Source organism: Cyprinodon tularosa, unplaced genomic scaffold (genome assembly GCF_016077235.1).
Source record: "Cyprinodon tularosa strain WSP-4 unplaced genomic scaffold, ASM1607723v1 ctg17, whole genome shotgun sequence".
In the NCBI taxonomy this organism is placed as follows: Eukaryota; Metazoa; Chordata; class Actinopteri; order Cyprinodontiformes; family Cyprinodontidae; genus Cyprinodon; species Cyprinodon tularosa.
In genome coordinates this window covers 768012-885740 of record NW_024038531.1, presented here as the reverse complement: position 1 = coordinate 885740, position 117729 = coordinate 768012, and the positions used below count along the sequence as shown (strand labels likewise).

At 38.9% G+C, this 117729-nt stretch overlaps 6 protein-coding genes across 6 annotated transcripts; 3 read left to right on the top strand and 3 right to left on the bottom strand.

The window, feature by feature from the left end:
* Positions 1 to 455: 455 nt before the first annotated feature.
* On the top strand, positions 456 to 19111 carry btk (Bruton agammaglobulinemia tyrosine kinase). The gene is made up of 19 exons (XM_038281286.1): positions 456 to 575; positions 5080 to 5131; positions 5312 to 5470; positions 5599 to 5703; positions 10571 to 10652; positions 10831 to 10962; positions 11056 to 11117; positions 11202 to 11389; positions 11664 to 11726; positions 11838 to 11892; positions 12002 to 12081; positions 12378 to 12505; positions 13670 to 13741; positions 16828 to 16999; positions 17106 to 17325; positions 17473 to 17537; positions 17624 to 17742; positions 18167 to 18324; positions 18415 to 19111. The coding sequence occupies exons 3-19, from the start codon at positions 5330 to 5332 to the stop codon at positions 18484 to 18486; spliced, it is 1914 nt and encodes a 637-aa protein (XP_038137214.1). The 5' UTR covers positions 456 to 575; positions 5080 to 5131; positions 5312 to 5329; the 3' UTR covers positions 18487 to 19111.
* Positions 19112 to 19823: 712 nt separating this feature from the next.
* timm8a (translocase of inner mitochondrial membrane 8 homolog A (yeast)) lies at positions 19824 to 22172 on the top strand. Its single transcript, XM_038281372.1, has 2 exons — positions 19824 to 20045; positions 20683 to 22172. The coding sequence occupies exons 1-2, from the start codon at positions 19935 to 19937 to the stop codon at positions 20842 to 20844; spliced, it is 273 nt and encodes a 90-aa protein (XP_038137300.1). The 5' UTR covers positions 19824 to 19934; the 3' UTR covers positions 20845 to 22172.
* Positions 22173 to 22707: 535 nt separating this feature from the next.
* zgc:101583 (uncharacterized protein LOC494104 homolog) lies at positions 22708 to 29557 on the bottom strand. The gene is made up of 6 exons (XM_038281371.1): positions 29422 to 29557; positions 29050 to 29182; positions 26352 to 26408; positions 26061 to 26151; positions 23786 to 23946; positions 22708 to 23349 (listed from the first exon to the last, which is right to left on the bottom strand). The coding sequence occupies exons 2-6, from the start codon at positions 29180 to 29182 to the stop codon at positions 22733 to 22735; spliced, it is 1059 nt and encodes a 352-aa protein (XP_038137299.1). The 5' UTR covers positions 29422 to 29557; the 3' UTR covers positions 22708 to 22732.
* A 633-nt stretch (positions 29558 to 30190) lies between these two features.
* Positions 30191 to 35751, top strand: mars2 (methionyl-tRNA synthetase 2, mitochondrial). Its single transcript, XM_038281297.1, has 3 exons — positions 30191 to 30604; positions 31783 to 32117; positions 33857 to 35751. Exons 1-3 carry the CDS (start codon positions 30331 to 30333, stop codon positions 35009 to 35011), a joined length of 1764 nt encoding a protein of 587 aa, XP_038137225.1. The 5' UTR covers positions 30191 to 30330; the 3' UTR covers positions 35012 to 35751.
* med12 (mediator complex subunit 12) lies at positions 35724 to 75730 on the bottom strand. The gene is made up of 43 exons (XM_038281298.1): positions 75567 to 75730; positions 69506 to 69610; positions 69229 to 69420; positions 67156 to 67315; positions 66871 to 67046; positions 65383 to 65493; positions 63471 to 63743; positions 63193 to 63339; positions 62753 to 62852; positions 62520 to 62656; positions 62163 to 62294; positions 60639 to 60765; positions 60184 to 60413; positions 60049 to 60105; positions 59769 to 59942; positions 59455 to 59599; positions 58677 to 58795; positions 55585 to 55728; positions 55329 to 55492; positions 53254 to 53385; positions 52279 to 52503; positions 52061 to 52205; positions 51832 to 51952; positions 50926 to 51036; positions 50732 to 50845; positions 50273 to 50409; positions 49884 to 50063; positions 49597 to 49668; positions 49339 to 49502; positions 46772 to 46933; positions 46468 to 46669; positions 46288 to 46397; positions 46070 to 46205; positions 42616 to 42765; positions 41910 to 42272; positions 41662 to 41827; positions 41410 to 41570; positions 40183 to 40239; positions 39858 to 40075; positions 38613 to 38766; positions 38254 to 38451; positions 36815 to 36896; positions 35724 to 36054 (listed from the first exon to the last, which is right to left on the bottom strand). Exons 1-43 carry the CDS (start codon positions 75666 to 75668, stop codon positions 36017 to 36019), a joined length of 6393 nt encoding a protein of 2130 aa, XP_038137226.1. The 5' UTR covers positions 75669 to 75730; the 3' UTR covers positions 35724 to 36016.
* Positions 75731 to 79064: 3334 nt separating this feature from the next.
* wu:fb13g09 (multidrug resistance-associated protein 5) lies at positions 79065 to 117203 on the bottom strand. Its single transcript, XM_038281370.1, has 29 exons — positions 116921 to 117203; positions 112504 to 112690; positions 111521 to 111676; positions 106261 to 106408; positions 104144 to 104377; positions 103708 to 103881; positions 102352 to 102499; positions 101349 to 101497; positions 101056 to 101163; positions 99508 to 99858; positions 99348 to 99419; positions 99119 to 99243; positions 98958 to 99030; positions 98663 to 98866; positions 96197 to 96322; positions 95760 to 95871; positions 95471 to 95655; positions 94733 to 94879; positions 93780 to 93909; positions 91797 to 91950; positions 88253 to 88381; positions 87852 to 88038; positions 85896 to 85985; positions 85417 to 85609; positions 85139 to 85298; positions 81446 to 81524; positions 81236 to 81349; positions 80799 to 80963; positions 79065 to 79193 (listed from the first exon to the last, which is right to left on the bottom strand). Exons 2-29 carry the CDS (start codon positions 112683 to 112685, stop codon positions 79098 to 79100), a joined length of 4191 nt encoding a protein of 1396 aa, XP_038137298.1. The 5' UTR covers positions 112686 to 112690; positions 116921 to 117203; the 3' UTR covers positions 79065 to 79097.
* Positions 117204 to 117729: the final 526 nt, after the last annotated feature.

Genomic DNA, 117729 nt, shown 5'->3' with positions numbered 1-117729 from the left:
AAACATAGAAAATGTTTGACAGAAACTCTTTAATGTTTGAAAAACCTCTCCTGGCTAAAACATTTGGTATACTTGGACTATTATACTAATAACTGACTGCTATAAATAACTTTTCCTTTAATTTACCTATAATCAAATATCTGTTGCTCTGTCTTCTCAGTTTCATGCAAGTAAACAATGTAAAAGCTTCCGTCTTCACACTCTGAAACCTGTAAAAGTGACCATTATTAACTTTTTATCTCTTCTCCTCTCTTGCTCTCACAGCTATCAAACTGGCAGTCGCCCAAACAAGAAAAGATCTCAACCAAAAATGCAACTAACAGTGCCCTCAGAGTAATGTTTAACGCGCCTCAAACTTATCACCAAAACTGTCCAGAAGGCTGATATGAAAATGAGCAGGAAGAAAAAGAGGAAGTAAGCCTAGCTGATTCCTCTCTGTGGGTGTGTTTTAACTTCTTGCATCACAGACTATCAGACATTATATGGAAAGTAAGAAGAAGGTTCATGTTAAAGCGTTTAGATCCTCTCTATCTGCGCTGCGTTTGTCCGGTGCTTCACTGTTTTCAGGTGAAGGGGTAAGTCACCACGCTGTTTCAAATGCTGCTCTTGTGTATCGGGGTATTTTTAGTCATTCTGCGTGAAAATTACTCAAAAAGTCTAAAGACACAGCTGTTTTGCTTCAGTGTGAAACTTGGTCGTTTTTATGCAAATCCTAAACAACAAAATCTTTCAAATTCTTAAATCGTTTGCAGTAAAACCCCTGAGATGCGTTCTTCATTGGTTATTTGGGTAACTTAGTGTCAGAGTGACACTTTGTGCTTGTTCATTAAAGTAGGCCTGATGATAACAAAGCGGTATGACTGATCAGATAGTAGTGTCTTGTGGTTAGTGACTTATGATGAGATCTGCCAATTGAAAAATGATATTGCAGAATGCTTCTCTATTAAAGCTCCCTGGGATATTTTCTGCCTGTAAGGAAACACCAGAGAAGAAAACTTCTTGGTACATTCCTGTTTGACAGTCTTACCCTGTTTGATTACATTTTTTGTTGTCATTTTAACTGATTCCTTATTAGTATATGAGGAAACCTGGTCACCCATGTTAGAAATATATGTTAAAATGTTAAAAATGTCAATTGAGGGGGGTTTTACTAGGACTAATGTGAACATTTATTTCTAAATATTTGGGATGACAAAATTCCAGGGGTTTAGATCAGGTATTTCAACTGTGCACTATAGCAATTGTCAGGTAGAAGTGCTGCAGGGTAACTGGTTTTTCTTTATATTTCGGTGTAACACTGATGCAACTTCCCCCTTTAGTTTGACTGTGTCAGACATTGTGAGCCAACTCTCCTCAGAAAACAACAAAAAAAGTCCCTTTTATGGTTGCCATGGCATGCATTAAATTCTATCCATTTTAAAGGTTTATTGCTCCAGTATGTTATAGGGAAAATTAACTTGAATCTATATTTATGAGCTGCCTGGTAAGTGATGTGAAAAAAACAATGGTGGTGGGAAATGAGGAATGGGTAAGCAATGTTTCTGAGAATGGGGAACATCGCTCTCCGACTGTCACAGCTCAAACAAGGCTAATGAGTAGCGCTGCTGCTGGGTTGTTAAGAAATGCTATTGTGCTGGTTATAGCAGGGAGTGACTGAAGCTTCTGGTGGAGTTACTGTTCCAGTTCAGATGACAAAAGGAAGTGCTTGCAGGCCCAAAATAGGCTAAAACTGAAGTGCAAACACATTTGACAGAGACTTACTCACTGTGAGCTTTGAGCTGTGTGTGATAAAAACTTAATTCTAACACTTCTAAACCAGCTGCAACCTTGAAACTCAAACAGCGTTGGAATGCGATGGCGTCCCTCGATAGGTTTTCATCCAAAGCTGTCTTTAAAACACTGATCAGCCGCTTAGCAGAACATTCATTTCATTTGCATACATTACTGGCTCACATTTGAATGTTTCTGCAGTTATATGACAAGAAGCCCCAATTTAGTATGCAAGAAACAATGTTTTATATTGTTTACGCATAATATGAAAATGACAGTCCACATGACAACTTTGCATTTGATCTAACACATCAACCCTTCTAGTTCTGGAGGAGAAAGCTTTAGTTTTTTGTGTTGCAAGATGATAAAAGACAAGACAATACAGCAGCCATAAACAAGAATTATAGCTTACTTCATTTACCTGCTTATCTTTGATCTGTTTGCTATTCATTACAGGTAATATGTAGAAAAGAAAGAATGCATTGTAATATTTTATACAAGGTACACAAAAGAATGGGAATAAGAAACATTAAAAATGCAAAATAGAGTTTGAAAATCAAATAAGTATATATAGAAAGAATCCACAACAATGGGGAAAAAAATTACCACTATTATTTCTAATTCCCTAGAAAGGCAGCTGATTCTACAACCGTCATATCTTATGACAGTTGAGGCTTATTCTTTATTGTCTAATACTTTTATCTCATTTAGAGCCCGATCTCAATAACACCCATTTTTAACTATAAATAATAATATGAAGCATAAAACCTTCCAAATTCAAACTCAGGTGTACATGGTATAACAGGACCAGCCTAAGTTGTTATAAAATTCACTATAATACGTTAAAATTTGTGCCTCATGGTGGCGCAGGACCAGTGTTGCCTTGGAATAAGAATGTTCTGCGTTTGATTTCCAGCCTATAATCTGTGTGCATAAAGTTGCATTTATATATGCCTATAATCTAGCCTATAGTCTGCCTATAATTAACCATAGTCCATCCTATAATCTGTGTGCATAAAGTTGCATTTATATATGCCTATAATCTAGCCTATAGTCCGCCTATAATTAACCATAGTCCATCCTATAATCTGTGTGCATAAAGTTGCATTTATATATGCCTATAATCTAGCCTATAGTCCGCCTATAATTAACCATAGTCCATCCTATAATCTGTGTGCATAAAGTTGCATTTATATATGCCTATATTCTAGCCTAAAGTCTGCCGATAATGAACCATAGTCCAGTCTATAATCTGTGTGCATAAAGTTTGCATGTTCTTCCTATGCATGCAAAGGTTCTCTCAGGGTCTCCAGCTTCCTCCTACAGTCCAAAACATGACTGTTAGATTGATTGGCATCTCTTAATTACCCCCTTAGATGCGAATGTGTGTGCATAGTTTTATGATGTGTTTCCCTGGTTTGGACTGGCGGCCTGTCCAGGCTGCACCCCGCCTATAACCCATACGCTACTGGAGATAGGAACCAGTTTGAAGAAGACAAGTGTCTATTATGTTTTTTTTAAACTTTGAATTCCAATGAACTTTTTTTGTTACTTGATTCTTATGATGAATTCGGTTAGTAAGTTAAACTAAATACTGTAAGGGCCGGATTTATCAAGATCCAATTTTGCGTGCAGTAATTTGCGCTCGCAAACTGGAATTTTGCGCGAGGGGTTGAACCATGGTTTGCTGGTGATTTAACAAGAGTGATTGCGTAACTGGTGGAAGGTGCAAAACTGTTGGAGACGCCCTATTTAAATGATGGTTTTGCGCGTTTTGTGGTTTGTGGCAAAGTAGTTTGTAGTCTGTACAAACTACTAGTGCATTAAGAAATCTAAATCTTACAGTGACCCCCAACAAAAAAAATAAAAAATTAAAAAATAAAATATATATATATATATATATATATATATATATATATATATATATATATATATATATATATATATATATATATATATATATATAAATTGGCAACCTAATATTCCCTAAGGTGGTATGTGCTGCAGTAAAAAAAAAAAAAAAACAGGTGTTTTGTATTGGCCTGTGACTGTGGATGAGATCCCCGCAGCATTTGGCACGTTGCTCCACAGGCTCAGGGGGAGAACCCCGACCCCGTCGGACAGCACTTCTGAAAAAAGGAGATTGGGAGATCCCAGCTCTCGCTGCAACCGTACGCTGGAATGACCCAAATGCAAAAAAAGTGCAATGTTGCAAGGAATTTTGTGATATCTGGTATTGCGTGGGTCCTCCTTGTGGCTGGCTCCAAATCCATTCGGAGTTCCCCCAACAGCTCCAAAATGGCAATGCTGGATAAACAATATGTTTTGATGATCGTTTCCTCGTTCATTCCAAAAATATTTACACGGAGTGAAAAAATGCGTTCTCTGCATCTCCTTGCTTCATTTCGATGTCTCCTTCTTGCGACAATAACCGCTGCCATGTGTGCGCAATTACGCATACAGACCATTTGCACCTTCTTTTGAAACGTGTTAAATATAGAGTCAGATAGCGTTAGCAAAATTGCTTTCAGGTTTGATAAATCTCTTTGCGAGTGCTAAATTAATATATCTACATGTTCTCCTCCCACAAGACGCACTTTTGCGTGTAAACGCCCCATATTGCATATTCATTGCAGAAAAAGTTCTAAATGGATAAGAGGCGCTATTTAGCACATTTTAAAGACCAAATCCTTTTAGCACGCTGTTGATAGATCAGTTTGTACATTTTTTAGCGTGCCCAGTGAAATAGCTCACGTTTTTATACACGCAAACCTTTGATAGATCCGGCCCTAAGTATAAACAAACAAAAAAAAAACTCTCCTGTGCCATATTTGTATGTTAACTATGCAAAGGGGAGTTTATGACCTGCTAGGTGTGCAAGGAGCCAAGAAAATGAGAAAATTATTTTTAAATAAATTAGGTTTTTTCAAGATATGAATTTTCTTTTGGTCATTCAATATTTGCTTATCTAATTTCAACACCTAAAGGAAGAAAATGAATTGCATTTTATTTGACAATATTGCATCGTAAAAGGATGACAAAAGCAATATTTTTTTGGTTTGGCCAATACAAGGCCTTACAATGCATTTGTAACCTCAACGTAGGTTACAAATGCTAAATTCCCAACAAAAAGTAAAGTTGTACGTCTTTGCCACGTAGATGATGACCACAGTGTAACAGCTGAGGAAAACAGATATGTCAAAGAGGGAAATGCTGAAAGCAAAGGGAGCTGCTTGCACGAAAAGCGGAGTTCATGCAAACTCATAGTTAATCAGCACGCTCGCTATGCCTCTCTTCCTTTCTGTGCAGATCTATACTCTCACCTGTCAAAGCAGCAGTGCCCTGAACCCATGAAAAGAGGGTGAGTATGCATCAAACCTACAGGAGTTACAGACGAAACTATAAGTGCTGAATTTAGAAATATGAGACCCAGAGATGCTGGGTGCAGCTGCTATAACACAATGCAGTCAATGTGTGAAACGATTGTCTCACTATGATCTGCAACAAAGTGACTTTAATGCAACACTTGCTTTTTTTGTAGATCAATACAGATTGAATCATGTCAGACAACATACTGGAGGAAATCTTCATCAAACGGTCTCAGCAGAAGAAGAAGACCTCTCCTCTGAACTACAAGGAGAGGTGGTTCATTCTTACCCAGGAAAAAATAGCCTACTATGATTTTGATTCTGAGAAAGGGGTACGTACCTGAAAACCAGCTGAGTCACATTTATCTCACATTATTTCTGTTGGCAACTTTAAACGAGTGCCGCTGTTTTGTTTTTCTAATTTTTTTTTTTTTTTTGTTTCTCTTCATATGTTGAGCAGAAGCGAAAAGGTTTAAAAGGGACCGTTGACATTGAGAAGATAAAGTGTGTGGAGACAGTCGAGCCTGAGGCTAACACCCCACAAGAGCGCATGTATGCTTTCCAGGTAGATATTTTCCTCATCGTACTCTTCTGACAAAGAACAAAAAACACATTTTCTTCAGATAAACCAAATCATCAAGTCCCCTTGATTTAGTTTTCGACTTCTATAAACTAAAACTTAATTAACTCAGAAAAAAATATAACGTTCCATAATGTTTATTTCTATTTGTTTTAGTTTGGTTACTATCAAATTTAAAACGACCGTCCTCAAGATTCAGTATGATGAGGTTTTTATTTTGCCTTCTTGTCAAACTAAAAGTGTAAGTGTCTGATGTTGTGAAAGTCAGTTCTCAAGAAGTGAAACTGTTGCTGATAAGGGACTTTCAGAGGCAGTCCAGGTGCTTCTGTTATATGATGAAGGCACCATAAACCATCAGGAAATTCAAAAAGTTTAGGGATTTTTTTTTTTTTTTTTTTGCACATATTTTCTAAATTTAAGCAAAGATGAGCTTTAGAATCCCAATACACATCTAAGGGTTTCTCAAGGCATGATACTGGGTGCTCCATTATTTTGATTTTCTACACTTTCCTAGTAGTTAGTATTCAGATTAAACTGATACCTCTAATATTATTTAAATTACCTGGTTGTCTAAACTAGATAAAAGACTTATAATCATCTTTGAAAAAATACAGTAAACTACAAACTCTACCATTACTACTCTAGTCTGCCTAGAATATACCTCCAACCCAGCTATGCAACTAGCTCCCGTTGTACTTCTACAAAAAAAACTGACTCACTCTGAACACACATTGAAAATCTATCTTACGATCTTGCTTCTCTCAGTTGCGAAGCTTAGACCTGTTGTATCATCCCCTGAATTTAACTTAAATGTTTATCCATCTGCTTATAACATTAGTTTATTTCCTGCCTTCCTGTAATAAGCAATGCTTTTCATAAATGCTTACAGGTCACATATTTTGTGATATGCTATTCAGGCTAAAGCATGATTTCTATCTTACATGATAGAGCTGGTTTTACCTGCTTACTGTTGAATTCAAAATTCAAATTAAAACATTATCTGGGATATAAAAAGCAGTGAATGGAGCCTTCAGTCTCCTATTAATCCAGCATAAGTAGGATTAAGCCTTTCACCTTGTGGTTCCCAGGCTGTGGTACAACTTTATACTGTCTATACTGTACAGTTCTGTGAGATTACGTGTGAAACAAATACTCATGAGCTCATTTAATAAGTGAATTATATAGCTTTCAAATGTTAAAACATCTGTGAAAATGGTAGTCTCTCTCTCTCTATCTATCTATTTCTCTCTATCTATATACACTATATTGCCAAAAGTATTTGCTCACCCATCCAAATTATTGGAATCAGGTGTTCCAATCACTTCCATGGCCACAGGTGTATAAATTCAAGCACCTAGGCATGCAGACTGTTTTTACAAACATTTGTGAAAGAATGGGTCGCTCTCAGGAGCTCAGTGAATTCCAGCGTGGAACTGTGATAGGATGCCACCTGTGCAACAAATCCAGTCGTGAAATTTCCTCGCTCCTAAATATTCCACAGTCAACTGTCAGCTGTATTATAAGAAAATGGAAGTGTTTGGGAACGACAGCAACTCAGCCACGAAGTGGTAGGCCACGTAAACTGACGGAGCGGGGTCAGCGGATGCTGAAGCGCATAGTGCGAAGAGGTCGCCAACTTTCTGCAGAGTCAATCACTACAGACCTCCAAACTTCATGTGGCCTTCAGATTAGCTCAAGAACAGTGCGCAGAGAGCTTCATGGAATGGGTTTCCATGGTCGAGCAGCTGCATCCAAGCCATACATCACCAAGTGCAATGCAAAGCGTCGGATGCGGTGGTGTAAAGCACGCCGCCACTGGACTCTAGAGCAGTGGAGACGCGTTCTCTGGAGTGACGAATCGCGCTTCTCCATCTGGCAATCTGATGGACGGGTCTGGGTTTGGCGGTTGCCAGGAGAACGGTACTTGTCTGACTGCATTGTGCCAAGTGTAAAGTTTGGTGGAGGGGGGATTATGGTGTGGGGTTGTTTTTCAGGAGCTGGGCTTGGCCCCTTAGTTCCAGTGAAAGGAACTCTGAATGCTTCAGCATACCAAGACATTTTGGACAATTCCATGCTCCCAACTTTGTGGGAACAGTTTGGAGCTGGCCCCTTCCTCTTCCAACATGACTGTGCACCAGTGCACAAAGCAAGGTCCATAAAGACATGGATGACAGAGTCTGGTGTGGATGAACTTGACTGGCCTGCACAGAGTCCTGACCTCAACCCGATAGAACACCTTTGGGATGAATTAGAGCGGAGACTGAGAGCCAGGCCTTCTCGTCCAACATCAGTGTGCGACCTCACAAATGCGCTTCTGGAAGAATGGTCAAAAATTCCCATAAACACACTCCTAAACCTTGTGGACAGCCTTCCCAGAAGAGTTGAAGCTGTTCTAGCTGCAAAGGGTGGACCGACGTCATATTGAACCCTATGGATTAGGAACGGGATGTCACTTAAGCTCATATGTGAGTCAAGGCAGGTGAGCAAATACTTTTGGCAATATAGTGTATATATATATATATATATATATATATATATATATATACATATATATATATAAGATTCACACTGAAGGTATCAAAAGTATGAATTAACACACGTGAAATGATACACTTAACAAGAACTGAAAATATGTCTTATATTTTAGGTTCTTCAAAGTAAGCACCTTTGGCTTTGATTACTCCTCCGCACACTCTTAGCATTCTCTTGATGAGCTTCAAGAGGTCTTGTTCCCAGAGATGCTTAGTATTTGTTGCCCCTATTGCCTTCACTCTGTGGTCCAGCTCACCCCAAACCATCTTGATTGGGTTCTGGTCCGGTGATTGTGGAGGCCAGGTCATCTGGCGCAGCACCCTATCACTCCCCTTCTTGGTCAAATAGCCTTTACACAGCTTGGAGGTGTGTTTGGGGTCATTTTCCTGTTGAAAAATGAATGATCGTCCAACTAAATGCAGCATGCCGCTGCAAGATGCTGTGGTTACCATGCTGGTTCAGTATGCCTTCAATATTGAATAAATCCCCAAACGTGTCACCAGCAAAGCACCCCCACACCATCACACCTCCTCCCTCATGCTTCACGGTGGGAACCAGACATGTAGAGACATTTCCTGCGTCGCTGACGACACGATATTTGGAACCAAAGATCTCAAATTTTGACTCATCAGACCAAAGCACAGATTTCCACTGGTCTAATGTCCATTCTTTGTGTTCTTTAGCCCAAGCAAGTCTCTTCTGCTTGTTGCCTGTCCTTAGAAGTGGGTTCCTAGCAGCTATTTTACCATAAAGGCCTGATTCACACAGTCTCCTCTTAACAGTTGTTCTAGAGATGTGTCTGCTGCTAGAACTCTGTGTAGCATTGACCTGGTCTCTAATCTGAGCTGCTGTTAACCTGCGATTTCTGAGGCTGGTGACTCGGATTAACTTATCCTCTGCAGCAGAGGTGACTCTTGGTCTTCCTTTCATGGGGCGGTCCTCATGTCGGCCAGTTTCTTTGTGGCACTTAATGGTTTTTGCAACTGCACTTCGGGACACTTTCAAATTTTTGCCGTTTTTCACACTGACTGACCTTCATTTCTTAAAGTAATGATGGCCACTCATTTTTCTTTACTTAGCTGCATTTTTCTTGCCATAATACAAATTCTAACAGTCTATTCAGTAGGACTATCAGCTGTGTATCCACCTGACTTCTGCACAACACAACTGATGGTCCCAACCCCATATTAATAAGGCAAGAAATCCCACTTGTTAAACCTGACAGGGGACACCTGTGAAGTGAAAACCATTACTGGTGACTACCTCTTGAAGCTCATTAAGAGAATGCCAAGAGAGTGCGAAGCACTAATCAAAGCTAAAGATGGCTACTTTGAAGAAACTAGAATATAAGACATATTTTCAGTTGTTTCACACTTTTCTGTTAAGTATATAACTCAATGTGTGTTAATTCATAGTTTTGATGCCTTCAGTGTTAATCTGCAATTTTCATAGTCATGAAAATAAAGAAAACCTTTAATTATAAAGAAAACTCTCCTACTTTTCACCTTCTGTTAAAGTTGGTTGAACATGAGCCAAGTAGCTCATATATTTCCACCTTTGTACATCTTTTTTGGATGTTGTCAGGTGTTGCAATTTTCATGCGTATGGTAATGCAGTAGCCGTCCATTTTATATTTGAACTTTATGTACTGTTCACTGTACATTCTGCGGTGAACAGAAATGATGATATACACAAGCTGCCTTACAATGGAGATCAGCACATTTGCTGTAATGATGATACCAGTGGAAAATACTCTTATATCTCTTATTTTTAACATCATTTATGATCATTGTGGAACTATTCTTGATATATTTGTGTGCTTTAAGGCCGAAGCTGCAGCTGCATTAACAGGTTAAGTCAAAGAAAAATTACCCAAACTATTTTAAGTGGTTGTGAAAACAGTTGCTCTCATTTGTAGGTTATGATATAATTCAAATGAATCATATTTTTGGAAAGCTGAATCTAAATGATAAAACACACTCCAACATGATTACTGTTAACTAACATAGAACCTCCTTTACAACATGAAGAAGGGAAGATAGATTTCAAGAAGCAACAAATCCAGATCCAGTGAGGAAAAGAATTATGAGAACATGAAATGTTTTAGTTTGGGAAGGGGAATTATAAAACTACTTTTTTATACTTGGATCTTATAGATATTGAGATACTTAAGATATAAACTGAACCAAGCATATATGTTCTGGTTCCCCTTTAAAAATTCTCAACTTCCTCAGGCCGCCATTTAAGTCAACCCTAAGTTCAGCTCGTAGAAGCTGTGTTTGAGAACTGTGGTCTAAATAAATTCTGGGTTTTGCCACAGATCATTTACGATGAAGGACCTTTGTACATATTCGCAAAAACAGAAGACATTCGGAGGCTATGGATAAAAAAACTAAAAGAATGTGAGTAAAACGGGTCTATATATGTGTCTTGTGTTAATCTGATAGCCTTTGGTTTCCATATCTCAACATTTATCAGATAGTGTGACAGCGGAGTTGGATGCCTACGCAAATGCTGATTTTATGTAAATGTCCTACGCATGAATCCATGTACGCTAATGTGACTGTTTGTTGTGCATAGTGGTCCGCTTTAACAAAGATCTGATGCAGAAGTACCATCCCTGTTTCTGGGTGGATGGCCTGTGGCTTTGCTGTAAGCAGGAAGTCAAACAAGCCATGGGTTGCAAAGTTCTAGAAGATTCTACAAAAAATGGTGAGAATAAGACTTTTGACGGGACTGAATTCAAATCAAAAAGGGAACTTTTAAAGTTTCAAATAAATCATGTTTTAATTGAATAAACAACAGGTTTTAAATCATCATCGGGTCGACGGCAATCCAGGAAACCACTTCCACCAACCCCAGTAGAGGTACACCCAGTTTGTTTAGATTCACACTCACTGGATACAGGTCTGTTTGTTCTGAATCTATACAACAATCTCACATTACTTTAGGAGAAGACTTTGCGCTCATTGCCCCCGGAACCCGTTGAAACACAGACGCATTCTGGAAGCATGACTTTTGTAGCTGAATACGATTACACACCAATGAATGCCCAGGACCTGGAGCTGAGGAAGGATGAGGAGTACACCATCCTGGAGAGGTCTGACCCGAACTGGTGGAAAGCAACAGACAAATACGGGTGAGATGGCTAACACAGCAAAGCGAAACAGGGATTTGCAATCATGCATTTAAACAGAAAATACATGCATTTTTATTTAAAATCCTTTGAAGCTACTTTGTTCTTCTTTTGGCTATAAAAATAAGAAAAAGTGGGAACCCTTACAAAATGACCTGTGAAGAAAAAGGAACAAACTTAAATACTTTTAAAAAAGTGCATTAGGCTCCCAAAAACTTTTTTTTGTTGTTGATGATTTTGCACTTTTTGTCGATGTTCTTCAATCTTCTTTCTGCAGAAAAGAAGGCTACATACCAAGTAATTATGTTGTGGAAGCAGAAAGGGGACTTGAAAGATTTGAGTGAGTAGAAAGCTCAATTTTCGCCCACTAACTGGTGTTTGGGGTTGAACTATTTGATGCATCACATAAGCTGCTTTTAAAGAAAAGTGATAATGACTTTTGTTTTCACAGTTGGTACTCCAAAAACACGAATCGTAGTCAAGCAGAGCAGCTTTTGAAATCTGAGGTAAGCATAAGAAGAACCAATGTCTAAAATGGTCTATTAATCCATTCACCCATGTGTTTCTGATAAAAAGTTTAAGAGTTATGGAATGTGAGCTGTAACCTATTTTCAGAACAAAGATGGAGGTTTCCTGGTACGAGACTCAAGCAAAGCTGGGAAATACACTGTGTCTCTGCTCACCAAAGGTGGCATGTAAGTAACCTCACATGGGGTTAAAACACTGCTACCATTTATATAGTTCATCCCCTGGCTCCACTCATGCATGAACCTCTGAAAAGAAGAACTGTGTGCTGAAAGCGGAAACTGCAGGCCACAGAGGGAGGGAGATGTAAATTAATCATGCAAAACTTGGACTAATCTGTCTACAGAACTATGTTTTTGTTAATCTACGTTTGGAGCCATCTCTGGATAAGAGTGGGGTGATAATCGCTCCACAGCCTTATATGATCCCTGACTGGCTTCCTGTGACATTATTTTTTTCTCCACAGGGAAACAGGTGGAAGCTGCAGACATTACAATATCTGCACGACCCCACAGGGACAGTTTTATCTGGCAGAAAAGCATCATTTCAACACTATTCCAGAACTCATCAACTATCACCAACACAACGCAGCAGGTCAGCATCTGGACATGGTGATAGCAAAATAAGGACTCTTTTTACAAGCAGAAACTATGCTTACCCACATTTATTTCAAATTAAACTACAAATACACCAGAAAAGGAAACAAATGGCCAATACTGATTTATTCATTTATTTTTGGTCGACTGTTACCAACCAAGGATTCCAGATAAAAGCTAATCAAAAGATTTCTGATTAAGGTAGCAGCTTTGATTCTAATTTATAGGAGTTACACATTCCAAACTATTTCCCCTACTTTTATCAGTTTTTTTATTCAACTGCATAAAAATCCATGGTTGATGAAATGAAATCATATTTATCAGCATTTCACCCATCGGACACCAACTATTGAGTCAGTAAAAAGAAAATATGGTAATTGCTTTTCTCAGAAGTTTAATGCTTTTCTAAATAAAGTTGTTAATCTTGTTAAATTAAAACATTTTCTTTATTTTATTTTTTGAATTAATAACATTTTTTTTTTTTGCATATTCAATATAGATAATAAGCCTAAAGTTTTACTACAATTTTTGTTCTTAATTTCACTTTGTGTAGTGGCCTAATGGGGTAGTGGTGTGAAATTTAAACAAGATGTATTTTTACTTTAAATTAATTCATAATGTTATATAATTTTAAAAAAGGACAGGTGACTTGATTGTTCCTGTTTACAAATAATAAAATGGTTGCCAGCATTACTGTGAAATGTGAGTCAAAGAGGCTCTGATGTAATCCTGTCTCCTTTCCTCCACAAAACATTATCAAGTATTTTATTTTAGCTATTTAAAATAGAGAAAATATTCACACTAGAACAGGATGACCGAAACAGGAAACTACCATGACCATAAATCATGTGTTCCCCACTCATACACAGACAATTGTTTATCTAGAGATATAACTCTGTTCCAGAAACACTCTATAGATGATGCTGTAGGTTTACTGCCTTAAAAAGATTCACTTTAAATCAGTTTATCCTATTTCTGTGGTGTCATTTCCCAAAAGTTGTTTTGGGCTACTTTAAATTAACAAGCAAATTCAGGTTTACTAAGAAAAAGGGAAAAACTTTTATTTAACAAATGCCAATTTGATTAGAGCTAAATTGTAGAATCAAATGATCAGCTAAAAAGAGAACCTATATCTTATCTGATTTTTTTCTCCTATTACCAGGTATGGTCAGCAGGCTGAAGCACATTGTATCTAATCGAGCACGTCCTCCTTCAACTGCAGGACTGGGTTATGGTAAGATGTTTTTGTTTTCATCAGAGGTAGCCTAATTCACTTAATTAATTTATGAAAATGTAAGTAAAGATGAGAGCAACTTAAAAAAAAAAAAAAAAAAAACTGAGGCCAAAGAAAAGCTATTCAACACCTAATAGATGTTTTTCACCCCAACACTTTTATTGTTTGGATTAAATATTCTTACGTTATTTCCCAACTTGTTTTTTCCATGATTATCATAGGATGTAATAAGTTATTTTTACCATAACTAAAAACTGTGACTCTCTTTTCATTTCAAACTAAGAGAGGATTGATCAACTCACTTTGGCTCTATAGAGCAAAAATCCCTTTTTTCTTTAGCAACAAGTCCTTGTTTGAGTTGGGTTTTTAAACTTTAATTATACTAAAAACAGAATTGAAGCATGTCTATACTTGGAATATGATCAGTGTATGGCACTTACAGGTGGATTATTTAGACTTATTTTTTAACTATATGATGATATCAAATAATACAACGTTGCAAATATTCTAGTTAATATTCTAGTACTGAACACGTTATGAATATTAAGCAGTTAAAGTAAGAACAATATTCTACAATAACATATTTTGGGACATTGTCTATGGGTATGCTAATGTTTGGGGTGATTTTGGTAATCTCTGTTCTATATTATCGATATTTGCTTAACCTATTCTGAACTTAAAAAGCAAGTAACCCGAATAATGGTCATTGCATTCATGATGCATTCACAATTAGTCAGAAATGTAAAGAACAGGTTTGGTACCCAATACGGCCGTGTATTTTAAAATGTTTAAAAGCTGCTGAAGGGAAAAGGGTTTTAGGGGATCTGAATTTATGCAGCACAGGAGTAAATTGGTGGTTTATGATTAATTGAACTCAATGGCAGAATTTTTCATGTAATCTATCTACTTTCTAACATGTTCTGTTGGATTTTAAGCTGAAAGAATTAGCAACAGTTTCCAAGCATTTCCACAGATTCCAGGTTGCAGCATTTTAATGAGGCTCGTTTGGTTTGGCTTTATTGATTCCTATAGTTGAGGTTGTAACCTCACTTGGGTTCTTTGATTAACCAGTATTATGTTTTTGCAACCCACTTAGATAGATTTATAATAAAGTGCTTAAAGATATAAAAGCATCACTTTAAAAGAATGGACATGATGCTGTTTGTAATATTATTACATGTGTGGTTAAATGATTTTGAACAAAAGTTGATAAAGTCACTAAATATTTTGGGTCATGAGTCGATTGGCACCATTTTGTGGGTCATTTATAGAGCTAGATCTTCAGATTCACCTCAGATCTGTTCTTGTCGCTTAAAATAATCTACTACAATAATGTAAATTAGAAAGCATCACAAAATATAAACATAACAATATGACAACACCAACACCAGAGACGAATATTATGCTTATAGCATATCTCGTATATTTGAATCACCTAAAAAAGTTTTTATTTTAACTAAACAACAATCAGATCTTTACATTAAACATAAACCATTAACTGTATCAGTAGCCTTGCTCAGCCACCGCTCACCACACCCATTGCGAAAAAACCAACATGTCTATCATGTCTGCAGCTGTAAGGCCCGACACAGCATTACAGCATTTCTCTAATAGAACATGTGGCTTTGAAACTTATTGCTGATGTAACTATTACATAATATGCAAACTGTTCATGATTAAACATTTGTTGCTATGCTTGAATTGAAAACTACTGAACACATTCATTCCAGCTTTAGTTGCCAGAATAACACAACTATCTATTTTATCTAGCAGCTTGCTTCCCTCCACTGCGAAAGCAAGATTTTCATCTAAAAAGTGAAAATTATGTTTCAGCTTATGTATTAATTTCTGTCCTCTTTAACAGTAACAAAAATATTGTATTCATCCCCATTAATGACTGAAATTCTAATTTTTTGTGTCCGTTTGTCTCAGTTAGCTATTCAGTTTCCCCATCTTTATTTACCGACTAATGTGATTCATGAAACCAGGTTTCTGTGAGTCAAATTTAAAGAGTTAGTTTGTCACCAGTTGTAAATATAAAACATGTCTAACAGGAGCCATGGCTTAATGACACTACAATAGGCCCATAAGCAACATTATCTGGGTGGGCCCCAAATGAAGTACAACAGCTCTCCTTCTTTGCTTTTTCTTTTCTGGAATCCGCTTAAGTACCTCTTTTTTGGTATCCATCGTCGCTAACAGATTGTTCATAACAGTTATGGTTTTAATCTACGCTCTGGATTACCAATAATTCCAAGTCGTATAGTAAAAAATAAAATACTCAAATACATTGTTCTTTTAAGATCTTTATTGTGGTTTGAAACATATTATAGGAGTGTATTTTTACCAACCGTCTAATAAACTATACACAGTTAATAACATAGTTATAAAAAAGGACCACTGTCTGCTTTGCTATTGGTGTCACGTTTAAATGGCTCAACATCTTGTTTAAATCTGGCATGTGTTGGGGTATAAATAAGGTCTGTACAGTCAATCAAATATCAGGTGGGTTTAAGAGGAATTTTTCCGCACTATTACATCTGCAAAGAAACGGCCTAGTCCACAATTGTGTAGAGGGCCAACCAGGTGTCAGTGACGGGGCCCCAAGGAGGTCGGGGGCCCCTAAGGAACTGCAGTCTCTGCTTACCGACAGTGACGCCATTGAAAAGGAGAGTCACCCTTATTTTATAGTAGGCCTAATAAGTTCTTGCTATTGTCTTTATCTTAATGAACTAGCTTTTTAACCCCTAATGAATTTTTGTCAAGCTTACTCACGATTTTCACATGTTCATAACAGAGGCTAAAAGTAGAATAGAATAGAATTCAACTTTATTGTCATTGCTTTGTCACAAGTACAAAGCAACGAAAATAACTCTCTGCATTTAACCCATCCCCTTGCTTAGAAGTGGGCTGCCATTGTGCGGCGCTGTGTGGGGTTAAGGGTCTTGCTCAGGGACCCAGAGTGGCAGTCTGTGGGAGTGAGGCTCAAATTCAGAACCTCTGAAAAAATAAAGCAAACAAATGTTGGTTTTTTTAAAGTTTTGCTGCCAAGTTAAAAGCATGTGTTTTTTTTTGTTTTTTTTCAGGTGTTTGGGAAATTGACCCGCGGGATCTCACTTTCATCAAAGAGCTGGGTAACGGCCAATTTGGAGTGGTGAAGTATGGAAAGTGGCAGGGCCAGCATGATGTGGCCATAAAGATGATTAAAGAGGGCTCCATGTCTGAGGATGATTTCATTGAAGAAGCCAAAATCATGATGTAAGTCCTGAATGTTACAGAACTTTTGTGTCAAATGAGAAAGATTATACCCCGCAAACACTACAGGAAAAACCTGTTAACCTCCTTCTTATTTGGTTCAAACAAGGAAGCTTCGCCATGAGAATCTGGTGCAGCTGTACGGCGTCTGTACCAAACAAAGACCTATTTATATCGTAACTGAGTTTCTTGCAAATGGATGTCTCCTAACCTACCTAAAGGAGGGGCTGAAACAACACCCGACAACAGTCCAGCTTCTTGAGATGTGCAAAGACGTATCCGAGGGCATGGCCTACCTTGAACAGCAGCAGTATATACACAGAGACCTGGTAAGAGGCAACGACCAACTGTTGAACATTTTAAACAAAATCTCATTAGATTCAGGATAGGATTACCAATGTTTAGGCATTACGTGACAAGTCTAGTATTTCATTGATTATCCTTTATCCTGATTGTGTTGTTTGTTTTACCTTTAGGCTGCCAGGAACTGTTTAGTAGATTCTAACGGCACAGTCAAGGTGACTGACTTTGGTTTGTCAAGGTAAAGCATTTAATGTGTAACAAATTGGAACAAAGGAGACTTGTGAGTTCACAGCGTGACTTTAAATTCCTTTCCTATTATCCTAGATATGTTTTGGATGATGAGTACACAAGCTCAGCAGGCTCAAAGTTTCCAGTCCGCTGGTCACCTCCAGAAGTACTGCTATACTGCAAATTCAGCAGCAAGTCAGACATCTGGGCTTATGGTGAGAAGTCTGAGTGGTTCATTTTGTTTATATGAACAGCCAATGAGATGATGTTTTTCACTTTAAAAGTGATCTTGAATAATTGTTTAAGAAGGTATTTTTTCCATGTACTTACACTGCTTCTGGTGCAGTGTTTGCATAAAATGTTGAAGCTAGAGACAGGCTGACATAGCACCAGTTTGTCCATGTTTGGGTTCATTGTCTCTAAATCCCTCTAGTTCTATTTTAAGTAGTATAACAACCACAGACAGACAGAAAAATGTCAGAAGTTTGTTAGGCACTAAACTGACAAGGGAAAAGAAAAGAATAAATTACTCAGAAAGACCTTCAGAAAGTTTTGACTGAAGACTTTTGCAAAGCACTGTTTCTGATTAGTGTTGACTCCTTGATTTAGTGAATCTTAGATGTATCTGTTGTTTATCAGGAGTTTTAATGTGGGAGGTTTACACACTGGGGAAGCTTCCATATGAACGTCTTAACAATACAGAAATAGTGGATCAGGTGTCCAGAGGCCTGCGTCTCTTCCGTCCACAACTGGCCAATGAGAAGGTCTACAGCATCATGATGCTCTGCTGGAGTGATGTAAGCTTGTTTCTTATCTCATCCTTAGCCTAAAAAAAAAAAAAAAAAAACACATGCGCTTAACTGTTTTTTTTGCCTTTTCTTTTACAGAAACCGGATGAAAGACCCACCTTCCAGGAGCTGGCATATAATGTTCAAGATTTGCTGTATGAACTCCAATAAACCTGAGAATAATTTATAAACACAAACAGGAGTCTCTGGTCCTCAGAGAGAAGCTCCCCAATGGGAAACATTGAGCATAATTAAAACAATTGAAACTTTAAATGTGTGGATGAGCAGCTTTTTAAAGCTTATCTAGAATGTGAACTGTTTTAATGCAAATGTCACTTTTAGTCACTAGCTTTTGCATAACATTAATAAGACTGCAGTTCTATGAACCATATTTAGATTTTGTTTATATTATTCTGAAGGTTGTTTAATTAAACATGACAGTTTTGTTTGTACTCTGTGAAATTGTTGTGAACACACTTGTATGTAAAAATAAATTTTGTAAGCTGATATATGTTGCACAAATAAATGCCAAGTAAAAGTGGCTTATGAGATATAATGTGTAGAAAACAGAACCTTTCTCATTTTATTTGTATTCTGTTGGCACATTTATATTTTTAAACAAAAAAATAAGTAAGCATTTTTAAAGAATGGATTAAATTGAAAACGTCCATCGATCCATCCATGCATTGTTCGCCCCCCCTAAAAAACTAATAAATATGATAAAATGAAACATAAAACATTAAAACATTATGATAATCAATAAATATCGAATGTTTCTTAAACAGATAATAGGATTGTATACACCTGTTTTTTCTGGGTTTTTTTTTTGTTACTTTCTTGAAGTTTAAAATAATAAAAGGCATTAGTCCATAGAGGAGCTATAAGGCATGAGTAAATGTCTGTAAAGATAATTTGACAAACCAAGTAAATTAGAGTTAAAGGATCTCTGACTGTGACTGGCTGGATGTACTTTCTCCATCCTCTGACATGTGAGTTGGCTCGGAGCTCGTCTCCTTGGCTGTGTGTTTCTTGCTTTTTGTATCTCTACTTCTCCTTGAACCCTAGTCGGCCTCTGCAGATGGCCACTCATGCTGAGCCTGGTTCTGCTGGAGGTTTCTTCCTGTTAAAAGGGAGTTTTTCCTCTCGACTGTCGCTACAAGCATGCTTAGTGTGAGGGATTACCTGCAATCAACTGCTTTTCCTTAGATAGAAAACTCTGAATTTGGCTGTATGATCTGGTGAACTGTGAAATGCCTTGAGATGACATTTGTTGTGAATTGGCGCTGTATAAATAAACTGAACTGAATTGAACCACACAGTTCAAAAATCCTAAAACATAAATCAAATTATGTCAAACCGTGGGATTTGGGCGCTCATACTGCGTTCCACATATTTATTCTTTCTTTTTTATTATTAAATAACTTACATTTTATTGTTTTATGACAAACGGCACAACGTTACGTCAGGATGACCTTTCGTCACACAAACGCGCCCCATGATTGGCTTAGCTACTTCCGGCTTCCCGTTGTTCAGTCGCACACGTGAAGGTCAGCAAAAACAGCCACCCGGCTCTGATCATTAGGATTAATATCGGCCCTCCGGCTTTGTTTAAGGGAGAGATGGACGGTCAGGGAGCCACAGCCGATCCTCAGCTGCAACATTTTATCGAGATCGAGTCTCAGAAGCAGAGGTTTCAGCAGCTGGTGCATCAGATGACTGAGGTTTGCTGGGTAAGACCAACGGTTTCATAGCAGCATGTTGATCTGTATACTTTGGTGCAGGTTGGAGCGCTGTTAGGGAAGCTGCAGATATATGTTATGCTTGTTCTAAACATGCAAAAATATTCTAAATGTTTAGGCAGCCTTCTCAAATAATGCCTGAATATATAGCTGATTAGGCAAACATATGGGAAGCTATCTATCTGTTTATCTATCTATCTATCTATGTATGTTTATCTATCTGTATATCTATCTTTCTCTCTGTATCTTTCTGTCTTTATATCTATCTATATATATATATATATATATAGATATGTCTGTATATCTGTCTATATTTATCTATCCATCTATCTGTATATCTTTTTGTATATCTATCTGTCTGTGTATCTATGTATCTGTATATATATTTCAATATGGTATATAGATAGATAAAGCTATCTCTCTCTCTCTCTCTCTATCTATCTATCTATATATATATATATATATATGTGTATATGTATGAATGAATGAATAATATAATTTTCAGAATTGTGACAAATCCCTGTTTCTTTCTTAAGTTTCCCAGTAGTAGAATATAATGGAGTGTATGTTCTGGTTGATATGGATTAATTAATTTTGATGTTCATTATTTAAAACTGTGTCTCTGCAGGAAAAATGCATGGATAAACCAGGACCCAAGCTGGATTCCAGAACAGAAGCATGCTTCGTTAACTGTGTGGAGCGGTTTATAGACACCAGCCAGTTTATCCTCAACAGACTGGAACAGACTCAGAAGAGCAGGGGGGGATTCTCCGAGACAATGTTGGACTAAAAAAAAACGGACAGTTTTTGCAAACAGCCTCATGACTGGGTGCTCCACTTCATCCCGACACAGCTGTCTGCATAGTAAGCTGGGGAGAAGAACTACAGCCAGTGTTACCTTTAAAAACAAGTGCCTGAGATTAAAACCATGTACAGATCTGTGTAAAAGTCTACTGTCTAAAGGATAATGAGTGTTAGATGCTGGTAGGTTTCTAGTTCTGTCAGCTTATTAAAATCATAAAATGCAAACTGTCAAGCCGAGTTTGGATGTGGGGAGATGTTTTCCTGCTAAATGAACTGCACTAAAAAAAGTTAGTCAGTAAAACCACCTGGCACTTAACAGACACTAGAGTGTAAATATGCAATAATCAAAATGCCAAATCAATTTGTCAAGCCTTTTAAAATGCTTGTACAGTGAATAGAAAGGTAAGCACACCCTCCCTCATATACCTAATTTTTGTTAAGATATATATTTTTTTCTTTTTCCACCTTTTACTGCAACCTATAAGATGCTCATCTCCATGTTACAAGAAAAGTATTTTATGCATAAAATCAGAACTGAAAAACTTTTCTGTATGTATGAACAACATACCTTTATTCTATGGGGATTTTGTAGTATTTGCAGACGATTTCCCAAAATTTGTGTGACGTCTCCTGTGCCCTATTGTCTCCAGATCCTCCTACTAGAGTTCAGGTTGGGTCTCTATATGCCCAATATCTCTATCTAGTGAACGCAATGGTTGAAGTAAATTAGGTGTTTGCTTTAGGTTGTTACTTGATTCAAATGATTGCAGCTCAACAAAAGCCTGTTAATTAATTAATAAAATTAAAGTGTGCTGAAAAAGGGGAAACAAAACATGGATACCAGCCCATGAGGACTGACTCTGGACACCACTGCTTTAAGTCATCATCGTGATTAAGATCTTCAGTTGTTTAGCCAAAGCATGAAGTTTTGTGAGAAGATTGAGAATTGAAAATGGAAACTTTTGATTATACTTTTCTCGTTGGCTAATGTTCCAATTCCACACCCAAATCATTATACCGCCACTACCATGCTTTTTCATGTCGCCATCATGTTTTGATAATGTCGTTATTTTCACAGCAAACATCAGTTTAAAAATCATCTTTTGTTTCATGAAACCATACAATATTTTCTTTTGTAATGTAGCTCTACCAGTTTCCCTCCTTATGTAGCTGTTTTTGTCACATTAAAGGTGAAAAAGGTTCTGAAAGTATGTCTTCTTGCAATCATAATACCTGGCATTTTAAGAAAAAGCCGACTTCTTGTTTCAACAATAAGTGCGCCTATATTTTATTAAATTAATCTGCTAAACATGACATTCTTTGGTTTGGAGTTTTTAACATAATACTGAGGTAATGCCAGAGGTCAATGTCACTTTTAAGAGCAAGCAGACTTAAGACTTGGTGTTAAATTACACTGCAAAAATAGATGGGGGGGAAAAAGTAACAACTTGAAATAAGTGTGTTTGCCCTTCATTTTATCAAACATATATCTGGCAATGGAATGAGCACTTTGGCTGCTTAAGAAAAGATAAATATACTTATCTTGGAGTAAGATTCTTTTGTTATAAGCACACAAAATCTTATTCCACTGACAGATCATTACTTAACTACTCAACCAAGTGGAAAACTACTTTTGTTTAAACTTTTCAGTGCAGTCAACTACTTTTTCAAATAAAGCAAAAAGTGCTAAACTGTAAAAAAAAAAAGATAATGCTTTCAGTATTAAAATGCAAAATATTAAATACAAAAAAATATATTTTGTTCCAATTCAGAACAAGAACTCAGATACAGGAGGAAGTTAAAGGCTTTACAGTCTATTAAACGTAAAGAGTTTGGTTTTAGATAAGTCCATAGGTTCTTTTTTTTTTTTTTTTTTATTTATGAGGCCCTCCCTTTCTTTCACCATGTCTGGTTAACTTTCTCTCATCTTCTGCTTGGATATCATCAGGAAGAGCCAGATATGGTTGTTGGCCCCCTGGGAACCAATCAGGGCTTTTTCTCAGGTATAAAGGAAGGGAGTCGAGGCTGTATGTAATGTCTTTAAAGGCATGGAGGAGAAAAATCCCCAAAATTATGGTAAGGAATCCGCTGATTGTCCCAATGACACCATCGACGTTCATTTTCAACCACTCCTTGAACAGGATGGCTGAACAAGCCATGACTGATGTGGTGAAGAAGACGTAGTAAATTGGCGTGACGATGGAGGTGTTGAAAATGTCCAGAGCTTTATTCAGGTAGCTGATCTGAATGGTGACGCAGATGGCCAGGCAGATGAGTAAAGCCCAGAATAGGGGATCCTTCAGCACCGCCGTCCCTGAAACCAGCTCCTTCATTCCAATCCCGAGACCTTTGACGCAAGACACTGAGAGCGAGCCAATCACAGAACAGATCAGGATGTAGACGAGAAAGTTTTTCTGTCCGAAGCGAGGGGCCACAGCAAAGATCAGGACTAAGCTGCTTCCAACAACACACACAGCAAACACAAGGAAACCTGGTAGAAACACAAGAGGCAATATTAGAATAATGGAAATCAAGGTGCATTAAGACTTTTTTTAGGTCCTTGATGCATATATATATATATATATATATATATATATATATATATATATATATATATATATATATATATATATATATATATATATATATATATATATATATGTGCATCGCCATTACTGGGCGTTTTATCTCTGTGTGTTTTGGGTCATCCTCTTAAAAGACCCATAATCAGCGACTGAGTCCAAGTTTTTTGGCCCTCGACATCAAATCTCTCATTCTCTGGTCCATGTTAAGTGTGATACACACCATGTATATATGCATACATACAAGCCACATTAGCTGTGTGATTATTTGAAGCAAATTCACAATACCTACAAGTTTTCAAGATTCCGCTATCAGTAAAATCACAGATAAAGACGTTAAACTACCTGGGTCCTTTAGTTTCTCAGCCATTGCGCTTAGCGAGGCGACTTCCTCTTCCTGTGGTGCATGAATCACCATGACCGTCGAGCCCAAGATGCAAAGCAGACAACCAATCTTCCCATGAACGTTCAGCCTCTCGTTTAGAAAGTATGAAGACAGCACAGCACTGGAAAAGTAAAGGTATTATCAGTAAAAATGTTTGAAAAAGGAGTCTATAAAAAAATCTATATTAAGAACATATATAGAAAACATTTCTCTCATTTTTTAAGGGATTACGGTCCCTTAAAAAAGTATCTATACCATTCGCGTTGATTAAATAAAAAAGCTGAAAATTAATATGAACTTAAATGAAAGTGACTATCCAGGTGATTATTTTCAAAGTTTTACATATTAAAATCTGAAAAGTGTGATTTGCATTTATTTCCCCCTCCTTTTTTTATAACCCTGAATTAAACCAGCTACCATAGTTACCTAGTTGCATCCTAGTTGCTGTATTTTATTCATTGATGCTTTTAGAGTTAACTTGCTTTATCTATCATAAAGTCTTCCAACACCTCAACTTGGTGTCAGGATGGTCTAGACGCTCATCTGATCAGGAACGCTCAAAGCTGGTCCTCAAGGGCCACTGTGCTGCAGGTTTTTGTGATCTCCCTGCTCCAGCACAGCTAATTTCCATTCATAGCTGATTAGCAGGCTTTTGTTGAACTGCAAACACCTGAATCAGCTGTGTTGAAGCTAAGAAACAAAAAGCTGCAGGACAGCTGCCCTAGAGGACCAAATTTGAACATGCCTTGTCCAAATTGTGGACATACGCCAATATGTATCAGATGCTCTTTGGAAGGATCCCCAGTTATTTTCCTTTGCCTGTCTCTTGTGTGATGATGGATATATTAGAGAGATTGGCTTGGCTTTACTTGCTTAATAAAGCAAGAGAACATCTTTGTCGCCCTCCTCTGTGCTGCATCTTGATTCACCAAACCTTTAAGAGGCAAGCAAAGTTTAGAGAATTTCACCACTTGCCCCAGGAGCTGCAGGCAGACAAAGCACACTGCGAGATGCACGAAAAGCGCTGCAGGATCTCTTGATGCACATCCACCGCACACTTTGCATGAAATTACATGCCTCTGAAGCTCAAATCATATTTGGTCTGAAAGCTCCTTAGAGCCACCTAGCCGTCCTCAGAGGTGTGTGGGTGAATATTAATAAAGAACTAAAAAACACATCTGAACTCAAAGGCCAGGCATGGAGGGAGTTAATGAGAGAAGCAACCAGGAGGCCAATGGTAACTCTGGAGGAGCTGAAGAGACAAACAGCTCAGATTAAAGCAGTCCTGAAGAGCATAGAAGGAGAAGGGTCCATAGCAGACGTGAAAGCCTATCTCCTTCAGCCTATAAATCACTGAATGGATCAGCACCTCAATAAATAACAGATTTGTTGACATTGTATCAACCTCCCAAACCACTCAGGTCTTCTAGTTCAAGCCTACTCTACCTAGAACTAAAACCAAACAGAGAGAAGCAGCATTTAGTTCCTATGCTCCACTTATCTGGAAGAAAATTCCAGAAGACGGTAAAAGGGCTGAAACTCAAAATCAAAAACCAATTTTTTTAGAACTGCCTGACTGTTGAAGTTAAACTGTTAACCGTTGTATTATTACTTCACATTTGTGGTTCAACACTTTTATTTACTTTACTGCTCGTTTTTGTTGTTGCAGCGAATTGATATAAAGCACTTTGAATTGTCTTTGTACTGAAATGTGCTATGTAAAAAAATAAAAAATAAATGTTTCTTGCCTTAAAAAAAAACTCACAATGAACATCCCCTACTTAGAAGACATGGTGTCAGCTGCATCATGCATAGGAGATTCTATTTCTGACTGTGGACTGAAGCTGTTTGTGGTTAATTTCAAAATATCAGTGAGGATCAAAACTAAACATACACCCAGAGCTGTGAAACAAAAAAAAAACATTGAAATCAGTGGTACAAAATGTCAACATGTACAAAGATCAATTGGTCGAGAAAGCTGGTAACAAATGCCTGCCACACTTTTCAGATTTCCATTTGTAAAAATTATAGAGAGAAAATGATTTTCCTTCCACTCCTCAGTCTTGCACTATTTTGTGTTAGTCTTTTACAAAGATCCCATAAGAATACATTAAAGATTTTGGTAATAATGCAAAAAAAGGAGGAAAAAAAAGGTTAAACTACTTTTGCAAGATGGTGCATTCCTGTATCTGTGCACATTCCAACTAACAGCATATGAAATAAGAGGTTGAATACCTGACAAGTACACTGAGTGCTCCAAGGGGGGTCACCAGTGTTGCTGGTGCGAACGCATAAGCAGCAAAGTTGGCAGCTTCTCCTGCTCCCACTACAGCACATTAAATACACCATTAGAAAGAGTATACTTCTTTCAACCCACATGTGCACATCTCTGAACATTACCACCAGTAGTGTGGCGAGTCTACAACAATACCAAACCCACAAGTTGTTTGACAAAGGTTACAGTGTTTCTGGGCATGTGGCGGATGTGCAATGAAAGGAAGCTGACTGAATAAATCATCCACTTACTTGAAATAAGCCCCGCCCACCACAGCCATTCTTTTAGATAGGCATAACCGCCTTGACCTGTGACATAAAGACAGCAGAAATATCAGCATAGCACCGGTTTAATCTGAATAACAAACATTGTTCCTGTTTACTTCTGTTTTAATGCTGATTTTGCACAGTAAAATGGGAACCACCTGATACGACCTGAATGAGTACATTCCCCCACTGTGAGATCAATAAAGTTAATCAATCAATACATCAGAACAATCCTAACCTACACTCAGTGAATCACATGTGTACAAACCATGGCTAGTGAATATACACATTATTTAAAAAAAAACAACAACTTTAAAATCTTAAATAAACATAATGTAAACTTCCCTATTTATCTCTACTAAACTATGTGGTGCTCTGATTGTCTCTCACTACAAGATTTTGTTGTTTTTCTTGAATTTAATATATTTATATTTTATTTTGGTTTATTGTCTTGTCTTCCCCTTTTGTATGTGGTTGCATATTTATTTAAGCTCTACGTCTCATGATCTGTTTGGCTCCTCCTTTTGTTTGGTTTGAAGCTTACTAAGTTTAACATCAAATGGACAAATAAACTGATAGGGCTAATTATTCAGAGGGAAAATGTCTGTATTAACAGAAAGACATTCTTAAAAAAATAATAAATCATGGAATATTAATGATTGTATAACTGACACTATGTACAAAATCTTGATGCAACAAGTCTTTACTGTATCTGCTGAATTTTGGCAACGTTTAATGAGTTTTGGTTTCTAGAAGTGACTTGATGAAGTGTAGCTGATCAGGGGCGGAGCTAGATGGGCCATGGCCACCCTTAGCCAATCATTGGCCACCCCTGTGGCCACCCCTACTATTTTTCCCCTCTACAGATGGTGGCAGCAGTAATACTCTCCTGTGGAATATTCAAAACATTTAATTTTTTTGTGGTTAATTATACACATCAATATACTAACATCAAAGATGATAAATACAGAATTCGTGCTCTTTTCAGAACTAGATTTTGTGTTTCATGGGGTAAAGAGAAAATTATGTGTCTCTGCAAGTCATCTAGGAGTCTTCAGTGAAATCAAAGATAAATAACAATTTTAATAAAAACCTATCAAATAATCAATTTATGTAGATATTACTGCTTGTAAATATTAATTTTATGCAGAAATGTTATTGATACAAGCAGGTAAGTAATGACAATGGAAAAGATTTATGCCTCAGAACTCAAAACTGAGTTTTATCCACTATACCTTTTATCTAAAAATGACGGATGTTTAAATATATGCGTCTATTGTTAGTAAAAGGCTGTAGGAAAGTATAGTTAGTCTTCCTCTCCACATATATATAAGACTAATGTCTCAGCATGATCTGGAAAAACTAATCGATGTGTTTATTTTTAGTCGAATTGATTACTGCAACAGTGTTTTCACAGGTCTGCCTAAAAAGTGGATCAGACAGCTGCAGCTGATCCAGAACGCTGCTGCCCGTGTCCTCACTAAGACTAAGAAAGTAGAGCACATCACCCCAGTTCTAAAGTCCTTACAATGGCTCCCTGTATCTCAGAGAATAGACTTTAAAATACTTCTGTTAGTCTATAAATCTCTGAATGGCTTAGCACCTAAATACATCACAGATTTGCTATCAGTGTATCAACCCTCCACACCACTCAGGTCTTCCGGCTCCAGCTTGCTCTGCATACCTAGAACCAGAACTAAATATGGAGAAGCAGCATTTAGTTCCTATGCTCCACTTATCTGGAACAAACTTCCAGAAAACTGTAAAAGTGTGGAAAGCGTAAGTTCCTTTAAATCAAGAATAAAAACACATTTGTTTAGGATTGCCTTCGACTGTTCTAGTTAAACAGCTCAACTGAAACATAATTAGTTCAACTTTTTTATTTTCTTTAGTCCAACTGTTTTTAATGTTCTCTTTTGTTTCTGCATTTTTTTCTGTTTTATTTTCCTATATTTTAATCATGTAAAGCACTTTGCCTTGTCTTTGTACTGAATTGTGCTATACAAATAAATGTGCCTTGCCTTTATTTAGAAAATATGGATGTTTTGCTTGTCAATTTTCCTGTGGGAACAGTGCAGATTGACCCTGAGGTTCTGGTGCCTATCCGCTTTTGGCCATCCCTCAGTGTGCATTGGTTATTGCCTGGCCACCCTTATAAAAAATGTCTGCCTACGCCTCTGTAGCTGATTGGAACATTTATCAAGAATAAACAAATTATCTGCTACCATCACTTTAGTCGCCTTACTTTAAACCAGTAATAAAGAGAGAGGGATAGATAGCAGACATTCTGATTGAATATAAAAGAGCAGAACAGTGCTAAAAATGACTTTTCCCTTGTCAACCACATTACCTCATAAGAAATATAGGCTGCTCTTATTGCATGTTATACAGGTTATATTAGTACTTCATTAAGGGCTGTTTTATATAAATTATTTATCTAATCATCAGGAACTTCAGTAGGCACATTTACCAACAATAGTGTCAGAATCTACAGCAATGAAGCAACTTTATTCCAAAAAAATTATAAAAACTTTATTTCATGTAAGAACAAATTAACAATACAACAGGAAAAATCCTGAAAACACTGAAATTAGGTTAATTCCTTGGTAAAAAGCTTATTGAATTGAAAAAGTGTCATTTACCTACAGCAAAGTATAAACTAGAAAAAAAAAACGTTCACTACCTGCCCGTGTGGAGCCCTTTCTGGCCAATCGCAGCAGGCCTTTCTTTTTCAAGATAAAACTGGAGCCGATAAAAACACTGGAGCTCACAGCCAGAGAGAGGCCGATGTAGAAGTCTATGCGATTCCCTTCCATCTGTAAAACACAACTTTAAGAGTTACAACCTGAAGAAACCACCGAGTTTAGATCGGAAACTTTCCAGAAGTCAAGCAGCCGACATCATGTAAACATCACATGATGAGATCCCCTCCGAAAAGTTTAAACCAGCTTTTGTAGAAAAAAAAAAAAAAAACACTATTAAGAAAAATAAAAAATATATAATAAAAATATAATATAATAAAAATAATATTTTGCAGACTTTCAGAATGTTTTACCTCGATTGTCGACTTTGCTACATTAAGATGACAGCTGGGAGTGTAGCACCTGATTGGCTGTGGGGTGACTCTGCTACTTCCGGGTGTTTACCTTGGAAACAAGAGGAAGCCACAGGCTGGGTTCGCATCATCCCCGCGCCGGCGAAAAAAGAGGCGCAAGTCAAAGGCGGGGTTTCAACCCCATCTCAGCTCAGGGGGTTCGGTTCCAACAGGTCTCTAGTCAAAACTGGCGAGTTCTATATAGAGTCCCATTCGTTGCCTTTACATTTCAAATCACTCGGAATTCGTAATAAATTATATAACATAAAGAAACAAACACATTTTTTTGCTGTAATTCTACAAAATAATTAATTTCTTTCTTTTCCAATAAAGTTATGTGAAAAAAGTTCGTAAGAGTCTGGTAATCCGATTGGTTGGTCTGATCTTTTCACTGCTCTGATTGGATGATGAATTCTTCACCCATCCCGGAAGTTGCATTTACATTTTATCAGAAGTCGTAATAAATTGTATGGCGTAAAGAAACAAACACATGAATAAGCTCACCGTTATACATTTTTTTCAGCTGTAATTCTTTTTCTTTTCTTAACTTTAAAACATCAAGCACAAACCTTTCTTATTCCAATAAAGTTATGTTAAAAAAAAAAGTTCGTAAGAGTCTGATAACCCGATTGGTTACTCTGATCCGTCCATTGCTCTGATTGGATGATGAATTCTTCACGCATACAGGAAGTTGGGCTAACCTTGAGCAGCAGGCTAAACGCATGCCTTGTGCGTTTATGCAAACAGCATTTTGATTACTAAAATCGCGTTGCCTTAATACATTTTCTTAGACAGAAAATGTAGGCTATCTTTTGTTTGGCGCACTGCATCGACTTTTTTCCTCTTGGTGACGTCATCTGCGATGTAAAGATGAAGTTTCCTTTTCTCTGTGTAATTAGAGGTTCTAAGATCATTCATAGATTCCACAGGAAAGTTGATCTGTTTCCTCTCCAGAGACCGTGGAGCTCTGCTGTGAATCACGGCAGCGACCAGCTTTGCAAAGAAAACTCCAGTTTCTACATAACAACCCCCATCTTTTATGTGAACGCTGCTCCTCATCTCGGACACCTATACTCAGCAGTCATAGCTGACTGTTTACACAGGTGGAAACTCCTGCAGGGCTTTGACTCCAGGTTTGCCACAGGTAAACACTACATCCATTACATCTATGTTCTTAGAGCTTTTTCAAATCGGTGTATTTTTTATGATATTTTTAATAGTTCAACACAAATTAGTGTATATGTACATGTTGACTTATGTTAAGTAAAAATCTGTAGAACATTTTACTGTTTATACAACTGCAGCTTTTATGGAATGCGTTTATTTGTAGTCATAAAATCAGTGCCCATTAAGCTCACGTTCAGTCAGACTAGAATAAGAGCGTCCACCAACAGCATGATGCTCCCTCCACCATGCTTTGCCTTGGCAACACTTCCTGGACAAATAGTATTTTGTATGAAGGCAAAAAGGTTTATTTTCGGTCTCTGCTGGTCCAGTCAATTTCTAACATGTTTGCTCTATTAGCTACATGGCTTTAGATCAGGTTTGTCAAAAGGGCCAATGTGCTACAGGTTTTTAATGTTCCCTTTAATGTTCCCTGCTTTTAGTTGCAGATGCAACAAACCTTGAATCAACCAATTCAATTCAGTTTATTTCTATAGCGCCAATTCACAACACGTCATCTCAAGGCACTGCTTAGCAGATAATAAAGTCAATCTGATTCAAAGTTTTCTATCTAAGGAAAACCAGTTGATTGCATTGACTCATTGACTTGAATGCAATCCCTCACACTAAGCATGCTTGTAGCGACAGCGGAGAGGAAAAAATCCCTTTTAACAGTCAGTGCCCAGTGTTAAAAGCTCTGGCTTTAAAATTTTATTCACTACGATTTACTAAAACGTCCACATCTATTCCAGGAAGCGTTGTATGTATTAATAAAATCACACTACACAGATGGATTTTAATTATTTATGTAATATCTAAAGGCTTTTAAATGGACAGGATTTTATTTAGCAGTATCAGAGTAAAGGGGGTTTCTACATCCCACCCTTTTAAGAGTTGTGATTGTAGAGAGATTTGAAAACAATGCCATTAACTTTCTTCCGCATCAGTTCTGTGCTACTTTGTCTAGGCCTATTACATAAAATCCTAATAAAAAATATTTAGGTAATGTGAGAAAATGTAAAAAAAAAAAAATATTTCAAGGGGAATAATACTTTTGTAAAACACCTTTTTTTTCTATATCACCTATTACAGATAATCACACTGTAAGCTTATTTAACGATTAATATAATGATGTCAAGATATATTTTCAAATCCCAGGAACGGACGAGCATGGCTTGAAAATCCAGCAAGCAGCGGAAGCTGCAGGTAAAGCCCCCCTGACCTTCTGCACTGAAGTTTCTGAGCGCTTCAGAAATCTCTTCAGCAGCTGCAACATTTCCTTCACCGACTACATCAGAACCACAGAACAGAGACACCGTCGCACTGTGGAGCATTTCTGGTCAGTGCTCTGGAACAAAGGGCTTATCTACAAAGGAAGCTATGAGGGCTGGTACTCCACACAAGATGAAAGCTTCCTCACGCCGTCGCAGGTCGGTGATGCTCTGGACCCATCGGGGAAGGAGGTCAAAGTGTCACTCGAGAGTGGACACAAGGTACTTGGCAAACTTTGAGATGATCTAATTTGCACATATATTTGTCTGGGTAGGGATTCATATTTATTGTCGCTCAATGGTTACCTGTTGGAGAAAATGTTTGCAAAAGCAGAGGAGAAACAGAATGATGTCACCTTAACAAGAAGCATTTTTAGAGGAGGCAATGCACGGTAGAGGCATCATCATACTGAGGGTCTTTTTCTCCACATGGGAAAGCCAAATGTTTTTTTAAGGGTCCTACAGAGCTGGTATCATGACTTTTTAACTTTTTTAAATCTAAAAACACTTCTAGCTGTTAAACTGTGGTGGCAGCATCAAGCTGTGGGCTTGTTTTAAAGTTGGTAAAACGAGTGACAGCTTTTTTTTCTTTCAAACTGAACATCAAAGCTACAGGTGCCTGAAACAAGGCTCTGCAACCAGGTAATCTAACTTTCCCAAATGGCTATTAATAACTGACTAAAAATATAACAATCCAACGAACAGATTTAAATATAAAGTAGATTTAACAAACGTTTAGAATTTTCAGGTAGAGTGACAGTGAAAGTGCCTGCATAGATCATACATATTATAGTTCAGTTTTTTTCCTTAGGTGGAAAAAAAAGTTTTTAAATGTCGAAAAATATCAGCATTTTATTTAATATATATATTTTTTTCTTTTCTGTAAACCTTAAAATTAAAAATGATAAAAGGATTTTCTCTGAAAATAACAATAACTTCTTGTATTAGATAATTAGCATTAATTACAAATGTTCACTTTTTAAAAATCATGTAACAGTTGCTGCTCTTGCTTTATTTAGCTGAGCTGAATGAAATATGTTCTCTTTGGACTGGAAAGGTTGCAGACTTCTGTTCTAGAGGGACAAGGATCCCAAACATGCAGGAAGAGAGAACAAATCAGAGCAGCTTTGCTTCTGGAAAGCTCTCGATCGAAGCCCTGTTACAAACGCCTTCAATCTAGATTATGTTAAATCAGGATTTGTCAGCATTTGATTAAAATATTGTGTTGCAATTCTGCCAAGAAAAGTAGTGAAATATTCAGTAACATTATTCCAGCAGGCTCCAGAACCTGGATTAAGAAGTGCAGCGTGTTTTTGGATAGGGTTGTCACGATACTAAACTTTTTAACTCGATACCGATACTAAGTAAAATACTTGATATATTTTCATGACTAAAAAATTACAAGAAATAAATAAAACAATAAGAATTATATTTTGAGGTTGTATGCTGGGCACAATATTAAGCAAGCTTGATAAAAAACTTACAAAATTAAAATTAAGTGTTCCTTCCTTGGCTATGCTTTGCAGACATAACAATGACACTAGCCAAACCGGTTAAACAAAAATAATTCTCAGCAGCTGCACCTGTTACAAAAAAAAGTCTGAAACTGAAAAATGCACAGAATTATTCAATCACAGTGTTGAGAAAGTGCATTTTCCACTTTTCTGCACTTTAGATGGCTGTATCGATACTTTTGAAAATGAGTATTGTATCCGGATACGTTTCAGTATCGATACTTTTTTGAGTATTGATACTTTTGACAACCCTATTTTTGGAGCATTTGACCTTATCCGCTGTATGTGCATGTATGAGTTGGAATGTATAACCACGGAGCGCTCTATAGTCTGGGATCACTATAGCTCTGAAATATGTGCTAGAAAATGTAATTGCAGAAATTTGGCAACTTTGGCTAAAATCACAATCTAATTCCCAGTATAATAAGTGATCTCACCGTCTCGCAGGTCGAATGGATGAAGGAGGAGAACTACATGTTCCGTCTGTCCGTGTTTCGGCCTTTCCTCCTCGACTGGTTGGTGAAAAATCCCAGAGCGGTCCAGCCAGAGCGCTTCCAGCAGACCGTTCTGCACTGGCTGCAGGAAGACCTCCCAGACCTTTCCGTGTCCCGCCAGAGAAGCCGCCTCCAGTGGGGCATCCCAGTTCCAGGAGATCCCGAACAAACCATCTACGTATGGTTAGACGCTCTTGTGAATTACCTCACAGTCGTCGGATACCCAGACAAACACGATCAGTGGTGGCACGCCGCCCACCACGTTATAGGAAAGGACATCCTGAAGTTCCATGCCCTCTACTGGCCTGCTTTCCTTCTGGGAGCTGGGCTGCCTCTGCCTCAGGTCATTCATGTGCATTCGCACTGGACTGTAGGAGGGAGGAAGATGTCCAAGAGTTTAGGTAACGTTGTGGACCCTTTTGAGCACTCTCAGATGTTTACAAATGATGGTATGAGGTACTTCCTGCTGCGCCAGGGTGTCCCCGACTCAGACTGCGATTACACTCATGACAAAGTTGTCAAACTTCTCAATGCAGAGCTGGCTGATTCCTTGGGGGGTCTGTTGAACCGCTGCACAGCTCCGGCTCTTAACTCAGCTCAGGTCTACCCTGCTTTCTGCTCTCAGGCCTTCTGCAGAGCTGTGGCTGAAGATCATCACATGGTGGCAGCAGTAAGAAGTCTTCCCACTGTGGTAGAGAAGCACTACGAGAGCATGCACCTCTATAAAGCCTTAGAGGCGATCAGCGCCTGTGTGAGACAGACTAACGGCTTTGTTCAGCGTCATGCGCCGTGGAAACTGGACAGGAGGGACAGCAAAGACCACCGCTGGTTAGACACCATCGTCCACGTGGCCCTCGAATGTCTGAGGATTTACGGGACTCTCCTCCAGCCGGTGGTGCCTGAAATTTCAGACAGGCTACTAAATAGACTCGGTGTGAAGCAGCATGAAAGAAGCTGGAAAGATCTGCATTTTCTGCAGAGATACGAGGGAACAAAGTGTCCCTTTGAAGGGAGGATGCTGGGATCAGACTCAGGGTTGCTTTTTAACAGATTGGAAAGTCAGAAACAAAAAGCAAAGAAAAGTCACAAATTTGGACATTTGAAGTGACTGATTTCACATCAGCTGACACCAAAATTTGGAGAAACTTCATCTAACAGATTATTTTAAATCCAGCTGTTACAGTTGTGAACAGAAAGTTGTGTTCCACTAAAATATTCATTATAAAGATGCTTCCCAAGATCTTATTTCAAGTAGTTTTGTTTGATATTTATATTTGGTTAAAAAAAAAAATGTGAGCCTACTGTATGAAAAGTGCTACAGTATGCATTAAACAGCATGTTGCACAATCCACTACAGCTTTATTTTAGCCTTCTACCTTCCACTAAACTTTCCCTATTATACCAGAATATAGAACTCAAAGAAAGCTTGGCTTCTTTGTAGCTTATTGATTGCTGGATTCGGAAAAATTTCCATTATTGGCCATAAAATCTGTATTAAATTACTGTAACTGGTGTGATGTCATTTTCTGTTATACAGTCTTTATTAATAAATGCTTAAATACATCTCCCTATATGTAATAAATGCTTACAAGTTTTTTTTTTTTTAAATAAAATTACTGGAATTTACATTTAAGTTTCAGCTGCACCTGGAGGTTAATCACATGTGTTAAAGTTTTTTATACTTTTGATTTTCTTGTTCTGCAGAATGTTTCTTTATATCCAGTATTTCACAGACAACCAACACAAATACAGGACATAAAAGCTGACATGCTTCTTTTAATGAGAAATACATAAAACTGGAAAACAAAAAATTGTACAAATTGAAATAAAAAAAAAGCATTCTTTTAATTGTATTTTTTCTTTTTTTACATAGGCTCTTCTGTCATTAAACATGATAAATCAGGTTGACTCCTCTGAAAATGAAAAATGTTACAACTGAAATCTTGTCATCAGGATTTGGTTCATCATGATCGTTTAGTGGTGATCCATCCAAGTCTTTGCTTCCTGTTTCTAAGTTGACTAATTTACAGAACAGGACTTTGTTTGAAAAAAGAAAAAGAAAAGAAAAAGACCCCCACCCTTCAGACACACACAAGATGATAAACAGACATGATCAATAATAGGAACTGGTTCCTTGTCCTGGTTGTGTATCTGAAACGAGAAAAAGTTCAGTTAAATGTTTAGAGGCTAGTACGTATAGTGGAGTATTTGGGTCACTAGGAGCAAAACAAAGACGTTTATACATTTTGTAAAGAATGTTAAAAGGTTATCTTTAAAAAAAAAAAAAATATATATATATATATAAATAAAAAACATGCATTTTAATATCAGTATTATAACAGGGTTTATACAGGAATGAATAACTCAAATTTAAAGCTTTTTAATGCTCTTAGAAATAATTTTAATGCCACCAACAGGTACCCGTCGACAGGCTGCAGCCATGTCCTGAATTCCTCGTTTTCCAACCAATTTTTTTTAAATTTTCTTTCTCCCCCGCCCATTCTCTAGCTTTTTCTCCGACTCAAGCTTCTTTTCTGAACATACAGCTTTGCGATCAACCAGAAGCAGTTCCAAGCAAATATATCATGATATAATATGTCTGACGAAATGGTTTTTATAAACATTTTTTAATAAAGTATTTTAAATGCCACAATAAACACATTTAATTAATTTTAATGCCCAAAAAAAATCATAATTTAATGACTTAATGATTTTTAATGACCCGCAGAAACCCTGTACAAATGTAGCAAAAACAATCATTTCACTTTTGTTACCATTTTGACTTTATTCTGATCATTTCAACTCAAAACAGGTTTCTTTCTCCTGATGACCCTAATACTCCTTCCTTAGGAAAAGTAAAAAAAAAACAGACATAACAATCAATGTGTCACTGAGGGATGTTGTGATTTACTTGATAGTTGTTGCTGCAGCTGTCGGACCAGCGCTGCAGTCTGTTGCTGCTGTTGGGTCTGCTGCATCCCCGGTCGAGGAAACTGCAACAGATGAGATCAGAGTCTTTAGGAAAAATAAACGATTACAAAACACTGCAAACATCAATGGATACAAACATGCTGCTGCGTAATCACTAACTGAAAGAAAGGGTTCTGCATCACTATTTTGCTTATTGATTGACGACGATTGACTTATTTTAGATGTTTCTTTAGGAATTAGAATAATTTTCATATTGCTTTGCAAAAGCATGTTTAATTTGAAGTTGATCTTTTTCCACACATTGACACATTACAGCAACAAACTATTTGATAGGGATTTTAATTCAAGCAGACTGGATAGGGAAATTCAAACATTCTTAAACGTTTGTATATATAAAGCTCTCAAAAGGAGTGCCTTTGTGTTCACAGCTCAACTTTTATACCCCGTAAATAAACCCAAGCTCAGCCAATCAGAAGGCACCATACCAACTAAACCAGATTGGTTTTGTGGCTATTTTTAAGTTGGCCATTTCCTCAAAATCTTTAACCGATAAAATGGCCTGAAAGAATTACAGCGATGGTATTTACGGCTAACATGTTATTGAGCTGTTAAAGGTTTGATTTTCTTTTTGCTGAAAACTAAATCCTATTGAGCATTGTGAAAATGTACAAGTATTTAGCCAAAGCAGAAATGTCTTGAGATTAAAATGTTGAATGACTCGTGCAGAAGCTTGCAGTAGAGTGCTGAATGAAACATATATACACATAATGTTTGGATGCGTTACATTTCATGTATTTTATCTGAAATTTATTCAATTAATTTTTTTTTATAGCACAATTCAGAAAACATGTCATCTCTAGGTAATTTATAATTCAACAAGATGATACAGTCACAATGATTCAAAGTTTTCTAAGGAAAACCAGGTGATTGCATCGACTCATTGAGTCAAAAGCAACCCCTCACACAGAGGAAGCTTGTAGCGACAGTGGAGAGAAACAAAACTCCCTTATAACAGGAAGAAACCAAATTACTCAGTTAAAACTGATAAAAAAAATAGCCCATTTATCCACTGATTATCCTTTTATCTATAATTTAGCTTCTACTTAAGGATTACATTAAATCCATTTTGTTCAGATCAAAATATTCTTAATTTAAACAGATGTTTTGTCTAATTCATTATGTTAACATACAATAAACAAAATATAATTATTTTCCGCAAGAGATGTTATATGCCAGAGTGTCCTATGAGCGAATCATTCAGTGTTAAATTCTTGTCAGGGGTAACTCGGGTCTTTAAGTAATTTTTTAATTTTAGATGTTTTTAGCTATATGGTGTATTCGTTTGAAAATAAAAAAACGTCCAGACCTTTAGAGCACTACTTTATTACTGAATGCATTTATTCTCTGTTCTGATCCTACCATGGGCTGCTGGGGGGGCAGCGCCTGCATGCCCAGGCCCTGATTTTGGCCCTGACCAGGAGGGGGAACACCTGAAACCTGCTGCTGCTGCTGCTGTTGTTGCTGCTGCTGCTGCTGCTGCTGCTGAGGCACCTGCTGTTGAGGAGGAACCTGCTGAGGCTGAACCTGCTGCTGTTGTTGCTGAACTTGAGCCTGCTGCTTAGAAACAACAGACAAGAGTAGGAGGCATGAGTCAGAAGAAAGTTACAGTGAAAGCACACACAGAAACATCTGACTCTTAACTTGCTCATTTATATAGTGAACGGGATGGTTCTAAAAAGTTTGGAAGTTGGACAAAGACAAGGCCAGATGGTTCATACTCTGAGTGCTTGCTGTCTGAGGAAAGGGTGCTGTTGCTGCTGCTGTTGCGGCTGTTCTGTCAGCATCTGATTGGGCCTGAGGCCTGGATACATCCCCTGGGCGTGGCTGAGACTGTGCATGACTGAACTCTGTGGGAGGGGCTGGTGGGGAAACCTGAGGAATGCAAGAAAAAAAAAGATGCAGAATGAGGAAAAGTAGTGGAGGAATGATGGAAAATATATTTACTACTTATAAACTTGTCTTAATAAACACCAAGAATAAACAGATTTACTTGCAGAGAAGGTTCAGATGTCAGACATTCATACTAAAACATCAGCATATAATGCATAGTGGTGCATGACATGATAATAATAGGAAATCTTACTTTTAAAGGTGTCAAATAATAAAAACCTGTATGGCAGATCTATGTATATAAAATATGCTTTCAGATCTAAATAACTTGGAATAAGATTTCACTAGAAGAGCTGTAAAAGTAAACCATATGTACCGTTGCTTTATCACCGACACTAACAAACTGCAAATGTATATTTCTGATATCGTTGATTACAGCTTGGTACCAATCTAAACCTAAAATCAGTAAATTAAACAGTCACAGCAGATCCATAATAAAACTTTAAATTCAATGTAAGACATTTTATTTGAGGTTTTATTATGGATTGTTTTCAATTTGTAGAACTTTTTAAAACTTAATTGATGAGAATGAGGTCAGCACTTTTAAAGAACTGGGTAACCTTTGGCTACAACATATTTAACTTTGTGCGTGCCTAATCAGTTACTGACCATAACCACAGGATATGGTTCTACAAACCTCCTTTTTGGCTGTTGATGCTAGAAATGTTCTGTTTTCGTGAAATAAATTATCCTTTTCTTAATGTCATTAAAAAGATAATCTACCATTGCAAACGCCAATGGATGGATCTAAAATCTGATGAGTCATTGTAAACATAAAAAAAAGATTAAATTCAAATAATCTAAGAGTCAGACATATTTTGGTTATCTGTAAAGGACTTTTCATGACAGCAGTTTAATCCTGACCCATAATTTTCTCTATATCTGCTTTAGGTAAACATAGAGTACTTTGCTAGATAATCTGATACTAACATCTTAAGAGAAATGGATCGATTCTGGAAAAGCATTACAATCAAAATAATCTCTAATGCTTCAAATCAGAGAATAAATAGGATATGTTGTTGTCTGAATATCTTGGTGCTGCTAATACACTAGCAAAGCAGTGTGATGCTAACCTGGGGGCGTTCTGCATGTTGTGTGAATATGGCGGAGCCTGCTGGCGAACATAACCACTGGGCCTCGACTGCATTTGTCTCATAGGATCCACCACGGCTGAGCCAGCCCCTGGATGACTGCCCTGGAAGTTTGGGGCTCCGTAGGGGGAAGGGGCTATACCACCACCTTGAGTAGGATGCTGCTGCATGGTCATGTGTGATGCATATGTGGTATAGCCCTGAGATATGTTCTAAAGAAAGAAGACGAAGAGGAAAATAAAGACAAATCAATTGTGGCTCTCTGCGTGCTGATATTTTTAACAAACAAGAGGCCAAATAGACTTACCTGTGATGGCTGCATTGGAGGGTACTGTTGGTTAGGAGCCATCTGCCGGGTTTGAGTCTGCTAAGAAAGATAAGGTCACACTTAATTTAGCATTTCATTTTTTAGCATAACCTGCACCTATTTAGCACTTTTTCATGTCAGGAGACATGACCAAAGCACTTTACACCACATTCATCCATTCACACACACTGATGGTGGCAGGCTACATTGTAGCCACAGCTGCCCTGGGTCTCACTGACAGGAGTGAGGCTGCCGTACACAGGCGCCACTGAGCCTTCTGACCACCATCAGTAGGCAATGAGGGGGAGTGTCTTGCCAAAGGACTCGCATCAAATGATTGGACTCCCTCCTCAGAAGTCAGCAGGGTACGCAGTGACCGAACCCAACCCGGTGACAGTAGCCTGGACACCGGCGGCCCCGTGCTTTCCCCCGCCTGCCTTACTGAAAAAGCATACCGTCACCGGGGCGGGTTCAGTCACTCCGTCCCCCGCTGGCTCCCTCCCCCTGTCTGCCAGGGTTTCCGGACCAGCCCCGGAGCTGGCGGATCGGTTCGTGTGCCCGGTCCGGGCCAGTCAGCAGTCCAGCAGCGCCCCCGACCCCAAGCAAATCCTGCTTTGAACTGTGGGAGATTTTGAAAGCTGTCTTTGGTAAAATGCTTAGAGCAAATGAAGAGCTGAGCATCAAACATTGCAGGGATCTTCTGATAGACAAAAATAATCCATGCCCTTCTTCAGATGCTTGGGAAGACTGTGAAAAATGTCCCCTTTCTCCGTGCAACCTGGAACACAGCATTTACACCCATGGTTCTGGCTCATTTTCAATAGAGAAACTACCCGCTTTGAAATTCTTGTAGAAGTAAACATTTTATGGAGAAAGTTTAGAATTGTGAGATTTGCAGAGAAAAGAGTCGTCGATGGGGTTTGATCTTCTATATGTTCATTTCACCCACTGAACTATCATTATTCATCTATGACAATGGAAACTCGGTTTTGCATTCTATGACCCCTTTAAGTCAGGTGTGTAGAGGCAGGGGAATACCTAAATCATGATTTAGTGTATTATGGATAGTGCTCTAAACAAAATACTATTGTAGTAATCCATGAATTGAGCAGTCAAAAAAAGGTCAGATTTGACTGATTATTTATTAACTTAAGATTATTTGTTTTATTTTTTAGCCATATGTGTGTAACAGAAACTGCTGGACCTTGTCTAAGTGGACCAACTTACCAGTCTGACCGCTAAATGATGTCGCGTACTGGGCTGAGGCTTATATGCCATTCCGTACTGCTTGTCCATCATGGCGGATGGGTAGGTAGGGCGGTTGGTTAACATTTTGTTCATCTGTGGGTTGCGGGTGGGCCTGTATGGGGTCTCTAAACCTGGACCTCCTGAGAAAAAAAACAAAGGTCACCAACGAAGATCTCAGAGGGCGTTCGGTACAGGTGGAGGATTACTGCCGAGTGCCAAAACAGGACGTACGATTAGGATGAAAGTATTCTGTCTGCTGACCTGGAGGCAGGGGCTGGTTCTGGGGGAAAATGGGTTGCTGAGTGTAGGGCACCCGACCGTACTGGTGAGTCTGCATTGAATCTGGAGCCACATTAGTCATGTAGGTCATGGCACCCTGAGTGCGGTTCAAATAATCCTAAGAAAGGAAAATGAAACGTTTATGAAATCACAGAATCACAAGTGTCTAAGAATACAATTAATCTGCAGAGATCACGGACTTCTCCTTTGGTGGAAGGATTCTTTTTTTTCTTCTTATTCTTCTTGCTAGACTCTGAGGGAACGGCAGCCACGTTCTTTTCTACTTTTACCACCTCCATCATCTTCTTCTCTGGCTCCTGCTGAATGGGTGTCAGAGGCTCCTCTTCCTCTGGGGGCAAGGGGAGCGGCTCCAGGTAGTAGCTCCGCGGTTTGGGCTTCAGGTGGGTGTGGTAGAGCAGGAAACGCTGCTGTTCTTCAAACTTGGCAATCTTGCGATCCACGCGCACCGCACCAAACCAGCCCCAAGAAATTGGAGCTGGTTGTTTATGACCTTCGAAGATATCCCATGGAGAAATCTTCTGTTTGGCTGAGACTTGAAGACCCTGATTAGAGCAGAAAAAACTTAAATTAAAAATGATCCTTTAAGTGATTCAGTAGAGGGAAAAGAGGGAAGTGGGGGGGTTGCACAGAAGCAAGCAAGAAGAACAAAGAATAGACCACAGGCAAGGGAAATGGAAGGCTATAAAGAGGAGAGAAGAATGGTAGATGAAGGGGAGAGGGTGATGGTTAAGATACAAGGTAGAAGTAATCACTAAAAGGGAGAGGAAAAGGGTCTTAAGAAAAGCCTGTGAGAAAGAATAATCAGTGCATGGAGACAAGGAAAACAAACAAGGCTATAGAAGAGGAAGGAATGATGAAGGTAGGGAAGGAGAACCCTGTTGTTACCTCTTTCTCAAAGCCTGCAATCTTGTTGCCCTTGGTGTCCACCAGCGAGCCCTGAGGCTCACAGGTGATGACATCACGAAACTGCTTTGGCAACGGCAGAAGCTGGCGAACCTTTTCCAAACTTTCGGACTGCCGCTCTCCAAGCTCTTTCTATAGGGATACACAAAAAAACAGAAAGTGTTGCTTTGTTCTATCAGTTTTTTATTTAAGCTCTAATAAAACTCTTTTTATTTCAGCTGCTTCCAGATGACACGGCTGTTCCCTGAAGGTATTTATTCCCTTCGAACGTCTTGGCTTTTTGTCAAGTAAAAACAAGTTTTAGTTTATATATTATATATATATTATATATATATATATATATATATATATATATATATATATATATATATATATATATATATATATATACCGTATTTTCACGACTATAAGGCGCACTTAAACGTCTTTTTTTCCCCTCAAAATGTGCGGTGCGCCCGTTGGTGCGGTGCACCCTATGTGTGTTGTAACTGCGACTTTTGAGACCACCTCATTGAGGAGATGATGAAAGAGTGGCTGAATGTAAGGAGACCAGGTGTTTTTTTTCCACTCATCACCATCGCTGTTAATATGTAACTCCATGCGTGCCCATCTCACAGGTGATGTGAAAAACATGGGGAATCAAATGAACGCTGTGCTCACCGTTATCCCGGGAGGTCTGACAAAGGAACTTCAACCGCTCGACATCGGTGTGAAGCGGCCGTTCAAAGTAAGGCTGCGAGCGGCGTGGGAGCGATGGATGACAGACGGAGACCACAGTTTCAGGATAAGTGGAAGGCAGCACCGGGCAAGTTACGCCACCGTTTGCGGATGGATTGTTGATGCTTGGACTAACGTGTCTGCTGGCTCTGTTGTTCAAGCTTTTGAAAAAGCCGGCATTATTTCTGAGGAGCCGCGCTGCACGGAAAGTGACTCTGACAGCGAAGAAGGGGAAATTGGCATGTCTGATTTAGCGCAGCTGTTTATTTCAGAAACAGAGGATGATGACTTTGATGGGTTTGATTAATACTTTGTAATAAATACATGAATAAAGCACAATCATACTCAGTTTTGCTCCCACTCTATTTTTCTACCTGAAAACTTAATTCAACAGCAGCCTCTGGGCGGGTCTCCTCCTCTTCACCGCGGCAGCTGGCAGGTGTTTTTTCATCTAAATAATCTAAATCTTGCAGCTATATTTGCTGTGATCAGTGGGAATAAAGTAGTTTTAATATGTTTTTAAGTGAGAAAGGCCACCTGAAAACTTAATAATTGCAGTCAGTTCATCCAGATTATCTATTTCTGTCGGAGGCGCTCAGACCCCCACATACCAGCGGTGCGCCGACAGTAGAAAACCAGTAGAAAAACTGGACAGTAGAAAACCACGGCTGCTGGCAGGTGTTTTTCATCTAAATAATTGAAACTGCAGGCACCAGGATACCGGTAATAAAAGCGAACATATTCTGTCGGCAGATTTCAGGATCTTAAGTTAATTTAGGAGTGATCACAGCGCTGTGTCATCTGCGATATGTCTGTCTCACGGCCAGCACCCAGGTTTGATTAATACTTTGTAATAAATACATGAATAAAGCACAGTCATACTCAGTTTTGCCCCCGCTGTATTTTTAAATACGCAGTAGAGGTATTTAAAGGTAGTAGAGGACATGTACCTGCATATAAAAAACGCGCCCTATAGTCCGGTGCGCCTTATGTGTGTGTTAAATACAGGAATGGGACACATAACTGAGACTGCGCCTTTTAGTACGGTGCGCCTTATGGTCGTGAAAATACGGTATATATATATATATCTTCCTATTTGCTTGAACTTTTGTGATCTTTACTAAGGTTTTCTCTATGAAAGTCCAGTTCTAAGCTTCATTCATCTGACTATCAACACTGACCAGCGTTCCCACAGCATGGTGCTGCCTCCACTGTCAGAGATGCTATATTCAGGGAGATGTGCAGTGTTCCTTTCCCTCCATATAGCTCATGGCTAGTAGCAGGTAGGTTTGGGGACAGATGCTCCCATCTGACCTCTGGATCCCTTCCATCTCTTTAAGTTTGGCACTTGTTCACAAATTGCCTTTCTACCATTTGAGCTGGCATTAGGGGTGTAAATCACATCCATCATGGCGATTCGATTCAGTATCGATTTCCTGACCCAACGATTCGATTATTTTCGATACTCAAGAATACACCACGATTCGATTCGGTTCATCGATTTTTTTTTATTTATTATTATTATTTTTTTACACCTTACAGGCTAAACAAAGTTTCAAGTTTGAAATAAATCAATGAAAGCTGTAAAATCATTATGCATTTTCTTTAGAAACAACAGCAAATAACAAAAGTAGAAAAGTTGCATCAAAAAATACTGCAAAAATACTGCACAATATCAGTGTAATGAGTTCAATGCAATACCTTGGCTCCAGAGAAACTGTCCAACATATTTTTTTTGAATATAATAAATATACTCAGGAAAGAGAGATGTTGCTTAGAGAGTTAGACAGGAATAAAAATAAACTAGATATAAGGGAATTGTTTCAAAGGTCATCTGGGGATGTAGTTTTTGGTGGTGTTTTTAATTTTCTAAGAAGAACGGGTATTTTAGGGAGAATATAATAGTTTGTCTGGTCCATACTCCATTCTGGAAGGTGGCGGTAATGCACCTATAAGTTGTTTGCCAACCGCCATTAAAAAAAAGAAGAAGAAGAAGGCTTCAGAGTGTTGACGTCACCGCCCCCTTGAGAGACGCTCCGCTGCTCCTCTCCCAGATTGTAGCTGACCGCAAACAGTGCACCAGACAGGAGGCCGGCTAGTTTTGTTTTTATGACCGAAATTGCGGAAAACAACTCGTGAAGTTTGACCCGCTAGAAGAGCGAGGTGCGCGAGACCGCTGGGAGCCTTTTTCCAGCTGAATCTCCGCTCTTTTTGCCCCATTGTCCCTTCGTCGTCGGACTAAACTCGCCCCCACTTCCTCGCCTCCTCGGCCGTATCTAGACCCACAGTGTGTTGCTCAGACCACGCTTCAATACTGAGCATAATTTAAAAATGTCTGTGTGAAGCTTGCTGCAACACACTGCAGTAAGAGTATAACCAGGAAGCGCGGTAGGAGGGCAAAATAGGTTTAGCGGCACCGCAGCACGGGAGGGAGAATTACGCCCAGGAGCAAATGGATAAAAATAGACCGGAGGAAAAAAAAAAATGAATCGATTATCTTGCGGACGTGTCGATGCATCGGATCGTCGGCTTTTGGATCGATGCATCGATACAAAACGATTATTATTTACACCCCTAGCTGGCATGCAAGTTTAATCTTCTAATATTTTATCCATCTGAATCAGGTCTATAGTAGTTCTATCTACTTGTAAGGATAACCAGCTTTAAATACATTATCATAAAGTCTTAATATCTTGCCTGTATCAGATATAAATCTTACCCTGAGCTTCTTAACCAGGTTCATGTACGCCCTCTTATTCTCCTCCATGCTGCCTTGAGAGATGCTGGACATGTCAGCAGCCAGTGTGCCGTTTATCAGCACGCTCAGCATGTCCAGCACAGTGGTGAATAACTCACTGTAAAAGAGAAGTGAGGGTAAGAGCCAAGCAGCACGACAACTTACTAGAGTGTGCAGCTCAACGAGCAGCGTTAACTCACTTATTGGACTGCATGTCCACGGTGCCGCTGCTGATGATGTCGAGCAGCAGGACTGCCCACTCGGTGGTCTGCTGGGTGCTCCGCTGCACCGTGTCAAACATGCCACCAACCTGATTCAGACAGAAGATAAGTAAACTGTTTCCGAACAATAAATCAAAAAGGACAGTTAAAGATGCTTACCAGATTTAGCCGTAGTTTCAGAGCCTCGTGCATCATTTGCTTGGCCTTGCAGTCATCCTGGTACTGGTCTTCTCTCCAGTTGGTGACGATCTGCTGGACCTGGCTGTACAGGGAGGTGAGAAGGCCCTCCCTTTGCTCATCCTGCCCCTTCAAGCAGGTGAGAACCAGGGACAGGAAAGGTTGCTGGCTCAGCAGAGACATGCTGCAAGTGGAGAAACGTGCAGTTTCAACAAACACAGTATACACAACAAACAACAGTTACTGAGAGTTAGAATTACTGCGCTCCGAGAAATCGGTGGCCTACCTTTTCTGTTTCTGCCGGTCTCGCTCTTTGCGTGAGGAGGAGCCAAGATGCTGACCTTTCTCCAGCTCCTCTCCGGCTGCCTTCAGCACATGACCCTGGACTGATGTGGGCAGCTTGGCTATTAAAGGAGCGACCAGCCAAACACCTGATCTCTCTGATGAGCTGGTGGAAATAAAGAACCTGTCAGCTTTAAATCAAATCGACATATTTTCTCCTTAAGAGTTACAACAGGCTTTCTGATGTTTTAAGCAGGCTAAATACATTTAAATTAAGAAAATGTACATCAAGTTACTCAGTCAGATTGTCCTGTAGGGGAATAATTATTCAAACCTCTGCTGATTTTATAGTGTGCCCACCATATAAAGAAACTAACGCTGCTTAAAATCTGTGGTAGGTTTATTAAATAGGACAGAAATTCACAAAAAGTTAGAGAAAATAGTGTTTAAGCGTAATAAGTATTTGAAGCTTGCGCCCAATGTGATTTAGCGCTATGTCGGCCAGCATAGCTCAGGCTCTCATTGTTGTTGATCACCTGGTTTGATCCCATCTTAAAGTTGATCCACTCCTTTTAAAAAACAGCTTTTCAGGATTTCTGTCATCCACCACAGCTTTTCAATCTAACTTGACCATTTATCAAGGCTGCAAAAATCTATAGCAAAAACCTCAATACAATAATATTATGTGATAAATGTATTTTCCAAAGGATAGTATAAACGCTAAGACTATAGAAAACAAATAAGAGGAAAGTATGCACATATTGCAAATCATTTCAATCAGCATCGCAGTACTACCACCACCCATCTAACTAAGGCCAGGAGATTATTATCTCAAACTCTACTGTATGATTAAAGAAAGAAAGTCGATTTGATTCCAAGGAGGTCGAACTTGGCCTGATCAGATCTCATATAGCTCTGCATGTGCTTTGCAGGAACTACAGACGCTTGATGTTTACCAGCCATTAACAAAGGTGATGGTGATTGGCCATCATCCCCTACAGACTGCACTTTTCAGTTAATAAGCCAACAGTGGGCTCTTTCTGACCAGGAGATTTTATGATTCAGAGGAAATCAAATCAAACTTAATTCTCTCATTTAAATGTAATAAAACCCTAACCTTTATATATATATACATATATATACATATATATATATATATATATATATATATATATATATATATATATATATATATATACTCACCGGCCATTTTATTAGGTACCCCATGCTAGTAACGGGTTGGACCCCCTTTTGCCTTCAGAACTGCCTCAATTCTTCATGGCATAGATTCAACAAGGTGCTGGAAGCATTCCTCAGGGAGTTTGGTCCATATTGACATGATGGCATCACACAGTTGCCGCAGATTTGTCGGCTGCACATCCATGATGCGAATCTCCCGTTCCACCACATCCCAAAGATGCTCCATTGGATTGAGATCTGGTGACTGTGGAGGCCATTTGAGTACAGTGAACTCATTGTCATGTTCAAGAAACCAGTCTGAGATGATTCCAGCTTTATGACATGGCGCATTATCCTGCTGAAAGTAGCCATCAGAAGTTGGGTACATTGTGGTCATAAAGGGATGGACATGGTCAGCAACAATACTCAGGTAGGCTGTGGCATTGCAACGATGCTCAATTGGTACCAAGGGGCCTAAAGAGTGCCAAGAAAATATTCCCCACACCATGACACCACCACCACCAGCCTGAACCGTTGATACAAGGCAGGATGGATCCATGCTTTCATGTTGTAGACGCCAAATTCTGACCCTACCATCCGAATGTCGCAGCAGAAATCGAGACTCATCAGACCAGGCAACGTTTTTCCAATCTTCTATTGTCCAATTTCGATGAGTTTGTGCAAATTGTAGCCTCAGTTTCCTGTTCTTAGCTGAAAGGAGTGGCACCCGGTGTGGTCTTCTGCTGCTGTAGCCCATCTGCCTCAAAGTTCGACGTACTGTGTGTTCAGATATGCTCTTCTGCCCACCTTGGTTGTAACGGGTGGTTATTTGAGTCACTGTTGCCCTTCTATCAGCTCGAACCAGTCTAGCTATTCTCCTCTGACCTCTGGCATCAACAAGGCATTTCCGCCCACAGAACTGCCGCTCACTGGATGTTTTTTCTTTTTCGGACCATTCTCTGTAAACCCTAGAGATGGTTGTGCGTGAAAATCCCAGTAGATCAGCAGTTTCTGAAATACTCAGACCAGCCCTTCTGGCACCAACAATCATGCCACGTTCAAAGTCACTCAAATCACCTTTCTTCCCCATACTGATGCTCGGTTTGAACTGCAGGAGATTGTCTTGACCATGTCTACATGCCTAAATGCACTGAGTTGCCGCCATGTGATTGGCTGCTTAGAAATTAAGTGTTAACGAGCAGTTGGACAGGTGTACCTAATAAAGTGGCCGGGGAGTGTGTGTATATATATATATATATATATATATATATATATATATATATATATATATATATATATATATATATACACTCACCGGAAGTCCTACAAAAAATGACACATAATCCTATTTAAAATATTATTAAAAGCAGGCAAAACATGACAGACACTCACCTTAAAATAGGTTTCATCTTGCTGGCGGTGCTGGTGCTACTGGATGCGGAGCCTCCTTGGACTGCGACTCCATTTCCTGAGGGGTTACTGGAGTTCATCTCCGCCGATTTCTGGAAAACCTCAATTGTTGCCTTTGCTATGTTCTCCAGGAGAGAGTAAAGCTCCTAAATGATAGAAAAGGAAATATTGTCACATCATGTGTCAAAAAGCAGCAGACATCAGTATAATTACAATTTTAATCTCTGGAGTTGGGTTTACATTATTTGTGCTCTGTTTGATCATCAGCTGCAGCTCCAGCGATGACTGTCTCATTGTCCATTGGTCCATATTCTGCAAAAAAAACAAAAAAAAACACAATTTAGTCTGTCGGAAGCCAGCTTTACATTGACAGCATAAACCAGCAGGGGGCAGCAAAGCCATACAGATTAAACTAAGCAGCACATTATGAGATTATTGAAGAAAAAGTTAGTTTTAGTCTTTAAATTAAATAAATTGTCACAAAGAAATTAATTGGAGTAAATGTGAATTAAAACTTCTTTCCGTACCTGCAGGATGCGCTTGATGCGCTGCCTCTGGGGGTTGTCACCCTCGTCGCTGTCCAGCTGGCGGTGAGGATAGCAGATAAGCTGCAGCAGTCGCTGGGCCTGAATGTTTACCAGCACCGGGTCCTGGAGGGCACTGCTGTCCTCAGAGAGAGACTTCAGGCAGCGTTCTCCCACCCATTCCTGCAAGAACACAATGAAACAGGCAGCCAGGATGAGGGGGGGAAACATCAAACAGTAAGATAAGAGAAATACAAGAGCAGGAAACTACTAAAGATTAGATTTCAAATAATTGAGAATTTAGCTTTTTTTATTCTCATTGTCATAAAGACTTCAGCCAGATAATGCAATACTAACAGCTCAGTGGGGATCATTCTTCCAATCATTTTTACCTGCTGGCAGATAGTCTTCAGGACATACTTCGCATACACATCCAGGCTGGCCGTTTCTATGGAGACATTGCGGCCGTCTGATATGTCATCAAGGCCAGCAGGATGCGACAGCCCTGAGCCTCTTAGCTCTGCATCACCTTGATAAACATGAGAAAAAAATAAGTAAATCTAAACAGAAGAAGATTAGCAGAATCAGCACCATGTCTGATAACTCTCTTCAAATCCAGTATGACTAAAAAAAATAAATAAATAAATAAAGCTTCCCCAAATCGAAAAACAAGCTTTTCGCATATTGAGATTCAATCAGGCTCAGATCTTCTCACAAGAGTTCACACCTTTACAAACAAATATCTAGCCAATAGTAAGCATTTGTACATCAGATGGATACATGGATGCATAGATGGACAGAGTGATTTCTGAAAGCCTATGTAAAAGACAAAGTGATCTAAATATTACTACCGAGCATGAATACAGCTTTAAGGACAGCGAAGACCGCTCCAACAACGATGCTGTTCTGCGAAGCAGCAAGGAGGTGTCGATCACAAGATGAACGGATACCAACTGATGATTTGTCTGCAAAGATAAATAATCATACAAATTAATAAACATCAACTTCTTCAAAACAATCGTTCGTTTGTGTTTCAGTCAGGTACCTGATTTGAGCCCATCTTGCGGGACAGGGTTACGTTGCGGCGTCTTAAACAAGTGAAGAAGGATCCTGCAGGTTAATCGCGCTCCTGGCTCAGAGTCTTGCTCACTGCAGGCTGTGGTTGAGATGCATTCATTAGAAGCAGGTTTATATGCTGTTATGCAAAGATGATGCACTAAATTCATCAGGAATGTCAATCAACCTATTTGTAAACCTCCTCCCAGAAATCCTCCTTCTCCTCCAGGATTAGACACACTTCACTTACATTTTTTTTTTGCCAGAGATCCTCATGAACTCATCCAAAATATACTTTTTACTTATTTACTGAATGTTTAATCAAATCAAATAAATCCAAATCACCGTAAGAAACATTCAGGTGAATGTTATAGTAAAGATTAGAGAAACTGTAATCTGCCAAAGGTGAGAATCAGATAAATTTTCTTCTGTTGAATTTAGTTGAAATACTGGAAAATTCTGATTTTCTTCTCCATTCCCTAAATGCATCAAAAAGGAAGGGGTTTTAGATTATGGCTATAAATAGTGGCACAGAAGATTCTATTTGATGCATTTCAAGTTGAATAAAATTCAGATGAATCATCCTGTTAACCTTCATTTTACAGTAGATTCAGAGCCATTACCAAATTTCCTTATATGGGTTACAGTCTTGAAATATTATTCATTGAAAGAAGTCAAAATTCAAAACAGCAGGCCTGACAAAGAATGATTAAAAAAATGTTATGACAGAATTTTCTTGAAACCACATACAAAGTTTGAAGGAATTAATCAGTTTTTCTGAACATCAGTCGCTTACAGAAGTAAAGATTGATCTGGGAAAATTTCCCGATGCCAAGAGCATCAGCGTGACATTAAACACTCCAATACTGAGCCTTATACATTTCCCCGAGCTTACCTGCATTCAGGAGGGAGGGGATGGCCACACAGCGGACCAGGTCCTCTAAGAGCAGACACTGCCTCGCAATGAGAATAGCCACGAAGGTTGCCAGGGAGTCATGAAAGGTCAAATCGCTAACCTGAGGGGACAAACGTGCCACAATTAGACGGAAAATGACTAGATAATTGCATATTTAAAAATGGAATATTAGCATGGGTTCAAGAACATAGAGGTCAGCAGGACTTACATCAACGTTGCAAAGCAAATCGTTGAAACCACAGTTGCCGTTGTTGGACGAGCAGCAAAGAGCTTTAAGGATGCCGAGCCACTCTGCGCTCAGAGAGCGACAATATGCTGTCAGCTCCGCACACAGGATGCCGAGATCATTCACCCTGGAATCACATAAACATCGATATAAAAAAAAATCTATACAACTGGGATTTGTTGAATATAACCGGTACAAACCTCTCTGGGTCTCTGTGGTCCACACAAACCTCCATGAGCACATTACATACAAAGCTATAGCGGTTAGCTGGGCTGTCGTTGAGGATTTTGCCCACCATAGAGTGGTTGTTGTTGGCTGAGGGATTGCTGATGGTGTCCATCATGAACGGAGGATCCCACAGCATGTTGGAATCTGACGGGTCGATGTTACAGTAGATGGAGTTTTTCACCTTGGAGCAGAACTCGCTGTGAAAGGAAGGAGAGATGTTCAGAGGTTACCTGGCCCCAAAAAGGAAATAACAGAGGACTGCTGAAAAAGGCTCTGCTGCAGATATAAATACAGCTTCTCTGAGGCCGAGGAACTGATCCTCTGCAGCCAACAGGTTTAGTTCTGATTCAATCTCTTTGGGGAAAGAACGGATTTGGGCCAGACTGAAACAGTTGAAGCTGGACGAGATAATTTCTGATATGTTGGTGATGTAAAAACCATGAGGATTCAGCTCACAGGCGAGGCTAGGAAATTTAACCTCCCATGCAAGCTGAATTCATAAAACATGAAAATCCATTTTGTACCACTTCAACTGTCGGAGAACGAACCAAAAAAGGGTCGGCCGATCACGTTTCAGTATTATGACCTAAAGCAGGACTTACAGCTGTGATAAAAGCAAAGAGCTGCAGCTGAAGCAAACACAGCTGCTGTTGTTAGAAACCTTGATTTCCTCTATGAAAGGAAAAGCAAAAACATAAAATCATGAGTGGTTGCAGTTTTTCATGGAGTCTGTTGCTATTTAATTTGTCACCGTGATTGGCTGAAACAAAACTTCGGTAGGTGGGCACTAGGTGTTGCTTTGTCAAATCAGCTCAGACAGTTCAGCTAAATGTCCCTCTTTTCCTCCAACAGACTGAAGCGGAGAAGTCCCAGATTAATGTGTAGAACTAAACCTCGGGGCCTCCCACTATCAGTCTGGCTTGCCAGGAAATGGGAAATTGACTTGCCTGAAGATCTCTCCAAATTTGTTCTTGAGGTGACTGCAGGAAGTGTAGAGGTCATACAAGTAGGCCAAGATGCAGCGCTCTGCGGAGGAGCAGTCCGCTGGGTTCACACCAGACTTCACCACGACCCGCAGCCTGGGTAAAGGGTCACACAAATGGGTCAAACAGGACATCCAAGAAACCCACCAACACATCCACAGAGCATGGAGACAAATACTTGACTAGATGAGCTCTCTCAAACACTTTTGTTTTGAACAAAACTTCACCTTGATTTGTACCTAAGAAATGTGTTTTGGAGATTGTTAAAATTATGACCCTGGGTTTCAAACAATTTAGGAAGATTGCAAACGCAGTATTTCCTCATGTTTCTATTTCTAGGTGATTAAAAACCCATTTGTTTTCTTATAATAAAGCTTAAAACCACCTTAACACTTGTTATACCGAAATTCTAAACCAGACAGTTGTCTTAAGTCTATGACAATTTCCACCGATTTATCAAGCAGGTGTAAATATTGTTTTAGACATTTTAATGAAACAAACAAGATAAAGATTTTTTCCTCCTTTAACATTGTTTTAGTATCTAATCAGAGATGCCAGTCCTTTGAGAGAAGAAACCTTTTGGTTGATGAAAATATTTTTCATCTAAATCGTCCAGATTGTGAATAATCTCATATATACTCATATGTCCGATACAAGTAGGAAAATAAACCTCCAAATCCTGCTCTATAACTAGAGCAGGATGAAAGACATCACTGTAAGAATTTTCTTTTGAGGCCATTACTTTATATTCAGGCGGAGAAAAAGTCCACTACTTTAGCAAAGGTGCATCCAATTAAAGTAGGGCTGTGCAAATCTGCCAAAAATAAAGTTGCAATTTCAATGAAATGTTTGGCCCCACTGCTACGTGGCTGTCATGGCCTTAAATACTCGTCCATTGTTAGAGAATTTCACTTCTGAACATAATCAATGACCCCTCACACCCCACCATGAACTGTTCTCCCTGCTGCCCTCTGGGAAGAGGCTTCGCAGCATTCGATGCAGGTCCAGCAGATTTTGAAACAGCTTTTCCCCACTGCCATCAGACAGCTGAATGTTGGAAAAAAAACTCCAAATCAAGTCACAGACTGCATCAAACTGACCATATCAATATGTTTTTTGCACCATGTTTTGTCTTCCACAATGTTTACATTTTATCACTGCTGCGCTTCAAGAAGTGGAAATGAGAGCTGTACAAAACAATTTTTTATTTTTTTTTGTAAACACTGCGTGTACAAAATGGCAATAAAAGTTGTCAAAGTCTTTTGTGTGGAAATGTTTACTTCTAGCTTGCATGGATCTGAGTGCTAGCATTTTACATTCAGAAACAGATAAGAGTAAAATAGTACTTCTTCAAAGCTTTAAAAGACCTTTCAGAAAATCCACTTTGAATGCATTAGAGAGCTGGAGTGAGAAAGTTAGTGTCTTAGTCTTTTAAAATCTTAACTTGACCAAAAATATAGAGTCCCATTGGGATTTGAAAAAAAAGTGATTTGTTTTTAATGGCATTCTATAGCAATGCAATTATTTCTCCAGCCCCAGTTTAAAGAAACACAACCTTAAAAGCATCTTTTGTCTTTTACTCAATTAGTTTTAAGTTTAGCTACAGTATTATTAATCCCTGCAAAAACAGTCCTAAAAAAATACTTTAAAATAAAGTCACAGAACTGGAGCTCTAAACTGAAAACTACAAAGACTCTGCTTCATCCCCACTAAAGCTCAACAATAAAAAAAATACTTCATAAGAACAATTTTCTCCTTCTTTTTAGAGTCTTGTTCTGGGCCGAAAAAGTCAACGTGTTTGTATTTAGTGCTCCGAGTACGGCTCTTTGGAAGCCGTCACGAAGTGTTTGTGGAAATAGCTAATTATCTGCTCACCGCTTCAACTAAAAACATCCTTTTTACTGCTTTTAAACAATGACTTCTCACTAAAAGCCAATTAGCCTAGAAAATCGTTCTATTGTTTTAATGTAAACAACATAAAAAGTAGAAAATAAAATAAAAAGCCAAATGGAAAAGTTAGTAGCTTGTGAATGACACACCCATCAAAAACTTGTGCAGTCTGCTCCGGGTTAAGAATGAGACAGGAGTGGTATCTTCTCAGCACAGCTACGATACACAGGCACAGACTGGTGGTGTAGCTGCCCACCAGACTGGACGACTTCAGCAGCAGCTCAGCTTCGACCAGAGTCAATTCGTTCAAAAGCTACAAAAGCAAAGAGTCACAAGAGTTTCCAAAACAAACCTGGACATTGGTGGCTTTAACAGATTGGGTTAAAAACTTTAAAATGTTGTTACCTGAATAGCAAAGTCTATGAGGCCACTGATGTTCAGGGAGTACTCCATTAGGTCAAAAATGAACTGAATGTGCTGGACGAGGGGCAGGTGATAGGACATCCCTAAGGCAAAGCTGGTGATCTGCTCCAGAACGTTTCTGGAAACCTAAACACAGAGCAGACAGAAAGTATAATGCAAAAGATACTCAACCCAATATAACTGTAATCTGAGTTGATATATAAAAGCTACAAATGAATAAAAACATTTTAAGGATGAGTAAAGTGTAAAGCTGGTAGCCAAAATAAAGCATCAGACGACCCTGGCTGTCTTTGCTATTTAAAACGAAAAAAAAAAAAAAAAAAATCTTAAAATTGACCTTGCAGAGTCAGCACAAAAACCACAGCTAAGGATCCAAAGAGAGACAAATATTAGTTCAGTATAAATAGAGCAAGAGCTTAGCTGCAGTCAGAAGGTCTTAAGCCAAACAAAAAACCCATAAGAACAAAGAAACAGCTTTTGACCTTAAGTAACCTCTACATCAGCTCCCTGCAGACCTGACTCTGGGATCCCTGCCAGCTTTTTATTTATTTTTTTCTAAAAGACACCAGAACCTTTTAAAATATTTCAGGATCACAATGTGCTCCTGACACATCCTCCAATATGTAACCAAATTGAATTTAAACCTTTATTACACCCTGAGACTAAAGCCCATAGGCTTTCCCACCCATTGCCAACATGCATATTGAAATGATGCATAACTCCTTTTTATTAAAGGTATAGGGGAGGATGTTCTTTTTCTGGGTGGATCATCAAAATAAGTGGTCCTCCTAATTGTCAATCTTTCTGGTGATTTGTTTACGTAAGGCTACGTGCTCGTCCCCATTTTCACTTACCGGTGGTGAGTCTGACAGTGAAAAGATTGCAAATCTTCTTTTGGAAAGGAAGTTTGTATGAGTGATGCAAACAGCAACTTTTAAACATAGCATGCGTGAGGAGAAATGGGCTTGTGCATGCTCTCACACCTGTTTAATAGGCGTTCCCGCTCAGGAGTGGGCACAGGTTTGTGCATGTGCATTTCTTTTTCTTTTTTCTTTTTTTTAAGTGCAGAGGGTGGGTCTCATTTACATGTCAGCTACAGGTGCTGGTCATAAAATTAGAATATCATGAAAAAGTAGATTGATTTCAGTAATTCCATTTAAAAAGTGAAACTTGTATATTATATTCATACATTACATACAAACTCATATATTTCAGATGTTTATTTTGTTTAATTTTGATGATTACAAATGACAACAAATGAAAATCTCAAATTCATCATATCAGAAAATTAGAATATTGTGAAAAGGTTCAAAATTGATGGCCCCTGGTGCCACACTCTAATCAGCTAATTAACTCAAACCACCTGCAAAAGCCTTTAAATGGTCTTTCAGTCTAGTTCTATAGGCTACACAATCATGGGGAAGACTGCTGACTTGACAGTTGTCCAAAAGACGACCATCGACACCTTGCACAAGGAGGGCAAGACACAAAAGGTCATCGCTAAAGAGGCTGGCTGTCCACAGAGCTCAGTGTCCAAGCACATTAATAGAGAGGCGAAGGGAAGGAAAAGATGTGGTCGAAAAAAAGTGTACAAGCAAGAGAGATAACCGCACCCTGGAGAGGATTGTGAAACAAAACCCATTCAAAAATGTGGGGGAGATTCACAAAGAGTGGACTGCAGCTGGAGTGAGTGCTTCAAGAACCACCACACACAGACGTATGAAAGACATGGGTTTCTGCTGTCGCATTCCTTGTGTCAAGCCACTCTTGAACCACAGACAGCGTCAGAAGCGTCTAAAGAGAAACAGGACTGGACTGCTGGTGAGTGGTCCAAAGTCATGTTCTCTGATGAAAGTAAATTTTGCATTTCCTTTGGAAATCAAGGTCCCAGAGTCTGGAGGAAAAGAAGAGAGGCACTTCATCCACGTTGCTTGAAGTCCAGTGTAAAGTTTCCACAGTCAGTGATGGTTTGGGGTGCCATGTCATCTGCTGGTGTTGGTCCATTGTGTTTTCTGAGGTCCAGGGTCAACGCAGCCACATACCAGGAAGTTTTAGAGCACTTCATGCTTCCTGCAGCTGACCAACTTTTTGGAGATGCAGATTTCATTTTCCAACAGGACTTGGCACCTGCACACAGTGCCAAAGCTACCAGTACCTGGTTGAAGGACCATGGTATCCCTGTTCTTAATTGGCCAGCAAACTCTCCTGACCTTAACCCCATAGAAAATCTATGGGGTATTGTGAAGAAGAAGATGCAATACACCAGACCCAACAATTCAGAAGAGCTAAAAGCCACTATTAGAGCAACCTGGGCTATCATAACACCTGAGCAGTGCCACAGACTGATCGACTCCATGCCACGCCGCATTGCTGCAGTAATACAGGCCAAAGGAGGCCCAACTAAATACTGAGTGCTGTACATGCTCATACTTTTCATGTTCATACTTTTCAGTTGGCCAACATTTCTATAAATCCTTTGTTTTTATTGGTCTTCAGTAATATTCTAATTTTCTGATATGATGAATTTGAGATTTTCATTTGTTGTCATTTGTAATCATCAAAATTAAACAAAATAAACATCTGAAATATATGAGTTTGTATGTAATGTATGAATATAATATACAAGTTTCACTTTTTAAATGGAATTACTGAAATCAATCTACTTTTTCATGATATTCTAATTTTATGACCAGCACCTGTATATAAATTAATGTGTTCACAGTGAATTGAGTTCAACTCTGTTATCGAGTCAGGACATAAACATTAGATTTTTTTTTTTTTAATATAAATCTATGTTGTGTTCTCTTGCAAGTTGGACAGTGTGTGGGAATTCTCTTAAAATTTAGAAATATAAATCTGAAAATGTCTCTGAAATCTGTCCCTCAGTAATTAGGATGTGGAATCATCCCTCGCCTCCAATAATAACAATATAAGGAAAAAAAATGTACACGACCAGAATGAGTTTGAAGGTTTTTTTCCCCCAACATTTCTATCATATTTGTCTTTGACCCCTCCCTGGCCCATTCTTCACAGCACGCTGCAAACATTGCAAACTAAGCTCCGTTTTTTCCTACCTGGGAGGTGACCTGATGCTGGTCAAAGTGGGAAAGGTGCTGGAATTTGGAAAATATATCCTCTGCAGTCGGAAAGGCTTCGGGTTTACTCCTCTTCCTCTTTTGTCCTTCCTCCCCACCTGTATCTCAGAGGGAAGGATAGATTATCCAACAGCGTTTCTTTCAGTCAGCCAAACAGGCCAGCTGTAAAATGCACTCAAGAAGTTCATTAGTCCTTTGATTCAAGCTTCACAGAGTAACAGACACTTTAACTAAAAAAAAGTGCCTTTGGTTTCTGAGAAACAACAAAATTGTAAGTTGGAAAATCACCTGAACAAGTTAACTTATATCCAAAATGATCTTGCCAAGAATGAAACTAGCTGTGGTAGAAAGGAGACAGAGAGACAAACCCCCTCTTCTATGGCTAATGGAGAATAGGTTAGAAAACAGCAGATAATAATTAAGAAAACAGATGGAGTAATATGGTGGGCTAATTAGCCTCCATGATTGCAGAGTTTGCAAACAGTTAAATACAACATCTGTTTTCCTCAGTATTGCTTTCTAAGATTATTCTTGGTATATGGAAAACAAAAAGTAAATAATTCTGATCTGCGGAGAGAAGCAGAAAACTCCAGCTAATTAAAGGAGAGTTGAATTAAACTTTAATGCAGCCTTGAAAGTAAATAAAATATAGTTCAAACGAGTTTCTGAAAGAAGTGCAGGCTATAAAAAAACCCCCAGCTCAAATAGAAACCTGACACATCCATCACAAGATAATAGACCTGAGCCTCGCAGTTACCTGTTTCTGCTGTGCTTTTGCGGTTGAGCACCTTCAAGATGTCTTTGGTGATTTTCTTGATGGTGTGTCGCGCCTCATCTCTCTGTTTGCCCACACCGTAGAGGACAACGAGACGCTGGTTGCATTCATGACTGGCGCTCTCCTCCTACAGACGGAAACAACAACAAAAAAACTAAACTAAACTGGATGCATTCAGCAGCACAGACATTAAAAGATAGGAAGGAAAACAGAGCTATAAGGTAAAAAGGAATAACTTGTCAGATTAAAAAAAACTTTTTTTTCTTTTGCCAAAGCAGGACGGTGGGCCTCCTTACCTGTGGAATAGGGAAGTGAGTGGCATACTGAATGTGTCGGGGCTGCTCGTACAGTTGAGGGAAAGCAGGGTCCATGCCTTTCTCCTTACAGTTGCTCTTACTGTCCTGCTCCTGAACAGGTTTCTCAGGAGACGGGCTTCCCTTGGACTCACAATGCATCGGAGGTGAGAACATCTTAGGAGAAAATAGAACCTGAGAATCAACTAACCTGATTTCATCTGGCAGCTCTACATTCACCTGAGGGGTGACTTCTAATGGTGGCAAAATACAAATTATTCACCTCATCAAAGTTTGCACTGGAGTGATCAATTTCCATGGACTCAGACAGACCAGTATCCTGTTGGACAAACAGTGTCTGGTTACTTTTTTTTTTAAGTAGTTGCTTTCTAAAGCTACAAAAAGGCCTCTAACTCGCCTCCATCTTGACACTGCTGCCAGCCTCCTGCTCTTTACGCTCTGACTCATCCGAGGGCTCGTCGCTAGGGGAACGCGGGCGCGGCAGGTGGGAGTCAGAAGCCAGGTCGCCACGGGAGATGAGCGTGCACATGTAGATGTTGTGGGAGAAGACGTCGTGCCGAATGAGCTCACAGAAGAGAAGGACCAGGTTTGAGAACTCCACACGCTCGCCTTCGTTCCCCGGCTCCGCTGTGAAGTAGAAAAAAAACAAAAAAGACAAAACACGATTTGAGTAATTTAATATTAGCTCTCAGCTACTGCAACTTTGAGGGTAAACACTCAAGACAATGCTGGAATCAGAAGAACCGACAAAAGGGAGGTTGAGTTTCTTAAAACTTTATTCAAAAATCAAATGTGATGCAATGTAGAAAGAAAGCAGGTAGAGGCAAAGGGAGGAAATAAACAGAGGCTTACTGAGTGTGGGGGCCTGCGTATCAAGGAACTGCAGCAGAACGTCCTGAAAGACTGGGAGGGTGGCAGCTGAGAGGGAGCCAGACGACACAGAACCTTTCTCATCCACCACCTCTGACTCACCGCACCTCTGCAACACAACAGGAGCGTGATTTTAGAGTCACAAACATATAGAAAATAAAATAGTACTTCTTCAAAGCTTTAAAAGACCTTTCAGAATTTTGGATTATATACATGTCATGTTGGAAGAAGCAGCATCCCCATCTTCAATGCTTTAACTGAGGGAAGACGGTTGGTCCCCAAAATCTCACAATACATGACCCTGGTCACCCTCTCCTTACTACAGTGCAGTCACACTGTCCCATGTGTTCAGAAACACCCCCAAAGCATGATGCTACCACCCCCATGCTTCACAGTAGGAGTGGTGTTCTTGGGATGGTACTCATCATTCTTCTTCCTCCAAACACAGTTAGTGGATTTATGACCAGAAAGTTCTGTTTTGGTCTCATCTGACCACTTTCTCCCATGACTTCTCCGGATCATCCAAAGGGTCATTGGCAAACCTAAAACGGGCTTTTACATGTGCTGGTTTAAGCAGGTGAACGGTCTGTGCCATGCATGATTTCGAACCATGATATCTTAGCGTATTATTAACAGTAACCTTGGAAACGGTGCTCCCAGCTCTTCTCAGATCATTAACCAGCTCCTCCAGTGTAGTTCTGAGCTGATTTCTCACCTTTCTTAGGATCATTGAGACCCCACAAGGTGAGATGTTGCAAGGAGCCCCAGTCCAAGGGAAATTGACAGTCATGTTTAGCTTCGTCCATTTTCTAATGATTGCTCCAACAGTGAACCTTTTTTCACCAAGCTGCTTGACAATTTCCCTGTAGCCCTTTCCAGCCTCGATGAGGTTTACAATTTTGTCTCTAGTGTCTTTGGATAGCTGTATGGTCTCGTCTTGGCCAAATATATTGATATATTTCACTCAACTCAATAATTAACTTTTCTCCCTGTAACAAAACTTAAATTATCATTAAAAGTTTGTTACAGCAGCAGAGAATCCATATGAAACCTAATTCAACAACACTTGGCAACGTGAAAAATGTGTAAACTCCCCTTGTTTTTCATTGTCGTTTCAATTCCATTCCAATATCCACTGTTTATGAGTCCTATTAGGTATTTTGTCTTGTAAAAGTCTACATCCTATACATTTCTTTCGTTTTAACATTTGGGCAATTATAGAAGAACGTCTTTTATTTTTGCACACCCAGCAGCTTAATTTTTTGCCATTTCTCCTTTGCAAATTAATGAGTCAAGCTGGATGAAGAGCTTCTGTGAAAAGTAATTTTCAGGTGAGCCTCAGTCTATCACCTAAAGTTTTGATCTAAACCTTTCCACTGCAGCTCTAACTGCATGTCTTCAAGGATTATCCTTCATTTAGGATATCCATCCTCCATCCAAACTCCCAGGCTGAGACGCTGTGTTCAGAGTGATGTGTGTTCTGCTTCCTGGAGTTGTGCCTCCTACCTCAGCTTCTATTTCAGCCTGTCTCTTCTCCAGCAGCTTGGCCACCACCATGGCCCTGTGTCTGCCCGAGCGCTTGCAGCACACTGCCCATTCACACAGCAAGGTCACCACTGCATCGTCATCAGGGGACATCTGAACAAACAGGAATTTAAAGGAAGAAGACACCAGTCACTGAGCAGCTGTATCAAAGAAACTAGCAGGAAAACTCATTTAGATTCCTAATAGCTCATTCACTAATAATGAACTGGGCTTCAAAACGGCCCATTAGTCTAAACCCCTCTTTTAAACTCTAACTGAAGAGATTTCCAGTTATATTACAGTCATAATGAAACACTCAGCAAGGAAAGCTGTCCGTACCTCATGGCCATCCTTACTCTGACCGGAACCAAATATCCTGTTGTACAATGAATCCAGGGAGTTGTTGAAGTCTGATTTCTCAAAACTATGGTTGTCCAAAACCTCCAGGGTGTGGAGAACCCTCCCAATGGTAAACCCTAAAAAAAAAAAGGAAACACCATCTGATATCAGCTTGTCCTCAAGGGGGGAGAATAAAAACAGTCAGCAAGGACCAAAGGGGAGAGTTTCCTCACCTGCAGTTGTTTCCTGACACTTATCAAACGACCACCTGAACTCCACGGCCTGACCTCGCTCCTTAATCTGCTCCTCGATCTCTCGCAGCTTTGCACGAACCTGCAGAGTAGCATTAAGATTAAAACATGTCAGAGACTAGCAGAAATTCAGCTAATTATGTTTTGTGAGGATTGGATCACTACATCAAAATAACTTGGTTTATATAAAAACGTCGTTTTTTGATTGATGGATGGTGAAGCAAAAGTTCCCTGAAGCACTTTTAAAATGTCCCATTTTATTATTGTGCTACAGGGATTCACTAATAATTTGTTTTGTTCAGTGTTGCTTAAAATCTTTTTGATGACTTCATGGATAAAAATAGTTGCTGCACAACAAAAACAAAACAAGGTGATTATTTAAAAGAGTAAGGAAGGCAAAGGTAGACTGCAGTAGGGGGTACCTGTTGTGTGAAGGCAGTGTTTCCTCCTGGCATTGGCAAACTGGAGGGGGCAATAGGCAGGAGGTCCAGGGGGGATCCAGTCTTATTTCTACTGTCTGTTAATGAGTAATGCCACACCAAAGCACTGGGGCAGCACAGGACGATGCTCTGAAGAGATATAAAAATAAAAGCTGTAAGAAAAACTTGTGTTTCTTGAAAAAAAATTTATAAAACGCAAGAAAAGATTAACATAAAAGATGGAGCTGTAATGAAATAGGAGTTAAAATTCAAGGAATCACCTGCAGCATGCAGCTGAGACCAAACACCAGAGGTCTGTGCTGCGGGCAAACGTAGAAATCTATGAACGGCGTCTGGGAATGGTTCCCTCCAGCAGCCTGGGAGGTCGGGGTGCTGGGCAGAGCGCTGCCTTGCTGTGTGAGGATGCCGTGTGCCGTGTGACCCCCCGCGCCAGGGCCCAGGCTGCCGTCGCTTAGCAACAGGTTGAGGCGACGGGTGCAGAAAAAAGCCAATCTCCGTGATAAATAAGCAGAGCGTACAAATTCTCCTGAGTACTGACACACAGAGGGGAGATTCGCAGCATTAGAAAGCATTTGGAGTCAGGACTGGAGGAGAGGTTAGCATCCCAATAGCAAAAAAAGAAAAATATTTCTAGAAATTGTACAACCCTCCTTTTAAACAAATTAGGCTAAATTAGGAGGGGAAGGGCATTATTGAGGATTTATCAGTAATACTACTATTAATGATACTCTTTTTTTTTTTTTTATTGGGTTTAAAAAGAAATTAATAAAAAAAGAAAAAGCACTGAATTTTTTGGGTTTGTTTAAAACAAAAAGGCCCACAGAACAAATTAAAAGTACAAAATAAATACATTTTATACATAAATAAAACAATAACAACCCTAAATAACCTTATATATAAACAAAAGGCTTAAATACTGTATCTTAAAAAGTGTGTTACCAAAATGTTTACAAATTCAGACAGAAAAAAAAAACAATGATCACATAAAGAGAAAATTGTTGGATAAATCTGCTGTAAGTTAGTTTTGAGTAATGGACTCTATGTATTGCCTTAAATTGGATTAAGTGTTTTTTCCACATTTACAGACCAGAACCATATTCTGCTCAGGTTCCCAAATGGTATCATCCATCTTCCTCTCCGAAGCAGCCTGAACAGACTGCATACTAGGTCAGATTATTTAAACAAGTTAGGAATCAATATTTGAAAATCTGAAAGAGGCAACAAGACTTTCTAACAACTGTAATCTTCAGAAAGTTGTTCAGAATCATCTATATTCTTATGCACGTAATCTCTAATTTGTCAATAATTTGTAAATATCTGTTCAATCTCTGACTGAATGGAAAACTTTTATTGTAATTGACCAAATAAGGCAAATTGTTGATCAATATAAACTCCTACAAAGAATTAAAACCTGTGAGTCTCTGAGGTCTAAAGGCTTCATCTACGAGAGATGGAGGAAGGATGCAACAAGGAGGCGCAGAATGTTTCAGTTCTTTTTATCTGTAGTACATCTAGATCATGCAAACACATGTTGGTAGTGAGTAACTGCTTCTTCTTTTTTTTCCCCAAAGCAACCTGTGCTGAAGTATTCCTTAGTATTTTTGTTTAACCCTCCCGACAATACACTAAAGCTTTCAAATCTGATTCTAATGCAAAAAGCAAAGAATCGCCTGACTCGTTCTCAAAGTGGAAACAGCCTGGAGTCGGTCTCTGCTCTGTCTGCTGCATGGCGAGGCTGTCAGGGGCACACAGCTGCACTCGCACTTTTCTAAGAAACTCAGAGTGATCGTTGTTTCCATTTGCTGTTGTCAAAATCTCAAACAACCACAAAAAAAGTCTCTAAATTTATCACTAGCAGTTCTTAAGAAAGAAAAGATCCCTAGAGGGGTTTTAAAACCTGCTTAACGTCAACAGGGGATGAAATTAGAGGAAGAGCAGAGTGTTGAACCTCCCATCAGCCCCTTGGTGTCTGTGCTTCATAAGGAGGAGATCAGCACCACAATGATGCTTTAGTTGGAGTCTCAATAAATAAGATTGTAATAATACCTTTATGTGAATTATTATTAAGGCTGAAATTCTTTGGTCCGCAATAACCGTTTGACGTCTGATTTTAATGCTCGGATTTAGTACCCTTTCATAGTTGCAAGGCACATTTTAAGAAAGGTGCTTTACCTGTAGTAATAGAGGGAGCAGCAGTCTGAGGAGCTCATCTTCACCTGTACGAACTTTCTCAAAACACTCCAGCACCCATGTCAGGAACTCATGTCTGTCCAACATGCCATCCTAAGAAACAAACAGAAACAGAACTGTTATTTTTAAAAATATAACTGATTTAGTCTTTAAACGCCAAATGACAAGTTTATTTCCCATAAAGAAAACAGGGTTTTTATTTTTCCACATACGTTTTCCCAATAAAGATATATTTTTCTTTTTATTTGAATAAATAAGGGTCGGATATTAATGTCAAACGGTAAAAACACCAAACACATTCCTCAAGTGCCGAAACAACAACTCAAGGATCTTTGATTGTCAAATTTAAACACATTTAAAAGAGTAAAATCTGCTTTGCCACAAAATCCTTGAACTCCCTTCCACCATCTCTAATTCTAAACAAATTCTTGAAAGTTGTTCATTAATAAATTAAATGGAAAAAAAAATGTCTTAAATTACCCAGACAAAACTTGAAAAATTAACAGCCTTTTTTTTCTTGTTTATATATAACAAAAAAATTAGGGATGCACGATATTGGGATTTGGGCCGATGTCCGATATGTCGGTATTTTAAAACTCATGTAGCCGATAACCGATACCGATGTTAAAGCTGGACAAAATTAAGTAGTCATTGAAAATAGCAGTTTTGTTATCCATTTCTGACACTTTGGAAAATAATATACTCAAATATATTTTCATATGCTGATATCAAATTGATTTTTAAAAACGCGGTATCGATCTATTTTACTTTCAAAATCTCGTGAAATTTCATCGTTCTGTTACAAACTCTCGTGATATTCTGCAAATTCTTGTGAGATTTTGTTAGTAAAATAGATCGATACCGCGTCAATATATATACATATAAAAATATGGCAAAATTTCGTGAATTTTCGGGGGATTTCGTAGCATAACGATGACATATAGCAATATTTCATTAGTAAAAGAGATTGATATGGTGTTTTTAAATGGCAATATATCAGCATATAAAGATATTGTGATATTTTAATGTATCAATATTTTTTCCCTCGTCTTTAGAAGTTTTTAAGTCTGTAAAAAAGAAGTTTTTGAGGAAGAAGAAGAAGTAGTATATTTTATTTTTTTTTTTTTTAAGACTTTAGAAACTCAGAAGCTGATCAAATATCAGGTTAAATATCGGTGGGGTGGCCGATGTCCGATATTCAGTTTTAAGGCCGATACAGGCCGATACCGATAGGGGGCCGATTATATCGTGCATCCCTAAAAAAAATCTTCACTTTCCAGGTAACAGTGCTGAAATTTCTGAGCTGCATTTGAAATTAATTTGCTAATAATTGAGTAAATTTATACATTATGTGTGGATAGAAAACAACAAAGGAAAAGAAAACAAAATGGACCAAAGGATAATAAATATTAATCATGAATCACTATCCAGTAACTCCTGCAGAAAAACAGGTGCCACATTTAAATGTACCTGAAACATAAACATGGCGAGTTTTTCATTGTACTCCCACTGCTTCGTGGCCGTCTCCACATCTGCAGGCATAACTGGAAGAGGGGAGCCACACCCCTGACTGGGAAACTGTCGGTAAAACTCTGAGATCTTCTGAAGTTGCTCCAGTAGATATTTAGTAATGATCTGGGTCCATTCTACAAACACAACAACCGACAATGGATTTTAAAGTCACATAATTAAGATGAACCAAAATGACTTAAAATCTGCCAAAAAACAAAAAGACGTGATTTTTTTTTGACTCACCGATACAGGGATCCATCACATGCCTCTTCTTGACATTAGCATTTGTGATACCTGCATGATATGCACAGGTCATCTTGATCATCCATGCTGCACGCATGACTGGGACCGAGTACTTTGCCAAGAAACCAAACACCTCTTCCTTTTTGCTGAAAATAGGGACCTGGAAAAGACATGGCTCTTTAGCATCAAGTAAAAACAAATCCTAATGTGTCTCATTAAAAAAGGGAAAAACCTAAAACCTTTTTCTATTGGTTTTTATGTGACCTATTTTCAAGGTTTATACTTAGAATCCTGTTTTAAAGGCAACAACCAGGAAAATCCCATAAAGAGATGGATGAATGGATGGATTAACTAAACTTTCAATATCTGTACCATCCTACACAATTATAGCCCTTTTACAATTTGCTATCCATATAAATAGAAATTTAAAAAAATGTATGGCTCATTCTTTGCTTTATGTTTTTCAAAATGTTGTTTTAAAAATTTTCACATTTTAAAACCTAAATAAAAACATGTATATGTATAACTAATCTCTATGTATAAAAATCCTGTTAGATTTTTCCTTTAGCTTATCTAAACCCAACTAAATGTACCACTTCTTTCCCTTGCAATGATACCAGTTTTGCTTCAAAACGTGGCTGTCGTAAGGGTTATACAATACAAATTCAAACAAATCCAAAAAAATAAAAAAGATCTGTAAAAAAAAAACAAAAAAAAAAACAGAATCAATGGGTTAGGTATAAACCGGGGGGAAAATGGAAACAATTGTTGGGGTTAGGAGGATCGAACAGGATAATGTCATCAAAATGTAGCTTAAATAATAGAAATGTAGGGTTATAACGGTTTCGAGATATTACACCAACTAGACAGTTGGCACAGCTAATGTAACCTCCATCATTTGCAAAAAACTAAAGGACAGTAGAAATCTCAGACCATAATCTACATTTCTTAAAAAGGTTTTGGTGGCAGCAGCAGCTGGAAATCAGAGAGACCACTGATTCCATAGTAGTAAAGCAATGAATTAGCCCAGTTTAAAATAGAGACAAATAAGGCTCGTATTATTAAAAAGTCAAAACATCCTCTAAGAATAACAAGTATACATAATTTTAGTGCCGACTTAAACTTTAAAGCGCCAGAACGTCCAATATGGTACACTAACAAAAATATTAAAGATGTCTTTATTTTAACATTTAAAAGAGAAAAGGTGATTATTGTTCCTTTTTTCCATAAAAAGTTTGATTACACTGTTTTTCCAGTGTAGTCCTGTTTCTGTGACTGGGTGGATGCGCTCTGTTCATCCTGTGACATGGGAGTTGGCTCAGAGCCCGTCTACCTGGCTGTGTTTTTCCTAGATGGGGTCGCCTTTTACAGTTTTGTTTTGTATTTCTGCTTTTTGTCTCAGCAGATGGCCGCTCACACTGAGCCTGGTTCTGCTGGAGGTTTCTTCCTGTTAAAAGGGAGTTTTTCCTCTCCACTGTCGCTACAAGCATGCTTAGTGTGAGGGATTATATCCGAGTCAATGAGTCGATGCAATCAACTGGTTTTCTTAGATAGAAAACTTTGAATCAATTTGACTGTATGATCTGGTTGAAGTGCCTTGAGATGACGTGTTTTTAATTGTTGCTATATAAATAAACTGAATTGAATTTCCTGTTCTATTTTGAAACTGAAAAATCAAAACATACCATAGATCAATAATTTAAGGTATGCATGTTTTTTTTGTTTTTGTTTTTTACATGTAATGACTGGGCTGAATATAGAAACTTTGATTTCACAGCATAAAGCCTGTCAAATCATGAGACCGGGCTTCAGACTTCATTAGTTTTTCTTCTCTTCCTCTCGTCTCAACATGCTCTGTCATTATATTTAATCTGTTTTTAGATGCGGCTTTCCTTAGTTTCAAACATTTGGGAGCTTTCTGGATTGTAAGAAAATATGTAGGTCCAGTTAAAGTAAAGGTCAAGTACTGGATAAGGTGACAAAGTTGTTGAGATGGCATTTCACCTGATGATGTTAGATAAATTTAAAGTAACCAAAGATCGAAAAAAAAAACAAGTAGCCAAAGGTTCTCACCTTTTTAGCCAACTGTGTGAGCGGTTTAGTTCCAGCTAAATCTGTAAACCAGTTGTTGATTGAGCTCTGTGACCTCGCTGTGACAAGCCAAAAATTATCCTTGGTGTTGATATGTGGTTTGCGCTTTATTGTATCTCCAAATGTCATGAAGTGCAGCTTCTCGGCGATGATGCTGCTGAAGTTTGAGCTGATCTGTAAAGCAGTGAGGAAATAAATTCATAACTGATAAATCATCAAATTACTCAACACAACTCTTACCGGGCTGATTGATCAATACCTTGGAGGGGTTAAAGTTGACATTTTTGGCACTGCCATGTTCATCCCCAGACACAGCAGGCTGGTTGTTAAATCCCTGCTTTACATTTAGAGCAGTCAACTCATCCTGAAACAGAGAAAAAGGTTCACATTAAATTAAATGGAGAGTAAGAATTGTGTAAAAGTGTGTCAACCACATAAAAAGACCTGAAATTAAAAGGGAATTGCTGCTGTTTGAGAAAAATCTAATTTATTATCAAACACAAATAAAGACCAAACATGTTCTGGCTTCATAAGACAATATAGGACCAGCTGAAGGATGACAACAAAAATAAGAATGGTTTCAGTCCCTTCTGAGCTGCTACAGCTAGCTGCACGACTGAAACAAAGCCTGAACTAGACATCTGTAAGTCAAAACAAAGAGGAATACAAAGGTTTGTTAAAAAGGGATAAATAACACAGAGCCTGGAAAAACAGAGGTGATTGCAAAAGGGAAAACCTGCAGAGAAATTCATTTTAGATGCAATTTCTTTTAGAAAAAAAAAAATGTTAAAAAGAGGGAGAACAGGAGTTCATGTCAATAAAATGAATAAAAGAAAATCGGCTGAAAGCAAAAAGATCTAAATATAAAGCAGCAAAAATGATCCTTTATGAACACTTCAACTCTTCTGTTAGCCAGCATGCAAAGAGGCCGTTTGTAAACAAGCATTTCTCTGAAATGATGGTTTATGGGAGGAAAAAAAAAAAGTAGGCTGGTACCATTGGTGGTGAATAAAGGAAATACCAAACACTGGAAAACATGATAAATGGATGAACAGACGGATAAAAAGTGACTAAGAATGACCAAGTCTGTCGGCAGACACAAACTCGTCACGGCCCAGGCTATGAAAGTATTTATTGCAGGAAACTACTTTGAACAGAAAGATATATTCAGAATTTTTGGGGGGAAAATTCCAAATTCCTTCTCTTTTTGTTGGGATTAAAGATGGCCGCCCATATTTGGCTAACACATGGAGACTGTTTAAAAAGATGAAGCTTGAACATTGTTTAGGTATAATCCCAATGAGACATAAAAATAAATTGGCAGGAAATAAAATCAGCAAAATTCACAGTCAACAAGTCGATTCTTTGAAACACATGTTTGTAATTTGTGAAAGCATCGATTCCTCTTTTGTGATTTTGTAAAGAATATTTACACTCCAGCAGATTTCATCAGTTTTCTCCCCAAACACCTATAAGGTTTTACTATCAGACAGTAATAAAATGAACCAAACAGAAAGTAACAAATTTTCCATTGAAGATTATATCAATTAAGGACCATTTCATTCCCACCATACAAGTGAACCACAGTAAGAGCATCCATCCATTTTCCATCACGGGGGGGTGGTGCCTATCTCCAGCAGTTAATGGGCGAGAGGCGGGGGTCCAACCTAGACAGGTCGCCATTCCATCACAGGACAACACAGAGACAAAAGGGACTAACAACCATTCATGCACAAACTCAAACCTTCCTCCCACAGTCCAAAAACATTGGACTGTGGGAGGAAGCCAGAGAGAACCCACGCATGCTCAGGGAGAACATGCAAACTCAGGCCCTGTCCACACGAAGCCGAACCCTGGCCTAAACGCACAAATTTTTCACCAAACCAGCCTCTCATCCATATGAAGCCAGCGTTTTGGGGGTCTGTAAACGATCTTTTTTTTATTCAGCCCTCAGAGTGGGAAGATTTTGAAACGCCGTTTTCACGTTTCCATCTTTAAGCTCTAACCGCATTTTTTTTCTTACACGCATGCGTCATAGCGTCGCCTCTAAACATGCATGCGCAACAGTATCACAACAACAATGAAGCCGTTGCTGCTAATGCTACTCACCCTGCTGTCGGGCTTACAACAGAATCTTCTTCTTCTGGAATATCTCCAGGAAGAACAGAGCAATATCGACGACATAGTTCAACACCTGAATTTGACTGAACCACGAAAATGGACCCGCAGGGCAACCATGTATAAATATTAGTGCGCATGCCCAACATTTCGTCACCTATTTTTGCTTTGGCACCACAGCGCCACTTACAGGCCTGGCATACATTTTGCAGCGTTTTCATGCATTCGTGTGGACGCTCACATTTATTTTACGTCTCCGTCTTTACGACAAACGTTCTGAAAAATATTAGCGTTTCGTGTTCGTTTTGACTTCGTGTGGATGGGGCCTCAATGCAGAAAGACCCCAGGAAGGGCAACAAACCTTGAACGTGCAAGCAAGTGCAGTGCTACCCACTGCGCCAATACGCAGCCCCCACTGTCCCAGACCCCCCATGCATAATTAGAAGGAAAGTGGCAAAGCCTTCAACATCCTTATATAATGCCAGAGTATAAGGTTGAGGGTCCAGGAGGTCAAAACAGAACCTAGGTCTGTTTTTAACACATTGTTTTCCCTCAATTTTAATCAGAGATCAAAATAGGGCTGTCGCGGTTGAGGAATTCCCCCTGCGATTATTCAAAGAGGCAAAATATTGCAATATGACATATTATTGCACCATCTTTTTTTCTTTATTCAAATCTATTCATTTCGCAAATGTGTTTGTATATTGTTAAATTACCAACTACATGGCAAACTTTCCTTTAAAACATGGCGCTTAAACATTAAAAAAAGTTATAAAAAAAAAAGACATGCCAATTTTATAACACGTTATTGAACGCAGATCAAAGGGCAGTAATGGCACATGTATGCCTCATTTCTTCATTTTTTTTTTTTTTTTTTTTACTTAAGTGCGCCTATACAAAGTTAAATGTAACAGGCACCATAATTCTTAATTCACACACAAACAAATGACGGTGATTTAAAGCTCAGCCCTGTCCTTGTTGAGGATAAGGAAAACCGGCATGTTAACCTTATGCGGTTTTAGAGGATCTGAGAGGGGTGAAAACATTTCCAGCCACACTGAAAACCCTCTCGGACGGTGCGCTTGGAGGAGTGACCGGAATGCAGGTTTCTCCACAGTACAAAATGGCACCGTCTCTACAACCAGGTACCATGTAACAGCGGCTGTTAGGCGTTTATGTCTGTCACTGTGTCTGCTGTACTTAGCGATTCGAGCAAAGGCTTCGCAGACTTCAAGCTGTTGGCTGGCACCGACATGAGCCGCCGCACGACTCTGTGTGGCAGAAGGCGGCGGTAGCCCCACCGTAACAGCTGGGTGGTAGCTAGCTAGATGAGCCCTTAAATTCGTTGTTTCCATGTTTTACTTGAACAGTTTTGCTACAGATTTTACAAATTGCCTCATTAAAATTGTCTGGCTCCCCCTTTTCATTTGGCTGAAAACTGAAATGCTCCCAAAAGGGCGAAGCAACATTTGGCTTTGATACCAGTGCAGCTGCCATCATGTCCTTCTCAACTGTTCTCCCACGATATGGTGATGGAGGTGGCTGGTTTTGTAGCGTGGTGAGCTTCTTGATATTGCGATATTTCCTTAGTGAGGTTATCGTGACAGCCTTAGATCAAAAATTCAGAAACAAGAAGGAGTCCTGGACAAAGACTGCATCTAGTACAGAGTTTCAATGTCAAAACTAATGATTTCTAATGATTATGGAAATCCAACGTGGGTGGGGAGACTGTGGAGCTTCAGTGATGGTGGGTGTCATTTTATATTAGGTGTAAAAAACTAATAGACACACACGAAAAGTGTCTGACAAAAAACAAGCTGAGTTCAGTTCAAAACTTCAGATGCAAGCAGTCTCGAGTTATTCAGCTGGAGAACAAAGAAAATCATGAAGACAAGCTCAAATCTGGACAGTAAAAAAAAAAAAAAAATGAAGATTTTAGAGTGGCCTAGTTAAAGCGTGGACAGAGAAGCAGTAACACAAACAAGCTGTTTAATGCTGATAAATTTGGGGTTTGATTTAGGGCTGAAACAGTAAATTGGATTGATTTGGAATAATCGATTATCAAAATAATTGCCAAATAATTTAGTCATTGATTAATCATTAACTGGAGTATAGAAACTAAACATGCCTTTAGCTGATTGCAAACATATACCTGTGTGTGTGTGTGTGTATATATATATAAAATTAATAATAATACACACTCACACACCTTTATAGGGCAAGTTACCATATTTGATCACTTGCATACCCGTCACCCCGAAATCCCACATCTTCCATAACCACCCCACTGCTCCGTTCCAGAAAGCTTGCACAAATCAAATCCCACAGCCTCGGTGGTTCCTCTAGTCTTGCTCCGCTCTGAGTTCCCTTGGAACTGTCTTCTTTTTTGGGAACATAAAATTTCTGCTCAAATTATACTTACTGATCTGTTGTTACCCTATTTTAATTTGACAAACATTCCTTTTCCTGTTTGGCGTGATCGCCATTGTGGATTATCACCTCCCTGGCTTCCAACAAAAAATATCCTGGCCGCATATTTTGACGCTGATGGACGGAGAAGATATACATGGACGATGACGTTTGGAGGAGTAGCGGTGGATAGGGAATAGTTCTCATTGATTAACATGACTAAGTACCAAGGGATGTAGGAGCTGAGCAGTGACGGAGAATGTGGAATCTGGGGGTTACAAATGGAACCCCCCATCCCTCTGATGTCTAGAAGCACAAGATTTATATCCAGCCATTCAGAAAAGCTACATGGCTGTATGTGCTATTTGACCAATTAGATGAGCCCTTGAATGGTAGATTAGCTACGATAAATTAAGTGGAAAGAAGTTATTATGGTAAGAAAAAAAATGTAAAAAGCCAAGCTAAAAAGTGAAAAAGTTAATAAGCAAAGTTAAAAAAAATGTAAGTGCCTGTATCACTATTAATACCTTTAAGGTTATCCTGTAGCAAAAAAAATGTGTTTCTTTCACTCCGTGTTTTTCATAAATTTTTTTAGAGAAGAACTATCTTTGTTTCTCTTAATATATTAGGGCAAGTGGTCATTTTTTGTTGTTGACATTGACATTAATTTTTACCATGAAATACATACATATATATTTTAATGTTAGAAATGTAATATGGTCTTGTCTTTTCCTCCAATTAAACTCTTCAAATTTAGATTTTCTAAGAATATATATATATATATATATATATATATATTCTGTAAAAAATTTCTTTAGGTAACCTTCCTATCCAATCACTAATTGATTAATCTAAAAAAAAAACAAGATCAACAGATTAATCGATTAGAAACATAATCGTTATTTATAGGCATAGATTTACTTAATGGAGTTCTGTGGGGAAAAAAGTGAGTCTCTGTTTTAAATAAAAGTATAATAATAAAAAAAATTGCTTATTGTAACAGTTCATCTGAGATTTAAAAGTTTGTTATATACATTAGATACAAGAGAGCCAAAACAGCAGGAATCTGCAGGGTTTGTGGTTAAGTCTCTAATTTTGTTCGGTGCAAAAGGGTTAACCAGGAAACCGAAACACTGCTGCCAGTATCCAGAAATGCTTTCTCACTAAACAGACAAAAATGCGATTTATCGCCACCCCAAAAATTAAACCAATAAACACCTGAAGCTAAATGTTGATTGAGCTTATTCAGTCTCTATGCACTCACTGTATCAGCTACATGTCAAATTAATTAGCTATTTTCTTTCCAAATATCAATTCAAATTAACCACTTATTTTAAAGCATGCCAGAAATATTTTAAAGGGTAAAATTAGCAGACGTAGCTAACGCCAAAGTGTACCAGTTAAATAACAAAAATAAACAACAACAAGTCGCGTATAATTTAAATCCCCGACCGCTAATGTTTTCCATCACAAAACAGTAGAATATTTATTTGTCCTAATAAGTATTAGCTGAAGCGCAGACTAAACTGACCGAGCCATAAAAGAAGCGGGTTGTTTTTCCAAACTTAAGCCGGACAGAGCTAGTTTACAGGCTGCCAGACAGGAGCTGCTGCTGCTTATTGTTACCGAGAGGCCCAAAGCGGCTGCTACACGGGCTAGCTGCTACCAGCTAGCTGCTGCTAAACGGGCTAACTGGTGCTAGCTAGCTACCTAGCTCCACTGCTCTGTTCAGTATTTTCCTTGGCCAAAAAAATAACCCTGGGTTTTTAAATCTCATAAAGCAAAGGTCGTACCTCTTTTTGCCTCGGATCCTGGGGATAGACGTCCGGAGGCCCCAGACGGGACCGCTTTAAAGGCCGGTGTTCGTAACTTAAGATCCCAAAAGCAGCCATCATCCAGGGGCATCACAACCGGAGCTTCCCTCCTCCCCAGCAGGCTGAGCTCAGCCGGGCCTGCAAACAAACAGACGGAGGGAGGCTTCCGGGATGCTTTCAGACCCTAACTTCAAAGTAAAGGAGCACAAAATAAGTCCAATTTGCGTTAGGTTTAAATAACTGTTTTCAAGCATGTATTATCTTGCTGAAACTTGAAAACCATCATGATTAAAAGAGATAAATGTTTGAAAATATCACCCAGTTTCTAAGTAAGCCATAAATTATTTCACTAAGTGAAATTAATAAAACGTTTAATAAGATTATAATGTATAACACCTGGGGTATTAGGCTACAACTTTAACTTAATTATATTTTTTATGCCAGGCACACAAAGCACTAAATTATTGAATGTAATATAAAAAAAATATATTCATATATTACCTGGTCTTAAAAATGTATTATAGTGTTATGTAAAAGCACCTCATTAACATATGGCATGTGTCTGTGTTTTCATTTAATCTCCAATGTACAGATTCTCGTGAAGGCTTATGAGATTTGTTAAAATATTGGAGAACAAACAGCACCATCAGGATCAGGAATACGGTAGCGGAAATGTCAGAGAGGAGTTAGGATTCACAAATATTGCCCATGCTTTGACCAGATCATGAAGAAGCCTTGAATGCGTCGTCTTAAAAAGGAAGGGGCTTCTTATCTGCAAAACCAACAAGACAAGATTTCCTTACTGAGATGAACTAGCAGGTTTTGATCCATTGGATAATTGGCTCCACTCTCCTCAAATCTGTCCTTTATAAATTCCTGGCAAGAGGAAAGTTGGTGAAAGAAATGAGACAAAGAAGTCTCCCTGCAGCCAGTTTGTTATGAACAACAATGATTTGTGGATTGCATGGTTTATAATTCTCCTGTTGCCAAAGTGTCTTCCCAGGTCTCTGACTTCGCAACATTCAATGCAGGACCAATGCAGGACCAGCAGATTCCAAAACAGCTCCGCATTCAGACAGCTGAACTGTTGAGAAAACTCTAAATCATGTCAAAGACTCTGCATCAAACTGACATCAAACCAAATCACTGCATAATTGCACCATACATATTTAATGCTCTGTACTTCCATATTAGTGCCTTTTTCTTTTTTGTACAATGTTTTTTCTCCCACACGGTTGACATTTGATCACTGCTGCACTTTAGAAAATGGAAATCTCACAAAAGCTGTACAAAACAAATAAAAGTAGTCTAAGAATCCATGCTCTGAAATGTTCAAAGGCTGGGATGTAAATTAATGAAACTTTTTTGTTACTGGATTTAATTTAGGAATGTTAGGGTAAAGAGAACTGAATATGAATATTTTTAGATTTTTGTTCATAAAACAATGAGTAAACTATGAAGAATATCCCTTCGCTTGTGCACTACTTTACATTGATCTGCCAGACAAATACAATCCACTTGATTTGTCTTGTTTAGCTCTTACTCTAAATAGAAAAACAGTCATTCAAACACAGCTGGATGATTATTGGAGAAGTAAATCCATTCCAGCTGAAGAACATGAGTAGAACATTAACTAATTAAGTTTGTAGTCTTTAAAGAGCCTATTTACACTTTAGAAAATATTCCAGTTTTTTTATCCAGTGCAGCTGATGTCACAGAGAGAGTGGAGCGATCCCCAGAGTGTATTCTGTCAAACAATTTGAGGAAATTTTAGGCAACTTTGCCAGGGTTCATGAAAATTTACCCTTAAGATCCCCAAAGCGTCCAGGCGGGACTGTTCAAGAATTGGCCTCGAGAAATCCTTCACTAAGTCTCCTAGAAGGTTAGAGCATTACTTAGAGCATTACTTTGAGCTTCATCTTCACCAGAATGTTAAACTGCAACAGTGTCTTCAGTCAAAAGCTTCTCCAGTTCCAATATAACAGACCACTACAGATCATACAGCTATCAACACCTACCGTACAACAACTTAGTGAAAAAAAAAAAAAAATCAGATGAGTTAACACATTTAATTTCCATTTTAGATTAATAAAGTATTTTTGAATTGAACTGAAAAAGAAAAAAAACAACAACTCTGGCTTTGGATTTTGACAATTTTCTAACTCTAATAAAAACAAAAGTAAAAACCTTAGCTTTAAAACTCAGCGTTATTTGGTTTTTCTGCAGCAGGAATGAGCCTCCACCCTGCAGGTCATGCAGTGCAGATGTTATTACTCCTGGTGTTGATCTCAAAGGCTGAACAAGTGGATTTCTTGGTTTAGTGGTGCTGAGGAGGGTGTGAGCAGATCCTTGTCAGAGTCGCCTTGAGATAAGGGTTTTACACAGTTTAGTTTGACTGATACACACTTCTGAGCATGTTCCTCTTCGCAGACTTAGCTCTACTCAGCCAGCCAGGTTTCTGCTGATGTCGTTTCTGTAAAGTAGCTCGAAATTGTAATTTTTATTTCTTATGCCGACGTCACAGTGATCCATGACGCTTTTGGTCTATCACACTAAATCCATATAAAAACGACGTGGAAAAACATTTCTGCATGGCACAGTATAATAACCACTAGACACTCTCATTTATGTAAACATTTTATTAAAAAACATTATATTAGAAATCTGATATTTAACAAAATTATTGCAGCATAACAATCTCAAGTGTATAAAGGCAATCTTGAAAAAGTATCAAAGCATTATTGCACTGTTCTTGATTGTTCAGCATGTATTTCACTATAAGGCAGTCGTCTAAAATCCTCACATTTTTTAAAACGACATACTGTGCCTCCAGACCACCGAAAATAGAATAAAAAAGGTGCAGATTTTAAATTCCAGCATTCGGAAGCTTAAGCTCACTTCAAATCACAGTACTGTACTTGGAAATAGTCTTAGAAAGTATGAAAACATGGCTGATTCCTTCATATAACCTGAAAGTATTAACAACTCAAAGCTAGATAACAATAATTTCTGTATTAGTCTGCAACAAAATAAAATGGGTTTTTTTTAACCGAACAGAGCAGAAAAAAAAGCTTAAAATAAATAACAGATGTTTTCTTTGAAACACGCTCTTTAAACAAAAAACAAACAAATTCCTTGTAAATATCAGACTGTAACAGCAAATATTGTTATTCTCTGATTTAGCAGTAGATTACTGCACTCTGAGGATTGAGCAACAAGAGACTAAAGCTCTGACTAACTGACCTCCAACGGAAAAAGGAAGCACCACATCAAACATAAAGTGCTATTGTCTGAGTTAATTATTTGGCCTTTAGGAAATAACCTATTACACCGCAATAATCAGCAGGAGTTAGCTGAATTTTAATTTGTATACTGGATGTGTTTAATGTTTAAACACAGTCCCAGGCTCTCTGATGTGCATGTATGTTTTAATGTGAGTGATTTTTTTGCATATATATATATTTTTTTTAGGAATCATGGCTCCCATCTTCAGAGTTTTTTATTTTTAATTCATCTGCTTCGACTGCTGTCTGACGCCTCTATCATGGCTCGAAATCTAGAGTTCTCATTTGCGAGCAGGGCTGCCGGCGAGTCGAACTCCAGAATCTGAGAGTGAGAAACAGATAAGACACGATTAGCATCGATGCAATAAATCTATTGGAACCTCGCAAAAGAAAATTTCAATATGTTAAAAATATTGCCGGGCTTTGTTGAAGGACACAGACTTCAATGTGTAGCTGGATATATCTAGCTTTACTTTTTATAATATGGTTTATTTCCTAATAATGATCTTTTGGACACGCAGAGATGCATTTTTCCGTACACACATCATCAGCATGAATGCCATGCTAATATGGGGCTTTTTAATCAATTAGTTGGCCTCAATTAGTTGGCCCAGACAACATCTAACAACACAAAGATCTAGCAGCAAATAATTACATTTATTTATTTATAATTTTTTCAACTTTATGTAATGCACTCATGCCCACATATACACTTTCACTGATATTTGGACACATATCCTGGGCTGATCCTGTCTTATTGATATTTAATACTATGTCCATAGCAACAGTACTACATTCAGTGAAATGGGCCTTCAACATGACTTTAAGAATTTCTAAAAAAGATTCATCGATCTAAGAGGAAAACTGTGTGCATCTTTCCACAAGACAGTAACCAAACAAATGAGGCTTTTCCACATCTGCTGCAAAACACACCTTTGTATACATTCTGGCTCTACTATAGAAAGGTACACAGTATGTACTATGAAATTTTGCTTTCCCTTTGATCCATTAAATTTTTTTTTAATTGAACTGGTTCAGATTTGGGTTCTTCACAAGGGCTGCAATTGATTTCAGGACCGAAACGGGTTCTTATCAGTTCACTAAACACTGGTGTTTAAACTTTTCATGTTTGTTTGTTTTTGTTTTTTTTCATGTTTGATCAACCTGAGCCTTGTTGATTCCTAGATTGTTTTTAAACATCCTGACTAATGTCTTTACTTCAGAGGGTGTATTGGGTGCTCCAACTGAACCTCCCAGAAACTCATTTAAATAAATTCAAACACGGATAAAGAAGGTTAGATATGAACCTTCTGAATAACTCACACCTTGGCCTAAAGAAGGAAGTCCTTGTGTTAACCCATTTAAATAAGCTCAGCCATTTGTAGTCAAAAATGTCAAAATCTGCAGTCAGAGGTTTGCCAATGGTGGCAAAAATCTTGTGGTTTCTCTGCAAGTCACTGTCGTGCATCAGTACCAACATATGTCAGGGTGTCTTTACATATTTCAATCAGTCTGTATAATACTGATCCTATATGGATTAGAAAGTATACAAAAAGTACTTAATATATTCCAAAAATAAAGAAATAAAACAGCATCTATATGAAACTCTGATGAACAATGGGTGTCTATTAACTTCAGACTCAAATTCTGTATTTGACATGTTTGTGTTGAGATGGCCAAAGCTAGAGCTAGGATTACCTAAGACCACAAGACTTGAGATAATGTTATCCATTTCATCCTGATAAAAAAAGTAAATCATTAAAGCTCTCCATAAATAGCGCCATAACCGCATGAATCAGGTGGAACATCTTGACATTTCATGTTCTCTTTATGCCTTACAGGTTGTTTTGAAGCAGAAAGGGACCTTGTATTCACCAGCTGAAAGTCACAAGGTTGGGCTTCAGCCAACGGTTAGTTTTCTACACACCTGGCCGTTGTCAAGCACCATGACCCTGCTGCAGCTCATCACTGTGTTGAGACGATGTGCGATGATGAGAGTGGTGCAGCTGCCAAACGCACTGCGAATGGTCTCCTGGATGAGGCGATCCGTCTCTGTGTCGATGGCCGCCGTAGCCTCGTCCAGTATAAGAATCTAAGCAGAGTTTCAGAGAAACAATGAGACAAGAGAGAAACCTGCTGCTTAATTTATTAAAGACTCCACTCTACAACATTAGTATCTGTGCTGCTGATGCCCTACAGTTTAAGGTACCAACACTAGGTGGCACTGGTATCCTATTGAAAACAAGATGAAAGCTGGCTTTTATTTTCTCATTAACTGAAGCAGAGGAGATCATCCCTCATCCAGAGGAGGAAAAAAAAAGATGAGGATGTAAATAAAAGATGGCAGCATAATGCAATCAACACCTTGCTGTTCCTCAGGAGGGCTCTGGCCACACAGAGGAGCTGCCGTTCTCCCACCGAGAAGTTCTCTCCGTTCTCCGTCACCTCTGAGTGAAGGGAATGAGGCAGCTGGCAGACCTGTGGAGAGTCAGAGCCACACAAGAGCCAAACTATGAGGAAAACTTTTGCTGCTGTGGAACGTGTAATTCCCAACATATCGATTATATAACTCACCATTTCTTTAATGTGCGTTTTCTCAAGAGCTTCCCAGATCTGCAAATCAGAATATTGATCCCAGGGGTCTAAGTTGCTCCTGGTGGAAGAGAAATCATAACAACAATGAAATAAGTCTCATTAATCTAACAAATGCAGTCTACTGCTGACATTAAAATTATAAATGCAGGTCCTCTGCGTATCTAAAACATTACATAGAAGGATTTGGGGATATAAGCATTTTCCTATTTTTTGCATTGAAGGACTTAGAAGAAAGAGCTGCAGCTTATTTCCATGTATATAAACCTCTATCTAAGGTCTTAGTAAATGTTTTAATGATCAGTCAATCAGTTAAGTTATATTTAAGTGTTTTAATAACAGACTGCCTATCAGCATAGCTGAAGCTATAAAAGCAAAGTTGAGTCAAAGAAAAACATGCGGCAAATGAAAAAAAAAAAACTCATAAGTAACGAGGATAACGGCATCTGACAGGATTTTGACGCAAACTTGAGGAGGATTCACCAAAAGCCGACTGGACGGACTCTGAGCTTTTAGAGCCAACATCCATGGAGAATTAAGGGCATGAGTTAAACTGCTCTTTTCCTTTATTTAAGACATCAATTCAGTTTATTTATATACCCCCAATTCACAAGACATATCTGTTTACGTCTAATTACAGACACAATCAGATCATAGAGACAGATTGGTTAATGGTTTTTTTTCGATCTAAGGAATCCTGGCTGACTGCAAGGTGCCATTGATTTTCTTTCCTGATAAGGATTAAAAACATCAAATGTTTCTCAACAGTCTCTTCTTTAATGTGAATTTTGCATTTCATTTGAAATCAAAGGCTCAGAGTCTGAAGGAAGGTGGAGGACTGTAGCTACTTAAAGCTAAAGGCTGATTAATACTGAGAAACCAGGTCCTCTACGTGTGTTGCAGTAAACGCAGATCTGCCCCCACCCTCCCTCTGCAAACACTCTGGTGCACCTACCCAAATTATAGGTGACCGCAGACAGTGCCGCAGACAGGTGGCCTCTGATTGGTCAAATCTACATCTGCTCTCTCATGTGTATTTCATGTTTGGTACCTTACTGGCTTGTTCATGAAAAAGTAAATTATTTCAATAAATATCCATTTAATATGAAACTTGTATATTAATCATACTTTACATATAAACTTCATATTTTCAATTTTATTTGAATTTTGTGTTACATGCAACTAAGCTAAGATTACTAAGACCAACAGAAATTAGAAATATTACACATTATAAAAAAAGTATTTTCATTAAAGTTCCAACTAAAAGTATGACATGAACAGTATGAGACAGTGGAACATCTCGAATTTAGTTCTCCTTTTGCCTGGTATTTACAGCAGAATGGGCTGTGGTCATGAAGTCACAAGGTTGTGGCATCTGCCAAGGTTGTTTTCTACACACTGCCGTTGTCAAATGACTGGCTTGTAGCTCATCACTGTTGTTGGGTGTGGTGTATTGCAGCTTGCCATAACGCACTGCAATTCCCCTATAGATTTCTGTCGATGGGGTTACGCAGTAAGATAGCAGAGTTTCAGGACATGAGCAATAAGGAAACAGGATTAACTATTAAGTCCTCTAAAACATAGTACTGTGCTGTCCCTAAGTTTGGCCAAACTAGTGGTGCATTGCAAGTGCAAGCGGGTTTGATTATAATGAACAGATCATCGCATCATCCAGAAAAGTGGGATGTCAGCTGCATGGAAGCATGAAGTGCAAAACTTCCTGTGTGTTGCCTGGGTTGGCCACAGGACTCCTTCTACGAAATATCATCTGGTTCCCACACCAGAGATGAGCATGGCAACCCTAGACAACCACACAGGACTGTGAGAAACTTTGCGCTGGACTTATCCAACAACGTGTATAATGCCCTTCTTTTCTTTTCTCTCCAGATCTGCAACATTGATTTCCAAGGTGTCAAATTTCCTTAAGAGAAACATAACAACAATGAAATAAGTCTCATTAATCTACACAAGATGCTTCTACTGCTGTCATTAGATTATAAAGAGTCTTGCTATCTAAAGACATTACATAGAAGATTCTTTATACGTTTCCTATTTTTGCTTGAAGGACTTCACAAAGATGCTGTCCAGCTTTTTCTGAATTACAACCCTTTTGAAGGTTTTTGTTTTAAGATCAGTCAATCAGGTTAGTTATATTTAGTGTTTGTAACAACTCTTTTCACACATGCTTTTAAACAATTTCCCTGCGCACAATGAACTCATTAAGTACGTGGACACTGAGGATTTTGGAACAGCACCAGCCGCTTGGCGACTTGAGCTTTTTAGTGCCACTCCTTAAGGCAAGGTTAACGATGCTCGTTCTTTTTAGGACATTCAATTCAGTATTCTATATACCCCAATCAGAATATCGTTTACGTCTAATACAGACCAATAGATCCATAGAGAAGAGGTTAATGGGTTTTTTGATTAAATTGGGCTGATAGCAGGTGCCAGAGTCTTCATTTCTGATAAGTTTCATCAATATTCTCAACATTTTCTGTATGATGAATTTGGATTTCATTGTTGTCAAATGTAAGTCTGAGGAAAATGTAACTAAACTAAACAATACTGAGAAAATGAGTTTCGTGTTTTGCAGATGAAGAATATGACTCTACAAGTTTCACTCTTTTAAGAATGCAGAATTACTGATTATCAAATCTACTTTCTTCATGTGTATTCAATTTTGGACCAGCACTGTTGATATGACCGCTATTGCGGAAAACGACTGATGAAGTTAGACCGGCTAGAAGAGCGAGGTGCGCGAGAATGCTGGGACCCTTTTTCCACCTGGATCCCCGCTCTTTTTCACCCTCGTGTCGCTCCGTTGTCGCACAAACTTTCCCCTAGCGTTTTTCTACTTCCTCACCACCTCCGCCGTATCTTGACCCACAGCTAGTTTGTGATTGTCCCTCTTGCATTGTGTTGTAGAATAACAAAGCGCAGACAACGCTTCAAAATTGGGCAGAAATCAAAAATATCTGCGACAAGCTCGCTGCGACTCACTGCTGCGGGGAGTATAATCAGCCCTTAAGGTTGAGATTCTACCAGGAAATCTAGGGGCACTTTATTCTTCAGTCTGCTGACAGGCTTTATGGGGGTGATCATTAGATTTTCAGGCAGGAGATGACTCTTGACCACACTGTACTAACACCTATTTTAATGACCATTGTATCCCTGTGTCACTGGCTCAGCAAACACACCCGACCTTAACACCAGTCTAATTTGATCTAAGAAACTATGGAGGTTTTGTCAGGAAGAAGATGAGATACAGCAGAGGAAAACGTTGGGAAACATCAATATGATGCTGATTAAATCATTGATTCATGCTTAAACTATGATGTACACTAGCTTTTTATAGGACAATATGTAAGCTGAGCATCACATTGATTGATCTTATGTAATATTCAAATGACCTGAGAAGCAGAAATAAATGCTCTAGATATATACTCTATGTGTATTTTTTGATATTTCTGAAAGGCACTCTTTTCAGTAAGAAGCTGATCTATTGAGCTGCACCTATACGGTCCTACATGATATAATCGATTATGAGAACATGAAAATTATTTCTCAACTAATTAAACACGTATTGTAACCTCAGAAAGCCAAAAGATTACCTTTTTTAATGCAAAACAAATGATACATCTCAGGATGGTGATTAACTGATTGTGACTGGATTACCTGATGGTACCAATGAAGAGTACGGGCTCCTGGGGAATGATGGCCAGCTTGCTCCGCAGGTCATCCAGGCCAATCTGTGCAATATTGATCCCATCAATGACTATAGAGCCAGCACTGAGCTCCACAAGCCTGAACAGAGCTACAGCCAGGGAGGACTTCCCTGCAAACACACATAAAAAAAAAGATGCTGTGCTGACAAAAGTGGACATGTTGAAACAAAGATATAAATGTGAGGTGGGAACGCTGCAGGCTAAAGGAACAGAGAAGGTCAGCTGTACCTGATCCTGTACGGCCTACGATGCCGATGGTCTCTTCGGGGAAAACGGTAAATGACAGGTTCTTAAGCACCAGTGGCAGATGATCTCGATAACGCATGTTCACATCCTGGAAGCTCATCTTTCCCTGCTGAGGCCAGGAGGGGGCAGGAGTGGCTGCCTCAGGACTCTGTCTGGGTGCTTCACTGTCAAGGGTCTGAGATAAGAAGAGGCGATGGTATCTGCAATGAATCACTGAATTCCTTAAGAGGGGGTGAGCCCCCCCCCAACTGATCTGCAGTGATTTCTACTTGATAAGCTTTTTCTTTTTGCGCTAAAGAGGAAGAGGTTGTGAAATGGGAGACAAGTTCTGGAATGTGATATGAAGGGTGAACAGATTACATGGACACAACCCCCCCCCAAAAAAAATACACATGGGGACATACCAGCTAAACTGCTCTGTCTTTCTGGTTAACTGCTGTGAAAAAATGAACACCCCTTACCTTTATATAGTGATTTATCCTTTCAACGGATGTAAAGCGAGCTTCGGTTTCGGTGAGCAGCCGCACCGTGAACTGAAATAGGCCGGTCAGCTGGAGGTGACAGACAAGCAGAGAGTTAAAAGGTTCATAATCATCACTGTCACACCAATTACCTTAAAGCACTGCCTGTTTAGACATCATCAGCACAGATTCGCTGACATGCCTCCTTCACAGTCCTGCTAATTGATCTCAATTATCTACCCTGATTGTGTTGATTATAACGTGAAATAAAAAGCTGCAACCGAAACCAGCTGCTGCACATACAGTACATTCAACGCCTGGCAAAAAATTTCACACCTCAAGCAAAGCTCCCTGCATTATGTTGGGGTTTTATATGATAGGCTAACGTATATAATTCTGAATTTAAAGAACAAAATAAGGTTCATATTACTGCTGTTTGCTCAAAATGTCAGAGGTTGTAAGAAACACAGCAACCAGGTCAGAAATAAGAAGTTTAAAGTTCAGTACGGTTATAATAAAACTAAAGTTAGGATCATCTCCCTGAGCCTTCAATCATCTGAATAAAGAGTCTGCCATATCTTCAAACCCACCAAGAGATGCACATCCACCTAAACCAGGGGTCGGCAACCCAAACTGCTCAAAGAGCCATATTGAACAAAAAAATAAAATAAAATAAATCTGTCTGGAGCCACAAAAATGTAAAAGTCTTCTATATGCCTCGTATGGCAACATGGGCTCTAAGTGTATTATCCCACTATAGAAAAGGACTATGTGGGCTTAAAAATATAATAAGCATTCATGGTTAAATGTTTATCCTGGAGCAAATGTCACATAGCAGCATGAGGTGAGTTAGGAGCAGTGAACGCTCTCACTGGGTGGAATTCACCGCTCGCCGCTTCATCGCCCTTTACCGCGGGATTTAAGTTTTTTTTGCATTGATGAAATTAGAGAAACTCAATAAATGAATCTTTTTATGGTGGATGTGTTTCTGTTAGGAGGAGTTGATTGAGTCATGAGGAACCAAGCAGGAACTGACATCCATCAGAGCAGAGCTCTCTAACCTTGAAATACCACATCCTCCGTCACCATTGTTCCTTGGTGTGATTTATATTTTTAGGATTTGGGGAAAAAATGGAAGAAAGTTCACATCCCTGCGTCAGAGTGCTACCTGTTTGATCTGTGGAGGGTTTTCCATCCTTGAAACAAAACGATCAGCAGTAGTGGAGTTTGGAGATGCAATCCACTTCTTAAATCTATCTTTGCGCTCCTCTAATTCATCCAGAAGTTCTGCAATCACACTTTTTCTCTCACTCCCAGCTTGGTGGTTGGCTGCATATTTAGCCTTCTCTGGAAATGCCTTTTCAAATTTTTTTTTTAAGTTTTTGACAACCTCTCATTACAAAGCAAAAATGCAGGCAATCCTTCCCCATTGATAATGAAAGCAAATGAGTCGCTCCCTTCTTTGAATCCTCTTTTCTCATCAGCTATCTTCCTTTTTTCCCTTTGGGATCCAAGGTCCGAGAGACACCCTGCAGCATGGTTTGCCTGGCACCGTGCCACGCTGGTTGCAAGTTATGACCACTAATCTCTATGGCTATGACGCAAATTATTGTTTACAGCATTGGAAAACATAATTCAGTTTTAAAAATTTAAAAATCAATTTTCATAAATTTCTGAAAAATCTCCAGGGAGCCGCAAGGGGGATGCTAAAGAGCTTCATGCAGCTCCTGAGCCGCGGGTTGCCAATCTCCGACCTAAACGGACAGGCTGGGCAAAGACAAGCATCCAAGGTATCCAATGTAACTCTGGAGGAGCTGCTAAAATCGTCAAAAATTCATCACATCAAATCCCAATAAGATTAAATTGGGTTTGTTGCTCCAAAGTGATAAAATGTGAAAAATATTTAGGCCTAAATATGAGTAAGAAATCCCAATTTTAACAGGTTTTTTCACAGACCTGAACTGCATATGAGATGGCCAGGCCTGCGTAGGCTGGAGGTATCTGATTCTGCATGAAGACAATGAAAAGTGCCACAGCGGTGATGAGGGAGATGCTGATGAGGTCCAGGCGAACAGCCAGCCAGCGCATAGCACAACTAAAGAGGTAGTTGGTGGCCTGGTTGGTGTCCAGCAGTTGCTGATATCTTAAGAAAAAAAAAAAAAAAAAGGAGAGTGGTTGTTAATCTATTTCAGCAGGAAGTAAGCATGGCTCTGCACTGCAGTGCAGCTGAGGGCAACATTTCTAAGCTGTGGGCTAATATATTTATAGGGTAGGAGAAAAGAGAGAAACTAGAAGAGGAGATAAGATTAATGTGAAGTTTAATGGCATCAGTCAATGACAGATATCCTTGAGTTCACCTTTGGAGGAAGCTGTGCTCTCTTCCATACGCATGGATGGTGGAAAGTCCCTGCAGACTGCTGGTTATATGGGAGGTGAATGGTGACTGGCTGATATTCTCCAAGCGCTTCAGCTCGCGGATGAAAACCCTAAAAAAAAAAAAAACAAAACAAACAATGACAGTATTTTAATTTCAACTTGAAATAAACCAATCAATTTTAGTAAAGCGTGTAGCTGCAATAATGAGGAATTAAACTGCGGCTCCAGGAAAGCATGAAATCATTGTTCCGCTTGGATTTGTTTCTATGAATTCCCACGAAAATCCACTTCAATCATCAAGTCCAAAAACACAGCAGAGCTGCTGCTATCATTTCAATGAAAATATTGGATCATTGTGTAAAATAATTAAAGCTTTTGAGCAGAGATGTTTTCAAACATGCTGCTTTGGAAAAAGCATCCATCCTTGAATTTTTTCCAAACGTTGCTTCTTTACAACCACAAATTAATACTATAAATCAGAATGTCAAGAGATATGCTAAAACAATGTGACACATTATTGCTAAACTAAAGATTAGTAATGCACTTTTGATTGAATTTGGACGTTTTTTTATAAGTAAAAAAACTAATCAGTAAAATCAGCTAAGTCTTGCATAGATTTGAATTTAGCCTGATTTACCGTGATAAAATAAAAACCTCTACCAGTTTTGCACATCTAAAGATAAAAAAACATTCCTTTTCTTCTAGGAAAAGCAGTCAAAGCTCATTCAGATTAGATAGAAACTGCTCATTGGCTCATGAATAACTGTTAATTTGATTTAATCTTAGACTTTGCATATCCTTTCATCTAAACAATTCTCTGGCTTTAAGCTTTGGTTCATTGTCCTGCTGTAAGGTGAACCTCCGCCCCAGCACCAGCAGGTTTTCTATAGCCTCTAACATCTTTTCTTCAAGGATTTCTTATCCAGTTAAGTCCCAATAAAATCTTTAAAAGTTTGTTGCAGTCAAGTGGCAAAATCTTGAGGCGTTGTAGCATAAAACCAACAGTGAATCACAGGAAACAAAGCAGGGAAGCTTAAAAGCTTTGTGAAGGGGATTCAAACCACCTTAAAAACAAATGCATGGTACATTCGGGTTAAACTGGTCATTGATATGGAGGATATGTAAAATCTTAAACTACAGAAACACAGCCGAGGAGGTGGTGGCGGTGGGAAATTTGTAAATAATCCAGTGGAAAATGCTTTAGTTCTAATGACGCCACTGCACACAGGTTATGATGAGATGACACATGGAGGGAGATATGCCCCCTTTGTTCCTCCGAATTGCTTCTTTTTCACCACTGACGGTTGCTTGGTACGCAACAGGGAGCCGTACTCTTTGTAGACGGGTGAGTTCTTGACGCAGAAGTGAGAGGAGAAGAGGTTTACTGACAAAGGCAAGACTTCTGTCTACTTTTTGGCTGCCAAGACAGAAAGAGACAGTTTGGGAATTACAAGTCTCACATGAATCATTTGGCTTCCTCATAAAAGCTTGTAAGGAGACGAGGAAAGAACATGACACTTGCTCCCTTCCAGGCAGTCACGCACACAAACATGTTTATGCCTTGGGCAGTTTCACTTCAGAGATCCATTAAAAAAGAAGCACTTTCTAAAAGTGGGTAATTTCAATGGGAGATCCACGTTTACATAACACTCATCCATATCCTGCCTGGCATGTGGCATCTTTATAAGATGGTCCATTTATAAGCAGCGCTGCCGAGGGTTATCACTGCTTTTCATCAGCTGTCAGGAATCAGTTCAAGTCTGCTGTTTATCAAAGCTTATATTAAATTCCACTTGGATTTTACACCAATTAAGCGTCTCCAAATGAAGATATTCTTTAATTAAAGCGATCTCAGAAGAGACAGACTGGAGTCAGATCTGATGAAAGAAATGCTAAGATCCAGGTTTTAGGTGAAACATATTTTACATATTTCACATTACAACCCATGAGAGCATAAAGTAGACTATAACTTACTATAATTCATCCTAATTCAATCGCTAAATAAAGTCATTAACCCATATGTCTCATAAATCAGTTTCTACCACATACCTGAAAAAAAAAAGCTAACATACTGTCAGAGCCCTAAGAGGCGCCCTGGACTGAGGCAGCTGCTGCTGGGGATTCTCTAATGAAAGCGCACCGCTGTAATGAGGGGGTCTGCGAGGCTACCACAGAAAAATAACATTTTAAGGCAGGATCGTATTCTTGATGAACTGACTGCACAGACAATATTTTCAGGTGGACCTTCTAACTTAAAAACGTATCAAAACTCCTTTTTACCCACTGACCACAGCAAATATAGCAAAGCCAGTCTCTTGCATTGAAAACAAGTGCATCAGATGCATCTGAAAACACTTTATTGGACGAGCTTCGGGAGCATCTTGAGGCAAATCTGACCTTAATGTTGACAAGCATTAAAAGCTGTAATGTTATTTTTGCACTTGGAAAAAAATCAAATTTGCTATAAGGCGTTCAGACAAATTTCAAACTGTTTGGGAACCCTTTCTCTCATACTTTAGTGGCCTCCAAGAACTTCCTCCAACATTGCATTAGATTGAAAGATTTTATGGTTTCAATTAAAAAGCTGAGCATACACAAAGGCATACTTTGTTGGCCAAGAGGACCTTGCAATGCAGATCGAGCTATTCACCTACTGTTTTAATTTCTTTATTCTGATGCCTGCCCATATTTAACAAACAAAAACTGAAGTCTACTGTCGGTGTAGTGTTTTTTTTTTTTTGTTTTTTGTTTTTTTGATTCATTACAATCACAATTATTGTAATTATTTTTGGGTCCAGTCTGGGTGGGGGGAGGGTGTGGTTTTTCTGAATGTGTATAAAGTTTGAAAAACGGAAAGTCTTTTGTAACCATGAAGACGATCTATTGTTTCTACCTCTGACTTTTCAATAAAAAGATTTGGAGAAAAAAAATGTGGACAAGCATAAAAAATGAATCAACAGAAGCTTTTTTGCTGCTGAAATCGCATTAGGTGTGATTGTAGCATTAGGTTTTATATCAGCCCATAGCACAAAATAGGGATATAATTAACTGTAGTTTGTAGATTTGATCCAAAACTCGGAACTATGTTTATCTTGAAATTATTCATTAAAGGAATACACATTATTTTGAGGTTATTGGGCAGAAGAAAAATCCAACTTTTCCCCACTTTGTTGGATTCACCTTTAATGGCAAACTTGCAGTGACACATAAACAATGAATGAAGCAGAGAGAGTTATTATGTCCTGTTGAGGTAGTGCTGCCAAATAAGCACGCTGGTGATGCACAATCATATATGTTATTGAGTAACACTGCTGTAAGTATTTACCCCTTTGTATTTCCCTAAATACATGTAATAATCTGAACCCATAATAAAATATACCCAATAAGAAACATTAAAGAAAAGAAAAAAATGTCTCAGTTATTTTCTCGATCAGCACCATATGGAATGAAAAAACAACCAGTTGCCAGGAAAAGGAAAGCGCCACCAAGCATCTTTACAATAAAATGGAGAGATGAGAGTCTGACCTGGAGACACGATTGACGACACACAGGAAGACACCCAGGGGCAGGACTGAGATCAAGAACCAGGGGAAGATCATCCCAACCATCCCCAGGCAAAACAGCACCAGAGTCAAGTTTTGAAGCAGCATTTCAGCTTGCATGGTCAGACGCACGTCCACTGTGAGGAAGAGAAGAAAATAAAAATAGGTCAGAGGCCCTGTGTGATGAAAGATGTGAGGGGAAGTGTGTTGAGTGGTTTTCTAAGCAACTAAAAAACATGCTTGGTTGTTTGTCATGACCAAGTTTACATGCATTTAGACCAAATTTAGCATGATTCTGATTTAGATCCATCTATAGTCACAGGAAGAAAAATACCCCCATGAGTCTCAAATCTTGCTTGAATTATGTTTTATGTAATTATGTAAAACTAAATTAGTTTGATGTTTTCTTTCATCTCATTTAGTCATGCATAAAAAAAACGGCTTGTAGAAGAAACCGGCTAAAAAGTTATTCAGATTGTTGCAGAGCCTCTACTTTTTATTGATTTATTTTTAACCAGCTGATTAAATTAAAAACCTTTCTGGGGTTGAGTTGTGGAACCTGGAATACTTTAATTCCATTTCCTGTCATGAATCAGTTTCAGCCTTGACAGTCTGCCTTAGATTCGACTCTAGAATACTTTGGCTTATAGAGGAGGGCATGGCTGACGACTCAGCAGCTGGAAAACAAACCAAAAACCCTCCATCACTGTGCTTGACTTATGATACGAGGTTTTTGTGCTGATATGTTGGATATGGCGTTATACAGTCTGCAAAAAAATCTAGTATTATGCATCTGGCTTCACTGCTGATGTTTTCCCTCTCTGGGGTTATTTCAAACACACACCTGGATGCTCAAGACTCACAAACAGCCACATCTTCTGCTTTCAAAGCAGTAGAGACACAGATTATCAGTACTTAATCAAATACATTTGGTCCAAAGTGCTTATAGTCGCACTATCTAAATCAGGCATCCCCAAACTCGGTCCTCGAGGGCCGCTGTCCTGCAGGTTTTAGAGGTTTCCCTGCTTTAGAACAGCTGATTATGATGATTGCAGTAGAGCAAAAGCCTGTTAATCAACTATCAATTAAATTCAGCTGTGCTGGAGCAGAGAAACATCTAAAACCTGCAGGACAGCGGCCCTCGAGGACCGAGTTTGGGGATGCCTGATCTAAATACTTAAAGGTATGAAAAAGAGGATTTTTTCCTAGAAATTAATCTAAAATTATTTAATTGATGGAGGGCATTCTTGCACTTATGGTGGTTGGCAAAACTTCTGCTGGACCGGTAAATTACGTTTGAGTCCTGCTGACTCTGTGCATCCTGGCACTTTGCTGCCTCTCTAGGTGAAATACAAATTTACGGGTTGAGGCTTTTGCAGCGTAGAAAACTTTTGCAAAGGAGGGGGCTTTGACACATGCACACAATTAGGAAATACACAAACAGCATTCACAGTCTGCCTTACATTCGACTCTAGACATATCTTCTACCACAGAATCCTCTTTCCTGCCTTAAAATGTGGATGGAAAAGCTGCTGGGGAAGATCAAACAGGCTAACCAGTCATACTGGGGTACAAGTGACTCTTCCTCACATCTTTAGGAAGAGGAATGCTTGCATAGTTTGACCGTGGGCAGTATCTGAACCTCTACTTTATTTCACTTAATGCTTAAAATACCCATATATGACCAAATACTGTTTGTGTGTCTAGTGTAAAAGAATGGTGGATGAACTGCAGGTTTCTAAAAAAAAACAACAACAAAAAAACAAAAGAAGCTCAAAAAACAACAACAATATTGACACATGAAGCAAAGACAAGTGAAGTGGATAATAGAGAGCAACTCGCATGGGAAAAACACTCTGCCGAATCACACTCAGCCTCTACACTACACCTTGTCAACCATGGTGACTTCACCGGCTGAGAGCTCTCCTCGGGGACAGGTTCTCAGTCAAGACAAATCAAGCCTCACCCTCGTCCATGTCCCTGGAGAAGCGGGTCAGGATGCGACCCAGAGGCGTCGTATCGAAGAATCGCATGGGGCTGAGAAGGAGCCTGCGGAACAGCTTGTCATGGAGAGCAGAGGCGGCCTTCACCGTGCACTGTCAAAGCAGACAACAAGTCATGTTTCAATGCGAGACCCGACACATGTAAACAAACAAGTTGAACAAGTATACGGCAGCGATCATAGAGTGAAGGGGAATCACTCAGAGATCGAGGCAGCCACATGTCGGCTGCAGACCTACGAACACCGGCTTTCAATATGCTTAGCATGTGTGCGGAGCTGGGTGGCTGTTTTCCTTCTGCGTGAAGGGTGGGCTGTCAAATCCTGAGTCATAATGAGCTTTCTGGGAGGCTTACATAAAGGTCATGACCCAATTCGCAAAAGACATTTCACCAATTGGACAGAAATTACATGTGGCAGCAAAGAACAAATTATTTCTATTAATGGAATATTTAACAAACACAAAGATCTCATCACAGCTAGAGGTAAGAAAAGATCATCCATCTTTGAAAAATTAGCAATTTCAAGTGGCAAGTATTAACGTTGGGGACTAACCTCAGCAATGGTGTGTCAGGACGGGTTAGCATGAAAAAAAGAGGACGTTCACCCGAGGGGTGGTGGGGGGGGGCTGACATGGGCACAAACACTTTTCCTTGATTTCTATTTTTTTTTTTTTTTTTTATTCAATCCCAGACAGACACACACAGCCTTTGTAAAGCTGTGAAAAGCAGCAGTGGACAAATACTAAATGGATTTGGCCTGCAGCTATTTTCCATTACGCTGCTGCAGCCACACAAGCTTGAAAAATGACAATTATAGGGGAGCACTTAACTGTAGAACATTAATAATACGTGAAGTTCTGAGATTATGTCAAAGTTCATCAGTGTTTGGGAAGAAAGGATGTTTAGAAAGACCCTTACCTTGACAAACACCAACCCCCTCACAGTTTTCAGAAATAACGCGGCTCCCATGGAAATGACATAAACAGTGGAGTAATACTGAATATGGGGGTTGAGCCTCATGCTGTTGCTCTCCATCGTTTCATTCGCCGAGATTAATGATGTGTTCTGAGGGCAGATGGAGCAACAAATTACAAACACTGAGAGAGAGAGAAAAAAAATCCCCATTTGGCTCCCTAATCAAATTGAGAAAAGCACAGTTTGGCTTTCAAAAAAAGTACATAAAATCCAGCCGGCCTGGTGACGTTTTTACTATTCGGAGCACATCACCTCCACGGCGACGAGTCCTTGCTTTGCTGCACATCTGTTTCTCAACTACTCGTGCTTGTTTTTAATTAAGTTTACCGATGTGCCGTTACTTTTTTAATCATGCACATTCAGATTAATGCTCAGTCTGCTGCCACAACTCACTGAAGCAGAGTAGTTAGTTTTCTTCTGGGAGCCAAACACACGCTAAAGAGAGGCACCTGCCGTGATGTGCAAAAGTATTCCAACCCCTTCCAAAGTTTGTCCCACTTTGTCAGGTTACCAACACAAAATCTAATTTACTTTACTGGGATTTTATGCAATACACCAATGCATGAAAAGGCAAAAACTGCAAGAGCTGTATTTGCATCCAACCCCTTTTTACTCTGATACCATAAAGAAATAATGCAGTGAAACCAGCGACCTGATTGATGAAAATGTTTGTTGACTTACCCCACTGCCCTGCCTGATCCAGTAGCTCAGCCACCAGTTACTAAAAGCTATGCTGCCAGTTGTGGACAGGAAGAAGACGATGTTGATGATAAAGACTAATGGACCTCCTGCTGCTTTAATGTATGCTGCGTACACAGACCAGGCCACAGCACCAGAGCCTTTTTCTTCTGCTTTCATCAGTTGCTCTGAAACAAAAGACGAGACAAGATAGGGGGGGAAAAAGTCACATTCAGCTTTAATCTCACGTATAGGATAAAAAAATAGATAACTAAAAGACAGCATCCCTCACCTCTGTCCCTGCTCTCCACCTTTATCTCAACCTTGGCAACATCAGCAGCGCCGTCAGCTGTTTTCACAACTCCCCCCGTCCGTTTATTCTTCAAATTCTCTTTTACTACATTCTGGAAGACAAATGTGAAAAACAAGGGCTCAGATTTGATGAAAAGCTTCCACAAAATCGGCTCAGCTCCATTAATACCAGACAGAATTTAAACAGAGATAAATGTGACACTGTCTTTTTACAGCATTGCCAGCATAAAAAAAAAAAAAAAAAAAGGTACATAAACAATGAAGGGCCTTGTACATCTTAACATTTCCCTTGTATCGAGCCCGTCTATCTGTCCTCATGAATTATTCAGCTTGTAATGTTCAGAGTTGCTGTGTATCGGGGGGGGATCTTTCACTCAAAGGAGGAACCTTTTTTCCCTCATGTGGCCCCAGCCTTACCTCCTGTTGCATGCTGTTGAATAAGGTGGCATAGTCACGCGCTTTGCTCATTAGCTGTGCATGGCTGCCGTGTTCAACAATCTGCCCGTCCTTCATCAGGATCACATCATCACATTCGGGCAGATACTGAGAATACAAAGGAAGCAAAATACAAAGGTAAGAAGGTTGAAGGTTTTTTATATAAATGTAAAGTATATGTATGCATAAAGGTTGGAAGATTTGAATTCAGAGAGTTTATGGTTGTTTAAATGTGTTTGGAAGATATAGACTCTTAAACAGACATTTCAATCCTCCCAGTATTTTCTGTGAAATCGATCAAGGCAACATAAGATGTTCTTCATCTAATATACATTTCACAGCCATTTTTTCTATATTATTATATTTATCACCTGAAACTTTTCTTTCTGTTTTAATGCTATCTGTTTCATTATGTGACCACTTTTAATAGCCTTGTTGAAATATGTGATTTTTTTTTTGCTTTTTATTTGATTTAGAAAAGTCATTCAGGATTATACTAGCATTTCTTATTTACTGAATCAAACTCCATGTAGATGTTATATAAAATGTCAATAATTCTTCTGAAAAAGACAAATGGTTCCTTTCGCTGTTCAGAAACTCAACTGTAAATCAAATACATCGTCTATAGCGACATTAACCCCGCCCACCGACTTCTAACGGTGAGACTAAGGCTGTGTCCGAATGTCCGCCCTAATCACTATATAGGGTACTAGGTAGTGGTTATATCATTTTAAATGTATGTCTGAATGTCAAGTGGATGCAAAAGTTGTAGACTCGAAATTTCCCACAATGCACTTTGAAAAGTTGTGATCATCCATGGTCACTAGATAAGCAGATATATCCTGAAATACTTTGCAAGGAGAGCTGTTGTCACAGCAGCCCCAAATAACAAAAATGGTGCAGGCACCTTGCAGGGAGGCGGAGTCATGTGACCAACGGGAGAATGAAAGTAGTGATCATCTGTCTGAACGGTCAGTTAAATGAAGTCACTATAAAGTCCACCATAAAGTCCCCGCTCTATAAAGTGATTCGAGGGATTTAGGGGTTAGGGCGGAGGTTGGGACACACTATATGTATGGAAAAGTCAAACAGAAAATACTGTATTAATAACTTTGCATGGGATTTGCCATCTTTTATGTCGTGGTACGCTGGAGCAAGAGGTTATTTGCAGCTGAGGGGAAGCAGCTGGATGAGCTCTGTTCTAGGGTGTCTTCCAGACACAGTGCAGGTGGTGGAAGACAATGGTGTACAATGTCCCCCATGTCATACATGATGTTACGGAGATGGAGATCTCCTTCGGTGAAAGGCCACTGCACCCTAAATGTACAAAAGATAGAGCCATTGCAGCACCTTCCCCATAATAGTATTTATAAACCATAGAGATCTGCTCAGTTTGACCTGTTTTCCCAGTTTGACCTGCTCCTTAGCTCTCTTCTGCATTCATGATGTAGTTTTTTTTATGTTATCTAGATATTGTAAGCCATTTTTCTTTTTATATTGAAATACTTTTCATTTAACCCAAGTCTGTCATGCTTTCAAGAATTGCAAAGTTTTTTTTTTAAGGCTTCCTTTGCTGTAGTCTATACATTTTTGCTCTTTTTGATTTCGTTGCCACTAAAAAAAAAAACTGAATCTCCCCCCACAGTAAAACAATAAAGGATATTTCTACTCAATTCTATGTGCTTTTGGTTTTTAATAAACGCTCATTCTAATAAACTATTTTCACAGTTGGGTAACGTCAGACACATTTATTTACTCACTTATTAATTCAATGCCAGATTTACCATTGTATTCAAATGACCAGTACTTCTCAATGTACTAATGTGTCAGTAAAACAGATCAGAAGAAAATGGACAGCAGTGGATGAGATAAACGGATTTCATCATCAAATATCTAAAGAGATCATTTTGAGCAAAGTTGCATTAACTTGTATTCCGGATTGTTTATTCCATGGAGATAGTTTGTTTGGCTGCACCAACTGTTACACCAGCTGAAAACAATCACCAGGTAGACAGACTCAAAATGTGCCCAGTTCCATCAGTTAGCCCTGCCATGCATGTGCCTGCAGCCTTTACCCTCGCCATGATCCCAGTCAGTGCCAGAGGGAAGACGGAGGTTCGGCAGTCAGATAGAGGGATGTTTGGCTACAGATAAAGTAGTATAAGTTCAGACTAACACGGTTCGGTAAAAATTGTAGAACTTTTCAGATTTAACAACCAGAATTAGTTATTTATTTACACCAGGTAAGACTAATTTTAATGAAAACCTTGGATCTGTGCCGTTCAAGTTGATATGACAGTTTTCTGGACATAGATCAAAATTTAATTTGTACCACTTTTCATTCTTTTTCCCAAATATAGACCTCTATTTATAGTTAGTGTTTCTAAATGACAAAAATACAGTGAGTAGTGTCTAAAAAAAGGAAAAAATTTCACAGGTGGTTCTGACCTGTAGCTGGTGGGTTACAAACAGCACCGTCTTGCCTTTCGCCACGCCTCGAATGGCTCTGCTGAAGATATGTGAACCCACACATGCATCGACTGCGCTGAGGGGGTCATCCAGCAGTAGTATGGGTCTCTCGCTGTACAGAGCACGGGCCAGGCTCACCCTTTGACGCTGCCCGCCGCTCAGGTTGGCACCTCTTTCTCCAATCTAAATGAGAAATACCAAACTAAGCTCACTGATATTTAGCTGGTAAATTTCTGAGTGTCTTTGAAGAGAAAAAAAAAAAAAAACCACAGACCTCAGTCATATCTCCGTAGGGAAGCTCTGCAAGATCTTGGAGAAGACAGCATGCTTCTAGCACTGCACCATATCTGCAGTGAAAACAAGGGCAAATAAATCTGAGATGCTATGCTGTTCATTTGAAGATATTATTAACTGGGACTCAAGGTGTGATTTTACCTGTCTGAGTCAAACTCATTTCCAAATAAGATGTTCTCCTTTAGGGAGTCGTTGAGGATCCAGGCATGTTGGGAAACATAAGCAAATCCACCACATGCTGCGACTCTACCTTCTACCAGAGTCATCTGTAGAACAGAAACAGAACATTTCAAGACTTTTATAGCAACAAAAAACTGTTCATTTTAATTGTAGTCTTTTAACAAGAAGAAGGAAAGTTCCTGAATCCAACCTGTCCAAGTAATGCAGATAGAAGTGAGCTCTTCCCACTTCCAACACTTCCACAAATTCCAACCAGGGACCCCTTCAATAAGAAAGTTAGATAATCCAGATTAGGGTTTGCTCAACTGTTTAGACAAAATCCCTTTAACTGCACTGATTGGTGGCGTTACCCTTTTGATTTGCAGATTAATGCGGTGCAGGGTCTTGTGCAGTGGCGGCCGTATGCTCTGGGTGGAGGAGATGGTGCTCTGTGGGCTCTCCTGTTCCATGTTTGTGAGCAGACTTTGCCCGTTGGGTCCATCTCGATTCCCCTTGTTGTCGTCTGTAGGAATGAACAAACTAAGCTTCTCCCTGCGCAGCACCCGCTGTATCCCACTACGCCTCTTGGGAGGCAGATTTGACTTCACAGCAGGGGGACGCGCCTTCTCCCAAGCCAGAGTGGCGTCCAGAAACTCCACTGTGTTGCTGGGATCCTCTGTTTTGTCTAAAATCATCTCTCTGTCTTCCATCATGAAGAGCCTCTGTGGAGTCAAACCGGAAACAGTTCACTATACCATCAGCTATATACTTTTAATGCAGAAATTTTAAAAGCTTTTAAATAATGCTGTTAATAGAATACTTTAATTTATTGCAATTTCCCTTTTATGTTCAACTAAAAGTTTTTCCACTTGGGATCTATCATACATGGCGTTACGTAATTACATACTTTTACCGCTTTAATGACTGCATTACAGAGCCTAAAGCTTTTAAGTACAGTCTGGCCTTTCCTTAAGCTCTTCAGCACTTTATAATTCCTGCACGAGAGTGAATTCAGAGAGAAGCTTGGACCCTGTGGTGCATTGTTGGCAGAGATGTCTGCTTACTTAAACCCTGGCTGGCTCTGGGAACTTCTCTCACTGACATGTGACTTTTCCCATGTGCTCGGAAACACTATATCAAAATATGAGGTATTCAGCAACAGGATCCCCTTTTCATTTGTTCTAGGTGGAGACCTTTTGCCAATTCTCACACAATAAAGTTTTACATTTTGATCAAATATAAAGGAGCATTAAAAAAATTCTTAGTGTACTTCATGGGGATTTAATGTGACAGATTAAGAAAGTAATGGATCTTTAAGGATTAATAGGAAAATGATGCATGAATTTTCTTATTTTACAAGTAAAAATCTATAAAAAAAAAAGTAAATTAAAAACCCTGTGGCACGAATATGCATCTTGATGTTAAAGGAGCTATAGTTGTCCTGACAACAGATTCTCCGACCTGAACTGTAAAACTCTGCAGATCCTCCAGAGTTACCACAGGATTCCTTCCCACTTCTCTGATTAATAACTCTTCTTGCACATATTTTCAGTTTAGATGGATATACGGTCTGCTGTTGTGCCATAATCTTTCCATTTGTGAATGACAGATTGAACACAGATATCTGAAACACTCCAAGCTTGAGCTATGGGCTCCACTTTATCTCAAAACTGTCTAACTAATTACACACTGTACTCCAACGATTTTGATTTGCAAGGAAAGGTTGCACATTTTCCATTTCAGTGTTATGCATTCCTTTGTTTTTGTCTATAATAAATGCCCATATATATATATATATATATATATATATATATATATATATATATATATATATATATATATATATATATATATATATATATATATATACACACACACACATGTATTGTGAATTTTCCAGATGTTTCTATTGTTCTCACCTGAAACCTTCTGACTGCGACGGAACCCTCCGACAGCGATCTCACAGCTAGAGGTGTGACTTTTAGGGCAAAAGTCATTGAGTTGAAAACCGCCACTACAGTAAAAGCCTTACGGATAGGAGAAAAAAAACAAAACTTATTGCCCGTTTTTCTGGCGCCAGCCTTTAAAACCCAACAATAAACACAAAAAGGATTGATTCACAGGAGTGTGACAGCTGTTGTTTAAAAGCAGTTCAGAACTAATCTGACCATGCTTTGTTCCGTTTATGTCTCGGGTTCCCGAGTATGAATACCTCAGCAGCAGTAAGGTCATAGCCCAAGGCCATGTGGAGGGTGAACGTGCACACGCTTGCTATCACGACGACAATGGGAGCCACACCCACTGTGAGACTCTGGACGACCCCAGCTCTTTCAAGTATCCCCCTTTCTTCTGATCGCACTTCTGTGGAAGAGACATGAAAGGGAGAGATGACTAAAACCACATAAAAAAAGAACAAAATAGGAGCTGAGTGGCTCCCAAAGGGTCTGCCAATGAACCTTCAATCAACAGCACTCCTAGAGCCACTAACCACCCCAGCGTGTATAAAAAAACAGATTCAATAGGCAGAATGAGAGCTCTCTCTTGTAGGAGCTTGAAAACCTGCTGAGGATTGACAATTCTCTGGGCCTAATGCCCAAACACTGACCCCTTTGCTCCATGTTTGTATCTCCTCAATGCATATGCTGGATGTTTTGTTAACCTGACGCACTGGGCCCCAATGCAAGAACAAAAACTCTGAGCATCTTAAGCCCCAGCAGCACGGTGTGTGAAATATGAGAACTCCGTCCTCCGAGTCCTCTCGGTACATCTTATTCCCAATTTGGATTCCCTTTAGATACGTTTCAGTGCGAGTCGCACAGAGAGACTCATACATCCCAGCCAAAAACTCTGATCATCCATGTAATGGTGATACTAATTGAAAGGAATGGCTCTGTAACCTGCAAGGCTCCTCTGTAATTAAAGTGAATACCAATCATTTATCACTGTAATAGGTCATCACAGAACAGCAGTAAAACCGAGTCCCACTTGATTCATTTAGAGAGCGATTAAAAAGGGGGGGAAAAAATCTGTAACCGCAAAGACCACATGAAAAACAGCCTCTTTCAGTATACTGACACATTTGGAGGAAAATGTATTTAAATAAAGGGGACAGAAAACCACAGAAAAAAAGAAAATGATGGTAAAAAGCACCAAAAACAGGAAATAAGCCCTTGCATGTAATCGCTGAGTCATTTAGGAAGCAGACAGTCACTCACTGTGAACGTTCCGGGAGAACGAGTCTTCCCAACAGTACATCTTGATGAACTTTATGCAGCCCAGGATCTCGTTCATGAGCCTCACACGCCGGTCAGTGACCGTCACGCACTTCCTGCGGAAATACGCCGTCAGCCTTGATGCGAGCATCTGTCCAGGCGGCGACGGGGGGGAAAATGATGACAGAATAAGTGGCAGGAGAGGAAATGAAAGCAGACGCACTTGTATTGGCTGAGCTGTAGGGCCTCTCCGGGACACTGGAGTGATAAACGCCCTTCACATGAACGCCTGCGTCTCCGGCTGTGCCAGAGGTATAATTGGTGTAATATGACATTAACAGATAAAAAGGTGACGGGAGATTTATGATTACGTAGTTATGATCCTATTAAAAGTGCTGGCAGGTTTCTTTAAGAGTCTAAAATAACTTTAGTAAAAGAAAAACAAATATCAAATAATTTTCATATTTTTTTTTCTTTAATTATCTTTTTATTTAGCATGGCTGTCTTATTATTTATTCACCTTCAACTGTTTAACATTTTCTGACAGAAAAATTAGAAACTTCAATGTATTTTAAGGGATTTTATCAAAGAGACCTTGGCAAAAAAAATTCTATTTTTTCGTTTTCTTTACTAATAGTCAGAAATATTTAAATGCATTTTTATTTAGCCCTTTTTACTCTGATGCCCTTGAGAAAAAAGGAAAAATTTGGTGCAGGAAATGGCTTCAGGGATAATCTCATAATTATTTATTATTATTATTTTTGTCATTATTATTCTTTTTTTTTAATTTTTATGTATTTCTTTTTTAAAGCTTTTCTTTTTTGTAGAACTTTCAGGTCTTTTTGATGAAAAGTGCAGTATAAATCAAATGTATTATTATTATTATCATTAAATAGAATTTACCTATACTGTGTGTATCCATATTCAGTTAAAATAAACAGCACCATGCAGTGTGGTTTCTGTTTCCCTAACAGGAAACCTGATCTTGGATAATGGGAAGAAGGTTGGAGTGAAATTAGGTGAATCAGGAAAGAAAATCTGCAGGGAAAAAAAAATAAAAAATAAAAAATACTTTTTATCTACCACTATGTTTGTTTGAGGTATTTTTAAAGAGAGGTTAAAGTGCTAAAAAAATGTAAAAACAGATTTTTATTTTTTTTCCAGAATAAAATGTCAAACCAAAAATCTATATAATCCTTATATTGTATAAAATTTTGTACTTTTAGTTCAGTCTGTAAAAAAAGGTTCTAAGAGTATAAAAAAATGTCTGATGACCTTTGGAAAATAGAGCAACTAACGCCTTAAAAGATAGACCTAGAATCGCATTCCTGATTTCTTAAACACATAGTGTTCTCGTACCATAACTGGGTAAAAGAAGATGAAAATGGCTGATCCCAGTAAAGCTGTGGGGCCCAGGAAGTATGCAGTGTATGAAAGACCGAGTATCCCCACCAAGGGCCCGCCTGCCAGCAGGCAGCCCACGGACACCGCTTCGTACAGTCGCTGGCCATCACTGGAGCAGATGTTGATCAGCTGGGGATGGACAGATTACATTCTATTAAAGAGCTGAACAATTTCACACCAGACAATAACCAAATTAGGCAAAAGACATCTCTGGATTTCTACATTTTAACCGTGAGACTAATTTGAGCAAATTTTATTTTAAAAAACATGAGCTGGGAAGGTGTACAGGTCCAAACTGAGGCCATTTCAACCATCAGCATGTGATGCTGATGTGGCAGCAGATTATTTTAGCTCATTTGGACTCACATCTGTCTCCACTGATGTCCCCTACCTCGCCTGGAGTGATGTCTTTAGTGTTTCGCAGGCGGAGGATCTTCTGGAAGGCAAAAGTGAGGGCTGCCCCCCGCAGGCGTGCAGCAGTGCGGTAATTTACTGCCCACATGAGCGCCAGAGACCAGGAGCGCATTAGTTCCATGAGGAAGATCCCAGCTACCAGAGAGAGGCCATAGTGCACAGACATCTGTGTGCTCTGGGAATACTCGAGGAGTGCTCGAACCAGTAGAGCCTAAACGTGCACAGAAAAAGAAAGGGTGGATGGAAAATACTGAAAAATTTAGAAAAATGCAAAACATATGGTTCAGCAGTAGGGCTTCAACTTGCGATTATTTTGCAAATCGATTAATCAGTCGATTATTTTTTTTGATTAATCGATTAATAATCTGATTTTTTACGACATTAAACCACGTGCAGCTGGTGAAGCTTCTCCACCTGAGAAGCTCTGGATATAGCATTTTGACAGGTGGGTCGCTCTGTCACCTAAAGGTATGTTTTACAGTGTCTATACTCCAGTTAACGATTAATCGATTACTAAATTAGTCGACAATTATTTCAATAATCGATTAATTACGATTAATTGTTTCAGCCCAATTCAGCAGAGTGTAAAGTATAAAGCTGGTGATTTGCTCTTTGAAACTCAACATCATGTGCAAACTCCTCCTACTAAGAAAACTAAGTCATTTAGCAAACTGACAGCTGCTCACTGTAAATATTAAGGGAGAATTAACTAATTTCAGCATATGTTTCGGTTTATTCTGTTTATTTTCTGTTTATCCAAGGCTTCTAGAAGTAAAACAGGCTCACAGCACCATATTTAATAATGGCAGAAGCATGTTTCCATTTCAAGCAGTGTTCAGACTATAGCAGCAGGTAGAGCCAACCCAGCTCAGAGTCCTCAACGCAGCAGGACCTGGAAGGGATCTCAGGTCTGAACCTGCTCCTTGTATGCACTGCAAACAACTGCTAGACATTTAGGTAGTCTTTAATGGCAGTTATGGAAACCGCCAAGTAATGTCAGAATGCTGCAGTTTTCAAACAAGCACCTCTGCATGTTCAAACCTGGTGTCAAGGTAAACATGATCCCTTTAATCAAAATACTTCCTGATTAACACATCAAGCATCAAAAAACGAGCATACATATTTATGCATAGGACCAATGACATCACACCAATAGTGTCCCTTACAAATTTGAAATCAAACCTACGCCCTTGCATGATCCTCATTCAGTCTAAAGGGCAGGCTGTAAATAACCTCAGAGTCATGTCCCATTGACCCAATGCATTACTGAGAAATCAACAAATCCCAGTCAGATTAAAAAGAGGACTTTTAACAATCATTGCTGCCCGTTCAGAATTCATTTCTAGGTGAGGGTTCACAGACTGGTGCGCACATTGTGTAATAATAAAGGAGGAAAACGATAAATTAAATGTGAGCTGATAATAATCAATGTAATTATTGCAAATATGTGAAATATTGTTTCCTTAGATATTCAGCCTTAATAAGAAGGTTTTTGCACATGTTGCATATAAAACTAGAGACTGCTTGAATGGTTTAAAGCCTCTTAATCTACAGCAGAAATAAACTGTTCCACACAATGCTGCTTTGTGATCAAGTGCAGAAAATATTTTATACACCAAAGTCAGACAAATGCCTCCCTGACCAAAAAGCAAACCCAGTTAATGCGATTAGCCGATAGAGGCAGTGATGAAATACAGCAAACATACCGCAGAATTAAAGATAAACTGCTTGGAGCAAAAAAGCAACACAGCAAAAGGAAGTCAGATAAGAAATAAAGTAGAAATCTAAACCTTATTCTAAAGCCGTTCCTAATATCTGATATGAAAGGCTTAGAAATAATCTGCTTTAAAATATTTACTCTGAGGGGATTTTTAAAGTAAAAACCAAAGCAAAAAAAATAAAGAAGAAAGAGAGAAAACAACAAACGCACATTTCTGAGCACAAATGCGACTAATAACTGAAATGGCATTCGTTTAAGTTTCAAGCATGAAAGTGAACGAAAGGATTTAAAGTACAAACACAAACCCCTCAGGTGAACATTAGCGGTGCCAACGGAACAGAAACAGGAGAAGCAGTAATTCAGACGGCACTCACAGGTCCAACGAAGCCTGCCACCATAGTGAGGAGGAGAGAGAAGACAGCCACAAGCATCCGGGTCTGGCAGAACCTCCAGAAGACTCTGGTCAGGGATGCTCCCTCTCGTCCATGTCTTTTCAGCTCATTGCGCCACAAAGATTCGAGTCTAAACCCACCCAAAAAAAGAATCAGAAGTAAATATTAGGAACTGAAACATATAAAAATAACATTTAATGAAACCACTTTCCTCTGTTGCAAAAGTTCAGTAATTGGCAGATTTAATTTTTGCCTTAACGAGATTATGACTAAAAAAATATTTCATCTATCCTGTTTTTATGTTATTATTATGTAAAAAGAGTGTATGAGAATACCAAGAAGTCCACCCTGGGGAGTCTACACAACCTGGGGGCAATTATGCTAGTTAGAAACCACAAAACAGAAATTAACAAAGTGATAATTATGGAAAGGTGAGCTCCAACACAGAATGATAAGTGATTCATCACACCCATCAGTGCAAGAAAGGTACCTAACGTGTTAGAGATGCTCTGCTATACCTCTGTAGCTGCAGAACACAACTTGAAGTGGATAAATATCCTTGTTGGCCAAAAGCGTCACGGCTAATGAGTCCATAAAGCAGCAGCGGAGCAGCTGCAGAAAGTAATTTATGCCCCAAACGACTTTATTAAAAACGTATCAGAGATAGACAGAGCATTAAGCCAACTACACGTTCACCACGCCTGATAATTACTATCCGAAGTCAAATGGTGCTGAATGGAGGAAATTACAATTAAACAGCAGCTGAAAGCTGCACACACACCTCAGGAAAAAGCTGAAATGTGTGTGTTGTGGGTGGGTCAGAGAAAATTACAGATGCAAGAAATGTCAATGTAGTTTGGCTTTATTTACCTGTTCTCTTTGATCTATTGGCAGAACCATAATTCATTTGATCCTAGATTCCAAATTTCCTTAAGTTATTATGACAATACAATGCACTTTCTGTGTTTTCTTCTTTATGTTCTGATCATATAAAGCACTTTGTGTTGCATTGTTGCTTAAATGTGGTCTACAAATAATCTTGCCTTGCTGTAATAATATGGCCACTATCTAAGCTTTATTTTAGTGGGATGAATTTACCGGACATTGCCACATTGCTCGGACATTCTTTCATTTTCATATTATGCTTTTAATCTCTTTCTACAATGACCTATGTGACAATAGGTCATTGCAGAAAGAGATTAAAAGCATAAAATCCTTCTTAAAAGCATAAACTAGAAAAATGTTTAATGCAATGCTATTGTATCCTTTTCAAAAAACCCTTAGGCTTAAATGCTGAAGACACTCCTTAAGTGTCTATGTCTCTGCCAGTCTTGCACATGTCGAACCTTAAACCTGTGCACATTCTTCTTTGCTAAATTTCTTAGGATAGATAGAGATAGATGGTAGGTATATAGAGGTAGATACATCGGCTGGCATTTTATCCTTGTAATGTCATCGACCAATATGTGCATGTGTTCACTGGTTCACTAGCCCATTTAATGGCCATACCCTGAAATTGTGTAAGGAGCATATGTTGCCACTCACTCCATTTGCTATCCAGAGTTATAAGTTGGGTTTTGACCCAAGTATTAGTTTAAAACCAATAATTTTTTAGGTCATTATACAGCAAATGGGGTGTATTGATGCTCTTTGAGGTCTGCTCTTCTCAAAAACTTGCCCATGTAACTTTACACTGACGAATCCATTACTGAATGAGTCAAGAGACTGAGCTCCCCTTAAGCAGGGGGGTACTGACTAAGCTGAGTTGTTGTTAGGCAACAAAACTGATGCAAAACTTATCTGATGTGACTTATTTCTGGTTCTCTGCTGTGGGATTTAATCTAGTGAGGTAAATAAGTGTCCAAAGAGATCTGATTGCAAAACATGATGGGAGACCATTTGACTTTGAAGCTCTACAGTGCAGTGTCACTATTGGCCTTCAGGGGGGGAGCACTGGCAAAGTAGCAACCCAACCCAGCCTTTAATAAATGTTTTATATATAACATTTATTAATATGTTAATATTTTTGTTTAACTTGAGACTTGTGTAACATTTGTTATCACCATTTTATGTTTTAATGTTTTGTTTCTAAAACCTGGTAAAACACTAAAAAGGCCAAATGTAAACTTAATACTTCACAGAAGCAAAAGATCTTGAGTGTCCGCAGACAGCAACTGAAATGTAAATGAGACCTCAGAGGCAGCCGCGTGTGCTCCAAAAGAGGGACTATTTTAAGCAGGGATGAAATGTTCCTAACAGCCACTAGCCAGATGGCAAGAGATGCTGATGTTTTGAGGAAGTGTCGACCAGGACATTGCGTTAAAGCTTGGCACCTCAACGAGAACCGGCGAGTGTCAACTCTTCCAAGGGTTCCTTTTTTTTTTCCCACCTCCAAGTTTCTCCTCGTACCATCATCTCTCTGCATTCTATCAGGGTCGCATAACTGTTCTTGCTATGCCTGACATAACTGGAAACATGGTTCATTACTGCTTCTTTTGAATAGGCACACTGATGCACGTGAAAGAAGAAGAGGCAATGCACTGCCAGACCTCAGCTGAGCCGGTCACGCAGCTGTCATCCGATTCAGCAGAACTTCCTCAAAAGTCATCCCCCTCTTTGTTGCCGAGTCATGCCATGGAGGCAGCACATTAGTGAGAAAGACAACAATGCATCTCTTTACTTTTCTTTTGGACTTATTCTAGTCCTGATAGTTCATTCAGTAAACATCACTATTTTTTTAAGCCGTGCTTTGGCGGCCTAACGGCGACGGCCAGTGACAGCTAATTATAGTGACAGGGAGACACCGGGAGACTCAGGTGGAGGAGAGACATACGCACACAAGTCAGGGAACAACTTTCACTGTAATCTCTAATCCATGCTATACTTAGATGGCCCCTCCTGACCCCAACACAGTGTTCCTGCATTAGTGAGCGACAGGCTGCTCATCAGTTAGGTCTCATGGAGCAAAAACAACAACAACATACTGACTGAAAGTAAAGCCGTAAAAATAACTGTTACTATAGAAACAGTAAAGGAAAGGGTGTCTTCCTTTCATGGAAGGACATCAAATCAAAGATAATTCATAAAGAATTCAGAATACTTACCTTTATATTTTATTGTTTCATGAAAAACAAGAGAGAGAAAAAAAGTCCCAGAAAATGCTTCACTCAGAGAAAATATTTGGAGTCTGAGCCAAAGAAAATTCATGTATTTTTCTCTGATCGAGCAACACAAGCTAATATGTCATTGTGAAGTGGGAGAAAAATAATTAAAAAGAAAAAAAACAAAGACTTTGAAAAATGTTTTCCAAACAGAAGTGCATCCCGAAAGTGAAGCCCATTTGTCATTTTAGAATAGCTTAATAAGATTAAAAGAAATTTTGCTTTTTTAACTTTAAACTGAATTTTTACTTCTGGTCTTAGGCTAGGCCATTCCAACACATAGCTGTGTTTAACCAAACTGCTCCGTTTTAGCTCTGGCTATATATTTAGGGTTGTTACTCTAATGAAAGGATAATCTCTGTCGCCGTGTCAAGTCTCCTGCAGGTTTTAATCTGTCATGTTCCTGTGCTAGCTGAAGAAAAACATCCTGCAGCATGATGCTGCCACTGCCATGTTTTACAGTGGAGTGGGTTCAGAGTAAAATGCAGCTAGTTTTTTTTCCATGTGAAGCATTTTGAACATGGGGCCTTTAGCTGAATGCTCTTCTCGTCTGAAAATACCCCCTCATCACACGTTTGTCTTCTGACTTTACTTTGGGTTGCTGTTTAGAGTGAAGTGAAGCGTTAATGTTTTGTCTTTTATGTAAATAATTTGAGCATCACAATCACAGGCCTGCTCAGTGGCCAAGAACATGACTGTTACCGGTAGGTTAATTGGCTTCTCTAAATTCTCTTTAAGTGTGAGTGTGTGCATGAATGGTCCTGGTTGTCTCTGGTGACCTGTCCAGGGTGTACCCCGCCTCTCGCCCATTGACAGCTGGAGACCCTCGCAACCCCAGCAGGGAGGAAGTGTGACAGAAAATGGATGGATCAGAATCACCTAGATGCATGGAGTCTGTTTTCACCCAAACCTTCCATTCTGTCCATAGATGTGTTGTTTTGTTTTCTTGCTTTCAGTCACTCTAGTGAATTAAAACAAATACCTGAGCGGTGGAGGAATGCTTTTAGTGTTTTTGGAACCATCAGAAAATAACTGCCCCAGGTATTTATCTTTGGATGTGTAAAAGCTAAAACCCCTTTAATCACTGCTGGGCTAAGATCAGAGAAATCAGTGTATGCTACCTCACCTCAACTTTCCCTAGAAAACAATATAAAATCAACTATGGCAATAAGAAGCTGACGCATTGGTTTTATAAGATGCAAAAATATATATTCTTAGGTTTAAAAAGAGCAGAAAGGTACCTTCCAGCTATCTTTCTTTTAGCATTTGGTTGCGACTTAGAATTAGTCAAGAATACATAATGTATTCACCCATACCTTTAAAACCGTTTTAAGAAATTAAAACATTCCTTTGTGAGGCTAATAAGAGAAGCGGTGCCTGCAGCTGTTTAAAAAAAAGTCCTTAAAACAAGGAGTTATAAATTTTCCATTTCAAAATTCACACTTGTACACACTCATTACACAAATTTAATACAAACCTAAATTTAGGGTGATGGTTTGGTGACGTAGCAAAGGGTTGTTTCGCAGCTTTGTTGGCATATAGACTAACTTAGAGATGCTTTAATTCAAAATCTATTAAGATCTTTTACACTTAAATCTAGAAAGTCTGAATATGGGTTCTTCTTATTAATAATAAGTGAATATAATTTGGTATGACACATACAAACTGTGTTAGTGAGTTTATTGGTATCTAAACCAGACTTGTTCTCAATAAAACAATAACACATTCTGATTTAACAGTCTACAAGATTCTAACAGGAAATAAACTGCATTTTTTATAGACTTTTTCTGTGAAAAACCTAAAAATCTAAATGATTAATGAGTTGGAAAAGTTGGGATTTTACATGTCAAAGATTAAGGACGTCATCAGCGTACAAACCCATGTTATACATTTTTAAAATATAAAAATAAATCATTATTAATTCAGTTTGATTTATCTTGACAGAATGTATCTAATCCAGAATAATTACAGCAAAGAAATAGTGTGAATTTGAAGCCCCTCCCCAAGTCCCCTAAGTATTTCAGGAGCAGGACTCTTTTTTTTTTTCACACTCTAGATCTATTTCATGAGCTAAATCTCACCTTTTGCAGTTGACTGCTGATGCTTCGTGGCAAGACAGTCCCCACACATCATTTAAAGACAAGCTGGACTGCTTATAGGCCTTCAGAGCCAGCGGTGAGAGCCAGTGTAGGGTCATAAAAGAAAAGAGGCCCGCGTTATCAACAGGGTGTTGATGCCTGGAATAGAACAGAAGACGTGAAAATGGGTGAGAGTGCAGGGCTAACGCAGAGATGCTATGTTAGCTCTCTCATCAACCATGCAGGCCCATGAAAAAATAAGCGTCGTCTTTAATGGTCAGAGCCAGCAACATGAGACTCCTGGCTGCAGTGTTTGGACAGTAATTTGCACATTCTTCACAGAAATCTGTGAGAGCAGCGGAAAAGAAAGAAAAATAGAGGAGGGGGTTGGTTTATCAGGTGAGACATGCTCCAACATGGTGCTGTGTGCCACTGAGGGATACGTTCCCATGCCTTATCATGGCCTCCTGCTACACCCTGACAGTCTGCTGATTAGACAGCCAGAAAACTACTGAGTTCCCCATATCAGCTCTACCTCTCTTATGCATTTAAGACTTTTGTCCCCAGCTCTATGCTTTTTAAAACAATCTGCTGGAGCATGTTTCAAATTAGGGTTCTTTTGAGACACAACTGTGTCCAGTTTCACTCATAAAGCTGTTGATTTAAAGTGAATTTGAAGACAGTCTTTCGTTTTAATAGTTTCACAAACTTTGTGCACCATACAAGTACCACAGACCCGCAGCATCATGCAGCCACCAGCATGCCTGTTGGTTGGTAGAGTGTGTTAGGGTGAGTTAGGCCAAACAATATTTGAAAATAAGGTCAAGTGAGTTCTAAGCTGACTAATCGGACCTTCGGTTGTCCAAACAGGAAGCTTTAAACATTAGGGAACACTGCAGCCAATCATTAATATATGATTCATGTTATTATTATATATTTTTTTGCTGATGTTGAAAGAGCTTCTCCATAAATGTTGAACAAATTACTTGTGTGTTATCCTGAAGGGCTTTAGAAGCTGCAGGCTTCTACGGTAGCGCCCTCGTCTCTTTGGCCCCCTCTCCGCTGATGCCTCGGCCTCTTCCTCCTCCTCCAGGTCGGGCAGCGGTAGTGGAGACGAGAGGGAAAGGCCCTCCACCCGCCCGGCTGCATCCAGGGCATCAGGGAACATGGCTTCTAACGATACAAATAAAAAAAGACTGGTCACAAAAAAAAAAAATACTAAAAGAAAATAACAACTAAGAAAATCCCAAATGATTTGAATCATGGATTTCTTATTCAAAGAAAAAAAAAAAAAATACAGAATGCACAAAATGGTTTAATTGTGGAAAATAAAAATGTTTTTTACTTTTATAATGGGTCAGCCTTGGAAAAAGAAAACCCTTTATAACAGAATGGAGAGAGAAATATGGTCTGGATAAGATATTTATTTAGTTTCAGAGCAATGGGTAATTACAGAGGCTAACAAACAGATGGATGGCAGCAGATAGATGCCTTCCTCCTGGCAACATCTCTGACTGATAATTCAGAGTTGATTCAATAAGAAAAAGTTTACCAATGTTTCTGGAAAGGATGCTGTATCCGGATAAACTGACTGAATCTTTTAGCAGGAATCATATTGTGGCATCATTACTTTTACATAAACCATCACAAAACTGTGAGCTATTTAGTAGAAATAAAGTAAGTAAATAAAAACTGAATAAAAAAAAAAATTACTTATGAAGGTTTTCAGAAGAAAGTAGCACAACACAGAGACACTGACAAGTCAGGAAGGAGAAACATTTCAGTTTGCCTCAGCCATCAGTTCAAAACAGGTTTTTAAGGCGGATTAAGAGGATTGTGGCTAAAACATGACTAAACTAAACTATCTTGGGGTTTCTATCATTAGACTTTCGTACTGATGATTCGCTGTATTCAAATTAGGGCTGATACTAACGATTATTTTGCATATATATATATATATTGATTAATCGATTAATAATCGGATAGCCAAAAGTTCCTTAAAAGCAGACTTCTTACGAAATTAAATATGTTTTTTTTTTATCTTCAATGCAAAATATTTATATATATTTTTGTTAAATTTTAATATAATTACTGCTATAAGCGGGTCGCTCTGTCAGCTAAAGGCTTTTTTACAGTCTCTATACTCAATTTAACAATAAATCGATTATTGAATTAGTTGACGATTTCTACAATAAGCAATAAATCACGATTAATCTGATTAATTGTTTCAGCCCTAATTCAAATGTGAAATAAAACAAGGATTTACAGTTATAATTACACAATCAAAACATAAATACATAATGTCCCCTTATGTAGGCTAGCCTTGGAGTCAAACTGCTGCCCCCATACTGACAACATTAGGGAAAGGACAACTTTTACTCCAAAGGAACCAGTTCTCAGCTGAGACCCGGATGAGTTTCTTTAGGACAAACTAGAAACAACTGTATGATGCTGCATTCCAATCCCCCCATGACCAACAGGAGTTTATAGATGACAGCTCTGAAGGATTCCTGCCTGTAAAGGAGCTGAAAGCAACAAGGCAAACATCTTAATGGAGTGATGCGTCTTTGACAGTTTTTTTTTTATGACTCTTCAAGCTGTTATTACAGGCAGACTCTTGGTAGGGATGGATCAAACATGGTAATCCAGCTGCTCTGTCTTCCCTTAACTCTGAGAGCTATTACAGAAGAGCAGTGTTTTGCTGAATCACCCTCTGCGATACAGATAGTCTTTTTTTTTAAAACACCACTCTGCTCACAGGTCAGCACCCCTCTCTGGCATACAGTCCTTATCTGTTTAAAGACAGCCTGCCAGCCGCCCTGGGAGCTCTGAAGCAGGTGTATGAGCTGAGCCGGCATGTCCCGTACGCCGCCACTGATCCCTTCTCTAGCAAAGCTCCATTGCAAGGTCAGGCCAGCCCGGTGTGGGCCAAAGAAAGCAGGCAGTAAGGAGATTCAATACTGGGAGCTCAGCTGGGGCACAAGTAGAAACTGATACCAGAAGTACTGTTGGGAAATATGCTGAAACGCAATCACTGTTGATAAGGTGAGAACCGAGATTCAGACGTAAGGGAAAGGTAGAAAATATTGTTCTTCTCCTTCAATCCACAGCCTTTGTGTGCGTGTTGGGTAAACTTTCTCAGAGCTCAGCATGGCATTAACTCGACGGGAATTAAAGGCCGTCAAACTTTTTTACCATGCACGATCCTTTATAAGTGATTATCTTCCAGCATTGCAGCTTAACCTGTAAGTGAGGTTTGGTTTTCTCAAGAGAAATGTCAAAAACGTTCAGAGCAGTACGTCAACAAAACACGCCTAAATGGGGGTAAAGCTTATAGAGCCTAAAAGAGGAGGTTCGTTTTTTTTCTATTTTGATTTTAAGCAGTCAGACTTTGGAATTTTTTCTGGTTATCAAAAAGGAATATGATAGAAATCTTTCCATCCATCAGACTAAGAGCAATATCAGAATGAAAAAAGCACAATATATCGGTAACAAAATCATTATCAGTCGGTGTTGGTCCATTTTAAAAATATGGGTATTGGTCCAAGTGAAACTGTACAGATATTACCAACTGACGATTATTTCCACGTGGTTGCTGTTTCTGTTGCAGCAGAATACCAGTCCTGTGACTTTGACTGTGATGCAGCTCAGGATTCTGGGTATTTAACTGAAGCAGAGAATCCATATCAGAACTGTGGTTGATATTTTTTATGATGCTCAATAGGAAGGGAAAATATGATATATGGCAGAGGTAAACATTGGTTATCAGCCATAACGTCAATATTGGTAATAATCGGTGAATAAACAGAATATATCGGCCTGCATTTAAAATCTCAGAGATAAGGACACTGATATAAATAAATAGTGTGCTTCTGTTTAAAATCTATATAACCAATAAATTAATACATCAGTGAGATACTTAGATGGCACTTAGACGGGTATGGGGCATTGCAGTCTAACAAAAGAAGCCAGACAACCCCCATTCCAAATGGATGGACCCCTTTGTCTGTTCCAATTTGCAGGCTTTTCCGACAAAAACAAGGCTTTGTTGGGCTACTGTATAAAACCTCAAGCTCAACACTATTCCTGACATTTTGAATTGAAAAAGCTTCCTGGATGGGAGGCCAAACATCTTCAAACTTTGAAACAAAGTCCAGTGGATTGTTTTAAATTTTCTTTCAGTGAAATGTTCTCATACCTGTTGTTGTTGGTTATTGTTAGCTGTATAAGTAATGCCAATTTCTAAAGCCTTTTTTTTAACATTGAACTCTACAAAATGTGTTAAAAAGTTTATCTGATGCATGCAGAGAACATATCGGATCGGTACTGAATCTTTGGCATCTTCTGTACAGTATCTGCTTTCAAATAAATGGTTCCTTCTGTTGATTCATTTAATTACCCTCTAAAACAGGAATTATTTTCAATCTTTCTAAAAAAAAAAAAATTTCCAAGTACTTTATTATTATTAACAACGATAGAATTTGCTACCATTTCTACAGTATAATCAGGTCGTTTCTAATATTAAGGAATACTTACTTCTTTGAATTAAAAACGTACATTTTACATCATAGCAATTTTTTTTACAAAATGTAAAAAAAAAAGTACAGAAATGACTGAGAAATATGGAGATTTTTACACTTACAACATTGTATAACTATTCTTGCTGTAATAATATATATTGAATTATTTTAGCGGCAGTGGGAATAACTGCCATATATCAGTTTTAAATAAATAAAAATCAGCAATGTTAAATATTTTAGTTTTAACACCATGATATATTTGACTCAACATTAGAGTCACACAACTGATAACAGTCTAAATATACTACTTATATCCTAATACATACACTATATAGGCTTCCTTTCCCCTCTGGAACAGGACCAATAATTTTCATATAAGTATATTTTGAGAGGGGAAATAATATTCATGGAAAAATTGAATATCTAGGCTGTATTTCCTCTTTTCATATGGAAACATCAATCTGTATACCTGTATTTGTCTCTTTAACAAACTTTTTTGTTGCATCCATCTGTCCATTAATGTTTGTCCACATTTCCATATATAAAAACTATTTGTCCCTCAATCAATGAATCCAGCAGTTAAAACTATGTAATAATCATCCATCCAACCATTAAAACTGATTCACTCTTCTTCCATCCATTCATTTAAACTTTGTCTATTCATCAGTAGGCTACTTTTGGATGATGCATTTGTTGTATTTCCTCTAAAAAATGTGCCAGAACAAATAACAAAACCTAAAAAGAAATTGTAGAACTTGTTTGAAAAGGTACCTCTAAGTAATGTGATCAGATTTGTTCAAGAAAGTTTCAGCCCTTGAGGAGAAATATCAGGGAACTAACTTCACAGTAGTACATTTCCACTGCTTATTATTACATCACTTACGGTAAATTCCGCCTTTCGTGGGTCACTTTGGGAGCAGTTAAGATGTGTTTGAAATTAAGACATCCAGATGAAGATGATCATGACGCCTCTGTAGCCTTAAACTTCTTCGGCTCTGTGTGGATACATCTCCCCGGAGAGCCGGCGCGGTGCTCGGACGGACACACTGGATGTGAAAATGTTAAACTTTCCGCCTCACGTGTACAGAGTGCGTGCTGCCTCCCGACAGCGGCGTTCACGGCTCTGCTGCTCTGTCACATAACGACGCAAGGTGGGTCACACACAGCCAGGCAGGGGGAGAGGAAATCCCGGCTTCACTCTGATGTAACAGCGGCTCAGCCAACCACAACGTCTGCTGAGCTGTCGCCTTGGTAACGAGAAAAAAACAATGGGCAGAACAGGAAACGTGTCGGCGATTCTGATTGGTTATTCCCCGAGTGACTCGATGAAAACAAAGGACTGTGATTGGCTAACCCTCTAACACTGAATGGTTGTGTTTGAAGAAAAAGGAGAGGATGAAGAGGATAATGCATCATATTTTTGGTTTTATAGATATAAAAATGATAAGACAAATCTGATAAATATAAATAGTGAAAAAAAATAGATCAAATGAATAAAGGAATAAATAAAAATTTAAAATAGCTTAGAATGTCACAAGTGTTAGTTTTGAATGAAGAATCAGGAGATACAGAAGAATCAGAAGCAGATTTATTGTCAAGTAGGTTTGCACTTACAAGAAATTTGACTTGATGTTGATGGTGCAGACAAATTTGTTATATACACAAAATACAGACTCCGTAACTATATACAAT

Bases quoted from the DNA above. Each gene is read 5' to 3' on its own strand.
- zgc:101583 (XM_038281371.1), bottom strand. From the start codon at position 29,182: ATGGAAGGGAATCGCATAGACTTCTACATCGGCCTCTCTCTGGCTGTG. The intron at 26,152-26,351 runs GTAAGTGGATGA...AATGTGCTGTAG, and splicing joins GTGGGCGGGGCTTATTTCAA to TGGGAGCAGGAGAAGCTGCC. The intron at 23,947-26,060 runs GTATTCAACCTC...TTACTTTTCCAG, and splicing joins GCACTCAGTGTACTTGTCAG to TGCTGTGCTGTCTTCATACT.
- wu:fb13g09 (XM_038281370.1), bottom strand. From the start codon at position 112,685: ATGTTCCCTGATGCCCTGGATGCAGCCGGGCGGGTGGAGGGCCTTTCC. The intron at 104,378-106,260 runs GTGAGTGCCGTC...GTGCACGTTTAG, and splicing joins TGGCAGGCTTCGTTGGACCT to GCTCTACTGGTTCGAGCACT. The intron at 85,986-87,851 runs GTCTGTGAAAAA...TGTCACCTCCAG, and splicing joins CCATCTCATATGCAGTTCAG to CTGACCGGCCTATTTCAGTT.
- btk (XM_038281286.1), top strand. From the start codon at position 5,330: ATGTCAGACAACATACTGGAGGAAATCTTCATCAAACGGTCTCAGCAG. The intron at 5,471-5,598 runs GTACGTACCTGA...TATGTTGAGCAG, and splicing joins ATTTTGATTCTGAGAAAGGG to AAGCGAAAAGGTTTAAAAGG. The intron at 11,118-11,201 runs GTACACCCAGTT...ACATTACTTTAG, and splicing joins TTCCACCAACCCCAGTAGAG to GAGAAGACTTTGCGCTCATT.
- timm8a (XM_038281372.1), top strand. From the start codon at position 19,935: ATGGACGGTCAGGGAGCCACAGCCGATCCTCAGCTGCAACATTTTATC. The intron at 20,046-20,682 runs GTAAGACCAACG...GTGTCTCTGCAG, and splicing joins AGATGACTGAGGTTTGCTGG to GAAAAATGCATGGATAAACC.
- med12 (XM_038281298.1), bottom strand. From the start codon at position 75,668: ATGATGGCTGCTTTTGGGATCTTAAGTTACGAACACCGGCCTTTAAAG. The intron at 67,316-69,228 runs GTGAGAACCTTT...TGTCTTTTCCAG, and splicing joins TCACACAGTTGGCTAAAAAG to GTCCCTATTTTCAGCAAAAA. The intron at 42,766-46,069 runs GTAAGATTTATA...GTATCCCTATAG, and splicing joins ACCTGGTTAAGAAGCTCAGG to AAAGAGCTTGGAGAGCGGCA.
- mars2 (XM_038281297.1), top strand. From the start codon at position 30,331: ATGAAGTTTCCTTTTCTCTGTGTAATTAGAGGTTCTAAGATCATTCAT. The intron at 30,605-31,782 runs GTAAACACTACA...TTCAAATCCCAG, and splicing joins TGACTCCAGGTTTGCCACAG to GAACGGACGAGCATGGCTTG. The intron at 32,118-33,856 runs GTACTTGGCAAA...ACCGTCTCGCAG, and splicing joins CACTCGAGAGTGGACACAAG to GTCGAATGGATGAAGGAGGA.